Source organism: Chiloscyllium plagiosum, unplaced genomic scaffold (assembly GCF_037043375.1).
Source record: "Chiloscyllium plagiosum isolate Xiang-an unplaced genomic scaffold, Cpla_swu_hap1 HiC_scaffold_2, whole genome shotgun sequence".
In the NCBI taxonomy this organism is placed as follows: Eukaryota; Metazoa; Chordata; class Chondrichthyes; order Orectolobiformes; family Hemiscylliidae; genus Chiloscyllium; species Chiloscyllium plagiosum.
In genome coordinates, this window is record NW_028270140.1 from 152,209,283 (window position 1) to 152,353,461 (window position 144,179).

Below are 144,179 nucleotides of genomic sequence, written 5' to 3' on the forward strand. Positions count from 1 at the left end.
TCTGAACTTTTAAAAGTTTCTTGTCATAGTGAACATGCTGGTGTCTCAGCAGCTGGGATGATTGAGTGTATCCCTTGCCACACTCTGTGTGGGTGAGCAGCCTCTCCCCAGTTTGAACTCACTGTTGTACAGTCAGCTGGGATGATCGCCTGAACCCAGTCCCACAGTGAGAACATTTGAATGGTCTCCTGAATTATCCCCATCAGTGAACACATGTTAATGGGACATCAGTTCTCCAGAACTTTTCCAGCATTGCCTACATCCTGAATATTGAAAAGGTCTCTCCCCCGTGTGAACTCTCCGGTGCCTCCAGACAGACATATACAAAATATTTATTTAATAAAGTCTTCAGTGCTTCATGTGATGTAGATTTAATGAGTGATTTGTGTGAATGAGAGGGTTTTATATGGTAAAGTCTACAACAGATGCTTTGAGTTTTATTTCATCTCAGCATGGGTCTTGAAGGCCAGTTGTGATGGAGTTGAGTAAGTTGTTCAGGAAGAAGACCATACGACACAGGAACTGAAGTGGGCCATTCATCCCGTCAGGGTCTCGCAGGTACAGTGCTGCTGTGACTGAGGGGTTGGGAGGATATGAAATGAGAACCATTCACAAACAGGAAACTTCAAACAGACATGTCACTGTCACTCCTTTTACCAGGATACGAATATCGTTGTCCTTTCTCTGTGGAAGCAAATGTTTTCCTTTCTGTCTGAGAGAAAAGATGTCAGATGTTGGTGTGGCTGTGTGTGTTCGAATGTATTCACTAACCAGATTAGACCATCCTGGAGCATGTGCTCACTCTGTGTACCCCACCTGCAGAAGGTGCTGGGCTGGGTTTCACCAGCAATTCCTGTTTTTGTTTCTGATTTCCAGGATCCATCGTTCTTTGTAATTTTTCGATTCACTGCGGTGAGTGTTTGTATTTCAGACTGGAGGGACGTGTGCTGAAACAAGGCTCTTTCTGAGCTATGTCTATGACCTGGCCTCAAGTGGACAGGACAGAATTTCAGTACTTGCAGGTAATATGAAGATCCAAAGTGTAGTGTAATGGACCAGATCAAACCACCTCAAAACATATCAAGGAGATAGCTTCGATCCTAACTTCTTTCTTGTTTAAATGCAAGTTCAAGGCATTGCACTCGAGATGTGATTCCATTGGTCAAACTATTCATCTTTAACCAAAACTCAATTTATTCTGACATCACAATTTAAATACAAATGAGAAAAAGAATTGGCATTACTTTACCTTCAATAAAATACTTAACAAAATTATATATTATTTAACAACTGCCCATCAACTGCTCCAATACAGCAGCATCGCATAAGCACACACTTGGCAAAGGTAACGTCAACAAAGCAGACCTCCTGTACTTGCAGAGATGAGATTGGGGCAGGTGGGATATTGGTTGCTCGGGGAGGGTCAAAGAGAAATAAGGGTAGAGAGAGTGAAGTGAGGTAGGGCCAGGTGTTAGAGGGTGCAGGGACTGAGCAGAGAGTGAGAACAGATTAGGTAGATTTTTAACATTCATTCAAGGCATGTGGGTCTCGCTGGCAAGGCCTGTATTTGTTCCCCATCCCTAACTGTCCTTGAACTGAGAGGCTTGCTTGGCCATTTCAGAGACAAGGACAGAGTCAGACACATTGCATTCAATCTGTCCTAAAAGGTCACACTGAAGTTTGAAGTGGGATCTGAAGTCACCTGGAGGGCAGATGGGGGAAAGGAGGTGGATTTGCTTCCCTGAAGGACATTAGTGAAACAGGTTTTTTTTGAGCAACAAATGATAATTCAGATGGCCACCATCAGGAAGACAAGGCTTCAATTCCAGATTTATTAATTAAATTCCACAAGTTGCCGTGGTGAGAATTGAACCCCATTTCCCCAGAGCATAAACCTGATCTTCAGGGCCCCCTCAACAGCCCAGCTATGGGAGTCATTTGGGATGTGTGACTGGACTCTTTTCCTTGACCAATACAGACCGGCCATAAACAGCTCGAAACAGCAAGGAACGAGCCTGACGATTCAGAAAATCAGAAATGGTTATGGTTCAAGAATCCATCTAGAGCCAGAGACCGAGGAAAGGAGTTTTAATCTTCATTGCTCAGATAATAATCTAAAGAAACCAATCAGATCCCTTTCTGGAATGTTATGAAACAGGGATAGCAAGCCAAACCAAATCCACCTCACTATCACTGGATACACAACACAATGAAAAGAAATCATTCAATGATCCTCAAAATTACTGAATGATTCTGACTGAGACATGGCAAAGAACACATCTTAAAAGAATTGTGATTTTCCAGTTTGATAACCATTTTACTGATAAACGTCAGGCCTTCATGAAATCCTTGGATGATGAGTTCTCTTACAGGTACATTGGATGTACGTCTTGCTTGAATTCCAAAGTCACTGGTCAATACAGACTGCTTCTGCAGATAGAGCTATAGAATCATGGAGTCCTACAGCACAGAGACAGGCCCTTTGCCCCAAAATGGTCCATGCCCACCAAAATGTCTGTCCACACTAACCCCATTTCCCTGCACTTGGCCCATATCCTACTAATCCTTTCCTGGACACGTATTTACCCAAATGCCTTTTAAATGTTGATAATGTATCCACCTCAACTCCTTCCGCTGGCAGCTCATTTCAAGTTTGCATATGACACTAAGATTGGTGGAGTAGCAGATAGTGAAGGGGACTGTCAGAGAATTCAGCAGAGTATAGATAAATTGGAGAGCTGAGTAGAGAAATGGCAAGTAGAGTTTAATCCGGGCAAATGCGAGGTGATGCATTTTGGAAGGTTCAATTCAAGAGCAAACATTATGGTAAATGGACAAGCCCAGCTGAAAATTAATGCACAGAGAGATCTGGGTGTTAAGATCCATTGATCCCTGAAGGTTACAATGCAGTTCGATAGAGTGCTCGAGAAGGTATACAGCATGGTTTCCTTTATCAGGCGGGGTATTGAGTACAGGAGTTGGTAGACCATGTTATGGTTGTATCAGATTTTGGTTCGGCCACGTTTGGAATCTTATGTACCCATCTGATCGCCACGTAACCAAAAGTATGTGGATGCTTTGGAGAGAGTGCAAACGAGGTTCACCAGGATATTGTCTGGTATAATGGGGTGCTCGCTATGAAAAGAGGTTGAGCAGATTAGGATTATTTTCATGAGGAAGACAGAGGTTGAGGGGCACCTGACTGAGGTCGACAAAATCACGAGAGGTATAGACAGGGTGGATAGCAAGAAGCTTTTTCCCAGAGTGGGGTCTCAGTTACGAGGAGTCATGAGTTCAAAGTGACAAGGGAAAAGATTTTTTGTTGGGAATTGACGAGACTCACGGCTGGTGTGTCCCTCCCAGGTGCCAGGGTCCATGATGTCTCGGATCGTATCTTTGGGGTCCTGAAGGGAGAGGGTGACCAGCCGCAAGTCGTGGTCCATGTAGGTACCAACAACATAGTTAGAAAGAGGGATAGGGATGTAAGGCAGGATTTCAGGGAGCTCGGGTGGAACCTGAGAGCTAGAACAAACAGAGTTGTTATCACTGGTTTGTTACCCGTTCCACGTGATCGCGAGGCAAGGAATAGGGAGCGATATCAGTGGAACAGAGATGGTGTAGGAGGGAGGATTTCAGGTACTTGGATAATTGGGGCTCATTCTGGGGAAGGTGCGACTTGCACAAACAGGACGGTCTTCACTTGAACCAGAGGGGTACTAATATCCTGGGTGGAAAATTAGCTGGTGCTAATCGGGTGGGTTTAAACAAGGGGATGGGAACCTGAGATGTAGTTCCAGTAGAAACGAGAATGAGAGTAGGGAGGACAGGGACAGGATTTCACGGTCACAGGAGTGTGCTGGCAGACAGCAAGCTGGTTAGAAGTGTGTCGACTTCAATGCCGGGAGTATCCGGAATACGATAGGTGAGCTTGCAGCACGGATGGGTACCTGGGACTTCGATGTTGTGGCCATTTTGGATACATGGATAGACCAGGGTGAGGAAGGGATGTTGCAGGTTTTCAGGATTCAGATCATTCATTAAGAACAGGCAAGGCGGTAAAAGAGGGGATGGTGTAGCCTTGTTCATCAAGGAAAGTATAATGGTGTCTGAAAGAACTTTTGACAAGGACACGTCTCCTGAGGTAGTATGGGCTGAGGTTAGAAACAGGAGAGAAGAGGTCATACTGCTGGGAGTTTTTTTTATAGGCCTCTGCAGAGTTCCAGGGAGGTGGAGGAGAGGATTGGCAAAACGATTCTGGGTAGGAGTGAAAGGAACAGGGTGATCACCGTGTGGGCGGCACGGTGGCACAGTGGTTAGCACTGCTGCCTCACAGCGCCTGAGACCCGGGTTCAATTCCCGCCTCAGGCGACTGACTGTGTGGAGTTTGCACGTTCTCCCCGTGTCTGCGTGGGTTTCCTCCGGGTGCTCCGGTTTCCTCCCACAGTCCAAAAGATGTGCAGGGTCAGGTGAATTGGCCATGCTAAATTGCCCGTAGTGTTAGGTAAGGGGTAAATGTAGGGGTATGGGTGGGTTTCGCTTCGGAGGGTCGGTGTGGACTTGTTGGGCCAAAGGGCCTGTTTCTACACTGTAATGTAATCTAATCTAATCTAATTATGGGGGACTTTAATTTCCCCAACATTGACTGGAAATGCTATAACTCTAGTACGTCGGTTGGATCAGTTTTTGTCCAATGTGTACAGGAGCATTTCCTGACACAGTACGTCGAGGGGCTGACAAGAGGAGAGGCCACACTGGATCTGGTGCTTGGTAATGAACCAGGCCAGGTGTTTGATTTAGTTGTAAGTGAGCACTTTGGAGAGAGTGACCATAATTCAGTTATGTTTAGTTTAACGATGGAAAGGGATAGGTACATGCCACAAGTCAAGAGTTATCGATGGGGCAAGGGCAATAAGAACACGATTAGTCAAGAATTAGGATGCAGAGAATGGGTTATCAAAATGCAGGGGATGGGGACAATGGAAATGTGGAGTTGGTTTAAGGAACAGATATTGCGTGCCCTTGATAGGTATGTCCCTGTCAGGCAGGGAGGAAGTTGTAAGGTAAGGGAACTGTGGTTTACTATAGAAATTTCATCTCTTGTTCAGTGTAAAAAGGAGGCTTATATGTTGATGAGACAAGATGGTTCAGATGAAGCTATGGAGAGATACAGATTAGCTAGGAAGGATTTAAAGAGAGTTAAGAAGAGCAAAGAGAGGACATGAGCAGTTTTTAGCAGGTAGAATAAAGGAGAACCCTAAATCTTTCTATAGATGTGTGAGGAATAAAAGGATGACTAGGGTAGGAATAGGGCCAGTCAAAGACAGAAGTGGGAAGTTGAGTGTGGACCCTGTGGAGATCAGAGATGTGCTAAATGAACATTTCTCATCGGTTTTCACTCAGGAAAAGGAGAACATTGCAGAGGAGATGAATGAGATACAAGATCAATTCTAGAAAGAGTGAAAGTAGACAAGTCCCCCTGGGCTGGATGGGATTTATCCGAGGATTCTCTGGGAAGTTATGGAGGAGATAGCAGAAGCTTTGGCTTTGATATTCGAGTCATCATTGTCTACAGGTTTAGTACCACAGGACTAGAGGATTGCAAATGTTGTGCCTTTGTTCAAGGAGGGCAGGAGGGATGACCAAGTAATTATAGACCAGTGAGCCTTACTTCTGTTGTAGGAAAGGTTTTGGAAAAGATTATAAGAGATGAGATTTATAATCATCTAGCTGGCAACAATTTGATTTCTGATAGTCAACATGATTTCGTCAAGGTCAGGTCGTGTCTCACAAACCTCATTGAGTGTTTTGAGAAGGTGACCAAGCATGTAGGTGACGGTAGGGCAGTTGACGTGGTATACATGGACTTCAGTGAAGCCTTTGATAAGTTTCCACATGGTAGGCTGTTGGAGAACATGCAGAGGCATGGGATTGAGGGTGATTTAGCAGTTTGAATGAGAAACTGGCTTTCTGAAAGGAGGCAATGAGTGATGGTTGATGGAAAATACTTAGCCTGGAGTCCAGTTACTCGTGGTGTGCCACAACGATCTGTTTTGGGACCACTGCTGTTTGTCATTTTTATAATTTGGAGATGCCAGTGTTGGACTGGGGTGTACAAAGTTAAAAATCACACAAAACCAGTTTATAGTCCAACAAGTTTAATTGGAAGTTATTTTTATAAATGACTTGAATGTAGGCATAGGTGGATGGGTTAGTAAGTTTGCAGATAACACTGAAGTTGGTGGTGTGGTGAACAGTGTGGAAGAATGCTACAGGTTGCAGGGGGACTTGGATAACTGCAGAACTGGGCTGAGAGGTGACAAATGGGCTTCAATGCAGCAAAATGTGAGGTGATTCACATTGGGAAGAATAACAGGAAGGCAGAGTACTGGGTCAATGGAAAGATTCTTGGTAGTGTGGATGTGCAGAGGGATCTTGGAGTCCATGTACATAGATACCTGAAAGTTGCCACCCAGGTTGATCGTGCTGTTAAGAAGGCATACCGTGTGTTAGATTTCAGTGGGAGAGGGATTGAGTTCTGCAGCTGCAATGTCATGCTGCAAATATACAAAATGCTAGTGCGGCTGCACTTGGAATATTGTGTACAGTTCTGGTCGCCCCATTACAGGAAGGATGTGGAAGCATTGGAAAAGCTGCAGAAGAGATTTACCAAGATGTTGCCTGGTCTGGAGGGAAGGTCTTAATGAGGAAAGGCTGAGAGACTTCGGTCTGCTCTCATTGGAAAGAAGAAGGCTAAGAGGGGATTTGATAGTGACATACAAGATGATCAGAGGATTAGTTAGGGTAGAAAGTGAGAGACTTTTTCCTAGGATGATGACATCAGCTTGTACGAGGGGGCATAACTACAAATTGAGGGGTGATCGATTTAAGACAGATTTTAGAGGCAGGTTCTTTACTCAGTGGGAAGGGCATGGAATGCCCTACCTGCTAATGTAGTTAACTCAGCCATATTAGGGAGATTTAAACAATCCTTGGATAAGCACATGGATAATGATGTGATAGTGTAGGCGGATGGGCTTAGAATATTTTACAGGTCAACACAACATTGAAGGCCGAAGGGCCTGTTCTGTGCTGTTTTGTTCGATGCTCTATATTCTAAGATTAAGGGAGATATGTGCGGAAGGTTCTTTATGCAGATTGGTGGCGAGTGCCTGGAACGGGTTGCCAGCGGAGGTGGTAGAGGTGGGCACGATACATTTAAGATGTATCTAGACAGAGACATGAATGGGCAGAGAGCAGAGGGGTACAGATCCTTAGAAAATAGGTGACAGGTTTAGACAAAGGATCTGGAGCAGTACAGACTTGGAGGGCTGAAGGGCCTGTTCCTGTGCTGTAATTTTCTTTGTTCTTTGTTCCACATCTGGGAAACACCCAACAAATATGTGGTTGGAGATGTGGCTCCAGGATTCACACAAGGGCGCACAGAACCCATGAAAAGGGGCACAAATTTCCTCAGTAGATGATAACACTCATGAGTGAGTAATCACTGATGACAATGACAATGACCTTGAATTAACCTGCATTATTTTTCCAGACCATATTCCAACAGCAAATGTTTCCCTTTTCTTCTCTCATCATCTCCAAGTCCCTCCTCCCTACCTTTTATCTTCTCCTGCTGAACTCTTTCCACCTATCACATTTCCAACGCCCCTCCTCCAAGTCCCTCCTCCCTACCTTTTATCTTCTCCTGCTGAGTCAATCAAGACCCTCACCCACCCTCTGACGACCCCTTCTCCAACCTCCAACACACCCCGTCCACCTGGACACCCCGTGCTGGCCTCCTACCTGCCCTCGACCTCTTTATTGCAAACTGCCGCCGCGATATTAACCGCTACCTGAACTCCCACACCCCTCCCACCCACTCCAACCTCTCACCCTCGGAACGCACAGCCCTCCACTCCCTCCGTTCCAACCCCAACCTCACCATCAAACCAGCTGACAAGGGAGGCGCAGTAGTAGTTTGGCGCACCGACCTCTACACCGCTGAGGCCAAACGCCAGCTCGCAGATACCTCCTCCTACTGCCCCCTTGACCATGACCCCACCCCCCACCACCAAACCATCATCTCCCAGACCGTCCATAACCTCATCACCTCAGGGGACCTCCCATCCACCGCCTCCAACCTCATAGTCCCACAACCCCGCACCGCCCGCTTCTACCTCCTGCCCAAAATCCACAAACCTGACTGCCCCGGACGACCCATCGTCTCAGCCTGCTCCTGCCCCACCGAACTCATCTCCTCCTACCTCGACACGGTCCTGTCCCCATTAGTCCAAGAACTCCCCACCTACGTCCGTGACACCACCCACGCCCTCCACCTCCTCCAGGATTTCCGCTTCCCCGGTCCCCAACGCCTCATCTTCACCATGGACATCCAGTCCCTGTACACCTCCATCCCCCATCACGAAGGACTCAAAGCACTCCGCTTCTTCCTTTCCCGCCGTACCACCCAGTACCCTTCCACCGACACCCTCCTTCGACTGACTGAACTGGTCCTCACCCTGAACAACTTTTCTTTCCAATCCTCCCACTTTCTCCAAACAAAAGGAGTAGCCATGGACACCCGCATGGGCCCCAGCTATGCCTGCTTCTTCGTAGGGTATGTGGAACAATCCATCTTCCGCAACTACACTGGCCCCACCCCCCATCTTTTCCTCCGCTACATTGATGACTGTATCGGCGCTACCTCGTGCTCCCACGAGGAGGTTGAACAGTTCATCCACTACACTAACACCTTCCACCCCGACCTCAAATTCACCTGGACAGTCTCGGACTCCTCCCTCCCCTTCCTAGACCTTTCTGTTTCTATCTCAGACGACCGAATCAACACGGACATCTACTACAAACCGACCGACTCCCACAGCTACCTGGACTACACCTCCTCCCACCCCGCCCCCTGTAAAAACGCCATCCCATTCTCCCAATTCCTTCGTCTCCGCCGCATCTGCTCCCAGGAGGACCAGTTCAAAATACGCACAACACAGACGGCCTCCTTCTTCAAGGACCGCAATTTCCCCCCCGACGGGATCGACGATGCCCTCCAACGCATCTCCTCCACTTCCCGCTCCTCCGCCCTTGAGCCCCGCCCCTCCAACCGCCACCAGGACAGAACCCCACTGGTCCTCACCTACCACCCCACCAATCTCCATGTACAGCGCATCATCCGCCGTCACTTCCGCCACCTCCAAACGGACCCCACCACCAAGGATATATTTCCCTCCCCTCCTCTATCAGCTTTCCGTAGAGACCACTCCCTCCGCGACTCCCTTGTCAGATCCATACCCCCCACCAACCCAACCTCCACTCCCGGCACCTTCCCTTGCAACCGCAGGAGGTGCAACACTTGCGCCCACACCTCCCCCCTCACTTCTCTCCAAGGCCCCAAAGGAAACTTCCATATCCGCCACAGATTCACCTGCACCTCCACCCACATTATCTACTGCATCCGCTGCAGCCGGTGTGGCCTCCTCTATATTGGGGAGACAGGCCGCCTACTTGCGGAGCGATTCAGAGAGCACCTCTGGGCCACCCGGACGAACCAACCCAATCACCCTGTAGCACAGCATTTCAACTCCCCCTCCCACTCCACCGAGGATATGCAGGTCATTGGACTCATCCACCGCCAAACCACAACAACGCGACGGTCGGAGGAGGAGCGTCTTATCTTCCGACTGGGAACCCTCCAACCACAGGGGATGAACTTGGACTTCACCAGTTTCTTCATCCCCCCTCCCCCCACCTTGTCTCAGCCGAATCCCTCCAGCCCGGCACCGCCTTCCTGACCTGCAGTCTTCTTCTTGACCTCTCCGCCTCCACCCTACTCCGACCTATCACCCTCACCTTGACCTCTTTCCACCTATCACATTTCCAACGCCCCTCCTCCAAGTCCCTCCTCCCTACCTTTTATCTTCTCCTGCTGAACACTCTCTGCTCATTCCTGAAGAAGGGCATGTGCCCGAAACGTCGAATCTTCTGTTCCCTAGATGCTGCCTGACCTGCTGTGCTGTTCCAGCAATAAAGTTTCAGCTTCTCTCATCTTTCGTCAAACAACCTATTTTTCAAACTTTACTTCTCAACTTTAAAATCACAGTTCCAAACCAAAAGTGAGGAAACCAAAAGAAAAGTTTTGATTTTCACTGGGTCACACTGAATGGGAAGAAAGTTAGTCCAAAGTGGTCAGACTGTACAGTGAGGGTGGTACTCTATCACTGCATGTCTGTCCACTGTGTTGATGCTTCACACACTCGATGTTACAGTGTCTGAAATGGATGGTGATTGGTCAGTTCGAGTACAGCCAGTACCTGGGGCCAATGGCTGCTGGGCCTGATTAGGCTGAGGAATGCTGGATGACCTTGGATCATTCCTGAAAAACATACAAGGAACATTAATATTCAGAGGAGTTTAATGGCATAATCCCAGGTCACAGTAACAAGAATCCTATCTTTTTGCTTATCTCCTCACAGGTCATGGGTCGGTCTGGCTGCTCCTAGTTGTCCATGAGAAGGTGGTGGGGAACTGTTGCTGGATCAAAATCTTGGAAATCCCTCCTTAAGGGCTCTGTGGCTCTTACCTCCAGAACACCGACTGGAGCAGTTCATGAAGGCAGCTCACCACCACCTTCTCAAGGGCAACTGAAGACAGGTAGTCAATGCTGGCCCAATCAGAGATGCTCACGACCGGTAAATGAATAAACAAAATGTTCAGATTTGGACACAAATCACCCATGTCACCCTTGAATAATTCACCACCAGAAACAGCTCTGCCTTGGTACCAGAATGTACCAAAGCTCCCAAGGGTCAGCTTTGAGCAACTGGTTACAAGGCAGGGAGGGAGGGTGTTGGAGATGAGGGGAAAATTCCTGCAAGGGCTTCCCATCTGCTGTAACTTTGGAGGATGCTGCAGAACATGGAAATCTTGGAAAGTGGGGGATGATCAGGAAATCACATTCCTACCCAGTGGAAATTCAGCTGCTCAGAGGGCAAGGGAGAAAAAGTAGGATTCACAAAAAAGTCCCTTTTATCCTCAGCACTCACTGCAAGTGATAACATTCCAATCTTTCCCTCCATAAAACAGCCATTACAACTCAAAGTGACCACTGTGAGAAAAATGGGGAACACTTTCGTTTTACACAAGGATGAATTGTAGATTGATTTGCAGACGAGAGATCACAGATGAACCTGGAGCTGGAGATTTACAAACAGCCAGAAATTGACCAACTCTGCTCAGAAATTATTTACCTGTCATTTACCTCTCACTTTCCCAGTGACTGTTTGAGCAACTTGTAAGAAGGAAAAAACACATTCGGAGCTCATCGGCAGGAGGCTGCATTCTGTCTATGAAAAGGGGATATTCAATACAACCCTGAACTAGAGCATTTCTACTCAGCAAAAGTGAGGGCTTCCTGATGAAGGGCTTTTGCCCGAAACATCGATCCACCTGATCCTCGGATGCTCCCTGACCTGCGGTGCTTTTCCAACACCACACTCTCGACTCAGGCCATTTCCACCACTACTCTCGTGTCAGTCACTGACTATCTCACCTTTTCAAAGGTGTCGTTCTCTTGATTTGCTGTGAACACCCTAAAGAGAAAAAAAGATTTATAAATATTTTGTAAAATTATGAACAAATTTGTCACATTGTCTCCACAATTGGAAATGTTTCCCCCCATACACTTTCATCACTTTATCCTCAAGAACTCTAACTCCTTCTTAAAAACATTCCTTGCTTTGGCCTCAACTGCTTTCTGTGGCAGGGAACTCCACAGGATCACAGTAACTCCAAAGGGATTGCTCTCCATGTCATTCCTGAATGGCCTACCCCATATCCTTTGACAGTGACCATTGGTTCTTGTCTCCCCGGTCATCGGAAACATCTTTCCTACATTTACCTCATTGAGTTTTATTGAAATTTCACACATTTCCCTGAGATCCCCCTCATTCTTCCAAACTCCAGTGAATGTAATCCTAACCGATCCAATCTCTCTTCATACATCAGCCCTGAAATCCCAGGAGTCTGTCTGAGAAACCTTCATTGCACTCTGTCCAATGCCAATACATCCTTCCTCAGATACTCCAGGTGTGGTTTCTCCAAAACCTTGTACAATTACAGCAAGACATTCCTGCTCCTGTATCAAAACTTCTCTCTATGAAGCCAAAATACAACTGAGAGAGATACGGAGGGAGAGGCCATGAAGGTAAGGATCAGAATTTTAACTTCTCAAGGTCTTCAGCACTGACATAACTGAGCTCAGGATTCTGAGGCCTTCAATATGCCTAAGACATCCTGCCTGTTCAATTTGTTCAGTCAGAGCAAAGACAGGTAATGAGGGCAGTCCCAAAACAGACCAGTGCCTGAACATTGCACTCTCTGCACAGGCCAGAAGAGGAGTCCATGTTACCATTCCTCCCCAAATATAGCTCTGTTACTCAGACTATCTGAGCCACCATGTCTATGCCTTTATCCAGCAAACTCTCGAAAGCCACTTGAATAATAAAGCACACAAGACTATTGTGGTGAACTGCAACTTCCTTTCTGTTCTGTTTGAGAGTCTGTACAAAGTGGGAATGAATGCAAAAGATGTGATTTGTTATGATTCTGTCAAATGGGAGTGAATGAAAAGACATTTTAGCGCATTGAGATTCAACAGTGATCCATCAGAGTTCAATGGAATGGGTTTAAATGGATCTCCTTGTGAAACATCCTCAATGTTAAATCATAAACAAGAAAGCTCCATCCCAGGCAACATCCTGGTGAATCTCCTGTGCACCCCTCCCTCTGGTTATGTGAGAACGATACTGTTTTATTAAACCTCATTCTCCATGAACCCACCTCCTTTGTTCCTGAAGTTGATGAAGATTATGAAGCAGATGGGTAGGATGAGAAGCATTGGAATGACTGGCAGATATACAGTGGTGGGCTCAGTCCTCTTCACTGGAAAACAGCAAGAACAGCATTATTCAGGAATACCTCCATGTTGCTGCAGTGAAACCTGTAGCAGGGTTACACAGCAAGAGGTTAAATGTACAAACAGGATGTTCTGCAATGGAGCAAACCAGTTCAACACTCTCACCTGCTGTTTCCCACAGACCAGGAATTTGCTCCCCTCCAAATACTTACCCAATTATCGCCTGAAAGATCACTCTATTAAATTTATTTCCATTGGCCTTTCAGGCCGTGCATTGCAGATCAGAACAACCCCTGAAGGAGGCAACCGCTTAATTCTGTGACACAGAATGTAAGGTTAGATGGATACTTTAAAACATTCTGCAGGGTATTTCCTGGACCCATCCTTGACTCACCAACACAAGGGCACCCATTACTGAGCACTGATCTAACATTCCACCCTGTCCTGTGCCCTACATGTAGGCCAGACCAAGTAAGGAAGGCAGATTTCATACTGTAAAGGACCTGGCTGAGTCAGATGAGCTTTCCCAACTATCAGCAGTGGTCACATGTGACCATAAGGTTAGCTTTTCATTCAAATTCCAAATGTTTAAAATTTCATTCATCTTTCACCTCCTGCTGTGGTAGGATTTGAACTCATGGCCCCAGACATGAGTGTCTGGATTAGTTACCCAGTGACAGTAGCAGTATACCACCACCACCTTTTATAACCCATGTGTGAATGCAGGGTTAGGATAGGTCCCACGTGGCTGTGATGCCTCACACAGTCAGACAGAAACTGGGGGAATGTGTTTGCACTGATGGATCTATTCCCGATGAAGGTGTGAACACTTTCATTGTAACCAAGAGGGACCCATTAGTCTGCAGCACCTTCCTGCTCGAGGAGATGATCTCATTGTCAGTTTAACTGGGTTGTTTGGGGATTGGACTGAATGTTCTGAGTGTGTCAATGCCTTTCAATACTGACATCAGAATGTACCTAAAAGGATCAACACATCAAATTACATTAAATGTTTAAAAAGTCAAATTTCAAACACAAAAGCAAAATACTGCAGGTGTTGGAAATTAGAAATAAAATCAAAATGCTGTAAATACTCAGCAGGCCAGACCCCACCTGCGGAGAGAAACAGGGTTAATATTTTAGTTTCAATGACCAAATCATTAAACATTTGCACAACCTGCTACAGTCTCACTGTACACCCTCTACAGACTGAATACTTTTTAATATTCATTCAATTACAGGATGAGAAAGACATTGGGTAGGGCAGCGTTTATTACCCATCCCTATTAGTTAAGAATAAACCACATTGCTGTGTGTCTGGAGTCACAAGTAGGCCAGGCCAGGTTAGGATGACAGTTCCCTTCACAAAAGATCATTAGTGAACCAGATGGGTTTTTACAACAAACAGTGGTCACATAGTCAGCTTTTCACTCTTACTTTGGGAATTTTATTAATGTCAAATTCCACATCTGCCATGGTAGGATTTGAATCCTTCTGCCCAGAACATTACCTGGGTGTTGGATTAACCATGCATCGATAATACCATCAACTGTTGTCCCCTGTCAATGATTTCTTACCATAAACCCACACCTGAGTCTCCTTCTGGATCAGATACTGAGAATCAGGTTCTGATCTGTACTCCACCAGACACAGGTAAGTGTGATTGTCCCTCACTCTCAGCTGGTTTATCCAGGTTGAGGCATTTCCCTCCTCTGGGTTCCCGATGAGCTCGTACCGATTTCCACCGTGTACAGTTGTCCAAGTTCCCTGTGATTGGACTGGAAATGTAACAATGTGTTGGTAAGGCTCCTTCCTCATCCAGGTAACAGTGGTCAGGGTGTGGGAGTCCCAGCTCCTGAAGATACAGGATAAAGTAACTGAATCTCCCTCTGTCCCAGTCACCACTGAGACATTTCCCTGAGCAGCTGAGGAAAGGACAAACATCAGAATGGATGAGGTTAGTGCCCAGAAGTTCTGAATTCAGTTTGTTCCATTTCTTTCAACTTCACAATCAGATGAGTAATTAAACACCCCACACATATTTCTCACAGGTCTGGACCAGGCTATTATAGTTCCCTAGAGGAATCACCATGATGAAAATCACTCACTCTCAACGCCCTCATTTTGAGTTACTCATTCATGGGATACTTTCAGATTAGAAAAAGGACTGAACCCACATGAATTCATTCATTCTGGGCCCAATATCCCTCCCAACTTCACTAAAAATGATTGTTTTTCATTCCCCAGCTCTATATTCCAGTCTGTGCTCCTTCACTCTGTCCTGAAATCCCATTCCAATGATTGAACACGTGTCTGTGTGAAGGTGAACATTCCTGATATTAACCTGAACATAGTCTTTCACTAATTCCCAACCATAACCTATGTCATGAACACAGTTCGATTGAGGTCTGTTGAAGATTTCCTGCAGCACCAACCACTTCTATGAGTTTTAGGGGATGGTGGTGTTGGGATGTGTGGGGAGGCAGGGGGAGGAATTAGCTCCATGCTGTACCAGCTTTATAAATTAATCATCCTCGGAAAGGGGGAATCTCTCTCCATCTCCATCCTATTGTGAAATGAGTTTCAGATTCACCCACATCCTCTCAGCATCTACTCCCTCAAGACCCCTCAGGATCTTGCAAGTTTCAATAAAGTCACTTCTCAATCTTCAGCAATGAGCAGCCCCCAACTGGCTCTGAACCAATCAGGATGGGAAGGTAACAACACTCTGACATTCTCAGCCAATGAGAGGTAGGGAGGTGGCACTTCACATATTCTTGGCCAATGAGACCTGAAGTTCCACAATGTGCTCACTCAGTAAGGGATTGGAAGGTACTTGCCCTGTCTTGTCCTCAGTCAATGCCAATTATTGGATTGACGACAAGAAGGAGGTCATTTAACCCACTGGGTCCTGATTAGCTCCACATGCAACAAGCCAGGTGAGACCCACTCATCTGCTCGATTCACCCCCCAAGCCCTGCCAGTTCACTTCCTTCAAGGGCCTATCAGGTTTAATTCTGAAATCAATGACTGTCTCCACACGCCCCTCTGCTGATGTTGGTGACTGTCAGTTGTCAGCACTCACTGCGTAAACATTTCTCTCTCACATTCTCGATACACCTGTTCTAAAGGAAATGCACAACAGAAATGTGGAGGCTCTTTAAGGAGCACTTGTTGCGAGTGTTGGATAACTTTGTCCCACTGCGACAGGCAAGGAATGGTAAGGTGAAAGAGCCTTGGATGACAAGAGAAGAGGAGCTTCTCATCAAGAGGAAGAAGGAAGCTTACGTAAGGTTGAGGGAGCAAGGATCTGGCACAGCTTTCGAGGATTACAGGGTAGCTAGGGAAGAACTCAAAAATGGACTGAAGAGAACTAGGAGGCGGCACAAAAAAGCCTTGGTGGGAAGGATTAGAGAAAATACAAAGGCATTCTATATTTAGATGAGGAATAGGAGAATGACCAGAGAGAGGGTAGGGCCAATCAGGGATAGTGGAGGGAACTTGTGCCTGGTGTCTGAGGAGGTAGGGGAGGCCCTAAATGAGTTTTTTGCTTCAGTATTCACTCGATATAGGGACCTTGTTGATAATGAGAACACCATGGACCAGGTTAATAGGCTTGAGCAGATTGATGTTAAGAAAGTGGATGTGCTAGAAATTCTGGGAAGCATCAAGAGAGATAAGTGTCCAGGGCCAGATCAGATATATCCAAGGTTACTACGGGAAACAAGGAATGAGATTGATCTCTGAATCCTCACTCTCCATGGGAGTAGTAATGGATAATTGGAGGGAGGCGAATGTTGTTCCTCTATTCAAGAAAAGGAAGAGAAAAATCTCTGGGAATTACAAACCTGTCAGTCTGACGTCTGTGGTAAGCAACTTACTGGAAAGGATTTAGGACTATTTGGAAGAACATAGTTTGATTAAAGATTGTCAGCGTGGCTTTGTGAGGGGCAGGTGATGCCTCACAAGCCTGATTGGGTTCTTTGAGGATGTGATGAGATAAATTGATGAAGATCGAGAAGTGGATGTGGTCTTTATGGATTTCAGTAAGGCATTTGATAGTCGATTAATTCAGACAGTTAGGAGGTATGAGATACAGGGAAATGTGGCTGTCTGGATACAAAATTGGCTCGCTGAATGAAGACAGCAAGTGGTAGTGAATGGAAAGTATTCCACCGAGAAGCCAGTGACCAGTGGTGTTCCACAGGGATCTGTTCTTGGGCCTCTGCTCTTTGTAGTTTTTATAAATGACATGAACGAAGACCTATCAGGGTTGGTTAGTAGGTTTACCAATGCCGGTGGTGTTGTAGTGAGTGTAGAGTGCTGTTGGAGGCTACAACAAGCCATTGGCAGATGCAGATCTGGGCTGAGAAGTGGCAGATGGAGTTCAACCTAAATAAATGCGAAGTGGTGCATTTTGGAAGGTCGACTTTGAATGCTGAATACAAGGTTAAAGACAGGAGTCTTGACAGTGTGGAGGAACAGAGGATCTTGGGGTCCATGTCCATAGATCCCTCAATGTTGCCACCCAAGTTGATAGCATTGTGAAGAAGGCATATGGTGTTTTTTTTTAGATTAGATTAGATTACTTACAGTTTGTAAACAGGCCCTTCGGCCCATCAAGTCCACACCGACCCACCAAAGCGTAACCCACCCATACCGCTAAATTTACCCCTTTACCTAACACTACGGGCAATTTAGCATGGCCAATTCACCTGACTTGCACATCTTTGTGACTGTAGGAGGAAACCGGAGCCCTCGGAGGAAACCCACGCAGACACGGGGAGAACGTGCAAACTCCACACAGTCAGTCGCCTGAGTCGGGAATTGAACCCGGGTCTCTGGCGCTGCGAGGCCACAAATCCTGGTTAGACCACACTTGGAATATTACGTCCAGTTCTGGGTTGCCTCATTACTGGAAGGATGTAGATGCTTTAGAGAGGATGCAGAGGAGATTTGCCAGGATATTCCCTGGATTGGACGACTTGTCTTATGAAGAGAGGTTGGGTGAGTGAGGGCTTTTGCACTGGAGAGAAGCAGGAAGAGAGGTGACTTGATAGAGGTATACAAGGTAATGAGAGGCATAGATAGAAATAGCTGTCACAAGGGGTCATTATTTTAAGGTGATTGGAGGAAGGGAGAGGGGAGATGTCAGAGGTAGTTTATTTATGCAGAGACTGGTGGATACGTGGAAAGCACTGGTAGTAAAGTCAGATACATTAGGGATATTCAAGCGATTGTTGGACAAACACAAGGATGGCAGGAGATTGAGGGTGTGGAGGATATTTTGATCTAATATTAAAGTAAATGCTCAGCACAACATCGTGGGCTGAAGGGCCTGTACTGTACTGTTCTGTGTTCTATGTAACATACAAGGCTATGGAGCAAACGCTGGAAAGTTGGACGGGTGCGATGTTTTTGTTGGTGTAGACTGCATGGGCTCAAGGGCCTCTTCCATCCTGTCTAATTCTATCATTGTATGGATCAGCCTTCCATATGGTTCCTTCCATAAGGAACAAAAACGGCAATAAGATGTTGTGGGAGTAATCCATGGGACCCATAGCAGTAGCTATATGGTGGGTGTCATGGACCAGGCCACACCCCCTCAAAACATTTCAGGAACTTCGCCCAGACCCGAACTTATTGAGTTGTTTTAAGCAAATGTCGATTGGATAATCCAGGAGAGATGCAGCTGGCCCAACCACTCACTTTTAAACAAAACAGTATTTATTTATACATGAACAAAAGAAAAACACATTTAGAATCCCAGAATTATTTAAAAACCCAATCGCCTCGATTGCAACTGAATGATGCTTTTCCAAATACTTGAAACGTCCCCATAAACACTCTCTTGGCAAAAAAACTACAATCAAACACTGGTTCACACAGGAGAGATGTCAGAGAGAGAGAGAGGGAGAGAGAGGATCAACATGGAGCTGTTTCTTTGTCCAGCAACCTCATAAAACTGACTGCTTGCTAAACCAAACCAAACCAGAAAAAGCTGAGCTGGAATAACTGGCGGCTTCCCTTTCATTGCATAATTCCTTTCTGTTCTAATTTGAAAGGCTGATTCCTAGGGCAGTATCTGTTATGTATAATCAAATAGGCCCTAAAACTTCTCTGTTTACAACCCCTCTCAAAAAACCAAGGACAGAATATCCTTGTCAAAGGAGCAGTATTGTCACAGTGGGGACGGGAATAAATCAGCAGATAGTAAGGGCATGTAACAGAAGCAGTACATTAATCATGGGTGGCTTTAATCTTCATGCATATTGGGATAGTCAGATTAGCAGAGGGAGCCATGAGGAAGAATTCCGAGACATATCGAAGGCAGTCTCTGAGAACAATGTGCTGTGGATCCAACCAGGGATCAGTTTAGTTTGGGTTTTTTGATGTGTCATGATTCAGGTTTAATGATGCCAGAGTGAAAGATAACCTGGAATCTATCACCATAACATGATAGAATTGAATATTCAGTTTGTGGGAGAGGACCTTGGGTTGGCAGCAACTGTGCTTAGCTTATCGAAGGGAATGAGAGCAGAACTGGCTGGAGTGGGCTGCAGAAGCAGTTTAGCAGCAAAAACAGCTGAGGAACAACGGCAGACTTGTAACAAAATAGTTCATGGCTCCACAGCAAAGGGACAATCCAGTGAGGAGAAGCATTCTGGGAAGTGGATAAGCCAATCAGGATTAACCAGGGAAGTTCAGTATAGTATCGAGTTGAAAGAAGGAACATATAACGTGACAAATACTAATGGTAAACCAAAGAAATTTTAACAACCAACAAAAGATGACCAAATTGTAATAAAGACAGAGAAAATACACTCTGAGTGTAAACTTGCAAGTAAAATCATGAGAGAGAGAGAGAGAGCAAGAGAGCGAGAGAGCAAATATCTGAAAAGGAAGAAAAGGGCCAGAGTGACCACAGGCCCCTTCGAGAGTAAGGGCTGGGAAATAATCATCCCAGGAGCTGAATAAATCGTTTTTAGCAGTTTTCACAGTAAAAGGCATGAACAGCATCCCAAACTTAATAACTATTCAAAGGCAAAAGGATAAGAATAAATACAATAAATACAAGTATGTTGTTTTGGAAATTGTAGGGAGTGATGGACTCTCAGAGGAAGCAGCACGGACAGCCAACTTTCTGGGACTGAGACTGGCTCGACTGTAACGGGGGGTAGGTCAGGTTCCAAGTGAGTCTCTAGTCAGAGGCACAGATAGTCGTTTCAGTGGCCTGCAGTGAGATATCAGAATGGTGTCTTGCCTCCTCAGTGCCAAGGTCGAGACTGTCTCGGAGAGGGTGCAGAATATTCTTAAATGGAATGGGGGGACCAACAGGAGGTCGTTGTACACATTAGAACCAATGAGATAGGAAGAGAAAAAGATTGGATTGTGAGGAGAGAATATAGTAAGACAGGCAGGAGACTAAAAAGTAGGTCCTTGAGTACAGTAATATTTGGATTATTCCTGGTACCACGTGCAAGTGATCCTACGAATAGGAGGATAAAGCAGATAAATGATTGGCTGAGGAGCTGGTATAGGGGAGAATACAAACTTTCAGATCATTAGAATCTCTTCTGGGGTAGAAGTGTCCTTTATAAGAAAGACAAGTTGTAGCTGTACAGGAAGGGGAGATTTACTGGAGCCAGCCAGGATGGAGGTGAAAGGTGAGGGTTGTGGGGGGTTGCAGGGTGATAGTGAGAAAAGAGATCATTCTGAGATGGTGCACTTGGGAAAAGGAACAAGTCAAGTAGTCAGTGCAGGCATGAGTAAAGCAGAGAACAAGATCGAACTGATCAATTAACATGCACTTATTTCAATGTAAGCAGACTGAGATGTGAGGCAGATGAACTCAGGGCATGGTTGGGAAGATGAGACTGGGATATCACAGCTATTACAGAAACATAGCGCAGGCATGGTCAGGACTGACAGCTTCATGTTCCACGATTATATCAATGATTTGGATTTGAATACAGGAGCTATGTTTAATAAGTTTGCAGATGACACCAAAATCGGTGGTATACTGAACAGCAAAGAAGGTTATCTCAGAGTACAACAGGACTTTGATCAGATGGGACGATGGGCTGAGGAATGGCAGATACAGTTTAATTTAGAAGAATGTGAGATGTTACCTTTTAGTCGGGCAAATCAGTGCAGGCCTTATACACTCAGTGATAAGGTCCTGGGGAGTGTTGCTGAACAAAGAGGTCTTGTTCTTTGAAAGTGGAGTCACAGGTAGACAGGGGACTGAAGAGGATGTTTGGTATGCTTGCCTTTCTTAGTCAGTGCATTGAGTGTAAGAGTTGGGAGGTCATGTTGTTACTCAACAGGACACTGGCTCGGCCACTTTTGAAATACTGCATTCACTTCTATCTCCCTGCTATCAGAAAGACTTTGTGAAATTCAAAAAGGTTCAGGAAGTATATGGAAGGATGTTGCCAGGGTTGGAGTGTTTGAATACAGGGAGAGGCTGAATAGGTTTGGGCTGTTTCCCCTGGTGCATCAGAGGCTGAGGGCTGAGCTTTTAGAAGTTCATAAAATCATGTGGGGCATGGATGGGGTGAATAGTCAAGGTCTTTTCCCCAGGGTACGGGAGTCCAAAACTAGAGGGGAGAGGTTTAATGGGATAGAGGAAAGATTTAAATGGGACCTTTTACATGCAGAGGGTGATGCCTGTATGAATAGGAGGGTTTAGAAGGATAAGGGCCAAATGCTGTTAAATGAGACTGGATTAATTATGATATCTGGTTGCCGGGGATGAGTTGGGCTGAAGGGACTGTTTCCATGCTGTATATGTCTGTATGGCAGCATCCAAGGAACAGGAGAATTGACGTTTCGGGCATAAGCCCTTCTTCAGGAATGAGGAAAGTGTGTCAAGCAGGCTAAGATAAAAGGTAGGGAGGAGGGACTTGGGGTAGGGGCGTTGGAAATGCGATAGGTGGAAGGAGGTCAAGGTGAGGGTGACAGGCCGGAGTGGGGGTGGGGGCGGAGAGGTCAGGAAGAAGATTGCAGGTGAGGAAGGCGGTGCTGAGTTCGAGGGATTTGACTGAGACAAGGTGGGGGGAGGGGAAATGAGGAAACTGGAGAAATCTGAGTTCATCCCTTGTGGTTGGAGGGTTCCTAGGCGGAAGATGAGGCGCTCTTCCTCCAACCGTCGTGTTGCTATGGTCTGGCGATGAAGGAGTCCAAGGACCTGCATGTCCTTGGTGGAGTGGGAGGGGGAGTTGAAGAGTTGAGCCACGGGGTGGTTGGGTTTGTTGGTCCGGGTGTCCCAGAGGTGTTCTCTGAAACGTTCTGCAAGTAGGCAGCCTGTCTCCCCAATATAGAGGAGGCCACATCGGGTGCAACGGATGCAATAGATGATGAGTGTGGAGGTGCAGGTGAATTTGTGGCGGATATGGAAGTATCCCTTGGGGCCTTGGAGGGAAGTAAGGGGGGAGGTGTGGGTGCTAAACATTACATATTTTCTTTGAGTTAAACAGCCTATCGTATCCCAACTTGCGCCCACACCTCCCCCCTTACTTCCCTCCAAGGCCCCAAGGGATACTTCCATATCCACCACAAATTCACCTGCACCTCCACACACATCATCTATTGTAACATTTAGCTGTAAACCAGATACCTCAATTGTTTTGACCATAATTTGAATCTAACCAATCAGTTTAAATTATGCCCCAGGATTCTAAAACCCAATCGAGTTTGAATTTATTGTTTTTGCCAACTTCAAAACAATGAAACCACCTGATGTTTGGGGTCTAAAAAAAGTGATGTGGAATTCCTGTTTGATACCAAACATGGTCATCACATTTTGCATTACTCGGCTGGTGAAATGGGGTTCCCTGATCTGACTCGATACTGCAGGGTAAACCCCATCTCGTGAACATCTGTTGCGTGAGGATCTGAGCTGTTGTTCTCACTGTGTTTGCCCCAGTGGGAAATGCATCGATCCGTTTTATAAAAGTGGCTATGATGTCATGGATGTAGGTGTATCTGTTTTCACATGGAGGCAGGGGACCTATACAGTCAACTTGAAGGTTTGTCCAGGACTCTTCCACTGGACGTGTGTGCCAACACAGTTCTTCAAGTGTTCTGTCACAGCCTCTATTCCCTGGTGCCCACGCCCATCATGGAATTGGTAAATAATGTGGTTCCTGTCCTGAGTCAGGACTACATAGACTCCTGCCTTTTGGACTAACCCGTCATGTACTTGCAGGGAATCTTTCCACCGAGCTGAGGCATCTGGATAAATCCCGCCACAATCTGTTTTAACGGGTCATCACGATGCTGCTCTTGTTTAAGGTCTTCTCCATTAGTCTGATTTACAGTGACTGCATTGGCCTGCTCACCAATGGGTAACTGCCAACATTTTCCAACATGAGTCCTTTTTTTGGCGAATTCACCTGCTCTGTAGTTACCTTCTGGGGATGTCTTGTGGTGGTGTTTAACTTTAATTATACTGTATTGCCTTCCACAGGCAGACTGCAGTCCGTACTGAAATAAAGGGGGCTGTTGGTAATGATTTCCCATTGGCAGAAATTAAACCTTTGCTTCCCAGAGTGGTAAGAATTCAGTGAGGCTGTTGCACACACACACACACATGCTGTTGGAAAATATATCTGTGGGTGGAGAAACAGGTTGGAGTGGCTAACTACAAAAGCCACAGCTGCTAGTTCCACAGCCTGGGCACTGAGATGGTTGGGTAATTTTCAGGTTAATTCAACCAATAGCTGTCCCTGAGTGTTGGTCATGTATATCCTACAGCCGGTGATCCCCATGCCATCCTGTCCAGTGGAGGCTCCATCTACATAAATTCTGATGGCTGTGTCTGCTTGGTTATTCTCTTGTCTCAGGCCTAACCGTTTTCCCTGCTGTTTGGGTCATAAAAGGGCTTGTAGGGTGTTTCGTGGCTATGATTTGGCAGTCATGTGGGTCTCCTCCATAATTCAGGCCATCGGCTAGGAAGCTGGGCACCTTGGTACGTTTGACCGTGATGTCCCAACTCTGAAGTAGTGGAGCCCATCATGTGGCTTGAATCTGGCTCACTGAGCCATCTTTGATTGGGCCGTCCAGCAGGAGCTGGATTGCTGTGTGTTAGTCAGTGTGGTCAGTGGGTTTAAACCAATAATATAGTCAAAGTATTGGCCTGCTCAAAAGACTGTGTGGTGGTGCCATTCCCACATGGAAAGCCCTTGCTCCACGGGCTGTAGGACCCTGGAGGCATAAGCTCCTGACCCTTGCCTACCGTGTCACTCTTGCAGTGGAACAGCAGCTATCGTCTGGTCTGTGGCTGCAGCTTCGAGGGCGTGTGGTAAACCAGGGTTGGGAACTAGTCAGGCAGGTGCTGTTGTGAGGGCGTGTTTTAACTCAGTTACTGCCTCTGTGTGTTGAGGTGTCCAATTCCAGGCAGCGTTCTTTATCAGTAACTCTGAGACTGGGGCTGCTTTGATGGTGAACCCATCGATGTGGTTCCTGCACTATCCCACTAATCCAAGGAAGGATCAAAGTGCACGACCATCTCGGGGGAGTGGGAATCATTCTATAGTCTCGAATCGCTTTTGGTCTAGTTCCGTTTACCTGTGGGTGATTATCATTCACAAGAATGTGACCCTAGGCTGTAGAATTTGTGTCTTTTTCAGATTAATTTTGCATCCTAGCCTGTGTAACAGATCGAGTATTTCACCTCGGAGCTGAATGTGCTCCTTCTTTATTTCTGTTTACACAAGTCGGTCGTTTACATATTGTATGTGGCAAAAGTGAGGCCTGCAGATGCTGGAAACTAGAGTTTAGATCAGAGTGGTGCTGGAAAAGCGCAGCAGGTCAGGCAGCATCCGAGCAGCAAGTAAATCGACGTTTCGGGCAAAAGCCCTTCATTGGAAATAGAGCCGATGAAGGGCTTTTGCCCAAAACGTCAATTTTCCTGCTGCTCGGATGCTGGCTACTGTTGGTGCAGTGAAGGGGGAGGATGTTTGACTTTATGAAGCTGTCTGTAATCAATGGTTAAACCCATCTGGTTTGCTGATTGGCCAAATGTGAACATTATTAGTGGAGGCTACAGGTCCCAGTATTCTTTGCTGTAACAGACTGTTAATGGCTGGAGGTAACTGCCCTCTGCAGGCATTCACTGGGTCAAATCTAAAATTACATCTCATCAGATAATCGATGCCAAGTATGTGGTTCCCCCCTCCCGGGTTGATTAAAATAGCAGGACACTGGCATGTAATATCACCCAGTTTAAATTCTATCGGTTCTGTAACGTACGCCTCCTGTACATGACCAGTCAACCCATTTAAAGCAATAGTCCCTGTGGTCCGCCAGGGTATATTTTTAAATCTCGAGGTGTTCAGAGTTGTGTCGGAATCTTCGATATCCCAAAGGAATTTGACAGGGCGACCTCCTACCTCGCTGTTGACTAGTGGCCAACCTGCACCATCCTACTTCGTGTCACAGACCCATATCAGGGAGGCAGAAGCCTGACACTGTCGTGCGGATGCCTCAAAGGTTGGCATTGAGGGTACGGGGTTGGTTAGTCTCCCACACCCGGAACATTCTCCTCAGAAACCATGCCTCAGTGTGTCTTGCCTCTGCAGGATTGAAGTTCACACACACCTTCCTGCTCTCCTTAGTGCCCTGGGAAACTAAACTCCTCACCCACTTAGCTGAGTCAGCCTCGGATAACTGACCCTTGTCTAACTCTCCAGAAACCCCTGTGATGTGTACCCAAAGCGACCGGCAAAGACAGTTGGGTGTGTCCCTTACTTTTGCCTACCCTTATCCAAGCCGTCGGCAGGGTCCCCTCTGTTATAACCGATTGCTGTCAGGATTGGCTTTTTCATGTTGATAAGGGCTCTGTCTCTTACATTTGCTGGGGCTGGGATCATGGGCTGTACTGACTGGCTCAAACACATTACAATAAGTTTCACCTCCTCTCTCTCGTTCAGACCCTGTAAAATGTTCTGCTGCCTGACCTTCTTAAAGAATGTAAAAGGATCAGTGGATGGTTCAAATTCAGGAATATTTTTTGCTATCTTTAGAATTAGTTTAGATTCCCGACAGTGTGGAAACAAGCTCTTCGGGCCAACCAGTCCACACCGACCCTGCGAAGAGTAACCCAACCCGACCCATTTCCCTCTGACTAATGCACCGAACATGATAGACAATTGAGCATAGTCAGTTCACCTGGCCTGCACATCTTTGGACTGTGGGAGGAAATCAGAGTACCCAGAGGAAACCAACATAGACATGGGGAGAATGTGCAAGCTCCACACAGACAGTTACCCAAGGCTGGAATCAAACCTGGGATCCTGGTGCTGTGAGGCAGCAGTGCTAAACACTGAGCCACCATGCCACCCATAGAGTAGGATCAGGCTTGGAGGGCTGAAGGGCCTGTTCCTGGGCTGTAAATTTTCTTTGTTCTTTGTACAGTGTGGAAACAGACCCTTCAGCTGAACAAGTCCACACTGACACTCCAAAGAGTAACCCAATCAAACCCATTCCCCTTCCCAATATTTACCCCATCCCAATATACACCCAATCTACACATCCCTGACCACTATGGGCAATGTAGCATGGCTAATTCACCGAACCTGCACATCTTTGGATTGCAGGAGAAGGCCGGAGCAAACCCAGGCAGACGCGGGGAGAATGTGCCAACTCTACACAGGCAGTTGCCTGAGGCTAGAATCAAACCCAGGTCCCTGGTGCTGTGAGGCAGCAGTGCTATCCACTGAGCCACCATGCTGCCCTGATCTCTGCAGACTGTGCAGCGTTAAATGGGGTGATGTATGTGATTGGAGGTGGGTCCTTCAGCGTCCCCGACCTACCTTTCAGTTGTTATCGGGTTCAGTGTGACCGGGAGTGTTCTTAGGGGCATTGAAGGAGGAGACTCCTCTGGGAAGGGTGGGGATGGACCCCAAACCTCTGTGCTCCTGGTACACTGTTGACCGTCTTCCCTGAGCTCATCCCAGTCTATCCTCTTTTCTTTTTCTTCTCTAACCTCTCCGTATGGGCACATTATCACATTTCGAATGGAAAGCTGTGATTTTAATTAGTCAATTTCCTGCAGACACTTGGTATGATCTGCAGCTGCCTGCTTCTTCACTTGGAGTTGGGGGCCACGTGTTGTGTGTCCAAGCTCTGAGATGACACGAAGATGTATGGCAGAGCAAAGTGTGCAGAGGACTGTGAAACTTTGTAGAGATACTAAAGTGAGTGGGCAAATGTCTGGCAGGTGGAATACAAAGTTAATAAATGTGAAGTCATCCCATTTTTGGGAAGAGTTACAGTAAAAAAGAGTATTATTTGAATGATGAGAAGTTGCAGCATGCTGCTATGCAGAGGGACCGGGGTGTCCTTGTACATGAATCACAGAAGGTTAGTCTGCAGGTACAACAGGGAATTAGGAAGGCAAATGAAATTTTGTCCTTCATTGCTAAAGGGATTGAGATTAAAAGCAGGGAGGTAATGTTACAGCTGTACAAGGTGCTGGTGGGGCCATACTTGGAGTACTGTGTGCAGGTTTGGTCTCCTTACTTGAGGAAGGATGCACTGGCACTAGAGGGGGCACAGAGGAGATTCACTGAGTTGATTCTGGAGTTGAGGGGGTTGGCTTATGAGGAGAGACTGAGTAGACTGGGATTAAATTCGTTAGAATTTAGGCGAACAAGGAGGGATTTTATAGTAACATATAAAAAATTATGAAGGAAATAGATCTGATAGAAATAGAGAGGATGCTTCCACTGGTGGGTGAAACTAGGACAAGAGGGCAGAGCCTCAAGATTAGGGGGAGCAGATTTAGCACTGAATTGAGAAGGAACATCTTCACCCAGAGGGCTGTGAATCTGTGGGTACCCCCTGCCCAGTGAAGTGGTTGACATGACTTCATCAATACTTTGAAAGTGAAGAGATTTTTTTTGGAACAGTAAAGGAATTAAGGGTTACAGTGAGAGGGTGGGTAAGTGGAGCTGAGGCTATGAATAGATCAGCCATGATCTTATTGAAAGGCGGAGCAGGCCCGAGGGGCCAGATGGCCTACTCCTGCTCCTAGTTCTTATGTTCTTGTGTCTGCCTGGTGTCGTACTTTAACTGCAGCTTGTAAATCCAGACATTTGCTCTTCCATTGGTTTACTTCTTTCTCCAACACTGCGTGTTGAGTATCCTATATCCTCGCTCACACTGGGGCTGAAATTGCTCCATGTGTAGCGTCCTCTAGCTCCTTACAGACAATTTTTAACTCCTGCTCTGTCCCTAATAACTGCCCTAAACAGCACATGATCGCTGTGACCTACTAAGTCTGGAAACCTTCTTCCCTTGAGCTTTTCTAAGATCATCCCAATACTTCTGCCCGAGGGATCCTGGTTCCGTTATAACATAACAACATTCTGCCCAAATCAGCCGCTTTTTGTTATTGACATACTGTCTCAGTTTGGTTTCCCATCCAGGACAATCCTCTGCTCTGGTCCCTGTCTTTGCCATTTCAATTAAACAGAAAGAGTATCGGGGGGTGGAATGGACTGAGGGTACCGCTGTTGTTACTTTCTTGGTCCTAATACCACTGGGTCTCTCCCGACTTTTCGGTGTTTTTCCTGACCTACCCCAAACACACACAGAACCAGTTGTTTGCTGGACTAGAAGTAAAAACCTGTTGGCTTTACCTTTTCAAGAACAGTTCAGTGGTTTTGACCTTTCTATTCGGATTGATTCACTTGGGACTCCTGACCTTCGTGTGGGACAGCTGTCCTCTTAACAAGTGGCTCAGGCAAAATCGCACGGAGTGTCAGGTCGGACAGGATTCGATTTCAGAGCAACAAAGGCACGACATATCGAGGTCCCATCTGGGGTGCCAATTTGTTATTCCTGCCACACAGTGTGTTTAAAATCTGATATTCAGCAAAAGAACTGGAAGACAAAAATATTTGGTTGTTGAACACAATTAATATTAGAACAATAAAGTATACCATAAACTAACAAAAAATCCATAACAGACTATCTTGTGTTTTAGCTTAACCTGGTGTGATCGTATCCCATCCCACTGGAACGGAGCTCCACACGGTGATGTCTTCTTCTTCTTCCGATGGTCTTGGAGGTGTCTTCTCTTTCAGTGGTTATTCTCGGGTTACCGCGCTGAGTGGGGTTTTGCAATGATTCTATTCGTTCAGAGTCATCCTGCCCTTTTGGGAGGGTCTTGAGGATCTGCCAATGGATTGACCAGGTTTGATTGCCCTGATCAATCAGACCCATCCAGGTGTTGGCACATTGATTCCAGGGTGTTCCTTTGGTGTCCATTATGGTAGGTGCTGGGTGCATGTAGCCTCCTCCAAATAAGGGTACTAGGCACCTCCATGTCTGTTGAATGACTCCCTGCTCCAAATTGTCCCAAGGGTGGACATTCCATTGTCCCATTCAAGACCAACTTCAGGTGGGTATTGCAGGGTCTGTAGCTGTCAGGTTTGTTTGTAAACCGTCTGTGAGCAGCTGCAGCCTGTCTGGATCCTGCAGCGTGTGGATGAGCACAGTCACTTTAGTCAAGACTGGGTTCGATTTCCCAGCAGGCTTTAATCATTGTCCATCTTTTGTAATTCCATGGTAAGTTTGTTATTGTCCATCATAAGTTCATTATTTTGGCTGACCCATCTGACCACAGGATGTTGTGGGCACAAGGGATATCAGACTTTCAGTGGTTTTCCGGTGAGTGGCGGGTTAGTTCAGGAATAGCCCTCGGTAAAACCAGGATAGAATTGGATGTGGGGGATGCCACAAGGGCCAGGTCGGTAATTAATGATGTGGCAATGACTGCTGACAGACCGGGATCCCGTCACTGAGTCACCCTTTAGTTCCCTGTGCACAGTACACAGGCTGTGGCCAACCAGCTCGGAGCTTCTGATCTCCGAAGTCAGCCAGGGTTCTCCTGATTGGCCTGGGTTAACAATCCCAATCAAGGACCTGGTGGTCAGTGAGATCAACCTGGTTCCAATCACTACAGATGTGAGGACTGGAGGTCAGCAAGTTGATCCTGAAACATTTCTTTGGAGTTGTGGTTCTGAAACAACTAATAAAAATAAAGAACCAAACCATAACTTGGGGATTGTTACAAAATCCAGAAACTCAGCTCATGTTCTGGGGATCTGGGTTTGAACCCTGGCATGGCAGATGGTAGAATTTGAATTCAATTAAAAAAATGAAACAAAGAATCTACCGATGGCCATGAAACATTGTTGATTGTCAGAAAAACCCATCTGATACACTGATGTCCTTCAGGGAAGTAAATCTGCAATCCTTACCTGGTCTGGCTGACATGTGAATCCAGATCCACACACTATGTTTGACTCTCAATTGCCCTCTGAAATGGCCTACAAAGCCATTCAGTTGTACCAAAGACTTCAAGAGAAACCATGGATGGACAATAAGTGCTTTACAGCCAGTGACGGCCCCATCCCAGAGAAGGATGTGGAAGCTTTTGAGAGGTTGAGAGGATACTTAACAGAATGCTGTCTGGACCAAAGGGCATCTCTTTGAGGGATCGAGACCTTTTCTCATTGGAGTGAAGAAGGACGAGAGGTGACTTGATGGAGGTGTACAGGATGATGAGAGGCATAGATAGAGTGGTTACCCAGAGATTGTTTCTCAGGATGGAAATGGCTATCATGTGGAGGCATAATTTTAAGGTAATTGGAAGAAGGTTTAGTTGAGATGTCAGAGGTAGATTCCTTCCACAGAGAGTGGTGGGTGCTTGGAATGTACCAGTGGTGGTAAGAGTCAGAAACATTAGGGACATTTAAGCAAGTCTTGGATAGGCACATGGATGATAGCAAAATGAAAGGTATGCAGGTCAGTTTGATCTTAAAGTAGGATAAAAAGTTGACACATCATTGAGGGCCGAATGGCCTGTGCTGTACTGTGCTGTGCTGTGCTGTGCTGTGCTGTGCTGTGCTGTGCTGTTCCATGTAACTCTACATGCTCTTGTTAACCCTTTTGAGAAGAGAAAATCTCAGCCTTTGTCTCAATCATTTGGACTCTCATTACAATCGGTTTCGATCATGATTTTGAGAGTTCAGTAATCTGTGTCCAAAGCACTTTGGGTGTGTGGATAGTACACAGTCAATTTTTGTTGTTTAATCCCCAAATTACTGATGTTACCGTGACAACGTTTTGTCATGAAGTCTGATCCTTGATTAAATTGTGCTTCGGGATTGGTGGACCCAAACAATGAAAAGCTCTGCGAGTGTTTGTCACTACCACTGCAATTCTGATTGTTTGAAAGAGAATAGTCTCTAAAAATCCAGTTGTCACAGCCAGAATGATAAGAAAATATTCACTTCTAGCCTTTGATTTCAGTAATGGTCCTATAAAACCCACCAATACATGACCGAATGGTTCCTTATAAACTGGTGTAAGAATCGGAGTGCTCGTTTAATCACGAATTGAGTTTTACCTCCAACTTGACATAATGACACATTTTACAAAATTGTGGTGTCACTATCTGATGTACAACTAACCATCCTCCAGATACAGCCTCCACTTCCTCACTGGTACTGCATTCTGAAGATAATAACACACTGGAGCTCCTTCAGCCTCTGCCTCAGTATGAATTGGCTGCACTGTTTAATTCAGGATCTGTTTTCTGGTCTGTAACTCAGGATGTCAAACCCAGCACTCCACCTGCAATATCTTCACCTCTCTGGAATGTTTCAGCTATCCTTGTACTTGCTTTTGGGGTCTCATCAACCCGTTTGGATGGATTTTGTTTAACCATCCCTCTAGTTACTCCACTCAAAGGAAAGTTACCAAGAACTTGATCCATAATTATTTTGTCTTTTGAACTTCCTTTAGGTATTCTGTAATTCTGAGCAAAACTATTACCTTCAGTCCGGCCAAATCATTCTCCAGCAGTAAGTCTACTCCCTCAATCAGTAATATCTTTACGACTCCAATAAGTACGTCTCCTGATAAAGCACTTTCCAATTTATTTTATATAATGAAACAGGAAAATATTGTTAACTTTGGCTCCCATCAAACTCACTGGAGGAAAAGCAATCCTTTCTCCAGTAAAAGGGTTTGTGTTGTCCCTGTATCTCTTAATATAGTTAATGGTTTAGCGACCTCACCTGAAGGAAAGGAGTCACTTTCCCTTTCGACAAAAGGAACCTCTCATCTCCCTCACACATTACTGTACTCATGACAGAACTCACCTCTGGCCTTTTTGTTATAGTCAGAGCTACAGTGTGCTCCACGTTATTCTCTTTATTGTGCTCCCTTGTCATCTTTGCTGACTCCTCGAAGTCCCATAGATTTTCCTCACACCTTCCAACATTCCGAATGCACATGACCCAACTTAGTCGAAAAGAAACATTGAAGTTTCTGAACCGAACCTCCCCCCTCAGCAATTTCCTTGTTAATTTTCGGGAATTCCATCCTGTCCGTCCTGGTGACCTACCTCCCTTTTCCTTCACCACTTTATATTTTTCTCACATTTCTGGCCTGACACAAAAAGAGATCAGGGATCAGTTCGTATCCATCAGCCATTATAACGGCTTGTCTTGCCCTGAGTACAATTTGGTTTTCGACGTGAGTTCTGTTTACAGAAGATTAGGATGACTTAAATACTTTTAAAATAACAAGGTGGCCCGGTGGTTAATGCTACTGCCTCCCAGCGCCAGGGACCTGGGTTTGATTCCAGCCTCATGTAAGTGTCTGTGTGGATTGAGATTAGATTCCCTACAGTGTGGAAAAAGGCCCTTCGGTCCAACAAGTCCACACCGACTCTCCGAAGAGTAACCCACCCAGAGCCATTTCTCTCTGACTAATGCACCTAACACTATGGGCAATTTAGCATGGCCAATCCACCTGACCTGCACATCTTTCGACTGTGGGAGGAAACCCACGCAGACACAGGGAGAATGTGCAAAATCCACACAGACGGTCACCCAAGGCTGGAATTGAACCTGGGACCCTGGTGATGTGAGGCAGCAGTGCTAACCACTGAGCCACCATGCCACCCTTTGCACATTCTCCCTGAGTCTGTGTGGGTTTCCTCTGGGTGCTACGGCTTCCTCCCACAGTCTAAAGATGTGCAGGTTAGGTGAATTGGCCATACTAAATTGCCCATAATGTTCTGGGATGTGTAGGTTAGTCAGGGGAAATGTTAAGTAGTAAGGGAATGGGTCTGTGTGGGATACTCTTCGGGAGGTTCAGTGTGGACATGTTGGGTCAAAAGGCCTGTTTCCACACTGTAGGGATTCTATGAATATTTTCTCTTTGTAACATTGTAAGTATTGACAGGCTTAAATGCTCTTATCCATGAATGGACATTATCTTAAATCTCCGAAGCTCAGTCTATGTTTGTCCAGGCTGTTTCCATAAGTTCCAAAACCTCCAACTGGATGTTTCCAGGACCAACTCCTATCCACCTTGAACAGCTCATCGTAAACCCTGCACTGTTCCTGTAACAGGGATGTAGAAATCTCTTCTACTTTACCAGATAATTTATTTTGCATGGGCAAGGTCAGTTCTGCTTGTGCCCACCTTATGTCTGTTATCTTCTCAAACACCATGAAAATTGCTTCCATTTCCTTCTTTTCAAATTTTGACAAAACCTGCTGTAGTGTTTGAAATGTGGGCCCGGTGGATCTCATTGATTAGATTGGATTCCCTACAGTGCGGAAACAGGCCCTTCGGCCCAACAAGTCCACACCGACCCTCCGAAGAGCAACCCACCCAGACCCATTCCCCTACATTTACCTCTGACTAATGCACCGAACACTACAGGCAATTTAGCCTGGCCAATTCACCTAACCTGCACATCTTTGGACTGTGGGAGGAAACCGGAGCACCCGGAGGAAACCCAAGCAGACACGGGGAGAATGTGCAAAATCCACACAGATGATTGGGAATTGAACCAGTTTCCTTGGCACTGTGAGGCAGCAGTGCTAACCACTGAGCCACTGCGCTGCCCCTTTTACAAGGTCCTTGATTGGGTTGTTACCTGGGCCAGGGGGCACTGGGGGACAGATATAAACAGGATATTCAGAGAGTCTCCTCATTCTCGGAACTGGCTCTGAGTTGGCTGGTAAGAGCCCATGAAAATAAAATGTGTCTTGGCGATAGGATCCTGGCCTCTGTGCAATCATTTCACCTGCACAATCTGAAACATCTCTGACTGAACTGTGAATTATGGCTCAAACCTTCCTCTTTAAGTCTCTTCCAAACATTTGGTTTAACTTGCCCAGCATAGAGTAACATAGAATCCATAATGTGTGGAAACAGGCCATTTAGCCCATCAAATCCACGTTGACGTTCAAACAAGGATTCCATCCCGTCCCTGTAACCCTGCATTTCCTATGGCTAATCCATCTAACCTTACATCCCTGGGCACTATGGGTAATTTAACATGACCAATCCACCTCACCCGCATATCTCTGGACTGTGGGAGGAGACTAGGTGACCCGGAGCAAACCCACACAGAGGGTCCCAAGGGTGCAATCAAACCTGGGTTGCTGATGCTGTGAGGCAGCAGTGCTAACCACTGACCCACTGCTCCTAAATGGCATCATTTTCAATTTCTGTTACTTTTCTTTCTCTTGCCACTCTTGTTCCAATTTTTTAAGCTTTAATTCTCTTTGAAATTTTTTCCTTTCTCCTCCCTTTCTATCTCTTTCTCTGCTCTTTGGAATTCTAATCTCCAATTTACAATTTTTTTTTCATTTCAGCCCCATTCACACAAATACTGACAGATGAACAAACACAGTTAAGGGATAAATACAATACAATAACAAAACTGGCCAGATCATGCAAGTGGTTCTCATGATACTTTAGTTCCACAGGCAGAGATAATTGTTTCTTGGTTTGACTTTCTGGAGATCTCAATCAGGGTCAAAGTTTCAGCTCACTCCGATGAACTCAGTAATACTTGGAACTGAGTTTCTATTCTCTGAGCTTCCAATCGGTGCCAATGGAAGGTTAGTCAGGGAGCTTTCAAAACTTCATGCTTTTGCATCAAAACTCCTGCTCCCTGAAAACACAGACCAAAATCCAGTTCAAAACTGTGGCCTTTCACTCTCACCCTGACCATCTCCCCACGAGGTCCCAGTTATCATTCAACATCTACCATCAGCTTGAGCAGAAGGTCTCCCCCAGAGCGGATTGATCGAGGTAATGGCAAAAAATTAATGATCAAGATCTACTATCTGTTTAAACAGACTGCTCTCCCAGCTCACACCTGTTCTATGGAATGGTTTTGATCAAGAAGCAATCTGCAAATAACTTCCAGGCCTGGCCTCACAAGGAAACCAAAACTTGTTTGTCATCTTCAGTTCACATCTTTTTAATTCCCAGCTCCAAAGTAAAACTGATGAAATAAAAATAATGAAGTATTAGTGAGGGTTATAACATCATGAACTGCAGCAGCTCGCTAGTACCTTTGTGACAACAATGGGGGACCAGTAACACCCGCTCACAACACCTACACCCCATGAACGAATAAAAGTTCAGCACGTAAAGAATTATATGAAGTAATCTGAACAGTAAATTAAGGCTCATGCAAATGGAACTTAAAGAATTCTGTTGGTCTTCGGTGGTGATCATGTTCTGCACAAGTTCCCCCCCACCCTTCTTTTTCTCACTTTGACAGCATTTCCCTCTGTTGCTTCCTCCCTCAAGTGTCAATCAAGCTTCCCCTTCAGTACAACAATGGTCACTGTGTTAACCACTTGGTGTATGGGCGGGTTCCACATTCTAACCACTTCCTGTGTTTTCCTGAATCCCTTGGTGCTTTGGTGGTGACTAGAATATTTACAGTTCCTGGTTTCAGGTCCCTCCACATTTCCTGCTTGTCGGTACTATCTGACATCTCCTAACTTTCACCGTCCCCATCAGTTGGCCTTCTCGATTTGGGAGCAGAGTCTGAAAGTCTGTTCTGTATTTCTTCTCCTTGAATCCTCTCCGTGAATGCATCGTTTTTTGTAAAGACTTCCATTTTGCTTTTTTATAGTTTTGTCAAGACACATTATTCCTTGTCTCTGCTGCATGACCTGGCTTTGTAACTCGTAATTGTAAGCTGGGTTGTCCTCTCCACAATCCTGCTGAACATTTTCACACTCAGAGCAGTCAATCACACTGCTCATTGTCAGAAATCCCTGAATCCTGAGGACAACAGGGGTTTGGTTTCGTCACCTTCCATGGACTCTTTGTTTTGATTCATTCAAGGCATCCAGTTGCCACTGGCTGAGCCAGCATTCATTATCCCTCCCGAATTGCCCAGAAGCCACTGGGAAGTCACTCGCATTGCTGTGTGTCTGGAATGATATTTGAGCCAACCAGGGAAGAATGACAGACTTTCTATTCGATAGGTCATGGCCATCACGAGCCTGTTAATCCAGACTGACAAAAAGGAAAATCTAACATTGTGGGATTTGAATCTCATTCCACAGAACCTTACCTGGGTCTCCAGATTAATAACCTGGTAATACTAGAATGGGACCATTTTACCTCCTCATTTTGAGTGAATCATACAGAATCTTCACTTTTCAGTACAATTGTTGCCCAGTGGCCTTGTTCCTGTTTTTCTTCACTGCTTCAATAGGTGGTTTTGAAGTACCCATCTTCCCTCTTGGCATCTCCTTGTGAACTACTCAGACCTATTGTAGAGCGATAGAGTCATACGGATGTACAGCACAGAAACAGACCCTGTGTTCCAACTCGTCCATGCCGACCAGATATCCCAGCCCAATCTATTCCCACGTACCAGCATCTGGCCCATATCCCTCTGAATCCTTCCTATTCATATACCCATCTTGATGCCTCTTAAATGCTGTCATTGTACCAGCTTCTACCACTTCCACTGGTAGCTCATTCCATACATGCATCATCTTGTGTGTGAAAAAGTTGCCCCTTAGGTCCCTTTTATATCTTTTCCTTCCCAGACTAAATCTATGGCCTATAGCTCTGGATTCCCACATCCTAAGGAAAAAACCTTATCTATTTATCCTATCCATGCCCCTCATGATTTTATAAACCTCTGGAAGGTCACCCCTCAGCCTCCGATGCTCCAGGGAAAACAGCTCCAGCCTATTCAGCTTCTCCCTATAGCTCAAATCCTCCAATCCTGGCAACATCCTTGTAAATCTTTTCTGAACCCATTCAAGTTTCACAACATCCTTCTGAATTGCACACAAAATTCCAAACGTAGCCTCATCAATGTCCTGTACAGCCATAACATGACCTCCCAACTCATATACTCAATGTTCTGACCAATAATGGAAAGCATACCAAACACCTTTTTCACTATTCTATCTGCCTTTGACACCACTTTCATGGAACTATGAAGCTGTACTCCAAAGTCTTTTTGTTCAACAATACTCCTCAAGACCTTAACATTAAGTGTATAAATCCTGCTCTGATTTGCCTTTCCAAAATGCAGCACCTCACATTTATCAAAATTAAACTCCTTCTGCCATTCCTCAGCCCATTGGCCCATCTGATAAAGATCCCATTGTATTCTGACCTAACCCTCTTCGCTGTCCACTGCATCTGCAAAATTACTAACTATACCTCCTAAGTTCACATCCAAATCATCTATAAAAGTGACAAAAAGTTGTGGACCCAGCACTAATCCTTGTGGCACACCACTGGTCACAGGCCTCCAGACTGAAAAGCAGCCCTCCACCACCACCTTCTGTCTTCTACCTTCGAGACAGCTCTGTATCCAAATGGCTTGTTCTCCCTGTATTCCATGAGATCTAACCTTGCTAACCAGACTCCCATGAGGAACCTTGTTGAACACCTTACTGAAGTCCATATCAATCTTTTTTTTGCGGCTCCTCCATTGTCTTTGGGTTCAGCTGCCTCTTCCTTCAGCACTGTTACTTATTGGGCCATAAGGGAGGGAGGTTTACTGGGTTGTCATGGGGAACCAGTATTCTGGTCTTGATGAGTTAAATGACTTTGACATTGAGCTTTATTTGATTCTGTCCTGTTCAATGTGTAGGACATTGTTGTGATCCATTGGGAAGTGTCCCCGCTTCAACAAGCTCAGGGTTCAAGTCACATCAGGTTTACCCTTCAGTCTATTCAGGGCACCACAGAGGTTGTCATCATGAACGGACACTAATTCATGAGATTACCCTTTAAAGGAAAGTAAGGAGTCAATTTTATCTGTTCTTCACTTTAGGAGATGTTGTGACATCTTAAAATACTGTCAATCAATATCTACTTCATCAGGATACAATGGGTCAGTCCCATGACCTGTCAGACAGTCTGAAGCATCAGAATAGAAGCCCGATTTCCAACAAAGGTCGCCTCCCAGTAATCCAAAATACACCCTTCAAATAAAAATACGCATTATTGTTAGACCGATCCTGTGTGTGTTATTTTTGCATCGAAGAGGAAAGCAGTGCAAAGATTGAGCAGAGATCTTTCCAGTTGTACAATTTTTGACAGAGTGGATAGAATGTTTCCTCTTGTTGTGAACTGCACAGTTGGAGACATCATAATAATGAGAGGTCACTTATCATTGAGTTTAGACTGGATCTGGGCCAAAGGAAGGCTGAGGGAAGATTTGATTGAGGTGGTCAAAATCATGAGAGGTCAGGATAGCATGGATAGAGAGAGACTGTTCTCATTCATGAAGCGATAAAAAACCAGGAGGCATTGTATGATGAAGGTTTATAAAATATTATTATTCATTCAGAATTTGTAGAGGGAAAATAGATTTTACTTTTCAGTTCTGTGATAACAATGTCTTTCTTTTAAATGAAGGGGCCAGAATGACACTTGGAACAATGAAGTAAAGACAGCCTTTCTGAGAAACTATGTCAATTAATCCAGTCACGTCAGGAGTTAATTACTGAATATTTTCAAAGTTGAGTTTTAAGATCAGAATTAAGTGTCACTCGCGGTTTGAGTTCAGACCAATAGAAGTCATGGCAGGAGAAGGCGTTTCTTTCTTAATTTTATAAAAGTCTCCAGTTGAGAGTTAGAAAGAAATCTCCAGACCATCAGTGCTGAAAATAAATCTGAATCTGTTTCAACACACCCAGGAGGAGGGCTGGAAAGGGACACTGTGTTAGTTTATGTCAACGTGTTTCATGAAGGGACAGAGAGAATCCTGTCTGGTGAATGTGTAAAAACTCAGTGACATCCTTAAGTGGAGCTGACTGAAGTCCGTGTAGATTACATCAACTACATTACCCTCATCTATACACCTCGTCACCTCCGAGAAAAATTCAATCCAGTCCAATTCAATCCAATTCCTTTACAAAGCCATGCTGATGACCCTTGGTTAACCCTTGTCTCTCCAAGTAAAGATTCATTCGGTCTCTCAGAATTGTTTCTAATAGTTTCCCCAGCATTGATGTTGTACTCACTGGCCTGTAGTTTCCTAGTTTATCGCTACCACCCTTCTTGAATAATGACACCTGTCCTTCAATCCTCTGGCACCCCTCCTGTGACCAGAGAGGATTTGGAAAGTGATATCAGAGCTCTTGCATTCTCCACCTGGGATACCATGTGGGCCTGGGGAATTAGCCACTTTCAAGTCTGTTAAGATCTCCATTGCCACTTCCATCTATATGATACTTTGTTCACATTTGGCGTGGTCTGTGTCCCTGATTTCTATACCAACGCTGCACTTCTCTCTATTATGAATACCGATGTGAGAAACTCACTTGCAACTTCACCTGAGACTTGCAGCTCCACACACCGCTTGTAATTTTGGTTCCTAATAGGAATTATTCTTTCTCTAGTTATTCTCTTGCCCCTAACATATATTACAATCCCTTGGACTCTCTTTATCATTATTCAACAGTTTCTTTCCCTGACCAAACTTTGCCTCCTAGTTTCTTCATTAAGTAACCTCTGTACACCTTTGGGGGTATCCAGTGTTTTCAGAGCTCAGTAACTCCCATAAGCTTCCTTTTTTCCCTTTTCTAATCAAGTTGGTACATAATGCCCTGAATCTGCATCACAGGTAGACAGTGTGGTTAAGAAGACATTGAGCATGCTTGCTCTCATTGCTCAGATCTTCGAGTGTACGAGTTGGGACGTCTGTTGAGGTTGTCCAGGATGTTGGTGACTTCTCTTCTGGAGTACTGTGTATAGACCTGGCTGTCCGGTTGGATTGTGCTTGGCATGGAGGGTTTGAGTCATAAACATTGGGTCTTTTTTCACTGGAGCACAGGAGGTTGAAGGGTGCCCTTATAGAGGTTTATAAAACCATAAGGGGCACACATAATAGAATCGTGAGAGTTTTTTCCCTCGGGCGTGGGAGTTCAAATCTAGGGGACATTTTTTTAAGGTGAGAGAAGAAAGGTTTAAAAGTACACAGGATAAATGTTTTCACACACAGGGTGGTACTTGTGTGGAACGAACTGCCAGAGGAAATGGTGGACGTATATACAGTTACAACATTTAAAAGACATTTGGATATCTGCATAAATAGGAAAGATTTGGGCCAAGTACAAGCAAGTCAAATGAGTTTAGTTTGAGAACCCGGTCAGTGTGGACTGATTGGGCCAAATAGTCTGTTTCCATGCTGTATGTTGTTGTGTCACCATAATAACACCAGATCAGAGGGGCTGCTTTTTCATTAGAGAGAAGCAGCTGGTGGTGGTTTAACCTGAGGGCCACCAGACCTTAGGCAAGGGAAAAGATTGAGAAGGAGAGCCCTTCATGGTAACCTCAAACCAGTGATAGGAATTAAACCCATGCAGTTCACATCACACTGTTTTATAAACCAACAATGCAGCCAACTGAGCTAAACCAATTCCCTAGCTCTATGACCTTATAACTCTACATCATCCCTCTTTTGTAGCAATTGACTCATTGGTCAATGTTGTAACACCATCTCCCCTTTTACATCCCTCCCCACCTCGACACATCTCATCTGATGGTTCTATACCCTGGAATATGGTGCTGCCAATCCTGCCCCACTCTCAACCATGTCTCTGTGATCATTATATCACATCCCCACTCATTAATCTCCACCCTCAGCTCATCTGCCTTACTCACAAGTAAATGCCATCCAGCCATGCCATGCTCCCTTCTGCCCTCACTTGATGACGTTCACACTGCTTTCTGGACATACTTGGGTTGCCTTTTCAGGTCAGTTAGCCCAGTTGGCTGGCCAGTTGGTTTGCAGTGTAGAGTGTTGCTAACAATGTGGGTTTAATTCCCATACTGTCTGAGGGGATCCTGAAGGTCCCATCTTCTCAACCTTGCCCTTTGTCTGAGGCAGAGTGACCCTCAGGTTAAATCACCATCAGTCAACTCTCTAATAAGACAGCAGTTCTCTGGGATTATGACCGATTTTTTTTTTTTAACTTCAGTTCTCCTTCAAGTCTCTGTGTATCACCTCCAGCCCCTATAATACTTCCAGTGCGTACCCCATCCTTCTGCTACAACTGATGAATGAGCCAGGTTGCTGAAGGCTGGCTCGGTAATAGAGTAGAAAGTGATGGGAAATAGAAAAGGTTCTGCAGGAAGGGCCCTGAGTCCTGCTCTTCAGATAACTCTGGGTCTCCTGGAACAATGGAGAGTTCAGAAAACTCTCAGGCACCAAACCCTCTCTTCAACCAACAGCAACAAACCCCTCACAGTCTCACCTCAGGATGTTTACAAACCACCTGAAGCCCTCTGTGGTGTTCCAGTCTGTAGTTCATTCCACACTGTCTCAGATCTGTTTCTAAACCATGATTGTCCGATACTAAATACAAAGACAAAGTGAGGACTGCAGAAACTGGAGGTCAGAGTCGAAAAGTGTGGCGCTGGAAAAGCACAGCAGGTCAGGCAGTATCTCAGGTGCAGGATAATCGATGTTTCAGGCATCATCCCAGATCCATCTCTCCAACTCGGCATCGCCCTCTTAAACTGTCCTCCCTGTCCATCCTCCTTTCCACCTATTCGTTACACCCTCCCACTGAGCGATCACCATCACCCCCGACCTGCATCTACCAATCATCTTCCCAGCTGAGTGACCCCAGCCCCACTCCCCGATTTATCTCTCAGCCCACCTCTCCCTCTCCAAATTCCTGAAGAAGGGCTTATGCCCGAAACGTCGATTCTCCTGCTGCTCGGATGCTGCCTGACCGGCTGTGCTTTTCCAGCACCACACTTTTCGACTCTGATGTTAAATACAAACTGAAACAACTGTGGATGCTCTCTCTCTCTCCCTCTCCCCTCACAGCGGATTCTGCTGGAATGTTACTTGCCACTTGTCATCCCAAGCCCAGATATTCTCCAGATCTTGTTGGATTTGAACATGAACTGCTTCAGTATTTGAGGATTTGTAAATGATGCTAAACATTGTATAATCATCGGGTAAGCTCCCCACTTCTGACCTAATGATGGAGGGAAGGTCATTGATGAAACAGCTGGGGATGTTTGGGCCTGGGGGAATGCCCTGAGGAACTCCTGCAGAGATGAGAGAACTGATGTCCCATTACCATGACCATCTTCCTTTGGAGCAGGTGTAACTCTAACCTCTGGAGAGTTTGACCCATGACTCCACTTGATTCCATTTTTTTTCAGAGATCCTTCCTGCCACACTCGTTTGAATCCAGCCTTGGTGGGGTTTGTTTAAAACAAAGGGGGAGGGGTGTTATGTATCTGGTTGGATGCTGCCCCTTCAAGAAAGCTGGTTAGGTGACTTGCAGGGTGTCATTTCCCCTTCCCCCACCTCACCCCAGTTCCAAACTTCCAGCTCAACACCGTCCCCATGACCTGTCCTACCTGCCTATCTTCTTTTCCACCTATCCATTCCACCCTGCACTCTGACCTATCACCTTCATCCCACCCCCATTCACCTACTGTACTCTATGCTACTTTCTCCCCACCCCCACCCTCCTCTCATTTATCTCTCCAACCTTCAGGCACTCTGCCTGTATTCCTGATGAAGGGCTTTTGCCCGAAAGGTCAATTTTCCTGCTCATCGGATGCTGCCTGAACTGCTGTGCTTTTCCAGCACCACTCTATTCCAGAATCTGGTTTCCAGCATCTGCAGTCATTGTTTTTACTATGCGGGGTGTGGTGCCAGGGGCTCAGTAAGGAGACAGTTGTGGAGGTGTGAGCATCATCAATGAAGTGTTCCTGTCCAGAATTTTACCTGTGCCTCCCAAATGTGGAATTTCTGGTTCCCGTCCCAGTGAATTACAAACGTCACAATAACAAAATGGCATAACTTTAATATGAAAGGTAGGAGGTTCAGAGGGAGTTTCGGGCAAAATGTTTTCGCTCTGAGGGTGGTGGGATTCTGGAATGCATTGCCTGCAACTTTACTAGATGCAGGAAGCCTCACAGGCTTTATAAAGTATTTGGATGAACACATGAAATGTCATAAGATCAAAGCCTCTTTGCTTAGTACGGGAAAGTGAAACTTGTGATTAAGTATGAGGGATCTCAGGAAAACATATGAAATTTTAGCAAAGACTAGACACAGTAAATGCAAGAAAGATGTTCCTGATGACTGAGGAATCAAGAACCAAGGGGTCACTGAATAAGGATATGGGGTAGGTCATTTAGGACAGAGATGAAGGAGAAATTCATTTCCTCACAGAAAGCATAAGGAATACATTACTACAGGTGGCACAGTGGCTCAGTGGTTAGCACTGCTGCCTCACAGGGCGAGGGACCCGGGTTCAATTCCCATCTTGGGCAACTATCTGTGTGGAGTTTGCACATTCTCCCCGTATCGACGTGAGTTTCCTCCAGGTGACCCGATTTCCTCCCACAATCCAAAGATGTGCAGGTCAGGTGAATTGGTCATGCTAAATTTCCCTTAGTGTTAGGTGCATTAGTCAGGGGTAAATGTAGGGTAATGGGTTTGGATGGGATGTTCTTCGGAGGGTCAGTGTGGACTTGTTGGGTTGAAGGGCCTGTTTCCACACTGTAAGGAATCTAAAAAGAAAACAGTCGAGGCCAAAACATTGAATACTTTAAGAAGGAGTTAGATAGAGTTCTTCAGACTAAAGGTGTCAAAGAGTATAGTAAGAAAACCAGAACAAGGTCCTGAGTTGGACAATCAGTAACGATCACATTGAAAGGTGAAACATGCTTAAAGGGCCGAATGGCCTCTTCCAGCTCCTATTTTCTACGTTAACAAATGCCTTCTGGAAATATAAGCTCAATGTATCCACATGTTGTCCTTTATCTGCAGTACATTTCATTTTCACAAAGTGACCTGCTATAACTTCTTCAATATTAATTTCTAGCATTTTCACTCTGATAGATACTTTCTGCCTTCTTCCCTTTTTGAATAAATGACTTACATTCACTATTTTTGAAAGGAATGGGACATCCCCTGAACCTCGAGAACTTTGGGAATTTAAAGCAATTGGTCAACTTTCCCAGCAGCGACACCTTAAAGACCCAAGATACCCTCCATCAAGGACCCAGGAAGTTGCCAGCCCACAGCTTCAATGATTAACTCAGTGTCATTTCTCTGGGGATTGTAATTTTCTTGCAGATGCAAATATTATTTGAATTCATCTGCCATTTCCATTATTAATTCTGCAGACTGACTCATATTGTATCTGTTTCTAAAGTCTTCATAGAAATACATATTTCGACATGATTTTCTCTCGTACATTAATTTTTCCCTCTTTGTACATCTTGGAGCCTTTGTTTCCTGTGCCTTTTATATTCTGTTCAATCTTCAGACCTGTTCCTTTGCTTTGTGTAATTATTTCCTTTTGCTTTCATTTCAATACTTCATTTCTTTTTGCGTTTCCCTCCAAATGCTGGGTCCTGCCCCTTGCAATTTCTCTTTCTCATTGGAATATTTATCTCCTTAATATCTGCCACTATATCTATTGATCATTCCCTTCACCTCATTCATCAGTTCAATTCAACTAGTTCTGCTTTCATACTCTCATAATTATCCTTATTTTAGTTTAACGTAACAGTCTTGGATCCATGTTTCCTCCCTAAAACTGTCATATTAGTATCATTGCTACCTCGGTGTATCTTTGTTTTCATTTTAATAATTAATCTTATCTTATTGCAGAATAACAAGTCTTGAAGGGTCTGATATACTTTTGGCTCCAGAATGTGCTGTTTGTAAAAAATAATTCCAAACATATTCAAAGTGCTCCTCATCTAGACTACCTTTACCCATCTACATTTACCTGGGTTTCTGCATTTGGAAATTCCATGTCATTGCTTGTGGGTTCTGTGGGTCACTTTGTGGCTGATGAGCATAATCCTGCAACCGCTAGTCCTTCCACACTTTTGGAATTTATCCTTGGCCACGGGGTCACTGGTATTCCTTTTCCTGGTTCCTTTTCCATACTTCCTCTTTTCTATCGGTATTTTAAAAGAATTGTATCCCTTCACACAAGAGCTGCCTTCAAGTTGGTTGAAAATATCTTGTGCATGAATGGCTGTGGAGGACTTGTTTTGCGGTTGCATTTTGTCTTGTTCCTGTTTTTGCTACCAAAGTGGATGATCTCATACTTAACCACATTATACCTCAACTACAATATATTTGCACACTCACTGAACTGATCCAAATTGCACTAAAGTATCTGTATCCTCTTCATAGTTTACCCTCTCGCCCAACTCGGAGTATTTAATATTATTCATTCCCAGTTTGCGATTTTGTTTTTTAAGTGAGTAACATGTGGATTTTCTGTGTCTCTCAGATTGATAATTGACTTAGTCTTGCTGTAGCCATGGTGATTTCTTCAGAGGAGAGTTTTTGGGGACAAGCTTTAGAATTGATGGATTTTTGTTTCTCTTAGAATGTTCTGTGGCCCAGGAAGATAAAAAATGGGTCCTCAAGGTTTGTTAGAACTTTCTAGAACTTGTTTTTGTAAGCTTCAGGGATACAGCTATAATTTGGAGGAAGAGTCTTTATCCTTAGTTTTACTCTTGGTTTGTGCAATCTTATGAAATGCTTGGATGAATATGGCACCTGTGAAGGGAAGAACATAGTAATTTACTTTACCTTCAAGTGAAGAGTTAATGTTAATCACAGTTCAGAAATGTTGGGACAAAACCCTGAAGAGGTTACTTGAAACTCAGTGCATTTGAACTCAACTGTATCCTAGTTCCAGTAAAAACCTACATGTTAACCAATAAGTTAAAATTACAAGTGGCGGGGGATCCAAGATGGCGGCGACCCAGTAAGACTGAGTCTATAGTGCTCCTCCCAAGGCTTGGGCACAGTGGGTCACCTACCCCCTACCAAGCTCACCAAATCATTTATAAATCATTTATAATAGTTTAGTAACTGAATTAGTGGTTTAATATTACATTTAAGCTACATTTAAGCAACTTTATCCTAAGTTAAAATGACTAAAGGGAAGGGAGCCCGCAGCTCTCAGCAAGCAGCAACCCCTCCCCCACACTCTCCAGCTGCAGCAGAGGCGTCCACAGCCGCCCCGGGGGACTTACCTACAGTAGCAAGCCTTACAGAAATGCTTTCCAAGCTTGACTCGAAGATCGATGCCTTTATCGTCGAATCCAGGAATCGTTGGGAGTCGCTGTCGGCCGCGCTGAAGAAGCACGACCGTGAAATTGAAGAAATTCAACGCCGAGTCGGAGGGGCGGAGCTAAAGGCCGCGACCTCGGAGACAACCGCTCAATCGGCCGTGGATCAGGTCCGGACTCTCGAGCAGCGAGTCCGGACCTTGGAAAATCATATTGACGACCTCGATAATCAAGGTCGTCGAAAAAATATTCGTTTGCTGGGCCTTCCCGAGCAGGAAGAGGAAGGCCAGCTTACAGCATTCCTGGAGCAGTGGCTGCCACAACTTTTAAATCTGCAAGCTAGATCAGGCCAGGTAAGGGTGGAATGGGCCTACCGGGTAGCAATACGGGGGCCCGGCTCGAACCAGCGCCCACGCCCGGTCCTGTTCCGGCTGCAGAGCTACAGGGAGAGGCAGATACTCCTAGAAGCCTCTAGAAATCTCGGAAAAGACCCCCAAGCTATGATCTACAAAGGATCCAAGATCATGCTATTTCAGGACTTTTCCCCGGCTCTGGTTCGAAAGAGGAAAGCATTCGACGAGGCGAAGAAGCGTTTAAGGGACTTAAATGTACAGTACTCCTTACGCTACCCAGCGATGTTACGCTTTAACCATGAAGGTTCTGTATATAACTTTGGATCACCAGAAAAGGCTAAGGAATTCTTGGACTCTCTTAGATAAACTGTAGGACATAATGGATGTTGGTCTGCCTTCCCCCCCCGTTTTGGTTTATATCCCCTCCCTTTTTTTTTCTTACCTTATTGCTTAATATTATTATGGGGGGAGGGGAGAGGGATTTGATTTTCTCCCCCCCCCCCCTTGGAGTTGTTTTCTGTTATTATTTTATGTATATATGAGGGGTGTATGTATATGTGTGTGTATGTATGTATATATATATATATATATGTATGTGTATGTATATATATGTATATATAAGTTGGGGGATTTGGTTAATGTTGGTGGGGGGAGGTGGTTACCTTATTCGATTTTACCTCTGTCTTTAGGAGCGGGGTTGTTTTTCCCTTCGTTATTTTGTATTATCATATTTAATTATTATTTGTTGAACTGGTAATTTTATAGTTATATGTTTATATATGGTATTAACATTACCAAATATACCCAGGTGTTGGTAGGGGTGGGGGTGGGGTGCTCACTGTTAACTCTAGCTTTGTATTATATTTGAATTTTCCTCACTTTATTGAGGAGTGCCTGGGTCAAGGGTGGGGCATTGGTTGGGAGAGGATATGAGGGATTTTTGGAGAGGAAGTGATGCCCCCTGGGAACAAGGGGGAAAGTCTCCACTTAGATACGTTTTATATTTTTTTTATTTAGAAATAGTTTTTTACTGTATTGTTGTGGGTGTATTAAAGAGGGTTTATTTTTGTAAATTTTACATGTTCCATGCTCGGGATGTTCTGGATAGGGTTCCCCCTCCCGAGGGGTCTCGGATTGGCCCAGAGGATTATGGTTGATCAATCGGTTAAGTGGTGCACCTGGAATGTCAAAGGGAGTAATTCGCCACTTAAAAGGAAGAAAATATTATCAAATCTTAAGAAGGAAAGAGTTGATATAGCTCTCCTACAGGAGACGCATCTGTCAGATAAAGAACACTTGAAATTACGACAGGGCGGATTTGATCAGGCCTTTTTTTCTTCTTTTAGCTCAAAAAGCAGGGGAGTTGTTATTCTTGTTCGGAAGAATTTCCCTTTCAAAATCCTAAAGCAGATAAAAGACAAATCTGGACGATATATCTTGATTAAAGCTCTCATAAATGGAGAGGAATATGGGATTTTAAATTTGTACTGCCCCCCGGCACACCCCTTTAAATTTATAACAGAAGCCTTCTCAAAATTGATGGCTTTTGATGCCCGTCATATAATTATAGGGGGAGACTTTAATTGTATTATGGATCCGGAAATAGACAGGATTCCCAAGAGTACTGCAGGAGTATCTCCCAGATCTAGACAATTGATGGATCTGAACAAAGAATTAGGATTAGTAGATGTATGGAGATGTCTTCATCCACAGGGTAGAGATTTTTCTTTCTACTCTAATCCACATAAATGTCATACCAGAATTGATATGTTTTTTGCCCCCTCAATTTTTTTAAATTCCATATCATCCTGTAAAATAGGTAATATAGCAATTTCTGACCACGCTGCTGTATATATGGAAACTAAGGCGAGGAACAGTGGGACATCCCCTCGGCATTGGCGTATGGACCCCTTCTTAATGAAAGATAGTAAATTTGTAAAGTACTTCTCTCAAGAATTTAAAACTTTTTTAGAAATTAATTCAGGTACAGCTAGCAACCCGTCAATGATGTGGGAGACCATCAAAGCTTACACGCGAGGCTTGATCATCTCCTACTCAGCGACCCAGAAGAAATTAAAAGGAGAACAACAGCGTTTGCTTGAAGCCCGCTTAAAAGCGGCTGAAGCAGCATACACTGATAGACCCTCTATTATTAAATTGCAAAGGATTACAGCTCTTAGGACAGCTCTAAATACTACACTTACTCAAACGGCTAAGAGGGAAATATTATTTGCAAAGCAAAGATTATATGAATATGGCGACAAACCGGGTAGATACTTAGCATTTCTTGCAAAGAAAAAAAAGGCCCCTCAGACGATTATGTCTATTAAGGAAAGTACGGGTATTTTGACTCATGATCATAAAAAGATTAATGCGACCTTTAGAAAATTCTATTCTGAGTTATATAAATCACAGGATTGTGAAGATAGGGCGAAGAGGATGCAGTCATTTTTTAAAAATTTGACTTTTCCAGACCTAACTCCGGAACAAGTATCGGTCCTAAATGCTCCTCTTACACCCCAAGAAATAGTTGATGCAATTAGGCACCTTCAAAATGGTAAGACGCCGGGCCCAGATGGCTTTCAAGCTGAATTCTATAAAGAATTTACAGAAATACTGGTTGGTCCACTTATGGACATGTATAACTATGCATATAGTCAGGGCTGTCTCCCGCCTTCGCTGAAAGAGGCAAATATCTCTCTTATCCTCAAAAAAGGAAAGGACCCAGAAGATTGTACATCATACAGACCAATATCCTTGCTAAATGTAGATTTTAAAATCCTCTCTAAAACGTTAGCACTGAGATTAGAAAGGATACTGCCACATATTCGAGGAGAAAGTGAGGTCTGCAGATGCTGGAGATCAAAGTTGAAACTTTATTGCTGGAACAGCACAGCAGGTCAGGCAGCATCCAGGGAACAGGAGATTCGACGTTTCGGGCACAGGCCCTTCAAGAAGGGCCTGTGCCCGAAACGTCGAATCTCCTGTTCCCTGGATGCTGCCTGACCTGCTGTGCTGTTCCAGCAATAAAGTTTCAACTACTGCCACATATTATAAAGGAGGATCAGACGGGGTTTATTAAGGGCCGTAGATCATCCAATAATGTTAGAAGGGCTCTGAATATGATTCAAGCTTGTCATCAGGGAAAGATACCAGGAGTAGTGGTTTCATTAGACGCGGAAAAGGCATTTGATAGGGTCGAATGGTCATATTTGTTTTACACATTGGAGAGGTTTGGTGTTGGACAGGTGTTTACCAAATGGATCTCAACATTGTATAGTGATCCCAAAGCAGTTGTGGTTACCAATCGATTAGGCTCGGATAGCTTCAGTGTGGGTAGGGGCTGCCGTCAGGGATGTCCCCTCTCGCCATTGTTATTCACGCTAATAATTGAACCACTAGCAGAAGCTATACGAGCTGATCCTAACATAGTGGCCCCAAGGATTGGTACAGGTAAACATAAAATTACCCTTTATGCAGATGATGTTCTTCTATTCCTCAGTAACCCTTTGATGTCCATACCTCGCTTAATCCAAGTTATTAATACATTTAGTGCATTCTCAGGCTATAAAATTAATTTTTCAAAATCGGAAGCTATGCCAATGGGTGGCCTTGCTGTGATACCCCGCTTAGCGGACGGTTCCCTTTTTCCCTTTCGCTGGTCCCTGGAGGGTTTCTTATATTTAGGCATTTTTATTACTCCAGTATTTGGTCAGTTGTATAAGGCTAATTTTGTGTATTTATTGGAAAGGATAAGGCAGGACCTCCAGCGATGGGGAGACCTGCCAATTTCCTGGCTGGGTAGAATAGCATTAATCAAAATGAATATCCTGCCCCGTCTCCTATATCCTATGAGAATGCTTCCGGTGATGCTGCCGAGGACAGCTTTATGTAAATTATACGGCTGGCTGAGTTCCTTTATCTGGAACCATAGGCGACCCCTCATTAAGCTGAAGAAGCTACAGCTTCCACAGGCAAGGGGTGGATTGGACTTCCCAGATTTTAGGAAATATCAATTAAGTTCCCTATTAAGTTATATAGCTGATTGGGTCTTGTCTGATCCACAATCAATCTGGTTGGACATCGAGGCTTCTCAAGTAAAATACCCACTTATTAACCTTTTATTCTCAGACAAGAGGAAAATCATTACAGATCACTGTAAAAACCCTATAATACTGAATACAATCAAGGCTTGGAATATAATGCGGCAAAATGAGGGTAATTCACATAAAACATCCCCCTATGCACCGATAGTGGGAGCATGGGGATTCCAACCGGGGTTAACAGATGCCACTTTTAAACTCTGGAGAGCCAGGGGTATCTCATGTCTTGGGGATTTATTTAAAGATGGGGTCCTGATGTCTTTCGGACAGCTGCGTCAGAAATTCGGATTACCCAATGGAGACCTCTTTCGATACTTCCAAATTCGAGATTTTATACAGAAGAAGACTACGTTATTAGATAGTCTTTATAAATCCGATAGAGAATGTAGTGTCCTACGACCAGTGGGGGTATCTTCCGTCAGTAATATTTATCATTTGCTACATGATGAAGTATCGGGAGATATGGATAATCTGCTTAAAACATGGGATCAGGATCTGGGACTAGAAATCTCCACAGAAACGTGGAATGATATCTGGGAAAATGCTAGAAGAATTACTATTTGTAACAGAACCCAGGCTATCCAGCTGAAGATACTTCATAGGGCCCATATAGCACCGGTTCGATTGGCAAAATTTAAGGCAGGAGCATCTCCAATGTGTCCTAAATGCAAAATAGAGGTGGGCACTCTTGTACATTGCTTATGGACCTGTCATAAGATCCGTGGATATTGGACTAAAGTAGCAAGTACCCTGACAGAAATTTTAGGAACGGAAATAAAAGTGGACCCCGTATCTCTCCTCTTGGGCTTTTCGAACTTTCCCTCCCTGGACACGTACGGGAAGAGACTATTTTCTATTCTTTCTTTCTGTGCAAGGAAAAATATTTTGATGAACTGGGTGGCGGAGGGCCCCCCTGGACTTTCAAATTGGCACAGACTAATTATGGAATGTATTCCCCTTGACTTCCTTACAAATATGGTGCACCGAAAGACCGAATTATTTTATAAAATATGGCAGCCCTTTTTGAATTACATAAATACAGATATTTCGGCTATCCTAACAAGGGCTTTTATTTAATTGAGACTACGAACCTGGCTGGTCCGCGGCCCCTCGGGGGAGGAATCCCGCACGAATACGGGATTTATCATATCTGATGTTAACACATCCCGCGCATGTAAGAGACTTAAATATACACCCTGGTTAGTTGTAGGTTAGATTAGTAGATAGTTGAGTTTTGTCTGTTTGTTTTTTTTTGTTGTTTTTTTTTTGGGTTTTTTTTTGTTGTTTTGTTTTGTTTTGTTTTTTTTTTGTTGTCAAATTTTGGCTATTGTATATTTGAGCTAATTGTATATCAATGTTTATATCTGAGAGTTTTGTTTATTTTTGTAAACTTGTAAAAATGTTAAATTTCTAATAAAAATATCTATAAAAAAAAAAATTACAAGTGGCTTCTATCGACTGAAGTGATAGAAACAGGGATTCTGGTGAAAGTATTGCACAAGTAGTGTTTTTGGTTACTATATGACGTGTGATTTTAGTCACTGTACCAGTGAAAAGCTTTGGGTACGATGAAAAAGCTTTTCATTGAATTTAATTTGAAAAAGAGTGTTTTGGCGTAAATGGAATTATACTTGTAGCATACTTTTTAAAAATCTTTGGGTTTGTGTCAGAAGTAGACAGTTTTGTTTATTTTATTTTGAGGAGTCAAGAACCAAGGGGGTCACTGCATAAGGATATGGGGTAGGTCATTTAGGACAGAGATGAAGGAGAAATTCATTTCCTCACAGAAAGCACTATCAATTAGTGATTGATACAAGGGGAGTGGTAGAGAGGCTCTGGTTCAGAGATGAATTGAATATCTCTTACTGAATGCAGCCACCTGCTGATGAGCTGTGGTTTGTCCTTTTAGGAAGCTGCTTAAACACTCAGAGTGGAAAAGTGATCACCATAAACCATGACAGGTTAATAAATTCTCAACAGAATTTGTTAATTTCCAGCTGTATGCAAATCTCTAGCTCCAGATTCACCTGTGATCTCCCTTCCCCAAATTAACCTGCAATTCACCTCCGTGGAAAACTAAACTATTGCTCATTTTTATTACCATGCATACTTTGAATTGTAATTAATGTTTTATGAAGGGAATGATTGAAATGTTATCACTTGCAGTAAGTGCTGAGTATAAAATGGAAGTTTTTGTGAAACCTATTACTTCCTCTTTTGCTCTTCAAGCAGCTGAATTTCCATTGGGTGTGGATGTGATTTGCGCATCATTCTCCACATTCCAAGATTTCCAAGCCTTGTAACTTCCAACAAATTTGCAGCAGATGGGAGGCCCCTGCAGGATCTTTCCCCTCATCTCCAACACCCTCCCTCCCTGCCCTGTGACTAGTTGCTCAAAACTGATCCAGAGCTGCCTGGAATGATCTGTCACTGTGATTCCTGATAGTGTCTGCACAGCCCTCCCTGTGTTACAGCTGCTGACTACACCTTGGGTAGGCAAGGCAAGGCTGTTCATGGTGACCACTTTTTCAAGGCTGACATGGGTGATTTGAAAATCTTGTAAATTTAATTTCTAGATGTGAGCATCTTTTGTTGGGTCAGCATTTATTACCTGTCCTTAGTTGACCTTGAGAAGTTGATGGTCAGCTGCCTTTATGAATCACTGCAGTCCGTGTGTTATAGGTCGAGCCACAGAGTCCTTAGGGAGGAAATTAAATCCAGCAACAGTTCCCCACCCCTTCTCATGGACAAGTAGGAGCAGCCAGCCAGATCCATGACCTGTGAGAGAATAAGCAAACTTACTAACCCACCCTTGCATTTCCTCTTCCAAGTAATTTATAAAAATCACAAATGGCAAAAGTCCCAGAACAGATTCCTGCAGAACACCATTGGTGTTATTGTGGGTTTGTTCGCTGAGCTGGGAAGTTGGTTTGCAGATGTTTCATCTACTTTCTCAGTGACATCCGCAGTGCTGTGGAGCCTCCTGTGAAGTGCTGCTGTACTGTGTCGGTTGGAATGTATTTGGGTTCATTCCTGTTGCTTCTGCCTGCTGGTTCCAGCTGCTCATTGCAGTGGTATTGCTGCTGTACTCTTACAAGAAGATGACGAAAGATAGAAAGATCCATCAGGTACTTTTCCAGAAAGTTGAGTATTCATCAATAAAAATATCCCATGATTGAAAAGGAGACCTTGAGCTTAGCATTGGCATTCCAACATTTCAACATTTATATTTCCAGTAATGTGTCTGAGACCATTGTATATCCTGATCACATCTCATTAAAGTGTCTGGAGAAATTTAAGGACAGAAATTCCTGACACTTGAGATGGAGCTTATTATTGCAGCCATTCAGTTTGAAAATTATACACATGGCAGGATGAGAAAACGTAATTGCTGATGCGATAGTGAAGTAGGCGTTTGGTTTGCTTTCCTTTATTGGTCAGAGTATTGAGTACAGGAGTTGGGAGGTCATGTTGCGGCTGTCCAGGACATTGGTTAGGCCACTGTTGGAATATTGCGTGCAATTCTGGTCTCCTTCCTATCGGAAAGATGTTGTGAAACTTGAAAGAGTTCAGAAAAGATTTACAAAGTTGTTGCCAGGGTTGGAGGATCTGAGCTACAGGGAGAGGCTGAACAGGCTGGGGCTGTTTTCCCTGGAGCGTCGGAGGCTGAGGGGTGACCTTATAGAGATTTACAAAATTATGAGGGGCATGGATAGGATAAATAGACAAAGTCTTTTCCCTAGTGTAGGGGAGTCCAGAACTAGAGGGCATAGGTTTCAGGGTGATAGGGGAAAAATATAAAAGAGACCTCAGGGGCAACCTTTTCATACAGAGGGTGGTACATGTATGGAATGAGTTGCCAGAGGATGTGGTGGAGGCTGGTACAATTGCAACATTTAAGAGACATTTGGATGGGTATATGAATAGGAAGGGTTTGGAGGGATATGGGCCGGGTGCTGGTAGATTGGGTTGGGATATGGTGGCGAAGGGTTTGTTTCCATGCTGTACATCTCTATGACTCTATGAATCAGATGAAGAAAAATGGAGTTGTTCAGTGGCCGGAGGAAATGAACTGAAATAGAATGTAGTAGTGAATGTTTGCGGTCTGAGTTAATGTAATGTATATGTATTGTAGTGTACTAATAGAGAAAGACTAAAGGCTTTAAAATGAAGCCATTTTTGTATATTGATGGTTCATATTTATAAAGGGTGGAGATGTGACAATGCTGTCACTTTATAAAGGGTATTTTGCCCTGGGTTTTTATGAAGGGAGGTTGTAAAGGCAGAGATGCTGAAGTCCCTACTGGTACCAGCCTCATTAATGTAGAGGTTCTGAACTTTTTTTAAAGCATTTGTAACAATGGAAGGGGAGTGGCCAGTTCTGCCAGAGAAGGGTTTCTAGTTTTTTTTAGCTGTAGCAGTCAAAGCTGTTTGTTTCCCTGAAGTGTTGTTAGCTTCAATAAATGATTTTAACCATGACTTTCTCTGAAATCTCTCTTGATGTTGAATGACATGTAAACATCTGTGTTTGAATTTACCATTTTGGCAAGGGCGATGTTTATCGGATGTTACGATATTGGAAGAGTTAATTAGCATTGGTACTGTATCTATTGTTCAATTAAGTTTTCCACTCGTTAAGTTATTCTAAATTCCTCTTTGTTTTGTTCATATTTTAACTGTAGTGATTAAATAAATTGTGTTTTGCTTTACTTTGAGTCGCATCACATCTGGAACACCCACTTCTCATCTACTTTTAAAAAAAGAAAGAGTTCGGATCTAGGGTACCTTCTTGAAATATTTTGAGGGGTCGGGTCTGGACCATAACATTATACAGAGGTTTATAAAATCTTGAGGGGCATGCCGAGGGTGAATAACCAATGTCTTCTCCCCAGAAAAGGGGAATCCAAAACTCGAGAGCAGAGGTAGAGATGAGAGGGGAAAGAATTCAAAAGGGACCTGAGGGGGCAACGTTTTCACACAGAGTATGGTGCATGTATGAAACAAGTTGGCAGAGGAAAGGGCATTTAAAAGACATTTTGGACAGGTACATGGTTTGGAAAGGGTGAGAGAGATATGGGTCAAACACAGGAAAATGGGGCTGGTTCAGTTTAGGAAACCTTGCTGGAATGGACATGTTAGGCCAATGGGTCTGTTTCTGTGCTGTGTGACTCTGCGACACTAAGTGTCAATTAACTTGGTCCCAGAACATTGCCTTTTAATGTTCCTCTTTTCCATAATTATCCTCACAGTGAAAGGGAAGGATGTTGGGGTAAATGCTCTCCTCACATTAATTCCCCTTACACTGAAGGGAAGGATGTTGGGGTAAATACTCCCCTCACAGTAATTACCCTCACACTGAAGGGAAGTATATTGAGGTCAATGCTCCCCTCATCGTAATTACCCTCACACTGAAGGGAAGGATGTTGGGGTAAATACTCCCCTCACAGTAATTACCCTCACACTGAAGGGAAGGATGTTGGGGTAAATACTCCCCTCACAGTAATTATCCTCACACTGAAGGGAAGGATGTTGGGGTAAATACTCCTCTCACAGTAATTACCCTCACACTGAAGGGAAGGATGTTGGGGTAAATGCTCCCCTCACAGTAATTACCCTCACACTGAAGGGAAGGATGTTGGGGTAAATGTTTCCCTTTCCTGCAACTCCCCTCACACTGAACAGGCTGGAAAGGGAAGGCACAGGAGCAGAAAACGGTCAGTGACGATAATTATTCTTCAGCATATTTTATATACTATTCCATTTTGTGATGAATCTGAATGTTTAAAAGTAATCCTCCTCAATAACAGACAATTCTCCTTCAGTTCAAGCAGCAAGACTCTCTGAGTTACTTATTCAGACGCGAGTGAATCAGTCTTTCCTTTCAACTCCAATCCTAATTTCCTCTCCATTTCTCCCTGATCCTCTATCTGCTCCCAGGCTCCAGAATCCCACTCTCCCATGTACTGGACAGGACCAATTTGGGCTGTGTCATCCATTTCTTTGATCCTGGTATCTCTAATGCTGTCCAGTCAGATCATGGGGGCTTTGATCCTACGACTTTCAAGCCCCACCTCTTCCCTCCAATGCTCTACCATTGGTCTGCCAACCTGCCCAACTTCATTGGGTGTTGTTTTTATGCACCAACCAGAAAACAAACAGATTCTCCACTATCCAATTGGGTGGTACCTGACCGTCAGTCAACAGTTTGTCTCTCCCAGTGTGTTTATCCCGGTCAGGAAGAGAATGAGGGAAAAGGGGATGTGAGAGCATCATGGTAAATTGCTGGACAGTTAATGCAGCGAACCAGGTAATGTTCTGGGGCCCTGGATTTGAATTACACCACAGGGGATGGTGGAATTTAAATACAAAACATTTTGGAATTAAGAGTCTATTAGTGACTACAATCCCATCACCGCTTGTCAGGAAATATCCATCTGGGTCAGTAATGTCCTTATGGACAGAAAATACCATCATTACAGGGACCGGCCTATACCTGACCCCAGACCCACCGCGGTATGGTTGGGTTTTGATTGCTCTCTGGGCAACTAGGGATAGGCAATAAATGCTGGCCTGGCCAGTAGAAGGGCTTATGCCCGAAACATTGATTCTCTTGCTCCTTGGATGCTGCCTGACCTGCTGCGCTTTTCCAGCAACACATTTTTCAGCTCTGATCTCCAGCATCTGCAGTCCTCACTTTCTCCCAGTAATACACCCATCCTATCAATGAATAAAATAAATGTGCAATTGTTGGCGGAAATGTTCCTCTTTCATGTAATTCCCCTCAAATAAAAATTATAATTCTGAGCTGCTCTGATTTCTGTTTATTGCAGACATTTTTAATTTTTTTTATTGCAGATTTAACCGACCAGGAGCAGGAAGACCAAGGAGCAGCATTCTGCTCAGCAGCAAGGAGCAGCATCTCAGCAGGTCTTGTGTACAGGGGACCATTGAAACTGTTTTATGTGGCATCCCCCCACCCAAAGACCAATGTTTAGTTTATGAGAGAGTGTGTGTGAGCGTGTGTTTGTTTCCTGACAAAAGGTCTCCTCCACCATGTTGTGGGGCACTATCACCATGTCAAATGGGATAGAGTTTGAACAGATCCAGCAACTCCTGACTGCACATCCATGAGACACTGTGGGCCATCAACAGCAGCAAAATTGCACTCCAGCACATCTGTAACCTCAGAGTCTGACATCTCCCTCACTCAAGGATTACCATTCAGCCAGGGGATTACTCCAGGTTCAATAGAGTGTGCAGGACGGCATGCCAGGAGCAACAACAGGCACACCTATAACTGAGGTGTTAGTCTGGAGAAGCAATCAAACAGGTGTACTTGCGTGCCAAAGAGCATGAGGAGCAAATGAAAGCTAAGAGTTTCCACAACTAACCATCAGATCTAATTTCTGCAGTCCTGCCATACTCAGTCATGGAAGAGGTGACTCCAGAACTATCCCCGTCTTCAATGATGGAAGAGCCCAATATATCAATGCAAAAGATAAGGCTGAAGCATTTGCAGCAATCTTCAAAGTGCCAAATGAGTGAACCATCCTGGCCTCCTCCAGTGGTTCACAGCAATACTGATACTAGACTTCAGCCAATTTGATTTATTCCACATGAAAACTCCACAAGAAATGGCTGGAGGCACTGGACAGTGCTAAGGCCCTGAGAACTTTCTAGTAATCGTGCTAAAAGGTTGTGCCCCTCTGTTTGCCAATTCCTGAGTCAAGCCCATCCAGTTAAAACACTGGCATCTACTGGACAATATGGACAAAAGATCTGACTTCCATGAGGTGGGTGAGAATGACTGCCCTTGATATCAAGTCCACAATTTTTTTGAGCCTGAGCAAAATGAGAGTGTTTGAGTATTGGGGCCACCTTCCACTGTTTGGAGTCATCCTCGCACAAAAAAATGTTTCTGGTTTTTGGAGGTCAATCATCTGAGCTTCAGGACATTAGTGTGGTGTAGTCTCCTTGGCCTAACCATCTTCAGCTGCTTCATCAATGACCTTCCCTCCATCAGAAGATCAGGAGTGAGGATGTTTGCCAATGATTGCATAATGTTCAGCACCATTCGCAACTTCTCTGATACTTTAAATACAACAAGAATGTGTCAATATCAGGCTTGTGTTGACAAGTAATAGTTGTGCCACACAAATACCAGGCAATGAGTATCTCCAATAAGAGACTGCCACTTGACATTTAATGGTGTTACCGTCACTGAATCTCCCACTGTCAACAGCCTTGGGATTAGCATTGACCAAAGACTCAGCTGAACTTGCCACATAAACACAATGGTACAAGAGCAGATCTGAGTCTCAGAAAACTGCAATGGGTAACTCATTTCCTGACTCCCAAAAGCCTGTCCACCATCTACAAGGCAGAAGTCAGGAGTATGTTGGAATACTGCCCACTTGCCTGGATGGGTGCAGCTTTACCAGCACTCAAGATACAGGATGCCGTCCAGGACAGATCAGCCCACTTATATGTCACTACATCCACAAGCATCCACTCCAACCACCACCGACACTCAAATGTGGCAGTGTGTATTATCGACAAGATGCACTGCAGAAAGTTACCAAAGAATCTGAGACAGAACCTTCCAAACCCATGACCATCTGGAAGGATAAGGGCAGGGCATACATTGGATGACCATTACCCTCCAAGCCACTCACTGTTCTGGCTTGGAAACATACTGTCATTCCTTTCGTGTAACACGGTCAAACCCCTGCAATTCTCACCCTAACAATATTCCTGGATGTTCCCAGTGAGCCTTGCCTTTTTGTAATGGAGTCAGAATGAGTAAGGTAAAAATGCTCAAAAAAACTTGGTGCATATTGGACAAAAACAAATGAAAGTCCAGCACAATGCATCAGGGCTCAGAGAAAGAAATTGTGGGAACTGCAGAAATAACATTCAAACCATGCTCTGGCTTCAGCAGCCACAACAGAATTTGTTGTACTGTTAAATCCTGTGGTTGGTTTTAATGGCACTAAAAATAATTGTTTGTGTGAGTCTGCTATGTCAATTCAAGGAGAAAGTGAGGGCTGCAGATGCTGGAGATCAGAGTTGAAAATGTGTTGCTGGAAAAGCGCAGCAGGTCAGGCAGCATCCAAGGAACAGGAAAATCAACGTTTCGGGCATATGCTGCCTGACCTGCTGCGCTTTTCCAGCAACACATTTTCAGCGATGTCAATTCAAATCAGTCTCACTGAATCTGCATCTGTCTACACATGGATTAGTGTATAACTAGCCAGTGATCTGTGATCCTGGCTCACCCCTTATCCCCAAGATGTGTGTTCAGGACGGAAGGGCCAGGACAGCAGCTGAATCTGTGGCTCCAGTCCCTCCCACTTCAGGGATACAGGGGGATCTGGGTTACCAGAGAGAAGGAGCTAAACCCTTTATCTGATCCTGTGCTGTTACTGTCTCAGAGTGTTTGATGGGAACAGCTTTACTCTGTATCTGGCAGTGTGGTCTCCCTGACCTGGATGTCTTTGAGAGGAATGTTTAGAGAGAGCTTTACTCCATATTCAACCCCAGATTGTCACTGTACTAGGAGTGATTGATAGGGACGGTGTAGAGAGAGCTTTACTCTGTAGTTAAAGTTGAACTGTTTGTGTCCTGGCAGTATTTGATGGAGACAGCGTAGAGCAGTCTTTACTGAGTGTCCTGAATGTCCTACCTTGTGCTGTTTGTGCCCGATGAGTGTTTGGTGGAGATATTGTTGAGGGAACATTAATTTCGGTTTAAAAGAGTTGAGAAAATTTCACTCTTTCTCTAACTGTCCCTGTCCTGGGGGTTTGTTTTTTCATGGAGATGGGAGCTTTACTTTGTCTGTAACACTGTGCAGCCCAAGCTCTCAGAGTTTTTGAGGTTGACTTTGAGGATTTTGAGGAATGTATGGGAAGCTGATGCAACATCCTGTTTTCTCAACAGTTGCTGTGGTTGGTGCCTCAGTTTTACAACAGTTTTGTCATCCTCTCGGCTCTTACTGACCACATACAGACTTCCTCCTCCTGCTTCAGATCGTTTACACTGATCAACATTTCTTCATTGGTGCACAGGACATCAAGTAACTTCATACTTTTCAGGAGAAGGAGAAGAGTGAGCGAGTGAAGAATTGATGATGAAGTCCCTCTATGTTTGTCTTTCTGCAGTCCTCCTGTCAGTCTCAGTGCAGGCTCGCAGTAAGTACTTTCTAACACTGACTTTTCAAATCCATTTTGTTCATCATACAATTGCCTCTACCTGATAACCCATCTGCTGTCTGGCATTTAGTTCCCAAACCTGTTGCGGTTAAGCACAATGTGCCTTTTCCTTCACCGTGGTTTCTTCATCAGGGAGAAATCATTACCTTCAGAAAAAAATGAAGGCAGGATAGCATCGCTTACCTGAAGCTGCCAAAACATTCCCATCAGAGCTCCGTGTGGGACAGAGCCCACAGAAACTCATGGGACCTTCCAGAGAGTGAGGGGAGATACAGAATACTGCAGGTTTCAGAGAGATACTGGGACAGAACTGATCGAGAAGTGACAATGATGAGACAAAAGCGTTTGCCTTAATTTCTTACAAATAATACTACAAATACAGAACCCAGAAAGTCAAAATTTTTCATTTGCTGTCACCAATCCCATAGTTGCCCAACCATTGAGGTTTCCTGAATGATGTGCAGTGACAACCTTTCTCTGGTAGATACAAACTAAACTCAGCGTAGAAAGTTCCATCTTGTCTGTTTCAGCCTCAATGCTCTTCTGTCAATTTGATGAGTGTTAATTACTGTCGACCAGTGACAATTAACTATTCCTTGTGTGAAGATTCATTGCTTTCAGGTTTCATTATCGATTCATTTACTGCATAGAAAGAGGCCATTTGGGCCATCGCTTGTGTGTGAGTTAACAAAAATCTGACTCTACTTCCCCCAGAATACAGCTCTTGATCCGTATGCCCTTCTTACCAACTATTTTGAGGGTTTTAAACTAATTAATGGGGAATGGATAGAGGTGGGAGGTGGAAGTCAGTTGGACAGAAGTTTAAAATATCAAAAAGAAGTAAGACAGCAGAGATGCAGGCTACTGAAGAGGCAAATGGGAAGTCTACTAAATCCCAAAATACTGCTTAAATGTTACTCGCGTTTCTAACTCAAACACTCTTTCAGACAGTGAGTGCCAAACGCTTATCACCCTCTGTATGAAAACGTATCTCTCCTCAACTCTCTTCTCACCCTTTATTTCTTACCTTGAATCTGTTTTCCCATTGAGCCTGCTCCACCATTCAATAAGACCATGGGTGACCTTTCCATGGACTCCACTGTCCTTATCCACTTGCTGACCATAACCCGAAATTCCTTTTGTGAAGAAGCTGCTCCTTTAACAAGGTTAGATTGTCCTTGGTTTTTTTCTTTTGCCTCTAACCCAAGCTGCTTCATTTTCAACTGAACTTTAGCCATCTCTAAAGATTCTGATGGTGTTTCCAACAAATTTCAATGTTGAGCTACTGCTGTAATTATCTGTCCTTTCCTCATGGAAGGAGGCAGCTCCAACTCCAGCTTATCTGCTAATTCCCGCAGCTTGGCTTTTACCCTTTTGTAAAACCCCCAAGGTCACTTCCTCCACCCCCAGAAATCTCTTGCTGACTGAACGAGTCCTGACTACACCAAGCAACACCAACCAAAACCAACATCCAGAACAACAGACACTAACACTTACAACTCACTGCCTTCAAGTTCAACATCTCTAATCCCAGTTTGCAACTAAACAACAAATCCTGTAAAGAGTCCCCATTCTGTTATGGACCAGGACAGATCCCTTAAAATGTTTAAGAAGGTAGCCCAGATCTTAACTTTGCTCGTTGTTTTAAACAGGTGTAAAGTGGATATTGCAGGAGAGAATTGGCTAATCAAACCACTTAGTTTTAAACAAACAGAGTTTATTTACAAGATTTGGAGGAGCTGGTGTTGGACTGGGGTGGACAAAGTTAAAAATCACACAACACCAGGTTATAGTCCAACAGGTTTATTTGGAAGCACTAGCTTTCTGAGCGCTGCTCCTTCATCAGGTGGGTGTGAAACAGGACCATAAGACACAGAATTCCTGGCAATAGATTACAGTGATACGATGATACATTGAACAAACCTTGATTATCCAGTCTTTCATCAATTAGAATGGATTTGCTGGTTTTGATTCATTAATGTGTAAATCCCAGAACTTTATTTAAGTCACATTCTCAAGATAATTTGAGGCTTTATAACAAAAGGCTGATGCCCCCTAGTTCTAGTTTCACCCACCAGTAGAAACAACCTCCCTGCTTCTATCTTATCCATTTCCTTCATAATTTTACATATTTTTGTAATATTCTCCCATCATTCTTCTAAATTTCAATGAACGTAGTCTCAGCCTACTCAATCTTTTCTCATAAGCCAATATCCTCAATTCTGGAATCAACCAAGTGAACCTCCTCTGCACTATCTCCAGAGCCAGTGCATCCTTTATGAATTAAGGCGACAATACTGCAGGTATGGTCTCACCAGCACCATATACAGCTGCAGCATAACCTCCATCTTTTTAAACTCCATCTCTCTTACAATGAAGAACAGTATTCCATTTGCCTTTAGGGAGCAATGTATGGCAGCTTCCAAACCCCAGCAGCTTCTCAAAGTTAAACTGAAATCCTGGTTATGTTGGAGCTTAACTCCACTCGTTCAGTGTGCTTCTATTGTTTCAACTTGTAAAAAAAAAACCCAAGGCCTCACAAGCTGTTCACTTTAATGGTTTGAAACAGACTTTTCAATACCTCTGTCTCAACCTCTCTTCATGAAAATATACCTCTGAAAGCCTGAGTATTCTCACACCATGCCAATCCCTAACACCATGGGCTTTTATCTTATTTAGCAGCTTCCACTGAAGCACCTTGTCAAAGATCATCTGGAAATCCAAGTAGGTCATGTCTTCATTAATGACCAACTTTGTTCTCCTTTATCTAACTTGCCAGTTTCCTCTTCAGAGAATTCTAACAGATTTATTTCAGGCATGACCTGCCTTTGATGAAGCCATACTGACTCAGCTGTATTTTACCCTGCACTGCCAAATTCTCTGCAATCTCATTCTTAATAATGTTCACTAAAATCTTACAAACAACCGAGGCCAGACTAACAGCAGATAATTTCCCATCTTCTGCCTCCCTCTCCTTAACAGAGTCATGCTGCCTGTTTCTGATTAATCCCAACCTCCTCAAGTGTAGATTAATTCTGTCCCTTTAAATTGCTTCCAATGGTATCCCCACCACTGAGCTCAGACTCACTGGCCTGGAGCTACCTGGTTTATCTCTTGCTCAGTTTTTAAATCAAGGTGCCACATTAGCTTTCCTCCAATCCACTCACACTTCTCCAGCTGTAGATCGAAACTCCATCTCCAAGCGTCAGTGGATTATGATCAGTAAAAAAGACAGTCTCATTGTCTCCATGTTGAGTATATAATCCAAAGTGTTGAAAAGCTGCTAACTTCCTTTTCTATCGTCAAGTAGGTTTTCTGATGTTGGTTCAACCTTTTTTGAAAAATAAGCCACAAGTTTCTCCATTCCAGCCTCGTTGTCCTGCTCCAATCCCCAAATCGCAAACATTTCCTGCTAATTGAAATGGTTTATTAAAGTTCGGTACAGTTAATACGCATTTATTTGTTAAAATTACTTTCAGTTTTGCAAAGGCTGCCTGGCATCATTCTGTAGCCCATTCCATTTTCATTTATTTTTGGACCAAATTAGTTAAGGGTGTGGCTGCTTTCCTAATATTAGATCCAAATGCCAAAGGACCTTTCTCTCATTTCGTTGGCTGTCAATGGACAGTTAGGAAAGGAGCTTTCAGTTCTTCATGTTGTCACTTCAACAGCCAGACTCCTCCAAAAACCCAGTTCAAAACTGTGGCCTCTCCCTGACAGACTGACCATCCCACCGCAAGGTCCCAGTTCCCAGTGAACATCTGCCACCTCCTTGAGCATTCGGTCTCTCCCAGACTTGGTGGAACCAGTTCCCAGGGACTGTCCTTATTAATGAACAACTTCTGTCTGTTTACATGCACTGCTCTTCCCCTGTGTTGAAGAATCTATGGAATTGTTTTGATCAGAATCAACTTGCAAATAACTTCCACGTCTGGCCTCATAAATGAAACCAAATTTGTTTGTCTTTCTCAGTAACAGTCCTCAGTTCACAACTCTAAGCAAAGATTGATAAAACAAAATAAAATTCATTAAAAGTCACCAAGGATTCTAACATCATTGGATGCAACATTTCAAGGAGACAGCTCACCAGTACTTTCTCAAGGGCAGTTAGGAACAGACAAGAAACGCTGGCCTCACTCGTGACACCCTCATCCCAGGAATGACTAAAAACATCAGCAGTGACTGTGAAGTCGTCTGAACAGCAAATGGAGGCCCATGCTTTTGGGACTTACAGAACCAAGCTATCTGTGCAGTTGGTGTTTGCCAGTGATCATGTTCTGCACAAGCCCCCCCACCACCCTTCTTTTTCTCACTTTGACAGGACTTCCCTCTGTTGCTTCCTCCCTCAAGTGTCAATCAAGCTTCCCCTTCAGGACGACAATGGTCACTGTGTCAACCACTTGGTGTATGGGCGGGTTCCACATTCTAACCACTCCTGTAGAGAAGCGTTTTCTGAATCCCTTGGTGATTTGGTGCTGACTATTGTATTTATGGTTCATAGTTTCAGGGTCCTCCACATTTCCTGTTTTTTGATCCTATCATACCAGTTATGAAACCCAATGAGTTGGTTCACCTATGTGGAGATTTTAAGCAAATGGTTAACCATATAAATACTCATTGAGTATTCATTCAGGCAGCCATTTTCTATTCAAAAACGTTGATGAAGCAAGTGAATCTTTCTCACCAACCTCACCTGATCAAGCTTGGGTCCAAACCCTTTACTACAATCAGTGATAACTGAACCAACTGCTTCTCATAAGAGACTGGAACCGAAGTTGTATCCTTAATTTGGAAAGGTTTCCCGGTATAGGTTCTCAATCTCACTGAGGTCTTGTGCAAATTTAGAGGTTGGAGTCCAGAGCAAATTTTCTTAAAGACTGGTTCAATGATCACTGCAATGGCCATTCTGGTATTGAGCTCAACTAGAATAGGTCATCATTCAACCAGACTCCAATTATGTTTGGTTCTGATTTTGGTGTTGTTAAGCAATTTAATTATTCTACACCAGGTGCAGATGGACTCTCCTGGACACTGACTGATGAGTTCTCTTACTCAGTTTAGGTCGAGTGAGACTCTTTTACTGTCTCGAGTCCTCATTCCTGCAGCAATTACAATGCTGTGCCGGCCCGGATCCTGAAGAAAGTTTTCACTATTTGGTTGAAGCTTGGCTTTGTTTTGGGGTTTTGCTCTGGGCTGACCTGGAGGCCCTTTGTTCAGGATATGTCCTGAGTGAGGCTGTGAAATTGCCTTTACTCAAGTGGTGCTTCCCTAAGCTGATGCGGATGCCCACTTCCAGTGGAAAACCCTGCTACTCATATGCTTTACTTGCTGCATTTTCCAATGGTAAAACCCGTTGTACTGCTTGCTTGAAGCTAGTAGGCACTTTTGCATGGTCACATTATTAATCCCACCCCTGTTGCCACTGAAATAATTCCACAAAAGCTGGTATCTTATCACCAAGTCAACTCTTATTTACATGTGGAGAGTCCTTGGCATTGATCCAGCTCCCTCAGAGTGAACAGAATATCTAACATTCCTCTTCTTTTTTTTTTCTTCTTTTTTTTTCTTTTTTTTACACTCCTGCCTAACTGCGGTAGTGCTTAGTTTTTCCCCAGCACCCATATTGTGTGTGTGCAGGTGTGAGACACAGTGAGAGACACAAGGTGTATGAATCTTTATTCAATTTCCACCACCAGGACGAAAGGAAATTAGGTTTTCTGAACTTTGAGCGAAAATTGTTCCAGCAGGAAGTCATTCATAACGTAGTCAGCAGGATTCAAACCTATGTGGGGAAACCCCATGACTATAGGCCAACACTCGTGTTCTTTTTTTTTAATTTTAACCCCCACACTACCGCCTATCTGCGGTAGTGCTTATTTTTTTCCCCAGCACCCATGGTGTGTGTGTGCAGGTGTGAGAGACAGTGAAAGACAAAAAGTGCACGAATCTTTATTCAATTCCACCACCAGGAAGATAGGAAAACACCCGGGTGGCCAGTGACAAACACTGCCCTTCACATCAAAGGGCAGTGCTGTATGATCAAAACAGTGAAGGGGAGGGGAGGGACTAAATCAAAATAGAGTTGGAGGGAGAAATGATGCACTCCCTGTGGCGCCCACCTCTCCCTGAACAACTCCAGGGTGTTGGTCGACACCGCCACTCCTGTTTTTATTTTAAGGGAAGAATCCTGTTTATATTTTTTTCTTTTCTTTTTTTTTAACCCCCACACTACCGCCTAAGTGCGGTAGTGCTTATTATTTCCCCAGCACCCATGGTGTGTGTGTGCAGGTGTGAGACACAGTGAAAGACACAAGTGCATGAATCTTTATTCAATTTCCACCACCAGGAAGATAGGAAAACACCCGGGTGGCCAGTGACAAACACTGCCCTTCACATCAAAGGGCAGTGAAGGGGAGGGGAGGGACTAAATCAAAATAGAGTTGGAGGGAGAAATGATGCACTCCACTCCCTGCGGCGATAACTCCTGTTCTTATCTGTCAGCCAGGACTCCCTGATTGGACCAGATTAACTGCCCCAATTAGGGAACTCAAATTCTGTGAGGTCCACCTGGCTGACCTTGTTACAATCATTACGCACTCCTGATACTTTTCAAGAGATTCATTTGATCCCTGTTGGCTTTACCTAATAAAAGACTCCTTATGATTCTTGAGCATAGCCTCAATATCTTTGTTCATCCATTGTCCCAGACTCCGACCAGCCTTACTCTTCACTGTAACAGGAACATCATGTCTCTGAACTCTCATTATCTCAGATTTGCAAACTCCAATTGCCAGTCGTCCCTTTACCTGTGAACAGTCTACTCCAATCAAGTTTGAAAGTTCCTGTCCCATGCCATCAAAATTTGCCTGACTCTAATTATATACTACTTTACAATGCCTATACTTTTTCATAACTAATCTAAAACTAACAAAATTATGATCACTGCTCCCAAACGTTTCAGTCGCTTGCCTTACTTTCCAAGAGAATGTCACATTTTGCTCCTTCTCTGATAGGGACAGCTACAGATTGAGACAGAAAATGTCCTTGAACACATTTAACAATTTCCTCACTGTCCAAGCACTGAACACTATGGCAGTCCCAGTCTCTATCTGGAAAGTTAAAATTGCCTTTTATTACAACCCTATTATCCTTACATATAGCTGAGATCTCTCTACATTTTTGCTCCTCAATTTCCATCTGTCTATTGAGGGCAGATAGAGCAATCCCATCAAGGTGATCATCCCCGAGGTTAAGAACGTTGTGAGGGGAATACAGACAGTTAATAACAAAGGTCTTTGTCTCGGGGTGGGGGAAGTTCAAAGCAAGGGGCATATTTTTAAGGTGAGTGGAGAAAGAATGAAGAGGGGACATGATGGGCAAGTATTCACACAGAGGGTGGTTTGTATGTGAAATGAACTGCCAGCAAAAATGTTAGATGCAGGTACAGTTAAACATTTATAGGAACTTTGTATAGGGACATGAATCAGAAAGGTTTAGAGCGACACTTTGGCTCAGTGTTTAGCACTGCTGCCTCACAGCACCATGGGCCTGCATTCACTTCCAGCCTTGGGCGACTGTCTGTGCGGAGTTTGCACATTCTCCCTGTGTCTGCGTTGGTTTTCTCTGAGTGCTCAGGTTTCCTCCCACAATCCAAAAGATGTGCAGGTTAGGTGAATTAGTCAGGGATAAATGTAGAGTCCATGCACCCTGAGTGTCCTACTTAAACGACAGAGTCGATAAGACTGAGTAACACCCATTGGAAGAGGGCAGGCAGAGGTGGCCCTAATTCCCACATCAGTACCACAGCTTGGGTCATTCCAGGGACTGGTGATCTATTACAGGAAGTTCGTACATAACCTGACGTCCATCCTGGCACCTTCGTATCAACCTGCTTGTGGTGCCTGCTTGTACACACATCAGAGTAGTGTGAGCTGATAGGTGGCCCAGTAGAGAGACATAACCAATTAGAGATGTATTTGGGACGTTGGCTTCTGCAGAACGTAAATATGCCCAGAGAGGGAAGGTCGATTGGGTGGTCATATATTTAGAGTCAGCACATTCTGTTAATACCTATATGGTATTAACAGAATGTGCTGACTTTTTTGAGTGGGAGCAGCGGCCGAGTAAAGGCGAACCCGGGAGACTACAGCTAAGGTAAGACAGTTTGTTTCAAAATTACTTCCCTGTGGCGGGCAGCGGTGTTTTTTTTTCTCTCTTCACAAAAAGAGCGGGAGCTGCAGAGGAAGTGACGGCAAACAGAGGGGCAGCCGGGAAGGAGAACTGTGAGTATAAATACTCACCCTTTAATCACCAACGGTCATTTGAGTGGGAGCAGCGGAAGTGAGGTTGGAGCGCATAGTTGGGCGGGAAGGTAAGTGGGTGTGTTCTAGACCCCAGGTCCTACTTCCGTAGGGCCTCCCTCCCACCCGCCTCCTCTAACCTAACTTTAAAGTCCACAGGTAAGTGACTCAGTGTTATTGTTTTTGGAGAAAGTGTACAGTCATGGCAGTGCAGGCGGTGGAATGTTCCTCCTGCAGGATGTTTGAGGTAGGGGTGACCACCGATACTCCTGCCGACTTCGTCTGCAGGAAGTGCAGCCAGCTCCTGCTCCTCACAGACCGCGTTAGGGAACTGGAGCTGGAGTTGGATGAACTGAGGATTATTCGAGAGGCTGAGAGGGTGATTGATAGAAGCTACAGGGACATAGTTACGCTGGAAAACAGAGGTAGCTGGGTAACAGTTCGAGGTGGGAAGGGGAAGAAGCAGGCAGTGCAGGGTTCCCCTGTGGTCGTTCCCCTAAAAAATAAGTATACAGCTTTGGAAACTGTTGGGGGGGGCAGCGTTGCAGGTGTAAGCTGCAGTGAAGGGGTCTGTGGCTCTGAGACTCAAGGGAAAGGGGGAGAGGAGGAGAGCGCTAGTTATAGGGGACTCTCTAGTTAGAGGGACGGACAGGCGGTTCTGTGGACATGGGCGAGACTCTCGGATGGTTTGTTGCCTCCCGGGTGCTAGGGTCCGAGACGTCTCAGACCGTGTCTTTAGAATCCTTAAGGGGGAGGGTGTGCAGCCAGAAGTCGTGGTACACATTGGCACCAACGACATAGGTAGGAAGAGGGGTGGGGAGGTCATTCAAGAGCTCAAGGAGTTAGGCTGGAAGCTAAAAGCTAGGACAGACAGAGTCGTCATCTCTGGGTTGTTGCCGGTGCCACGTGACAGTGAGGCAAAGAATAGGGAGAGAGTGCAGTTGAACACGTGGCTGCAAGGCTGGTGTAGGAGGGAGGGCTTCAGATATTTGGACAATTGGACTGCATTCTGGGGAAGGTGGGACCTGTACAAACAGGACGGGTTGCACCTGAACCAGAAGGGCACCAATATCCTGGGGGGTAGGTTTGCTAGCACTCTTCGGGGGGGTTTAAACTAATTTGGCAGGGGGATGGGATCCGGACTTGTAGTCCAGCAAGTAAGCTAGCTGTGTGTCAGGATGCCCAAGACTGTAGGGAAGCTGTGCAGAAGGTAGCACTGACAGGGACTACTTGCGGACACAGAGATGGGTTCAAGTGCGTATACTTTAACGCAAGGAGTATCAGAAATAAGGTGGGTGAACTTAAGGCGTGGATCGGTACCTGGGACTACGATGTTGTGGCCATCACGGAAACGTGGATAGATGAGGGACAGGAATGGTTGTTGGAGGTTCCTGGTTACAGGTGTTTCAGTAAGATTAGGGAGGGTGGGAAAAAAGGAGGGGGGGTGGCATTGCTAATTAGAAATGGTATAACGGCTGCAGAAAGGAAGTTTGAGGGGGATCTGCCTCTGGAGGTAGTATGGGCTGAAGTCAGAAATAGGAAAGGTGCAGTCACCTTGTTGGGTGTTTACTATAGGCCCCCCAATAGCAGCAGAGATGTGGAGAAACAGATTGGGAAACAGATTTTGGAAAGGTGCAGAAGCCACAGGGTCGTAGTCATGGGCGACTTCAACTTCCCAAATATTGATTGGAAGCTCTTTAGATCAAGTAGATTGGATGGGGCGGTGTTTGTGCAGTGTGTCCAGGAAGCTTTTCTAACGCAGTATGTAGATTGTCCAACCAGAGGGGAGGCCATATTGGATTTGGTACTTGGTAATGAACTGGGACAAGTGATGGGCTTGTTAGTGGGTGAACATTTTGGTGATGGTGACCACAATTCTGTGACTTTCACCTTGGTTATGGAGAGAGATAGGTGCGCACAACAAGGTAGATTTTATAATTGGGGGAAGGGAAATTACGATGCTGTAAGGCAGGATTTGAGGAGCATACGTTGGGAGCATAGGCTGTCAGGGAAGGATGTGGTGGAAAGGTGGAACTTTTTCAAAGAGCAGATACGACGTGTCCATGATATGTATGTACCTATCAGGCAGGAAAGAAATGGTCGTGTGAGGGAGCCTTGGTTGACGAGAGAGGTTGAATGTCTGGTAAAGAGGAAGAAGGAGGCTTACATAAGGTTGAGGAAACAGGATTCAGACAGAGCAGTGGAGGGATACAGGATAGCCAGAAGGGACCTGAAGAAAGGGATTAGGAGAGCTAAGAGAGGGCATGAAAAATCGTTGGCGGATAGGATCAAGGATAACCCCAAGGCATTTTATGCGTATGTGAGAAACCTGAGAATGCCGAGAACGAGGGTAGGTCCGATCAAGGACAGTAGTGGGAGACTGTGTATTGAGTCGGAAGAGATAGGAGAGGTCTTGAACAAGTACTTCTCTTCAGTATTTACGAACGAGAGGGACCGTATTGTAGAAGAGGAGAGTGTGAAATGGACTGGTAAGCTAGAAGAGATACCTGTTAGGAAGGAAGATGTGTTGGACATTTTGAACAACTTGAGGATAGACAAGTCCCCCGGGCCTGACGGGATATATCCTAGGATTATGTGGGAAGCAAGAGAGGAAATTGCAGTATCGTTGGCAATGATCTTCTCGTCTTCACTGGCAATGGGGGTGGTACCAGGGGACTGGAGAGTAGCGAATGTTGTGCCCCTGTTCAAAAAAGGGAATAGGGATAACCCCGGGAATTACAGGCCTGTTAGTCTTACTTCTGTGGTAGGCAAAGTAATGGAAAGGGTACTGAGGGATAGGATTTATGAGTATCTGGAAAGACACTGCTTGATTAGGGACAGCCAGCATGGATTTGTGAAGGGTAGGTCTTGCCTTACAAGTCTTATTGAATTCTTTGAGGAGGTGACCAAGCATGTGGATGAGGGTAGAGCAGTGGATGTAGTGTACATGGATTTTAGTAAGGCATTTGATAAGGTTCCCCATGGTAGGCTTATGTGGAAAGTCAGGAGGCATGGGATAGAGGGAAAGTTAGCCAATTGGATAGAAAACTGGCTAACCGGTCGAAGGCAGAGAATGGTGGTAGATGGTAAATATTCAGCCTGGAGCCCAGTTACAAGTGGAGTTCCGCAGGGATCAGTTCTGGGTCCTCTGCTGTTTGTAATTTTTATTAATGACTTAGATGAGGGAGTCGAAGGGTGGGTCAGTAAATTTGCAGATGATACGAAGATAGGTGGAGTTGTGGACAGTGAGGAGGGCTGTTGTCGGCTGCAGAGGGACTTAGATATGATGCAGAGCTGGGCTGAGGAGTGGCAGATGGAGTTCAACCCTGCCAAGTGTGAGGTTGTCCATTTTGGAAGAATAAATAAGAATGCGGAATACAGGGTTAATGGTAGGGTTCTTAGTCAGGTGGAGGAACAGAGGGATCTTGGGGTCTATGTACATAGATCTTTGAAGGTTGCCACTCAGGTGGATAGAGTTTGTAAGAAGGCTTATGTGTATTATCGTTCATTAGCAGAGGGATTGAATTCAAGATTCGTGAAGTGATGTTGCAGCTGTACAGGACTTTGGTTAGGCCACAGTTGGAGTACTGTGTGCAGTTCTGGTCGCCTCACTTTAGGAAAGATGTGGAAGCTTTGGAGAGGGTGCAGAGAAGATTTACCAGGATGTTGCCTGGAATGGAGAGGAAGTCGTACGAGGATAGGTTGAGAGTTCTCGGCCTTTTCTCGTTGCAACGGCGAAGGATGAGGGGTGACTTGATAGAGGTTTATAAGATGATCAGAGGAATAGATAGAGTAGACAGTCAGAAACTTTTTCCCCGGGTACATCAGAGTGTTACAAGGGGACATAAATTTAAGGTGAAGGGTGAAAGGTATAGGGGAGATGTCAGGGGTGGGTTCTTTCCCCAGAGAGTGGTGGGGGCATGGAATGCGCTGCCCGTGGGAGTGGTAGAGTCGGAATCATTGGCAACCTTTAAGCGGCATTTGGATAGGTACATGGATGGGTACTTAATCTAGGTTAGAAGTTCGGCACAACATCGTGGGCCGAAGGGCTTGTTCTGTGCTGTATTGTTCTATGTTCTATGTTCTATGTTCTATGTTCTATGAATGCAAATTCCTAATAATCACAGATAACAAACCCCTGTTACGTCTTCTTAAAGAGGATAAGGCAGTGCTGCCCATACCTTCAGGCCGGATTCAGCAATGGGCTTGAATATGAAGTGGTTTAATTACAATTTGAACACTGTCCGGGAGCCCAAGTAGCAAATGTGGATACATTGAGCCACCTCCCACTGGCAGATACACCACCGATGGTACCACCACTGGAAAAGTCCATAATGGTTTTAAATTTTCTGGACACACTTCCAGTCACAGCTGACAATATCAGACTTTGGATGGAGACAGATCCGATCCTGGCCAACCTGAAATAGCTGGTGTGATGGGGGAAACCAAAGGGTCATCACAATCAGAAGTGAAACCTTTCTCAACTGCAGTAGAGGATGGCAGATTATTATGTGGAGCAAGAGTGTCTGCCCCGAGTCATGGTCATCCAGGGGTTTCCAAAATGAAGATGTCAGCCAGGTGGACCTCATAGGATATGAGTTCCCAGATTGGGGTTGTTAGTTTAAGAACAGGAATGTCAGAGATTCTGTTCACTCTGAGAGCTTGCTGCGAGGGAGCTGGATCAGGGTCAGGACTCTCCCTGTGTAAATAAGGGGTGACTTGGTGATGGGATACTGGTCTCTGTGGAGTTATTACAGAGTGTAGGGCAATTCTAAAGAGGGATATCAGGAAGGAGGAAAGCGCATATGAGATAGCATGGCAGAAACTGTTAAATACAGATAATCCAAAGAGCAATTGGGGAGAGAACAGGGCCCCTTAAAGTCAATGAGGTCATCACTGTGTGGAACCACAGGAGATGGGAAGGATGCTAAATGAACACTTTGCAATTGTGTTTATTGTGGAGAAAGAAATGAAGGCGAGGGAACTTGGGAAAATAAATATTGATGACTTAAAACAGTCTGCATTTCAGAAGAGGAAATGCTGGAGTTCCTGAAAACATAAAGGTGAATAAATCATCAGGACATGGTCATGTGTATCCCAGGGCATTATGGGACGTTAGGGAAGAAATTATGGGGTCTCTAGCAAAGATATTTGTATCATCTGCATCCAAAGGTAAGGTGCTGGAGGACTGGACATTGTCTAACATTATGCCTTTATTGTAGAAAGGCTGCAGGGAGATGCCTGGGAACTATAAACCTGTGAGTCTGACATCACTGGTGGGTAGGGTCTTGGAGGAGGTTCTGAGAAATAGGATTTACAGGCATGTGAAGAAGTAAGGACTGTTAAGGAATATAATGTGGAGGTGCCGGTGTTGGACTGGGGTGGACAAAGTTTAAAAAACTCTCCCAACACCAGGGATAAGGGATACTCAGCACTGCTGTGTGCAGGGGAAATCATGTCTCACAAACTTGATTAAATTTTTTGATGATGTAACCAGAAAGATTGATGAGGGCAAGATGGGAGATGTTATTGACTTGGTCATTTTGCAAAGCCTTTGACAAGGTTCCGCATGGTAGACCAGTTAGTAAAGTCAGATCACATGGGATTCAGGGGAAGAATGTGAAGTGGATACAAAATTGATGTGATGGCAGGAGACAGAGGGTGGTGATGGGATTTTGTTTTTACATTGTACCATGTGGCCACATTTGAGGAATATTCTAAGATATCATCCATCTTATTACAGCAATTGACTCCTTGATCAATGTTGCAACACCCCCTCCTCTTTTACATTCCCCTTCCCCCACATGTCTCATCTGACGGTTCTATACCCAGAACATTGTGCTGTCAATGTTGCCCCACCCTCAAAGGAGCCTTCCACATCCATCACAGTTTTACCTGCACATCCACCAATATCATTTATTGGATCCGTTGCTCCCGATGCAGTCTCCTCTACATTGAGGAGACTGGACACCTCCTAGCAAAGCGCTTTAAGAAACATCTCCCGGATACCCGCACCAATCAACCCTGCCCTGTGGCCCAAAATTTCAACTCCCCCTCCCACTCTGCCAACGACATGCATGTCCTGGGCCTCCTCCACCACCGCACATTCACTACCCGGCGCCTGGAGGAAGGATGCCTCATCTTCTGCCTCAGAACACTTCAACCCCATGGCATCAAAGTGGACTTCACCAATTTCCTCATTTCCCCTTCCCCCACCTCATCCCAGCTCCAACCTTCCAGCTCAGCACCACCCTCATAAATTGTCCTACCTGCCTATCTTCCTTTCCACCAATCCACTCCACCCTCCTCTCTGACCTATCACCTCCATCCCCACTCCCATTCACCTATTGTACTCTTTGCTACCTTCTCCCCACCCCCACCCCCTCTCATTTATCTCTCCACGCTGCAGGCACCCTGCCTCTATTCCTGATGAAGGGCTTTTGCCCGAAACGTCAATTTTCCTGCTCCTCAGATGCTGCCTAACCTGCTGCGCTTTTCCAGCACCACTCTAATCTCGACTCTGGTTTCCAGCATCTGCAGTCCTTGTTTTTACCTGTTTTTACCCACCCTCAACTACGTCTCTGCAATAACAAATAAATCACATACCAATGTGTTAATCTACACCCTCAGCTTGTCTGCCTTACTCACAAGTAAATGCCATCCAGCCATTCCACACTCCCTTATGCCCTCACTTGACGATATTCACACTGCCTCTGGATTTCTTTGGATTGTGTTCTTGTGTCAGTTAGCTCAGTTGGCTGGGCAGTTTGTTTGCGATGTGGAGTAATGCCAACAATGCGCGTTTAATTCCAATACTGTCTGAGGGGCCCATGAAGGTCTCAGGTTCTCAACCGTGCCCCTTGTCTGAGGCAGAGTGGCCCTCAGGTTAAATCACCATCAGTCAACTCTCTAATGAGACAGCAGTTCTCTGGGATTATGACTTATTTATTTTTTTACTTCAGTTCTCCTTCTTCATGTCTCTGTGTATCGCCTTCACCCTCTGCAATACTCCCACTATGTACCCCATCCCTCTGCTGTGACTGATGAATGAGCCAGGTTGCTGAAGGCTGGCTCGGTAATAGAGTAGAAAGTGATGGGAAATAGAAAAGATTCTGCAGGGAGGGCCCTGAGTCCTGCTCTTCAGATCACTCTGGGTCTCCTGGAAACTCTCAGGCACCAAAAACTCTCATCAACCAACAGCAATAAACACCCACAGTCGAACCACAAACCACCTGAAGCCTTCTGTTGTGCTCCAGCCTGTAGCTCATTCCACACTGTCCCAGGTTAGTTTATAAGCCATGACTGAAGAATGTGATATATTTTCTCATCATACAACAGATTCAGTGTTTTACCTCACTGTTTGGTGTCTGTGCTGTGTTCATATCCTCTCTCTCTCTCTCCCCTCACAGCAGATTCTGGTAATGGTTGGTCAATGACAATCGCGGATGGAGTGAGGGCTGAGGAAGGAGGTTCCGCTGTCTTACCCTGCAGCTTCACCCACCCTGACACTCACCTCACACTCACCGGCTCCATCTTATGGTACAAGAGGGAATCACAGTCTTTAATCTTTAAGTGTACATATCCTGGTCCAGACCATTCCCAGGGTGAGCTGTGTGAGAATGTGAGACAGCGGGACGGTGGGAATCGATTCAGATTCGTGGGGAACCTCAGCAACAAAGATGCCTCAATAATGATGGAGGGACTGAGCCTGAGGGATGCTGGTTTCTATCGGTGTCGTGTGGAGCTCAATATCGGCAAGTTTCATACATGGTATCGAACACGTCTGAAAGTGGAAGGTGAGGAACAATGTTCTGATGTGTCACTGCCCTGACAGCTCAATGGGGACAGGCTCCACCAGGTCCGGGAGCTCTCGGGTTGGATCCTTCTCCTGGGTTCATCCAGTTGGTCTCAGGCAGGAGGGAGTGAGAAGGAGAGTGTGTGTGAGAGAGAGAGAGAGACCTGGCTGGGATTTACAGACCAATCCATTTCCGACTCTAAAACCTCCCACAGTCACTCATTTGCTGTGTTCAGACTGGCTTCAGTTTTTTGGGGCAGGGAACAGACACAAATCGTCAAGGATTCAAGCTCCAAGACCCCCCCCCCCCCCCCGCACCAATGACAATCCTGCTCTATCGACATTGGGTGAGAAAAAGAGATCCATAAATTCCAAGCCCTCATTGGATGAGCACGTCGCAGAGTGAGGGAACTCTCAGCTTGCATTGGCTGAAAACCTCACTGTTTCTATCTTCGCTTTCTATTGGCTGAACAGAAAATAGATGGATGGGGGGACTAATACTCTGCAGAAGCTAATGTCCTGGGGAATACTTTCCAATCCATGGCAGATTTGTGAAATTTGAATTTGAAAGCAATCTAGACTGAAAAGCCAGTATAATAACAACCATGTAGGCACCTCTGACAAAAAAAACCTGGTTCACTCATGTTCCTTTAGGGAGGGAAATTTGCTATCCTTAATGGTCTGACCTACATGTGAATCCATACCTACTGTAATGAGGTTGACTCGTAACTGCCCCCTGAATGACTTATTCTGTTGTGGACAAGGAGTGAACCCAGGAGTGCAAATGGAGTTGTGGCTTCAAGAGTAGGTTATTGGCTGGAGGTCCTGTAAATTAACACACCTGACTCCAAAGCATATTGACCAGTTGGAAGCGTGATGGAATACTCCCCACTTGTCTGGAAGAGTGCAGGAAAATATATTGCTGCCCTGTCTTTGTTACTGGGTCAAAATCCTGGAACTCCCACCCAACAGTATTGTAACAATAACAATAAAATACACTGCAGCAAGGCAGCAACACTTCCTCCACCAGCACCTTCCAAAGTAATGACCTCTATGACCTCAGTGTAAAAAATGGCATCAGATACAGACCATCCTGACTGGGAAGTACAGTTATCTTTTCATTGTTCAAGGGGACATGGGTGTCACATGCTCGGTCAGCCTATATTGGCCATCCCTAATTGCCATGGACAAGGGAATGGTGAGCTGCCTCCTTGATCTGGTGCGTTCCCTCAGCTGCAGGGACATTAGCGATAAGGTTGGTTAAGGATTCAAAGGGCTTTGTCCCAGTCATACTGAAGGAATTATTAAATATTCCCAAATCAAGATGATGAGTGCATTGGAGGGAAGCTTGTAGGTGGTGATGTTCTCATGTATATAGTGGAGGGAAAGTCATTGATGATACAGCAGGAGATGGTTAGGCTGAGGACACTATCCTGAGAAACTCCTGCAGGGATGTTCTGGAGCTGAGATGACTGACCAACAACCACAACAATCTGGGTTTGATTCTCGTCTGAGGTAACAGTCTGTGTGGAGTTTACACATTCTCCCTGTGTCTGTGTGGATTTCTTCTGGGTGCTCTGGTTTTCTCTCACAATCCAAAGATGTACAGGTCAGGTGAATTAGCCATGCTAAATTGCTCATAGTGTTCATGGATATGTAGGTTAGGTGTATTAGTTCAGGGTAAATGTCGAGTAATAGGTTCGGGTGGGGGAATGGGCCTGGGTGGGTCACTCTTCAGAGGGTTGGTGTGGACTTGTAGGAGAAAGTGAGGTCTACAGATGCTGGATATCAGAGCTGAAAATGTGTTGCCGGAAAAGCGCAGCAGGTCAGGCAGCATCCAGGGAACAGGAGAATCGACGTTTCGGGCATAAGCCCTTCTTCAGGACTTGTAGGGCCAAATGGCCTGCTTCCACAATGAAAGGATTCTATGAACCATCTTCCTCTTTGCCAGGTCTGACTGAAACCCATGGAGGTTTCTCCCCTCGGCTTCCCACTGGCTCAGGTTCCTTGATGCTACACTCGCTCAAATACAGCCTTGATGTTAAAGGCAGTCACTGACACCTTCCTTCAGTTTAATTGGCCTGGTCAGACCCACCTTGGTTTTTGTGGACAGGGTATACCTGGACTTGTTGGGTAGATGCCAGTGCCGTAATTAGAACAAGAACAAATAACAATACAGCACAGGAACATGCCCTTCCATCCCCCAAACCAGTGCTGACACATTTTGCCTTTCCATACTAAAACTGTCTTCACTTACAGGATCAGCATCCTTTCCTATTCATGTATTCATCCAGATGCTTCTGGAATGCTGCGATAGTGTCTGCTTCCACCACCTCCACTGGCAGTGCGTTCCAGCCACTCACCCACCCTTTGTGTGAGAAACCTGCCTTGTACATCTCTTAATATCACCAGCACCACCCTCCCCCTCACCCCCTCCAAACCCAGCCCCATTCCTTAAACCCATGTCCTCTAGTAATTGACCCATCTACTCGGGGGAAAAAGCCTCATATATTCCACTTTATCCCTGCCATTCACAATCTTATAAACTTCTATTAGGTCGCCCCTCAACCTCCTGTGTTCCAGTGAAAACAAACCCAGTCTATCCACCCGTTCTTCACAGCTAAAATCCCCCATTCAAGACAATATCCTGGTAAACCATTTCTGTACTCTCTCCAAAGCATCCATATTCTTCTGGTAGTGTGGTGACTAAAAGTGCACCTAATATTCCAAGTGTGGCCGAACTAAAGTTCTTTAAAGCTGCAGCATAACTTTGTCTGTCGTTATACTCAATGCTCCTTCCAATGAAGGCAATGATGCTGTGGGCCTTTTTCACTCCCTTATCTGTCTGCGTTGTCACCTCCAGTGAGCTGTAGACCTGCACATTCAGATCCCTCTGCATATTAATCCTCCTCAGGGTTCTGCCATTCAGTGTTTAATTTCCACCTGCACTTGCCATTCCAAAATACATCGTTCACATTTGTCTGGATTAAACGCCATCCGCTATCGAACTGATCTGTATCCTGCTGAATCTTCTGACAATCCTTCTCACTATCCTTAACTCCACCAATCTTTGCATCGCCTGCAAAATTACAAATTAGACCAGACACGTTTTCCTCCAAATCATTGGATAGACCATGAGCAGCAGACATCCCAGCACTGATCCCTGTGGAACATCACTTGTTACAACCCTCCATTCCATTGTTACCCTCTGTCTCCTATGACTAAGTGAGTTCGGTGCCCACCTTGCCAGCTCACCCATGATACCATGTGACTTCGCATTTTTACCAGTCTGCAGTGAGGGAACTTGTCAAAGGCTTGACTGAAGTCCATGTAGACAACATCAACCGCTTTCTGTACTGGAACATCTGGTGCAGCAATTGTCCCCCACCATTCAGGACTGTCTGTAGCAGGACTGCAGAGCCATCTGATCCATTGGTTACGGGGTGGCTCTGTTGTGTGCTGTTTCTACTGTTTGATGAGCAAGTAGTCCTGGGGATGTTGTAGGTTCAGTGTGTTGGCCTCACACATTTCAGTTTGCCTGGTGTTGCACACAGTCAAGTTTGGAGTGGTGCTGGAAAAGCACAGCAGGTCAGGCAGGATCTGAGGAGCCGGAAAATCAACGTTTCGGGCAGGAGCCCTTCATCAGGAATGTGGCTGATGAAGGGCTCCTGCCCGAAAAGATGATTTTCCTGCTCCTCGGATGCTGCCTGACCTCCTATGCTTTTCCAGCACCACTCTAATCTTGACTCTGATCTCCAGCATCTGCAATCCTCACTTTTGCCTGGTTGCATGCAGCAAAATCACATGTCTCTTCATTGATCTCCCAGCCTGATGGGAATATTGGTGCGGGGGGTGTTAATGTGGATTGTGAGGTTACAGATTGAAGTTCAATGGGCTTACAATGTAGTCTTTAACTTGGTGACTTCATACTGGGGAGTCCCTGGGCAACTCCCTCCTGACTGTACACCACTGTGCCTCCACCTCTGCTGGCTCTGTCCTGGTGGTGGGTCAGGCTGTGTCCAGGGACAATTATCGTGGTGTCTGTGATATTGTAAGTTATGGTTCTGTGAGTTCGACCATGTGAGGTTGTTAGTCGACCCGTCTGTGCACTAGCTCCTAGATGTTACTGAGGAGGACTTTGCAGGGTTGACAGGGCTGGAACTGCACTCACTGTTATTGGGGCCTTGGTCAATGCAGAGTAGTCTGAGTCGAATTGTACTCTTTTGGCATTCCTTCACTGTTGCTGGGTCAAAGTCCTGAAACTCAATCCCTTAAATTACTCTGGATAACCCTGACACCTCAGGGCTGCAGCAGTTGAAGAAGGCAGCTTCTCCTGGGCAATCAGGATGGACAATAAATGCACATGATCTGAGCCAGTGACACCCATGACCAAATAAAACAAAAGTAGAAATTAATGAAACAGCGAACATCCTGAGGAAAAAACAAACAAAAAACTGCAGATGCTGCAAATCAGAAACAAAAATGGAAACTGTTGGAAAAGCTGAGCATGTCTGTCAGCACCTGTGGAGAGAAATCAGAGTTAATGTTTCAGGGAGAGTGACCCTTCATCAAGATCCTGAGGAGCTTGACAATGCAGATTCTGAGAGGATATTTGCTCTTGTCAACAGAAGTCAAACAGGGGAACAATTGCAAAATAACAGATTACCGATTTAAATAAGAATGAGGGAACATTTAATCTCATAGCTCCTCTTTTAAGTTCATGCAGCAAAGAGGCACATGGCTGGTTATCCCCCTCCTCCTGCACCCAAATAATTTACTCAGTGTAGGAAAATGTAATCTGGATTCTGAGTTTAAATTAACCTGTGCTCATTTCAAAGGTCACAGTTTGGAGCTGGTGAATGGTTACATTACGAATGACACCAGGGGGTTCTCCTTCACACAGAGTGTGGTCAATAATTTGAATATGTTTGAGCAGAAAATGTGTTGCTGGAAAAGCGCAGCAGGTCAGGCAGCATCCAGGGAACAGGAGAATCAACGTTTCGGGCATAAGCCCTTCTTCAGGAATGAAGAAGGGCTTATGCCCGAAACGTCGATTCTCCTGTTCCCTGGATGCTGCCTGACCTGCTGTGCTTTTCCAGCAACACATTTTCAGCTCTGATCTCCAGCATCTGCAGACCTCACTTTCTCCTCAATGTGTTTGAGCAACAGAGTGAGGGGGGAGGCTGTAAAATCCTTGACCTTGTTTAAAGAATATTAATATTGAGCAACGGGTGGAGGGTTCTGCATGAATGAATTCAGGAGGGTTCAATGGATCCGATCTGTAAGTATCTTCAGTGGTCACACAGCACCATGTTATAGTCCAACTGGTTTATTTGAAATAACAAGGTTCAGAGCACTGCTCCTGAATCAGGTGAAGTCCTGGTGTAGTGTGACTTCTGACTTTGTCCACCTCAGTGCAACACTGGCAACTCCACATCATGGAAATATCTTGTAATCAAGGTTTTCAAATTGAGTGGTGAGGAAACATTTTGATCAGGGTGACTCTTGTTGGGGAATGTCGAGGGCAGACCTGTTAGAGATGTGAGTGGAGTCTTTAATTGTTCATTTTATTGTGAAGTTGAAAGGAATATAACAGATTGAAATAAGAACTTCTGCACACTGACCTCATCCATTCTGATGTTTGTCCTTTCCTCAGCTGCTCAGGGAAATGCCTCAGTGGTGAGTGGGACAGAGGGAGATTCAGTTACTTTACCCTGTATCTTCAGGCGCCGGGACTCCCACACCCTGACCACTGTTACCTGGATGAGGAAGGAGCCCTACCAACACATCGTTACATTTACAGCCCAATCACAGGGAACTTGGACAACTGTACACGGTGGAAATCGGTACGAGCTCATCGGGCACCCAGAGGAGGGAAACGCCTCGACCAGGATAATCCAGCTGAGTGTGAGGGACAATCACACTTACCTGTGTCTGGTGGAGTACAGGTCAGAACCTGATTCTCAGTATCTGATCCAGAAAGAGACACGGCTGCAGGTACATGGTAAGAAACCGTTCACACATTCTTCAGCCTGTAGAAGGTGCACAATGAGTGTGGAACAGATTCTGTGAATGTTTTGTGATTTAATTTTCTGGTGAAAGGACATGGAACTAAAACATTAACCCTGTTTCTCTCCATCGGTATTGTCTGCCCTGCTGAGTATTTGCAGCATTTTGATGTTTATTTAAAATTTCCACCTTCTGTAGAGTTTTAGCTTTGAGTTTCAAATTTAATTTTAGTCCATACTTAATGTACGATGATGTGCTGATATTTTTAGGTGCATTCTGATGTCAATATTGAAAGACATTGACAGACTCAGAACATTCAGTTCTATCTCTAAATGCCCCAAAGTTATACTGACATTGAGATCATCTCCTCGAACAGGAAGGTGCAACAGTCTGATGTGTCCCTCTTGGTTACAATCTTCATCAGGAATAATTCCATTAGTGCAACTACATTCCCACAGTGTCCATCTGACTGTGTGAGGCATCACAGCCATGTGGGACTTATCCTCGCCCTGCATTCACACATGGGTTATAAAGGAAGGTGGTGGTATACTGTTACTGTCACTGGGTGACCAATCCAAACACGCAAGTCTGTGGCTATGGGTTCAAATCCCATCACAGCAGAAGGTGAAATGTGAATAAATGTTTTTAAAATCTGGAATTTGAAAGAAAAGCTAACCTAATGGCTGAGATTTGGAAATTCTGATCTGATTCAGTTGAACACTTCAGGGAATCTGGAGTTTGGTTGGTTTGCAAAGCAGTGTGATGCCAACAGTGTGGGTTCAATCCCCACATTGGCTCAGGTGACCATGAAGAACCCTCCTTCTCAACTCTCTCCTCACTGAGGTGTGGTGGCCCTCATGTTAAACCACCACCAGTTCTCTCTCTCTCTCTCTCTCAAGAGAAAGCAGCCCATGGTCTGGTAGGAATATGGTGACTTGATTTAGAGAATGAAATCTGCCATTCACACTCAGTGTCATGTGTTGCCATATGCACAATCTTGAGCCCTCTCTCTCCATCAGCACCACCTCACATAGGCTCAGGGCTGCTCATAATTCACCAACTCTGCACAGTCCACTTCTGTATTGGGAAAACAAAACACAGACTGGGTGATTACTTTGCAGAACAGAAATGTTCGTCCACAAAAATGATGCTGAGCATCCAGTTGCCTGCCAGATCGACACACCAGCTTTTGGGGACCCAGTGACCTTCTGGACTCAATATTTGGGTCAATAATTTTAGGGCCTCAGCACCTTCTCCGATCTCCTTCCCACAACCCCCACACACCAGGCTTTGTCATCACATGGGCTACTACCAAAACAATCCATTGTCAGTCCCCATCAATGGTCCCCATCAGCAGCTGTTCATTCTCCCAGGCTGACCTTTCCCCTTTCGTTTGTCTGTCCAATTGTTTTTCTCTCTGTCTGGGGTCCATTTCCACTGAGTGTTTACTCCTGCCCCCTCACCCCCCTCCCCATCTTCAGCATCTATACCAACCTTTCCCCAGCTATAATCAGTTATAGAGTCATACAGCACAGGAGCAGACCCTTCAGTTCAATGAGTCCACACTGATCACAATCCCACTTGCCTGCGCTTGGCCCATATCCCTCCAAACATTTCTTATTCATGACATTATCTAAATGTCTTTTAAGCATTGTAACTGTACCCACATCCACCATTTCCTCTGGAAGCTCATTCCACATGAACTACTCTCTGTGTAAAATAAAAACTGCCCCTTATGTCTTTTTAAAATCTTTCTCCTCTCACCTTGAAGATATGCCCCCAGTCTTGAAATCTCCCACAAGAGCAAAAAGACACCTGCCATTCACTTTATCTTTCTTCCTCATGCTTTTATCGATCTTGATAAGGTCACCTCTCAACTTTGTGCACTCCAGTGAGAAATGTCCTAGTCGCTCCAGCCTCTTCCAGTAACTCAAGGCCTACTTTCTCGGCAACATCCTGGTAAATGTCTTCTGAACACTCTCCAGCTAAATGATATCCTTGCAATAACAGGGTGACCAGAACTGGACACAATAGAGGCCTCACCAGCATCCTGTCCAACCTGAACATAATATCCCAACTCCGATTATCAAAGGTCTGAGCAATGAAGGCAAGTGTGCTGAACCACCGTATATATAGACGATGCAAATTTGGAAGAATTCTGTACCTGAATCCCTAGGTCTCTGTTCTACAGCATTACCCAAGGCCCTACTTTTAATTGTGTAAGTCTTCCCTTTGATTGTTTTCCCAAAGTGCAATACCTCACACTTAAACTCCATCTGTCACTCTTCAGCCCATTGACCCATTTGATTATGATCTCTTTGTATTCTAAGATAACCTTCTTTCATTATTCAATGTACCATCAATGTTGGTATCAACCGCAAACTTGTAAAACATTCTTTCTGTGTTCTTATCTAAATTTTGAAAATAAATGATGACAAAAGTGGGCCCAGCCCTGATCCCCATGGGATCCTGCTGGTCACAGGCCTCCAGAACAAAACCCTCCCTCCACCGTCACTCTCTGTCTTCTGCCTTTCAGCCAATTGTGCATCCACTTGCCAAGCTCACCCTGAATCCCATGGGATCTAACTTCACTAATTAGTCTACCATGCGGAACCTTGTCAAAGGATTTATCAAAGTCTAAGTAAACAATGTTAACCCCTCTGCCCTCATCAATTTTCTTGTTTACTTCTTCAAAAAACTCAATCAAGTTTGTGAGATACAATATCCCTCGCACAAAACCATGCTGACTATCACTAGAGTCATAGAGCCATAGAGATGTACAGCATGGAAACAGATCCTTCGGTCCAACCTATCCCAACCCAATCTAGTCCCACCTGCCAGCACCCGGCCCATATCCCTCCAAACCCTTCCTATTCATATACCCATCCAAATGCCTCTTAAATGTTGCAATTGTACCAGCCTCCACCACTTCCTCTGGCAGCTCATTCCATACACGTACCACCCTCTGCGTGAAAACGTTGCCCCTTAGGTCTTTTTTATATCTTTCCCCCTAACCCTAAACCTATGCCCTCTCGTTCTGGACTCCCCGACCCCAAGGAAAAGACTTTGCATATTTACCCAATCCATATCCCTCATAATTTTGTAAACTTCTATAAGGTCACCCCTCAGCCTCTGATGCTCCAGGGACAACAGCCCCAGCCTGTTCAGCCTCTCCTTATAGCTCAAATCCTCCAACCCTGGCAACATTCTTGTAAGTCTTTTCTGAACCCTTTCAAGTTTCACAACATCTTTCCGATAGGAAGGAGACCAGAATTGCATGCAATATTCCAACATTGGCCTGACCAATGTCCTGTACAGCTGCAACATGACCCCCCCCCCCCCCCCCACCCCGGCTCCTGTACTCAATACTCTGACCAATAAAGGAAAGCATACCAAACGCCTACCTCACTATCCTATCTAACTGCGACTCCACTTTCAAGGAGCTATGAACCTGCACTCCAAGGTCTCTTTGTTCAGCAACACTCCCTAGGACCTTACCAATAAGTGTATAAGTCCTGTTAAGATTTGCTTTCCCAAATGCAGCACCTCGCATTTATCTGAATTAAACTCCATCTGCCACTTCTCAGCCCATTGCCCCATCTGATCCAGATCCTGTTGTAATCTGAGGTAACCTTCTTCGCTGTCCACTACACCTTTGACTTTGGTGACATCTGCAAATTTACTAACTGTACCTCTTATGCTCGCATCCAAATCATTTATGTAAATGACAAAACGTAGAGGACCCAGCACCAATCCTTGTGGCACTCCACTGGTCACAGGCCTCCAGTCTGAAAAACAACCCTCCATCACCACCCACTGTCTTCTACCTTTGAGCCATTTCTGTATCCAAATGGCTAGTTCTCCCTGTATTCCATGAGATCTAATCTTGCTGATCAGTCTCCCATGTTGACTATCCCTAATCATTCCTTGCCTCTCCAAATGCATATAAATCCCAAATTTCAGAATTATTTTCAACAACTTACCCACCACCGAAGTCAGACTCACAGGTCTGAAGTTCCCAGGCTTCTCCTGACATCCATTCTTGAACATTAGCCACTTTCCAGTCATTCAGCACCTCACTCGTATTTATAGATGATTCAAATGCCAGCGATTTCCTCTTAACTTCTGACAAAGTCCTGGGATTCACGAGATCAGGTCCCAGAGATTTATATTTTCAAAGACCTCTCGCCCTTCCTCTTCTGTAATGCAAACGCTTTTCAAAACATCAATATTTATTTCTCAGCGTTCTCTCGCCTCCACTTCTCTCTCCACAGTAAAAACTGACACAAAATACTGACTTAAGATCTTTCCCATCTCCTGAGGTCGAACACAAAGGCAATCTCTTTGCCCTATACTCTATTTCTTGTTGCTGTCTTGGTCTTAATGTACTTATAGAATCCCTTTGGATTACCTTTAACCTTATTTGCCGAGGCTATCCCATATCCTTTCTTTGACTTCCTGATCTCCCTCTTATGAATGGCCTGACACTCATTATACAGTGCAAGAGATCCATTTGGATCCAGTTGTTTATATTTAGTATATGATTCTCTCCTATCCCTGACTGGAACCTCCATCTCTTTATTCACCCATTGTTCCTGAAAGCAGTACAGTTAAAACCATCCTTTGTGAACGGTCTTTTCTGTCTCAGAAGAGATCGCAGTGATCCAAGAATCTGAATCCCTGAACATTACACCACCTCTTCAGCCATTGATTTGCCTCCTTTATCCTTTTGTTCACTCTTTTGAGCTTGGCTTTGGGATTAAACCAGAGATTACTACTTTTGAGGGTCTGTTTTTTAATCTTCGACCTAACGTTTGATATTATTTTGTAAAGCCTTAATCCTTTCCCCAACTATGTCATTCCCATCACTGTGTACAAAATCTTCTGGTTTCTCATTGTTCCCTTTAACAGTATGCTTCAAACATTTTGCAATGTCCTTAATCCTAGCACCAAGAAAACAGTATAATATCCTAGATTCATGCTCACTGCTGTAGAACCTCCTGTCTGTGCCCTTGACAGGAGAATCAACTGCAACAATTATTCTTTTAAATTTTGTCAAACCCCTCCAAACATAAGGTTCATTTTTAGTGCCCAAGATCTGACTTCCCTTCTAATTTCCTCTGAGAGATCATCCTTTCAACCGTATGAGAGATTTCTGAACTACCTTCTTACCTTTCCTGACAGTCATCCATCTATCTGACTGATCCTGCTGTGATATCACCTCTCGAAATCTACTGGCCATCTAACTCTGTGTCTCTTGTATGCCCTCAATGTCATTAAGTCGAAAAAGAAGCAACTTACACTAACACCTTAACTCTAAAGTAAACTACATTTCTTTATCCAAAGAGTTAATATTAAGCACAAGTGGTCCAGCAGACAGCTTTCAATGTTCTGATTAAAAATAAAGTCCCACTCCAGAGCCAACCAGGTGTCAGTCTGTCCAAGAGCTCTGTAAACACAACTTGGTTTGAAACAAAACATCCCTCAGCAATTATTTTCCGTCAGCAAAACTTCCCACAGTCCACGTGTGTGCCGATCCAAAAAGGCCATTCATAGGACTCTGTTTGATAAAAAAAATTGGGCCTGTCTGTTTTGGGAATTTTTTTGTATTTTTGAATATAAAATAACTAAAAGTGAATCAAACAAAAAGGTTTTCTGACTGAAATTTAATAAATGTAAGAAAGCAAGAAGGAAATCTGGAAATAAATCTGAATCTCAGGAGCAGCTGCGAGATCCAGGCTCCTCTCAGCCCACTGTTTTTGATCATTTTATTTCTGAAGAAGTGTCACTGGACCCAAACCATTAACTCTACTTTCTCTCCACAGATGCCACCATACCAGCTGAGTTTTTCCCGCAATTTCTGTTTTTGTCTCTGCCATCCTTACTTGGTCAGGTCTACAGGACAGGGGTTGACAGTACATCAGGATTGAAGAAGGGTGTTCACTGTGTCAGGTCAGTGGAAGTGAGTGTGGGTCCTGGAGGTTGGGTCAGGGACTGTGTGAGGAACAGCACTAGGTCCCATGATTTCTGTCCCTAGCCCTACCTACACGTCAATGCTGACCCACTGAATTATATTTGCCGGCTGGGTAAGGAATCACCTATGATGCTGGGGACGTCTTATGGGTCAAGTTATTTGGGAATGCTTCAGCCCTATTATTTGCACTGATGAGCAGGGCTCCCCCTCATTGAGGATGGGGATATTTGTGGAGACTCATATTCCTGTTAGTTGCTTAATTGTCCTCAACCATTCATAACTGCATGTGACAGGTCTGTTGAGCTTATATCTGATGCACTGACACTTACCCCAGAGCATCAATTGTGGTTTATGCCGTTTGACACAGAAGTGGTTTTATAGCTGACATCTCATTTTCAGGTTTGCTGGTGCTGTTCCTGGCATCACCTCCTGCATTGTTCATTGAACCAGGATTGATGTCCTGACTTGATGTTAATGGCTGAGTGGGGGAAAATTACAGGCCATGGGTTTAGAGATTGTGTTGCAGCCCAATTCTGCTGTACTGATGGCCCACAGTGTCTCAGGGATCCCAGAATTGATTTGCTTGATCTGTTCAAAGTCTGTCCTATTTAACACAGGGCTAGTGGGATACATGATGGGGATATACCTCAATGTGATGATGGGACTTTGTCTCCATGGGATTGTGTGGTAGTTACTCCTCCCAATCCTATAATAGACAGATAGACGGCTGAGGACAAGGTCAAGCTTTTCTCTCTTGTTGGTTCCCTCACCACCTGCCATAGACCCAGTCCAAGAGCTATGTCATTTCAGATTCCACCAGCTCAGGCAGTAGTAAAGCTGCTGAGTCTGTCTTGGTGTTGGACAGTGACGTCTCCCACCCAGAGTACATTCTGTGCCAGTGTTGACCTCAGTGCTTCCTCCAAGTGGTGATAAACATGATCAGCAGCCTGGGAGTGGGGGGATTGTGGCAGTGGAGAGAGTCCGGAGATTTCCTTGCTCATGTTTGACCTGATGCCATCGGACTTCATGATAATGTTTCGAGTTAAGAAAGTTCTGCTTAGCAACTGCTGTCTGATTGGTTGAACTGTGCTGTTACAAAGCTGGACGTTCCTGGAGTGTCTGAAAGTGTAAAGTATCTAGAGTCTACAGAGAGAAAGCAGTCAGCTCTGCCTCTCCCCCATCACTGTAGAGAAAAGCAGAGAAAACACAAGTAATCTGGAAAGATAGAAGTCACATGCGAAAAGTTCTGAGTTCACCTGATTGGCCGTTGGATTTGAAGTATGCCCATCACTGTCCAGAACACAGCATCTCATTGCTGCGAAACAACACACGGACTGTGAGAGAGAGCGATCCTTCCATCTTGTGGTCAGGACTTTTATTTTCAGTGTTCTGTTTAGCCTGTTACCCTATCTACATTCTTTTTTCACTCATGGTAGAAAAATGAATCATTTATCTTTTCTCTGTCTTAATTGTGGTTGTGTGTGTGTGTATGTGTCTGTGCGTTTGTGTGCATGTATGTGTATGTGTCTGTGCATGTGTGTGCATATGTGGCTTTGAAGGGATGCTGTTTCAGAGCATTAATTATGTATCCATTTCTTTCACTGCTCTTATTAGTGAAATTATTAATGAATGGAATTATTTAACTGTTACTGAAGAATCCTGGTGTTGCTCACTTCTGAGGAGAAAGTGAGGTCTGCAGATGCTGGAGATCAGAGCTGAAAATGTGTTGCTGGAAAAGCGCAGCAGGTCAGGCAGAATCCAGGGAACAGGAGAATCGACGTTTTGGGCATAAGCCCTTCTTCAGGAAGGGCTCACTTCTGTCCTGCGTAGCAGTCTGTCAGGCACTTTGGGTGTCGGGGTCATCCTATTGGGATTCTTGTACATTTGAATAGCTCCTGACAATGTGTGGATCAGTAGGACATGTTCAGACAGAGCATGACTCATTGAGTTTTAGGAAGGAGTGATGAAGATGGTTGATGAATGGAGAGTGGTGGACATGGCCTAAATGCACTTCAGCAAGGTATTTGACAGGGTTAGAACATAGAACATAGAACATAGAAGAATACAGCGCAGTACAGGCCTTTTGGCCCTCGATGTTGCGCCGATCCAAGCCCACCTAACCTATACTAACCCACTATCCTCCATATACATATCCAATGCCCGCTTAAATGCCCATAAAGAGGGAGAGTCCACCACTGCTGCTGGCAGGGCATTCCATGAACTTACGACTCGCTGAGTGAAGAACCTACCCCTAACTTCAGTCCTATATCTACCCCCCCTTAATTTAAAGCTATGCCCCCTTGTAATACCCGACTCCATACGCGGGAAAAGGTTCACACTGTCAACCCTATCTAACCCCCTAATCATCTTGTACACCTCAATCAAGTCACCCCTAAACCTTCTTTTCTCTAATGAAAACAGCCCCAAGTGCCTCAGTCTATCCTCATACGATCTTCCTTCCATACCAGGCAACATCCTGGTAAACCTCCTCTGCACCCGTTCCAGTGCCTCCACATCCTTCCTATAGTATGGCGACCAAAACTGCACACAATATTCCAGATGCGGCCGCACCAGAGTTTTATACAACTGCATCATGACCTCAGGACTCCGGAACTCAATTCCTCTACCAATAAAAGCCAGTACGCCATATGCCTTCCTCACCGCACTATTTACCTGGGTGGCAACTTTCAGAGATCTGTGTACATGGACACCAAGATCCCTCTGCTCATCCACACTACCAAGTATCCGACCATTAGCCCAGTACCCCATCTTTTTGTTATTCTTCCCAAAGTGAATCACCTCACATTTAGCTACATTGAATTCCATTTGCCACCTTTCTGCCCAGCTCTGCAGCTTCTCTATATCCTGCTGTAACCTGCCACATCCTTCCTCACTGTCAACAACTCCTCCGACTTTCGTATCATCCGCAAACTTGCTCACCCAACCTTCTAACCCCTCTTCCAGGTCATTTATAAAAATGACAAACAGCAATGGTCCCAAAACAGATCCTTGCGGAACACCGCTAGTGACGGCACTCCATGAAGAAACTTTGCCATCAACTACTACCCTCTGTCTTCTTCCATCCAGCCAATTCCTAATCCAAACCTCCAACTCACCCTCAATGCCATATCTCCGTATTTTCTGCAGTAGCCTACCATGGGGAACCTTATCAAACGCCTTACTAAAATCCATATATACCACATCTACCGCTTTCCCCTCATCAACCTCCTTCGTCACCTTTTCAAAGAATTCAATAAGGTTTGTGAGGCACGACCTGCCCTTCACAAAACCATGCTGACTATCCTTGATCACATTATTCCTATCCAGATGTGCATAAATCCTATCCCTTACAATTCTCTCTAAGACTTTGCCCACAACAGAAGTGAGTCTCACCGGCCTATAGTTACTAGGGTTATCCCTACTCCCCTTTTTGAACAAGGGAACCACATTTGCTATCCTCCAGTCTTCTGGCACTACTCCTGTAGACAAAGAGGACATAAAAATCAAGGCCAATGGCTCTGCAATCTCCTCCCTTGCTTCCCAGAGAATCCTAGGATAAATGCCATCAGGCCCAGGGGACTTATCTATTTTCACCTTTTCCAGGATTTCCAACACCTCTTCTCTACATACCTCAAAGCCATCCATTCTACTTATTTGTGACTCAGTATTCACATCGACGACAATGCCCTGTTCCTGAGTAAATACTGAAGAAAAGTATTCATTCAGTGTCTCCCCAATCTCTTCCGCCTCCACACGCAACTTCCCACTGCTATCCTTGACTGGACCTATTCCTACCCTAGTCATTCTTTTATTCCTAACATACCTATAGAAAGCCTTAGGGTTTTCCCTAATCCTACCGACTAAGGACCTTTCATGTCCCCTCCTTGCTGCTCTTAGCTCTCTCTTCAGGTCCTTCCTGGCTACCCTATAACTCTCAATCGCCCCAATTGAACCTTCACGTCTCATCTTGAGATAGGCCGCCCTCTTCCATTTAACAAGGGATTCCAATTCCTTATTAAACCACGGCTCCCTCGCACGACCCTTTCCTCCCTGCCTGACAGGTACATAATTATCAAGGACATTCAATAGTTGCTCCTTGAACAAGCTCCACATATCATTTACACTCTTGCCTTGGAGTCTACTTTTCCAAGCCACACATCCTAAGTCATGCCTCACCGCATCATAATTTCCCTGACCCCAGCTATAACTCTTGCCCTGTAGTACACACTTATCCCTCTCCATCACGAGAGTAAAAATCACCGAATTATGGTCACTATCCCCAAAGTGCTCACCTACCTCTAATTCTAACACCTGGCCTGGTTCGTTACCCAGAACCAAATCCAGTATGGCCTCACCTCTTGTTGGCCTGTCTACATATTGTGTCAGGAAACTCTCCTGCACACATTGAACAAACACTGACCCATCTAACGAACTTGAGCTATAGCTTTCCCAATCAATATCAGGAAAGTTAAAGTCCCCCATAACCACCACCCTATTACTGTCACTCATCTCCTGAATCACCTTCCCTATCCTTTCTTCTACGTTTCTAGGACTATTGGGAGGCCTGTAAAAGACTCCTAACAGGGTGACCTCACCTTTCCTATTCCGAACCTCAGCCCAAACTACCTCAGATGGCAAGTCCTCATCCATCGTCCTTTCCACCACTGTAATACTACATGATAGACTCGTTAACAAGGTTAGATCACATGGAATACAGGGGGAACTAGCCATTTAGATACATAACTGGCTTGAAGATAGGACACAGAGTGTGGTGGTGCAAGATTGCTTTTTAGACTGGAGGCCTGTACCCAGCAGTGTGCTGCAAGGATCGGTGCTGGATCCACTGCTTATTGTCATTTATATAAATGGCTTGGATGTGAATATCAGAGAAATGGTCAGTAAGTTTCCAGATGACACCAAAATTGGAGGTGTAGTTGACAGCAAAGAGGGTTATCTCAGTGAAGAATGGGACTTTGATCAGATGGGCCAATGGGCTGAGGAGTGGCAGATGGAGTTTAACTTAGATAACTTTGAGGTGTTGCATTTTGGTAAAACAAATCAGGGCAGGACTTATACACTGACTGGTAAGGTACTGGGGAGTGTTGCCAAACAAAGAGAACTTGGTGTGCAGGAATTAGGAGGTCTTGTCATGGCTGTACAGGATGCTGGTTAGACCACTTTTGGAATACTGCATTCATTTCTGGCCTCCCTGCTATAGGAAAGATGCTGAAAAACTCAAAAGGGTTCAGAAAAGATTGAGGAGAGTGATTCCAGGGCTGGAGGGCTTGAGTTGTGGGCGAAACTGAATAAGCTGGAGCAAGATTCCGTGGAGTGTTGGTGGCTGAGGGGTGACCTTATAGATGTTTATAAAATCATGGATTCAGACAGGATAAATAGTCAAGGTCTTTTCTCCAGGGTACGGGCGTCCAAATCTAGAGAGCACAGGTTTAAGGTGGAAGGGGAAAGATTTAAAAGGGACCGAAGGGACAACGTTTTCATGCAGACTGTGGTGTGTGAATGGAATGAACTGCCAGGGGATGTGGTAGAGGCTGGTATAATTATAATATTTAAAAGGCATCTGGATGGTATATTAATAGGAAGGGATCTGAGGGGCATTGGCAAATATGGCAAATGGGACAAGATTTTATTCAGGATATCTGATGGGCATGGGCAAGTTGGACTGAAGGGTCTGTTTCTATGCTGCACATCTCTGTAACTTTCTTTTCACATTTTGCACTGGGTTTTGTCCAACTCAGTGTCTCCCTTTGCCATTGATGTGGGAGTTTCAGAGTTGAATCTGTTGCAGTGGGACTGGAGTCACATGCAGGTCAGACTGGGTAAGGATGGTATTTCTCTTTTCTAAAGAACATCAGTGAACCAGATGGATTTTTTCCAACAATTGATCATGGTTTCATGGTTCCCATTAGACTGATGTATAATTCCTGATGTAATAACTGAATTGAATTTCCAGCAGCTGCCATGGTGGGAACTGAAACTCTATCCCCAGTGTATTGGATTGCTCATGAATTTACATTACTATTTGTTCACTACCTCTCATTATAGCTGAAATCAATAACTAAATAACTAAATATTTAGTCACACTCTCACTATCACATTCTCACTAAATAACACACTCCAAATAGAGTCTCCAAGTTTCAGTTCCACACACTGATATCTGTCCCCGGGCTGCGTTCATACTCTATCTCCCTCGCTCTCTCCCCCCTCACAGTGGTTTCTGTTAATGGTTGGTCAATGACAGTCGCGGATGGAGTGAGGGCTGAGGAAGTGGGCTCCACTGTCTTATCCTGCAGCTTCACCCACCCTGACACTCACCCCACACTCACCGGCTCCGTGATATGGATTAAATCTCGCACAGGTGCTATCTTTAAGTGTACATATTCTGATCCAGAGCATTCCCAGGGTGAGCTGTGTGAGAATGTGATACAGCGGTACGGTGGAAATCGATTCAGATTCGTGGGAGACCTCACCGACAACAATGTCTCAATAATGATGGAGGGACTGAGCCAGGAGGATGCTGGTTCCTATCTGTGTTGTGTGGATCTCAATATTGATAGTTTTCAAACAACGTTTCCAACAAAGCTGGAAGTTGAAGGTAAGGAACAATGTTTGGATGGTGTCAATGCCCCGATAGCTCAATGGGAACAGGGTCCACCTGGACCGGGAGCTCTCGGGTTGGCTCCTTCTCTTGGGCTCTTTCAGTTGGTCTCAGGCAGGAGACAGTGAGAAGAAGAAAGAGAGAGAGATGAGGCTGGGATTTATGGACCATTCCATCACTGTGTCTGAAACTTCCCACAGTCTCCCATCAACTCCCTAATTTGTTGTGCTCAAACTGGCTTCAGTGTTCTGAGGTAGGGAGCAGAGAAAACATCATCAAGGATGCAAGCTCCAAGATCCACCTGGTTCCATGTTCCCTATGGGCAATATGGAGTCAATGACAGGGATCTCAAGGATGGATCTGGATAAAGGAAGTCGGTGGTCAGAGTGCATCGGGTTTTAAAGATGTCAGGACATATTAAGAATGTGGTTGGAAAAGCAAATGGGATTTACAGATTTCAGAAATGGAGGTGTTCAGAACTGAGGCAGGTAGCCCATAAGACATAGGAACAGAAGAAGGCCATTCAGCCCATTGAGTCTGTTCCACATTCAGTGAGATCATGACTGAGATGATAAACGTCAATTCCCCATTCTTGCTTTATCTTCACAAACCTCGATTCCGTGACTGATTAAACATTTGTCTATCTCAGCCTTGGCTATACTTAATGACCCAACATTAACTGCTGTCTGTGGTAAAGTAGACCAGAGATTCACTACCCTCTTAGAGAAAACTTTCCTCTCATCTGAAATGTGTAACCCCTCATTCTGAGCTGATGCCCTCTGTTCCTCACAAGGGGGACAACCACGCTGCACCCACCTTATCAAGCACCCGAAGCATCTTTAATGTCTCAATGTGGTCACTTGTCATTCTTCTGTAATCCATCAAGCACAGGCTCAATCTTGTCAAACACTGCCCATAAGACAGCCCCTCCCTACCTGGCATCAACTAATTGAATCTTCTCTGGACTGCCTCCAATGCCAGTTCCACTTTCCTTTGATAAGGGACCAAAACTATCCACAATATTCCAGCTGTGAACTAACTAGTGTCTGGTAAAACCTCCCCACTTTAAAATTCTATTCCATTTGAAATAAAGGTCAGCATTCCATTGACCTTCCCTACTGTCTGCTGAATGTTTTTGTGAAACTTCCATATTCTCTGTTGTGTAACTTTCTGCAGGCTTTCTCTGTTTCACTAATATTCAGCCTCTCTATTCTTTGTGCCAAATGTATAACCTTACATTTTCCATATTATATTCCAACTGCCATGTTTTTCCCACTTATTTAACCTGTCGACATCTCTCTGCAGCTTCTTTATTTCATCCTCATCACTTGCCTTCTCACCTACATTTTTGTCATCAGCAAACTTGGCTCCAGTACATTCACTGACCTCATCCAAATCATTAATGTATATTTTAATAAATGTGGCCTCATCTCAGATTCTGTGATACACCACTAATTACAGTTTGCTGGCTGGTTACTACTCCCGTCTTATCCCAACTCTCTGTTTTCTAACAGTTAGTCAATTCTCTATCCACGTTCGTATACTACCACCAGCACCATAGAATCTAATCGCATTAAGGAGTTTAATGTGTTGCACCTTCTGAAATATATTTTAAAAACATATGAAACATCCACCGATTCCCCTTTATCTATCCAACTTGTCACCACCTCAAAGAATTCAAGATAATTTCTCCTTTATGAAGTCATGTTGACTCTGCTTGCTCATATTATACATTTCTAAATGTTCTGCCAAGACATCCTTAGTTTTGATCTCACATTTTCCCAATAACAGTCATTAGCTAGTTGCTTTACAGAGTCATAGAGATGTACAGCACGAAAACAGACCCTTCGGTCCAACTCATCCATGCTGACCAGATTTCCTAAATTAATCTCGTCCCTTTTGCCAGTGCTTGGGCCATGTCTCTCTAAACCCTTCCTATTCATATACCTATCCAGATGCCTTTTAAATTTTGTAATTGTACCAGCCTCCACCACTTCCTCTGACATCTCATTCCATACACGCACCACCTTCAGCGTGAAAAAGTTTCCCCTTATGTCCATTTTAAATGTTTCCCCTCTCAGCCTAAACTTATGCCCTCTAGTTCTAAACTTTCCCACACCAGGAAAAATGCCTTGTCTATTTCCCTGATGAGATTGCCAAGACTATGCCGTGGAAATGCTTAATTTGCTTCAAACACAGCACTTGGAGCAACATATCTGATGGAAAGTTATTGGCCTGAAATGTTAACTCTGTTTCTGACTCCACATAGGATGCCAGACCTGCTGAGCTTCTCCAGCACCTTCTTTTTATTTCTAATTTTCTGCATCCCCATTTTTTCACTTTCATTTTTGCTGATGTCTTAATCTCAAATCTTTTGCTGATCTCAAATTACGCCCCCAATTCTCACTCTCCTTCTCCCAATTTGCAGGGCATTCCATCATGTATTGTAGGAGAAAGTGAGGACTGCAGATGCTGAAGATCAGAGCTGAAAATGTGTTGCTGGAAAAGTGCAGCAGGTCAGGCAGCATCCAAGGAGCAGGAGAATCGACATTTCGGGCATGAGCCCTTCTTCAAGAAGAAGATTCCTGAAGAAGGGCTCATGCTCGAAACGTCGATTCTCCTGCTCCTTGGATGCTGCCTGACCTGCTGCGCTTTTCCAGCAACGCATCATGTATTGTACTCAGCTATCCACACAGTGACCTTCAGAGTCTAACCAGATGTTTGTTACTGTAGTTGATGGAAACCTTGTAGCAATGTGCCAGTAAACTATATCCAGCCTGCTGCCTGATGCAGTCCCTTCTTTTTTCCTGCCATCTTGAAAGGAAACATCCGCCATCCCCAGTGAGACCACATTGCTTCAGAACTCCAAATGATGGACACATTGGGTAACTTTGTTTTCTGTCTCCTTTCCTTGAAACACAAGAGTGTTACTTTAGGAGATTTCCAATTCTCTGGGACCTTTCCAAAGATTCTTGGAAGGTGAACACCTGTGCGTTTATTGTCTCTTCAATAATTCCTTTAATACTCTAGATTCATCCAGTCAGGTCCAGGGGACCAGTTGGTCTTTAACTCCATCAGTTTCCTTCGCGGTTTTTCTGTCATGATAGTTATTAGACATACAGACATGTACAGCATGGAAACAGACCCTTCAGCCCAACTCATCCCCGGCAACCAGATATCCTAATTAATCCAGTCTCATTTAACAGCACTTGGCCCTTATCCTTCTAAACCCTCCTATTCATACAGGCATCACCCGCTGCATGTAAAAGGTCCCATTTAAATCTTTCCCCTATCCCATTAAACCTCTGCCCTCTAGTTTTGGGCTCCCGTACCCTGGGGAAAAGACCTTGACCATTCACCCCATCCATGCCCCACATGATTTTATGAACTTCACCCTGCAATCCCCCACAACCCTCACCTTTCACCTCCATCCTGGTTGGCTCCAGTAAATCTCTCCTTCCTGTACAGCTTCAACTCGTCTTTCTTATAAAGGACACTTCTACCCCAGAAGAGATTCTAATGATCTGAAAGTTTGTATTCTCCCCTATACCAGCTTCTCAGCCAATCATTTATCTGCTTTATCCTCCTATACGTATGATCACTTGCACATGGTACCAGGAATAATCCAAATATTACTGTACTCAAGGACCTACTTTTTAGTCTCCTGCCTATCTTACTATATTCTCTCCTCACAATCCAATCTTTTTCTCTTCCTATCTCATTGGTTCTAATGTGTACAACGACCTCCTGTTGGTCCCCCCCTTCCCTTTAAGAATATTCTGCACCCTCTCCGAGACAGTCTTGACCTTGGCACTGAGGAGGCAAGACACCATTCTGATATCTCACTGCAGGCCACTGAAACGACCATCTGTGCCTCTGACTAGAGACTCACTTGGAACCTGACCTACCCCCCGTTACAGTCGAGCCAGTCTCAGTCCCAGAAAGTTGGCTGTCCGTGCTGCTTCCTCTGAGAGCCCATCACTCCCTACAATTTCCAAAACAGCATACTTGTATTTATTGTATTTATTCTTGTCCTTTTGCCCTTGAATAGTTATTAAGTTTGGGATGCATTTCATGCCTTTTACTGTGGAAACTGCTAAAAACGATTTATTCAGCTCCTCTCCCATTTCTTGGTTCCTGATGATTATTTCCCAGCCCTTACTCTCGAAGGGGTCTGTGGTCACTCTGGCCCTTTTCTTCCTTTTTAAGTATTTGCTCTCTCACTCTCTCTCTCTCTCATGATTTTACTTGCAAGTTTACACTCAGAGTGTATTTTCTCTGACTTTATTACAATTTGGTCATCTTTTGTTGGTTGTTAAAATCTCTTTGGTTTACCATTAGTATTTGTCACGTTAAATGTTCCTTCTTTCAACTCGATACTATACTGAACTTCCCTGGTTAACCCTGATTGGCTTATCCACTTCCCAGAATGCTTCTTCTCACTGGATTGTCCCTTTGCTGTGGAGCCATGAACTATTTTGTTCCAAGTCTGCCGTTGTTCCTCAGCTGTTTTTGCTGCTATCCTGCTCCTACAGCTCACTCCAGCCAGTTCTGCCCTCATTCCCTTCAATAAGCTAAGCACAGTTACTGCCAACTAAAGCTCCTCCTCCTCAAACTGAGTATTAAATTCTATCGTGTTATGGTGACAGATTCCAGGGTATTTCTCACTCTGGCATTGTTTATTAAACCTGAATCATGACACATCACCAAACCCAAACTAGCCTGATCCCTGGTTGGATCCACAGCACATTGTTCTCGGAGACTGCCTTCAATATGTCTCTGAATTCTTCCTCATGGCTCCCTCTGATAATCTGACTATCCCAATATGCATGAAGATTAAAGCCACCCATGATTAATGTACTGCTTCTGTTACATGCCCTTACTATCTGCTGATTTATTCCCGTCCCCACTGTGACAATACTGCTCCTTTGACAAGGATATTCTGTCCTTGGTTTTTTGAGAGGGGTTGTAAACAGAGAAGTTTTAGGGCCTATTTGATTATACATAACAGATACTGCCTCAGGAATCAGCCTTTCAAATTAGAACAGAAAAGAATTATGCAATGAAAGGGAAGTCGCCAGTTATTCCAGCTCAGCTTTTTCTGGTTTGGTTTGGTTTTAGCAAGCAGTCAGTTTTATGAGGTTGCTGGACAAAGAAACAGTTCCATGTTGATCCTCTCTCTCGCTCTCTCTCTCTCTGACATCTCTCCTGTGTGAACCAGTGTTTGATTGTAGTTTTTTTGCCAAGAGAGTGTTTATGGGGACGTTTCAAGTATTTGGAACAGCATCATTCAGTTGCAATCGAGGCGATTGGGTTTTTAAATAATTCTGGGATTCTAAATGTGTTTTTCTTTTGTTCATGTATAAATAAATACTGTTTTGTTTAAAAGTGAGTGGTTGGGCCAGCTGCATCTCTCCTGGATTATCCAATTGACATTTGCTTAAAACAACTCAATAAGTTAGGGTCTGGGCGAAGTTCCTGAAATGTTTTGAGGGGGTGTGGCCTGGTCCATGGCACCCACCATATAGCTACTGCTATGGGTCCTATGGATTACTCCCACAACATCTTATTGCCGTTTTTGTTCCTTATGGAAGGAACCATATGGAAGGCTGATCCATACAATGATAGAATTAGACAGGATGGAAGAGGCCCTTGAGCCCATGCAGTCTACACCAACAAAACCCCGTGTCTGCGTGGGTTTCCTCCGGGTGCTCTGGTTTCCTCCCACAGTCCAAAAATGTGCAGGTCAGGTGAATTGGCCATGCTAAATTGCCCGTAGTGTTAGGTAAGGGGTAAATGTAGGGGCATGGGTGGGTTGCGCTTCGGCGGGTCGGTGTGGACTTGTTGGGCCGAAGGGCCTGTTTCCACGCTGTAATGTAATCTAAAAAAAAACAAAAAAAAACATCGCTCTAAGTCTGCACCCGTCCAACTTTCCAGCGTTTGCTCCATAGCCTTGTATGTTACATAGAACACAGAACAGTACAGTACAGGCCCTTCAGCCGTCACTCACCCAACCTCTCTTCATAAGACAAGTCGTCCAATCCAGGGAATATCCTGGCAAATCTCCTCTGCATCCTCTCTAAAGCATCTACATCCTTCCAGTAATGAGGCAACCCAGAACTGGACACAATATTCCAAGTGTGGTCTAACCAGGATTTTATAGAGCTGCAGCAAAACCTCGCGACTCTTAAACTCAATTACCCCCGTTAAAGAAAACCAAAACACCATATGCCTTCTTCACAATGCTATCAACTTGGGTGGCAACATTGAGAGATCTATGGACATGGACCCCAAGATCCTCTGTTCCTCCACACTGTCAAGACTCCTGTCTTTAACTTTGTATTCAGCATTCAAAGTCGACCTTCCAAAATGCACCACTTCGCATTTATTCAGGTTAAACTCCATCTGCCACTTCTCAGCCCAGATCTGCATCTGCCAATGGCTTGTTGTAGCCTCCAACAGCACTCTACACTCACTACAACACCACCGGCATTGGTAAACCTACAAACCAACCCTGATACGTCTTCGTTCATGTCATTTATAAAAACTACAAAGAGCAGAGGCCCAAGAACAGATCCCTGTGGAACACCACTGGTCACTGGCTTCTCGGTGGAATACTTTCCATTCACTACCACTTGCTGTCTTCATTCAGCGAGCCAATTTTGTATCCAGACAGCCACATTTCCCTGTATCTCATATCTCCTAACTGTCTGAATTAATCGACTATCAAATGCCTTACTGAAATCCATAAAGACCACATCCACTGCTCGACCTTCATCAATTTATCTCATCACATCCTCAAAGAACCCAATCAGGCTTGTGAGGCATCACCTGCCCCTCACAAAGCCACGCTGACAATCTTTAATCAAACTATGTTCTTCCAAATAGTCCTAAATCCTTTCCAGTAAGTTGCTTACCACAGACGTCAGACTGACAGGTTTGTAATTCCCAGAGATTTTTCTATTCCTTTTCTTGAGTAGAGGAACAACATTCGCCTCCCTCCAATCATCCATTACTACTCCCATGGAGAGTGAGGATTCAGAGATCAATCTCATTCCTTGTTTCCCGTAGTAACCTTGGATATATCTGATCTGGCCCTGGACACTTATCTCTCTTGATGCTTCCCAGAATTTCTAGCACATCCACTTTCTTAACATCAATCTGCTCAAGCCTATTAACCTGGTCCATGGTGTTCTCATTATCAACAAGGTCCCTATATCGAGTGAATACTGAAGCAAAAAACTCATTTAGGGCCTCCCCTACCTCCTCAGACTCCGGGCACAAGTTCCTTCCACTATCCCTGATTGGCCCTACCCTCTCTCTGGTCATTCTCCTATTCCTCATCTAAATATAGAATGCCTTTGTGTTTTCTCTAATCCTTCCCACCAAGGCTTTTTTGTGCCGCCTCCTAGTTCTCTTCAGTCCATTTTTGAGTTCTTCCCTAGCTACCCTGTAATCCTCGAAAGCTGTGCCAGATCCTTGCTCCCTCAACCTTACGTAAGCTTCCTTCTTCCTCTTGATGAGAAGCTCCTCTTCTCTTGTCATCCAAGGCTCTTTCACCTTACCATTCCTTGCCTGTCGCAGTGGGACAAAGTTATCCAACACTCGCAACAAGTGCTCCTTAAAGAGCCTCCACATTTCTGTTGTGCATTTCCTTTAGAACAGGTGTATCGAGAATGTGAGAGAGAAATGTTTACGCAGTGAGTGCTGACAACTGACAGTCACCAGCATCAGCAGAGGGGCGTGTGGAGACAGTCATTGATTTCAGAATTAAACCTGATAGGCCCTTGAAGGAAGTGAACTGGCAGGGCTTGGAGGGTGAATCCAGCAGATGAGTGGGTCTCACCTGGATTGTTCCATGTGGAGCTAATCAGGACCCAATGGGTTAAATGACCTCCTTCTTGTTGTCAATCCAATAATTGGCATTGACTGAAGACAAGACAGGGCAAGTACCTTCCAATCCCTTACTGAGTGAGCACATTGTGGAACTTCAGGTCTCATTGGCCAAGAATATGTGAAGTGCCACCTCCCTACCTCTCATTGGCTGAGAATGTCAGAGTGTTGTTACCTTCCCATCCTGATTGGTTCAGAGCCAGTTGGGGGCTGCTCATTGCTGAAGATTGAGAAGTGACTTTATTGAAACTTGCAGGATCCTGAGGGGTCTTGAGGGAGTAGATGCTGAGAGGATGTGGGTGAATCTGAAACTCATTTCACATTAGGATGGAGATGGAGAGAGATTCTTCCTTTCCGAGGATGATTAATTTATAAAGCTGGTACAGCATGGAGCTAATTCCTCCCCCTGCCTCCCCACGCATCCCAACACCACCATCCCCCAAAACTCATAGAAGTGGTCGGTGCTGCAGGAAATCTTCAACAGACCTCAATCGAACTGTGTTCATGACATAGGTTATGGTTGGGAATTAGTGAAAGACTATGTTCAGGTTAATATCAGGAATGTTCACCTTCACACAGACACCTGTTCAATCATTGGAATGGGATTTCAGGACAGAGTGAAGGAGCACAGACTGGAATATAGAGCTGGGGAATGAAAAACAATCATTTTTAGTGAAGTTGGGAGGGATGTTGGGCCCAGAATGAATGAATTCATGTGGGTTCAGTCCTTTTTCTAATCTGAAAGTATCCCATGAATGAGTAAATCAAAATGAGGGGGTTGAGAGTGAGTGATTTTCATCATGGTGATTCCTCGAGAGAACTATAATAGCCTGGTCCAGACCTGTGAGAAATATGTGTGGGCTGTTTAATTACTCATCTTATTGTGAAGTTGAAAGAAATGTAACAAACTGAATTCAGAACTTCTGGGCATTGGCCTCATCCATTCTGATGTTTGTCCTTTCCTCAGCTGCTCAGGGAAATGTCTCAGTGTTACATTTACAGCCCAACCACAGGGAACTTGGACAACTGTACATGATGGAAATCGGTATGAGCTCATCGGGAACCCAGAGGAGGGAAATGCCTCGACCAGGATAAACCAGCTGAGAGTGAGGGACAATCACACTTACCTGTGTCTGGTGGAATACAGGTCAGAACCTGATTCTCAGTATCTGATCCAGAAGGAGACTCAGGTGTGGGTTTATGGTAAGAAATCATTGTGGGGGGACAACAGTTGATGGTATTATCGATGGATGGTTAATCCAACACCCAGGTAATGTTCTGGGCAGAAGGATTCAAATCCTACCATGGCAGATGTGGAATTTGAAATCAATAAAATTCTCAAAGTAAGAGTGAAAAGCTGACTATGTGACCACTGTTTATTGTTGTAAAAACCCATCTGGTTCACTAATGATCTTTTGTGAAGGGAACTGTCATCCTAACCTGGCCTGGCCTACTTGTGACTCCAGACACACAGCAATGTGGTTTATTCTTAACTAAGAGGGATGGGTAATAAACGCTGCCCTACCCAATGTCCTTCTCATCCTGTAATTGAATGGATATTAAAAAGTATTCAGTCTGTAGAGGGTGTACAGTGAGACTGTAGCAGGTTATGCAAATGTTTAATGATTTGGTCATTGAAACTAAAATGTAAACCCTGTTTCTCTCCGCAGGTGAGGTCTGGCCTGCTGAGTATTTACAGCATTTTGATTTTTATTTCTAATTTCCAACATCTGCAGTATTTTGCATTTGTGTTTGAAATTTGACTTTTTAAACAGTTAATGTAATTTGATGTGTTGATCCTTTTAGGTACATTCTGATGTCAGTATTGAAAGGCATTGACACACTCAGAACATTCAGTCCAATCCCCAAACAATCCAAAGTTAAACTGACAATGAGATCCTCTCCTCGAGCAGGAAGGTGCTGCAGACTAATGTGTCCCTCTTGGTTACAATGAAAGTGTTCACACCTTCATCAGGAATAGTTCCATCAGTGCAAGCACATTTCCCCAGTTTCTGTCTGACTGTGTGAGGCATCACAGCCACGTGGGACCGATCCTAACCCTGCATTCACACATAGGTTATAAAAGGAGGTGGTGGTATACTGCTACTGTCACTGGGTAACTAATCCAGACACTCATGTCTGGGGCCATGAGTTCAAATCCTACCACAGCAGAAGGTGAAAGATGAATGAAATCTTAAACATTTGGAATTTGAATGAAAAGCTAACCTTATGGTCACATGTGACCACTGTTGATAGTTGGGAAAGCTCATCTGACTCAGCCAGGTCCTTTACAGTATGAAATCTGCCTTCCTTACTTGGTCTGGCCTACATGTAGGGCACAGGACAGGGTGGAATGTTAGATCAGTGCTCAGTAATGGGTGCCCTTGTGTTGGTGAGTCAAGGATGGGTCCAGGAAATACCCTGCAGAATGTTTTAAAGTATCCATCTAACCTTATATTCTGAGTCACAGAATTAAGCGGTTGCCTCCTTCAGGGGTTGTTCTGATCTGCAATGCACGGCCTGAAAGGCCAATGGAAATAAATTTAATAGAGTGATCTTTCAGGCGATAATTGGGTAAGTATTTGGAGGGGAGCAAATTCCTGGTCTGTGGGAAACAGCAGGTGAGAGTGTTGAACTGGTTTGCTCCATTGCAGAACATTGTGTTTGTACATTTAACCTCTTGCTGTGTAACCCTGCTATAAGTTTCACTACAGCAACATGGAGGTATTCCTGAATAATGCTGTTCTTGCTGTTTTCCAGTGAAGAGGACTGAGCCCACCACTGTATATCTGCCAGTCATTCCAATGCTTCTCATCCTGCCCATCTGCTTCATAATTTTCATCAACTTTAGGAACAAAGGAGGTGGGTTCATGGAGAATGGGGTTTAATAAAACAGTATGGTTCTGACATAACCAGAGGGAGGGGTGCACAGGAGATTCACCAGGATGTTGCCTGGGATGGAGCTTTCTTGTGAGTGATTTAACATTGGGATGTTTCACAAGGAGATCCATTTAAACCCATTCTATTGAACTCTGATGGATCAATTCCCATTTTCCTCCCATCACTGTTGAATCTCAATGCACTAAAATGTCTTTTCATTCACTCCCATTTGACAGAATCATAACAAATCACATCATTTGCATTCATTCCCACTTTGTACAGACTCTCAAACAGAACAGAAAGGAAGTTGCAGTTCACCACAATAGTCTTGTGTGCTTTATTATTCAAGTGGCTTTCGAGAGTTTGCTGGATAAAGGCATAGACATGGTGGCTCAGATAGTCTGAGTAACAGAGCTATATTTGGGGAGGAATGGTAACATGGACTCCTCTTCTGGCCTGTGCAGAGAGTGCAATGTTCAGGCACTGGTCTGTTTTGGGACTGCCCTCATTACCTGTCTTTGCTCTGACTGAACAAATTGAACAGGCAGGATGGCTTAGGCATATTGAAGGCCTCAGAATCCTGAGCTCAGTTACGTTAGTGCTAAAGACCCTGAGAAGTTTAAATTCTGATCCTTATCTTCATGGCCTCTCCCTCTGTATCTCTTGTCAGTTGTATTTTGGCTTCATAGAGAGAAGTTTTGATACAGGAGCAGGAATGTCTTGCTGTAATTGTACAAGGTCTTGGAGAAACCACACCTGGAGTATTGGGTGCGGTTCTGGTCCCCTTATCTGAGGAAGTATGTTCTGGCATTGGACAGAGTGCAATGAAGGTTTCTCAGACAGACTCCTGGGATTTCAGGGCTGATGTATGAAGAGAGATTGGATCGGTTTGGATGGTATTCACTGGAGTTTGGAAGAATGAGGGGGTCTCAGGGAAATGTGTGAAATTTCAATAAAAGCTGACGAGGTAAATGTAGGAGAGATGTTTCCGATGACCGGGGAGACAAGAACCAATGGTCACTGTCAAAGGATATGGGGTAGGCCATTCAGGATTGACATGGAGAGTAATCCCTTTGGAGTTACTGTGATCCTGTGGAGTTCCCTGCCACTGAAAGCAGTTGAGGCCAAAGCAAGGAATGTTTTTAAGAAGGAGTTAGAGTTCTTGAGGATAAAGGGATGAAAGTGTATGGGGGGAAACATTTCCAATTGTGGAGACAATGTGACAAATTTGTTCATAATTTTACAAAATATTTATGAATCTTTTTTTCTTTTTAGGGTGTTCACAGCAAATCAAGAGTACGACACCTTTGAAAAGGTGAGATAGTCAGTGACTGACGCGAGAGTAGTGGTGGAAATGGCCTGAGTCGAGAGTGTGGTGTTGGAAAAGCACCGCAGGTCAGGCAGCATCCGAGGAGCAGGAGGATCTCACTTTCGCTGAGTAGAAATGCTCTAGTTCAGGGTTGTATTGAATATTTCCTTTTCATAGACAAAATGCAGCCTCCTGCCGATGAGCTCCAAATGTGTTATTTTCCTTCTTACAAGTTGCTCAAACAGTCACTGGGAAAGTGAGAGGTAAATGACAGGTAAATAATTTCTGAGCAGAATTGGTCAATTTCTGGCTGTTTGTAAATCTCCAGCTCCAGGTTCATCTGTGATCTCTCGTCTGCAAATCAATCTACAATTCATCCTTGTGTAAAACGAAAGTGTTCCCCATTTTTCTCACAGTGGTCACTTTGAGTTGTAATGGCTGTTTTATGGAGGGAAAGATTGGAATGTTATCACTTGCAGTGAGTGCTGAGGATAAAAGGGACTTTTTTGTGAATCCAATTTTTCCCCCTTGCTCTCCGAGCAGCTGAATTTCCACTGGGTGGGAATGTGATTTCCTGATCATCCCCCACTTTTCAAGATTTCCATGCTCTGTAGCATCCTCCAAAGTTACAGCAGATGGGAAGCCCTTGCAGGAATTTTCCCCTCATCTCCAACACCCTCCTTCCCTGCCTTGTAACCAGTTGCTCAAAGCTGACCCTTGGGTGCTTTGGTACATTCTGGTACCAAGGCAGAGCTGTTTCTGGTGGTGAATTATTCAAGGGTGACATGGGTGATTTGTGTCTAAATCTGAACATTTTGTTTATTCATTTACCGGTCGTGAGCATCTCTGATTGGGCCAGCATTGACTACCTGTCTTCAGTTGCCCTTGAGAAGGTGGTGGTGAGCTGCCTTCATGAACTGCTCCAGTCGGTGTTCTGGAGGTAAGAGCCACAGAGCCCTTAGGGAGGGATTTCCAGGATTTTGATCCAGTAACAGTTCCCCACCACCTTCTCATGGACAACTAGGAGCAGCCAGCCCGACCCATGACCTGTGAGGGGATAAGCAAAAAGATAGGATTCTTGTTACTGTGACCTGGGATTATGCCATTAACTTCCTCTGAATATTAATGTTCCTTGTATGTTTTTCAGGAATGATCCAAGGTCATCCAGCATTCCAGAGTCTAATCAGGCCCAGCAGCCGTTGGCCCCAGGTACTGGCTGTACTCGAACTGACCAATCACCATCCATTTCAGACACTGTAACATCGAGTGTGTGAAGCATCAACACAGTGGACAGACATGCAGTGATAGAGTACCACCCTCACTGTACAGCCTGACCACTTTGGACTAACTATCTTCCCATTCAGTGTGACCCAGTGAAAAGCAGCATGTTTCCCATTGAGAGCATCACTACTTCTCTTTTGGTATCCTCACTTTTGGTTTGGAACTGTGATTTTAAAGTTGAGGATTAAAGTTTGAAAAACAGGTTGTTTGACGAAAGATGAGAGAAGAAAAGGGAAACATTTGCTGTTGGAATATGGTCTGGAAAAATAATGCAGGTTAATTCAAGGTCATCGTTATTGTCATCGGTGATTACTCACTCATGAGTGTTATCATCTACTGAGGAAATTTGTGCCCGTTTTCATGGGTTCTGTGGGTCCTTGTGTGAATCCTGGAGCCACATCTCCAACCATATATTTGTTGGGTGTTTCCCAGATGTGGACCAAAGAACAAAGAAAATTACAGCACAGGAACAGGCCCTTCAGCCCTCCAAGTCTGTACTGATCCAGATCTTTGTCTAAACCTGTCACCTATTTTCTAAGGATCTGTACCCCTCTGCTCTCTGCCCATTCATGTCTCTGTCTAGATACATCTTAAATGTATCGTGCCCACCTCTACCACCTCCGCTGGCAATCCGTTCCAGGCACTCGCCATCAATCTGCATAAAGAACCTTCCGCACATATCTCCCTTAATCTTAGAACATAGAGCATCGAATAAAACAGCACAGAACAGGCCCTTCGGCCTTCAATGTTGTGTTGACCTGTAAAATATTCTAAGCCCATCTGCCTACACTATCACATCATTATCCATGTGCTTATCCAAGGATTGTTTAAATCTCCCTAATATGGCTGAGTTAACTACATTAGCAGGTAGGGCATTCCACACCCTTCCCACTCTCTGAGTAAAGACCCTGCCTCTAAAATCTGTCTTAAATCGATCACCCCTCAATTTGTAGTTATGCCCCCTCGTACAAGCTGATGTCATCATCCTAGGAAAAAGACTCTCACTTTCTACCCTAACTAATCCTCTGATCATCTTGTATGTCTCTATCAAATCCCCTCTTAGCCTTCTTCTTTCCAATGAGAACAGACCAAAGTCTCTCAGCCTTTCCTCATTAAGACCTTCCCTCCAGACCAGGCAACATCTTGGTAAATCTCTTCTGCAGCTTTTCCAATGCTTCCACATCCTTCCTGTAATGGGGCGACCAGAACTGTACACAATATTCCAAGTTCAGCCGCACTAGCATTTTGTATATTTGCAGCATGACATTGCAGCTGCAGAACTCAATCCCTCTCCCACTGAAATCTAACACACGGTATGCCTTCTTAACAGCACGATCAACCTGGGTGGCAACTTTCAGGGATCTATGTACATGGACTCCAAGATCCCTCTGCACATCCACACTACCAAGAATCTTTCCATTGACCCAGTACTCTGCCTTCCTGTTATTCTTCCCAATGTGAATCACCTCACATTTTGCTGCATTGAAGCCCATTTGTCACCTCTCAGCCCAGTTCTGCAGTTATCCAAGTCCCCCTGCAACCTGTAGCATTCTTCCACACTGTTCACCACACCACCAACTTTAGTGTCATCTGCAAACTTACTAACCCATCCACCTATGCCTACGCCCAAGTCATTTATAAAAATGACTTCCAATTAAACCTGTTGGACTATAAACTGGTTTTGTGTGATTTTTAACTTTGTACACCCCAGTCCAACACTGGCATCTCCAAATTATAAAAATGACAAACAGCAGTGGTCCCAAAACAGATCGTTGTGGCACACCACTAGTAACTGGACTCCAGGCTAAGTATTTTCCATCAACCATCACTCATTGCCTCCTTTCAGAAAGCCAGTTTCTAATTCAAACTGTGAAATCACCCACAATCCCATGCCTCTGCATGTTCTCCAACAGCCTACCATGTGGAACCTTATCAAAGGCTTTACTGAAGTCCATGTATACCACGTCAACTGCCCTACCCTCACCTACATGCTTGGTCACCTTCTCAAAACACTCAATGAGGTTTGTGAGACACGACCTGACCTTGACGAAATCATGTTGACTATCAGAAATCAAATTGTTGCCAGCTCGATGATTATAAATCTTATCTCTTATAATCTTTTCCAAAACCTTTCCTACAACAGAAGTAAGGCTCACTGGTCTATAATTACCTGGTCATCCCTCCTGCCCTCCTTGAACAAGGGCACAACATTTGCAATCCTCCAGTCCTGTGGTACTAAACCTGTAGACAATGATGACTCGAATATCAAAGCCAAAGCTTCTGCTATCTCCTCCATAACTTCCCAGAGAATCCTCGGATAAATCCCATCCAGCCCAGGGGGACTTGTCTACTTTCACTCTTTCTAGAATTGATCTTGTATCTTATTCATCTCCTCTGCAATGTTCTCCTTTTCCTGAGTGAAAACCGATGAGAAATGTTCATTTCGCACATCTCTGATCTCCACAGGGTCCACACTCAACTTCCCACTTCTGTCTTTGACTGGCTCTATTCCTACCCTAGTCATCCTTTTATTCCTCACACATCTATAGAAAGATTTCGGGTTCTCCTTTATTCTACCTGCTAAAAACTGCTCATGTCCTCTCTTTGCTCTTCTTAACTCTCTTTAAATCCTTCCTAGCTAATCTGTATCTCTCCATCGCTTCACCTGAACCATCTTGTCTCATCAACATATTAGCCTCCTTTTTACACTTAACAAGAGATGAAATTTCTGTAGTAAACCACGGTTCCCTTACCTTACAACTTCCTCCCTGCCTGACAGGGACATACCTATCAAGGGCACGCAATATCTGTTCCTTAAACCAACTCCACATTTCCATTGTCCCCATCCCCTGATTTTGATAACCCATTCTCTGCATCCTAATTCTTGACTAATCGTGTTCTTATTGCCCTTGCCCCATTGATAACTCTTGACTTGTGGCATGTACCTATCCCTTTCCATTGTTAAACTAAACATAACTGAATTATGGTCACTCTCTCCAAAGTGCTCACTTACAAGTAAATCAAACACCTGGCCTGGTTCATTACCAAGCACCAGATCCAGTCTGGCCTCCCCTCTTGTCAGCCCCTCGACGTACTGTGTCAGGAAATCCTCCTCTACACATTGGACAAAAACTGATCCAACCGACATACTAGAGTTATAGCATTTCCAGTCAATGTTGGGGAAATTAAAGTCCCCCATAATGATCACCCTGTTCCTTTCACTCCTACCCAGAATCGCTTTGCCAATCCTCTCCTCCACCTCCCTGGAACTCTGCAGAGGCCTATTAAAAAAACTCCCAGCAGTATGACCTCTTCTCTCCTGTTTCTAACCTCAGCCCATACTACCTCAGGAGACGTGTCCTTGTCAAAAGTTCTTTCAGCCGCCATTATACTTTCCTTGATGAACAAGGCTACACCTCCCCCTCTTTTACCGCCTTGCCTGTTCTTAATGAATGATCTGAATCCTGAAAACCTGCAACATCCCTTCCTCACCCTGGTCTATCCATGTATCCAAAATGGCCACAACATCGAAGTCCCAGGTACCCATCGGTGCTGCAACCTCACCTACCGTATTCCGGATACTCCCGGCATTGAAGTCGACACACTTCTAACCAGCTTGCTGTCTGCCAGCACACTCCTGTGACCGTGAAATCCTGTCCCTGTCCTCCCTACTCTCATTCTCGTGTCGACTGGAACTACACCTCAGGTTCCCATCCCCCTGTTTAAACCCACCCGATTAGCACCAGCTAATTTTCCACCCAGGATATTAGTACCCCTCTGGTTCAAGTGAAGATCGTCCTGTTTGTGCAAGTCGAACCTTCCCCAGAATGAGCCCCAATTATCCAAGTACCTGAAACCCTCCCTCCTACAGCATCTCTGTTCCACTGATATCGCTCCCTATGCCTTGCCTCGCTATCACGTGGAACAGGTAACAAACCAGTGATAACAACTTTGTTTGTTCTAGCTCTCAGGTTCCACCCGAGCTCCCTGAAATCCTGCCTTACATCCCTATCCCTCTTTCTAACTATGTTGTTGGTACCTACATGGACTACGACTTGCGGCTGGTCACCCTCTCCCTTCAGGATCCCAAAGATACGATCCGAGACATCATGGACCCTGGCACCTGGGAGGAACACACCAGCCGTGAGTCTCGTCAATTCCCAACAAAAAATCTTTTCCCTTGTCACTTTGAACTCATGACTCCTCGTAACTGAGACCCCACTCTGGGAAAAAGCTTCTTGCTATCCACCCTGTCTATACCTCTCGTGATTTTGTAGACCTCAGTCAGGTGCCCCTCAACCTCTGTCTTCCTCATGAAAATAATCCTAATCTGCTCAACCTCTTTTCATAGCGAGCACCCCATTATACCAGACAATATCCTGGTGAACCTCGTTTGCACTCTCTCCAAAGCATCCACATACTTTTGGTTACGTGGCGATCAGATGGGTACATAAGATTCCAAACGTGGCCGAACCAAAATCTTATACAACCATAACATGGTCTACCAACTCCTGTACTCAATACCCCGCCTGATAAAGGAAACCATGCTGTATACCTTCTCGAGCACTCTATCGAACTGCATTGTAACCTTCAGGGATCAATGGATCTGAACACCCAGATCTCTCTCTGCATTAATTTTCAGCAGGGCTTGTCCATTTACCATAATGTTTGCTCTTGAATTGAACCTTCCAAAATGCATCACCTCGCAATTGCCCAGATTAAACTCCACTTGCCATTTCTCTGCTCAGCTCTCCAATTTATCTATACTCTGCTGAATTCTCGGACAGTCCCCTTCACTATCTGCTACTCCACCAATCTTAGTGTCATCTGCAAACTTGGAATGAGCTGCCAGCGGAAGTAGTTGAAGTGGATACATTATCAACATTTAAAAGGCATTTGGGTAAATACGTGTCCAGGAAAGGATTAGTAGGATATGGGCCAAGTGCAGGGAAATGGGGTTAGTGTGGACAGACATTTTGGTGGGCATGGACCATTTTGGGGGAAAGGGCCTGTCTCTGTGCTGTAGGACTCCATGATTCTATAGCTCTATCTGCAGAAGCGGTCTGTATTGACCAGTGACTTTGGAATTCAAGCAAGACGTACATCCAATGTACCTGTAAGAGAACTCATCATCCAAGGATTTCATGAAGGCCTGACGTTTATCAGTAAAATGGTTATCAAACTGGAAAATCACAACTCTTTTATTTTTCTCTTTTATCTTAACTCCGCATGTGTGTGTATGTGCGCACACAGATTTGTGAGAGATGTCTGATTGGATGTTTACAATCAATGAAGATTGGGCTTAGGTGGTAGATATTAATTAGATTGCCTTATAGTTTTGGATATTGGTTTGCTCAGATAACAAATCTACATCCAGAACCTCAACCTGAACTACAAATTGACTCAAAACATGCTATTGCCTTATAGTTTATCTGTGCTCAGTTTTGTTCTTCAGAATGAATTGTTAATTTTCGTTAAAATTGTAGACTTGGTGTCCAAGATGTGTTCTTTGCCATGTCTCAGTCAGAATCATTCAGTAATTTTGAGGATCATTGAATGATTTCTTTTCATTGTGTTGTGTATCCAGTGATAGTGAGGTGGATTTGGTTTGGCTTGCTATCCCTGTTTCATAACATTCCAGAAAGGGATCTAATTGGTTTCTTTAGATTATTATCTGAGCAATGAAGATTAAAACTCCTTTCCTCGGTCACTGGCTCTAGATGGATTCTTGAACCATAACCATTTCTGATTTTTTGAATCGTCAGGCCCGTTCCTTGCTGTTTCGAGCTGGTTATGGCCGGTCTGTATTGGTCAAGGAAAAGAGTCCAGTCACATATCCCAAATGACTCCCATAGCTGGGCTGTTGAGGGGGCCCTGAAGATCAGGTTTATGCTCTGGGGAAATGGGGTTCAATTCTCACCACGGCAACTTGTGGAATTTAATTAATAAATCTGGAATTGAAGCCTTATCTTCCTGATGGTGGCCATCTGAATTATCATCATTTGTTGCTCAAAAAAAAACTTGTTTCACTAATGTCCTTCAGGGAAGCAAACCCACCCCCTTTCCCCCATCTGCCCTCCAGTGACTTCAGATCCCACTTCAAACTTCAGTGTGACCTTTTAGGACAGATTGATTGCAATGTGTCTGACTCTGTCCTTGTCTCTGAAATGGCCAAGCAAGCCTCTCAGTTCAAGGACAGTTAGGGATGGGGAACAAATACAGACCTTGCCAGCGAGACCCACATGCCTTGAATGAATGTTAAAAATCTACCTAATCTGTTCTCACTCTCTGCTCAGTCCCTACACCCTCTAACACCTGGCCCTGCCTCACTTCACTCTCTCTACCCTTATTTCTCTTTGACCCTCCCCTAGCAACCAATATCCCAACTGCTCCAATCTCATCTCTGCAAGTACAGGAGGTCTGCTTTGTTGACGTTACCTTTGCCAAGTGTGTGCTTATGCGATGCTGCTGTATTGGAGCAGTTGATGGGCAGTTGTTAAATAATATATAATTTTGTTCAGTATTTTATTGAAGGTAAAGTAATGCCAATTCTTTTTCTCATTTGTATTTAAATTGTGATGTCAGAATAAATTGAGTTTTGGTTAAAGGTGAATAGTTTGACCAATGGAATCACATCTCGAGTGCAATGCCTTGAACTTGCATTTAAACAAGAAAGAAGTTAGGATCGAAGCTATCTCCTTGATATGTTTTGAGTTGGTTTGATCTGCTCCATTACACTACACTTTGGATCTTCATATTACCTGCAAGTACTGAAATTCTGTCCTGTCCACTTGAGGCCAGGTCATACACATAGCTCAGAAAGAGCCTTGTTTCAGCACACGTCCCTCCAGTCTGAAATACAAACACTCACCGCAGTGAATCAAAAAATTACAAACAACGGTGGATCCTGGAAATCAGAAACAAAAACAGAAATTGCTGGTGAAACCCAGCCCAGCACCTTCTGCAGGTGGGGAACACAGAGTGAGCACATGCTCCAGGATGGTCTAATCTGGTTAGTGAAGACTTTGGAACACATACAGTCACACCAACATCTGACATCTTTTCCCTCAGACAGAAAGGAAAGCATTTGCTTCCACAGAGAAAGGACAACGATATTCGTATCCTGGTAAAAGGAATGACAGTGACATGTCTGTTTGAAGTTTCCTGTTTGTGAATGGTTCTCATTTCATATCCTCCCAACCCCTCAGTCACAGCAGCACTGTACCTGCGAGACCCTGATGGGATGAATAGCCCACTTCAGTTCCTGTGTCGTATGGTCTTCTTCCTGAACAACTTACTCAACTCCATCACAACTGGCCTTCAAGACCCATGCTGAGATGAAATAAAACTCAAAGCATCTGTTGTAGACTTTACCATATAAAATCCTCTCATTCACACAAATCACTCATTAAATCTACATCACATTAAGCACTGAAGACTTTATTAAATAAATATTTTGTATATGTCTGTCTGGAGGCACTGGAGAGTTCACACGGGGGAGAGACCTTTTCAATATTCAGGATGTAGGCAATGCTGGAAACGTTCTGGAGAACTGATGTCCCATTAACATGTGTTCACTGATGGGGATGATTCGGGAGACCATTCAAATGTTCTCACTGTGGGACTGGGTTCAGGCGATCATCCCAGCTGACTGTACAACAGTGAGTTCACCCTGGGGAGAGGCCGTTCACCCACACAGAGTGTGGCAAGGGATACACTCAATCATCCCAGCTGCTGAGACACCAGCATGTTCACTATGACAAGAAACTTTTAAAAGTTCAGACTGTGGGAAAAGCAAGAAATGCATTCAGCATCTGATGATCCATCACCACATTCGCACTGTGGAGAGACCGCTCTGGTGGTCTCACTGTGGGACTGGGTTCAGGCAATCATCTCACCTCACTGCACACCAACACTGCACATGTTCACAATGGGGAGAGACCATTCACTTGCTCGGAGTGTTGGAGTGGATTCATTCACTACTGATGCACCAGTGGGTTCAGTCTGATGAAAGACCCACCTCACATCCACCTAATTAAAAGACATTTTGGACCGGTACATGGTTCGGAAAGAGTGAGAGAGATATGGGTCAAACACAGGAAAATGGGACTGGTTCAGTTTCGGAAAACTTGCTGGAATGGACATGTTAGGCTCAAGCTGAAAAATGTGTTACTGGAAAAGTGCAGCAGCACAGTTTTTAGTTCTGATGTCCAGCATCTGCAGTCCTCACTTTCTCCATGTAAGGCTAAAGGGCCTGGTTCTGTGCTGTATGACTCTGTGACACTAAGTACCAATTAATTTTGGCCCAGATCATTGCCATTTAATGTTCCTCTTTTCTATAATTACCCTCACAGTGAAAGGGGTTGATGACGGGGTAAATGCTCCCCTCAGAGTAATTACCCTCACACTGAAGGGAAGGATGTTGGGGTAAATGCTCCCCTCACAGTAATTACCCTCACACTGAAAGGAAGGATGTTGGGGTAAATGCTCCCCTCACAGTAATTACCCTCACACTGAAGGGAAGAATGTTGGGGTAAATGCTTTCCTCACAGTAATTACCCTCACACTGAAGGGAAGGATGTTGGGGTAAATGCTCCCCTCACAGTAATTACCCTCACACTGAAGGGAAGAATGTTGGGGTAAATGCTCCCCTCATAGTAATTATCCTCACACTGAAGGGAAGGATGTTGGGGTAAATGCTCCCCTCACAGTAATTACCCTCACACTGAAGGGAAGGATGTTGGGGTAAATGCTCCCCTCACAGTAATTACCCTCACACTGAAGGGAAGGATGTTGGGGTAAATGCTCCCCTCACAGTAATTACCCTCACACTGAAGGGAAGGATGTTGGGGTAAATGCTCCCCTCACAGTAATTACCCTCACACTGAAGTGAAGGATGTTGGGGTAAATGCTCCCCTCACAGTAATTACCCTCACACTGAAGGGAAGGATGTTGGGGTAAATGTTTCCCTCACAGTAATTACCCTCACACTGAAGGGAAGAATGTTGGGGTAAATGCTTTCCTCACAGTAATTACCCTCACACTGAAGGGAAGGAGGTTGGGGTAAATGCTCCCCTCACAGTAATTACCCTCACACTGAAGGGAAGAATGTTGGGGTAAATGTTTCCCTCACAGTAATTACCCTCACGCTGAAGGGAAGGATGTTGGGGTAAATGTTTACCTCACAGTAATTACCCTCACACTGAAGGGAAGGATGTTGGGGTAAATGTTTCCCTTTCCTGCATTTCCCCTCACACTGAAGGAAAGGATGTTGGGGTAAATGTTTCCCTCACTGTAATTACCCTCACACTGAAGGGAAGGATGTTGGGGTAAATGTTTCCCTTTCCTGCATTTCCCCTCACACTGAACAGGCTGGAAAGGGAAGGCACAGGAGCAGAAAACGGTCGGTGACGATAATTATTCTTCAGCATATTTTATATACTATTCCATTTTGTGATGATTCTGAGTGTTTAAAAGTAATCCTCCTCAATAACAGACAATTCTCCTTCAGTTCAAGCAGCAAGACTCTCTGGGTTGCTTGTTCAGACGCAAGTGAATCAGTCTTTCCTTTCAACTCCAATCCTAATTTCCTCTCCCTTTCTCCCTGACCCTCTATTTGCTCCCAGGCTCCAGAATCCCACTCTCCATGTACTGGACAGAACAGTTGGGGCTGTGTGAGCTAGTTCCTTGCTCCTGGTATCTCCAACGCTGTTCAGTCAGATCATTGGGGGTTGATCCCACGACTTCCAAGCCCCAACTCCTCATCCCAGTGCTCTAGCATTGGTCTGCCAACCTGCCCATCTTCATTGGGGTGTTCGTTTTCTGCACCAATCAGAAAGGAAACAGATTCTGCATCATCCTATTAGATGGTATTTGACCATCGGTCAACAGTTTGTCTCTCCCTGTATGTTTATCCCGGTCAGGAAGAGAATGAGGGAAAAGAGGATGTGAGGGCATCATGGTAAATTGGCTGGACGGTTATACAGAGAACCAGGAAATGTTCTGGGGAACTGGATTTGAATCACACCACAGGGGATGGTGGAATTTATATACAAAACTATCTGGAATTAAGAGTCTAATAGTGACTACAAACTCATTACCACTTGTCAGGAAATACCCATCTGGGTCAGTAATGTCCTTATGGACAGTAAATGCCATCCTTACAGGGAGCGGCCTCCATGTGACTCCTGATGAGTTCCTGATGAAAGGCTTTTGCCTGCTTTTCAGATGCTGCCTGATCTGCTGTGCTTTTCCAGCACCACTGTAATCAAGACTCTAATCACCAGCATCTGCAGTACCCACTTCTGCTGACATGTAACTCCAGACCCACCGCGGTATGGTTGGGTTTTGGTTGCTCTCTGGGCAACTATGGATGGGCAATAAATACTGGCCTGGCCAGTGATACACCCATTCTATCAACGAATAAAATAAATGTACAATTGTTGAGGTAAATGTTCCCCTTTCAGGTAATTCCCCTCAAACTGAAATTATAATTCTGAGCTGCTCTGATTTCTGTTTATTACAGACTTTTAAAAAAAAATGATTCCAGATATCACCGACCTGGAGAAGGAAGAGCAAGGATCAGCATTCTGATCAGCACAAGTATCATCTCAGCAGGTCTTGTGAACAGAGAACCATTGAAACAGTTTTATGTGGCTTCCCCCTCCCCAAAGACCAGTGCTTAGTTTGTGTGTGTGTGTGTGTCTGCGTGCGGGTGTGTGTGTCTGTGAGTCTGCGTATGGGTGTCTGTGTGTGCATGTGTGTGTGTGTATGTTGGTGTGTGTTTGTCTGTGTGTGTGTGGGTGTGTCTGTGTGTGTGTCTGTGTCTCTGTGTGTGTGTGTGGGTGTGTCTGTGTGTGTGGGTGTGTCTGTATGTGTGTGTCTGTGTGTGTGGGTGGGTGTGTGTCTCTGTGTGTGTGTGTGTGTGTGTCTTGTGTAAGTGTGTGTATGTGTGTGTCTGTGTGTGTGTGGGTGTGTGGGTACGTATCTGTGTGTGTGTTTTCTGACAAAAGGTCCCCTCCTACATGTTGTGTGACTCTATCACCATGCTAAATGTGACAGGTTTTAAACAGATCTAGCAACTCCTGACTGCACATCCATGAGACACTGTGGGCCATCAACAGCAGCAACATTGTACTCCAGCCCATCTGTAACCTCATAGTCCGGCATCTCCCTCACACAGCCATTACCATTAAGCCATTACCATTAAGGGAATGACTCCAGGTTCACTGGAGAGTGTAGGAGGGAATGTCACAAGCAGGAACAGACACACCTAAAACTGAGATGCTAGTCTGGAGAAGTGACCATACAGGTGTTCTTATGTACCAAACAGTGCAAGCGGCAAATGGTAGACGGAGCTTAGCGATCCCACAACCAATGGGTTTCCACAAAGGGAGCTGACCAGGCTCTTTAAATTATTATCTGAGCAATGGAGAAGGAAATCCACCTTTAAATTATTATCTGAGCAATGGAGATGGAAAACTTCTCCTCAGTCACTGACCCTGGATGGATTCTTGGACAATAACCATTTCCGATTCCCTGAATCATCTGGCTGAGTAACTGGCTCGGCCCGGTCCTTGCTGCCTCGAGCTGTTCATGGCCAGTGTGTCTGCTGCTTCGGTATGGGTCAAGGAAGAGTCCACTTGGGTGTCACACATCTCAAATGACTCCCAGTAGCTGGGCTGCTGTGGGGAACCTGAGGATCGGGTTCATGCTCTGGGGAGAGGGGTTCAATTTTCACCATGGCAACTTGTAGAATTTACATTTACTCATTAAATCTGGAATTGTAAACTCAACTCTGTGATGGTGACCATCTGAATTAACATCAATTGTTGTTTAAAGATAGAAACTGTTTCACTAATGTCCTTCGGGGAAGCAAATCTACCATCTTTACCCAATCTGCCCAACAGGTGACTTCAGATTCCCATTTCAAACATCAGTTGTCCTTTTAGGACCGATAGCATGCAATGTGTCTGACTCTGACCTGCCCTCTGAAATGGCCTAGCAAGCCTCTCACTTCAAGGGTGTTCAGGGATGGGCAACAAACGCTGACCTTGCCCGTGAGACCCATGTGCCTTGCAAGAATAACAAACCTTCCTAATCTGTTCTCATGGTCTTCTCACTCCCTGCACCCTCGAATATTTGCTCCGGACTCACATCAACTCTCTCCTATCATCCAATATCCTCCCTGCTCCAATCACATCTCTCATGAATTTTTTGGACAGTCTGTGTGCTCCTACCCAGAATGAAACACATGACCAGAACAAATTGAGGTAGAGGTAGACCATTCAGCCCCTCAAGCCTGCTCCAACATTCAGGAAGATCTTGGCTGATTTGTTTGTGCTTCATATTCCACATTTTCACCTCGATTCCCGGGATTCACAAGAATCTGTCCATCACTACCTTTAAAAATATTCCATGACCCTACCTCCACGGCTTCCTGAGGAAAAGAATTCCAACGTCACACAACTTTCTGAGAAAACTGGACACCAACATTGGTGGTGGAGTGGACAGTGAAGAACGTTATCTCAGAGTATAATGGGAACTTGATCAGTGGAATGATGGGCCCAGGAATGGCAGATGGAGTTTAATCGAGACAAACTTGAGAAGTTACATTTTGGAAAGGCAAATCAGGGTATGACATACACACTTAATGGTTAGGTTCTGGGGAGTGTTGCCAAGCAAAGAGACTTTAGAGTGCAGACTCACAGTTCCCGAATGATGGAGTTGCAAGTAGAGCTGGTTAGTGATGAAGGTATTTGGTATGCTTTCCATTATTGGGCAGTGTATTAAGTATAGGAGTTGGGATGTCATACTGTGGCTATATAGTGCACTGATTTGGCCAATTTTATCATGCTGCATTCAGTTCTGGTCTCCCTGCTATAGGAAGGATGTAGGGAAACTTGAAAGGGTTCAGAAAAGATTTACAAGGTTGTTGTCAGGGTTGGAGGGTTTAAGGTTTAGGAAGAGACTGAGGAGGCCAGGGCTGTTTTCCCTGGACTGTTCAAAGCTGAGGGGTGACCTGAGAGAACTTAAAATCATGAAGGGATAGTGGAGCATAGTGGAGTTCAAAACTAAAGGGCATAATTTTAAAGTGAGAGAGGAAAGATTTAAAAGGGGTAAACTTTTCCCGCAAAGGGGAGTGCATGTATGTGATGAGCTGCCAGAGGAAGTGATGGAGGCTGGTACAATTGCAACATTTAAAAGGCATCGAGATGGGTATATGAACAGGAAGGGTTTAGCAGGATATGGATCAAATGCTGGCAGATGGGACCAGATTAATATAGGATATCTGGCTGGTATGGAAGTGTTGGACTGAAGGCTCTATGGCCATGTTGTACATCTCTATGACTCTAAAATAATTTACGATATTATACATTTCAATCAAGTGATCCCTGTTGTGTGTAAATTACCACAAGCTTCATTTAATTTGGATACATATTAAGAAATCTTCGAGACAATGAAATATTGAACCACCTTCTCAAAGTTTATTGCATATAGCAATAAGACTCCTTAAAAACAAGTTAAGCCTCATGATTCAACTTAGGTAGTCCCTGATTTTTGGTGGAATGTAGTCTATGATTCTAACCAATAGCGTCTGTCTCTGGATATCCAAGGTCCAATCCTTTTGCTGAATTGTTCTCTGGAGTTCTGCTACTGAAAAATTCTGAAGATGAATTCTTACAGGATTTTACTTCATGTGGACTTTCTGATGTGACATTATTGAGTATCCGTTAGATCCTTTCATCCACAAAATCCATGAGTGATCAAGTCTGTAACTTGCCTTCTTATCAGGAGTAGCTTCCTTGTCCCTTGATACATTTGGTGTTAGCTATCTCCTGTCTCCAGGAACAACATGTTGATGTTGCTTTGACTCTTTCTTCCTGGGGATGGATAATTATCATGTTGTTTTTAACTCCTTGATAACAGTTCCTCTTTATCTTTTTCATCTTAGGGCCAGTTTATTCCAGAGAGAATCATTGTTTATTCTTTCAACCCCTGAACAGTTATTAAAGTTTGAAGTTTACAGTCTCACAGCCCCTCATTATTCTAAACGCCAGTGGAAACAAACCCAGCCTGTCCTCCCTCTCCTCATGAGACAACCTGCTTCTCAATCTCAGAAACCTCCTTTGAGCCAGCACCAATATCCTTCATTGTGTACAGCATTTGAGATATGATCTCAGAAATACTCTGTATAACGGAAACAAAACATTGGTACACTTCTATCCAATTCCTCCTTTATTCTAGGATAGAATGCTGTTAACCTCCCTGATGACATGGTGCAAGTAAGGACTGCAGGACTTGATTCTCCTGCTCCTCGGATGCTGCCCTGACCTGCTGTGCTTTTCCAGCACCAGGCTCTTGACTCTGATTACAATGGTGCATCTGTTGACTAACCTTTTGTGACCTACCTCCCACCACACCTCAGAATTCTGCAGTCCTTCTCATTTGAATAATTCTTTACTTTTCCCCGTGTTTAGTGTGTCTGCCCTGCCAATGTCTGTACTCTGTGATCAATACAGGCGAATCCAACTCTCCTGTTCAGTCCTTTAACCAGATTATGGCAACATTATCACATTGTCTGTGACATCTTGCAGTAATGAATTAGTTGACTTCCAATATAAAAATAGAGTGCTTCATCTGCTGTAAGGGGTTAGTGAGTTTGGAAGATTTGTAGCTCAGGCTGAGGACAGAGGACTCCTGTCCAAAGAAATGGGCACAGAGGCAAAGGCAATGAAAGAAGAGATCAACACCATGTCGTGTCTGAACTTTGGTGAGGTGGGAGTGCAAAGTGATTAAAACTGAGACCTTTGCTGAGTACAGAACATTCAGCATTGGAGAAGGGATCGTGAATGTCCAACAAGAGGTGGAGGGAGGAGAATGGGGAGAGACAAGTGGGACAGTGGGTGGAGGAAGGTTCCAGAGGCGTGGGGGTAACTCTGAGTTGTTGCAGCTTGTGTTAATGCCTGAAAGGAAGAGAAAAAGTTTCATGTTATCTGTTGAACGAGCCAGAGAATGAAGTCGAACCTGGGGCTGGGGATAGTTTTGAGACAGTGTGAAGGGGTGCTGATGGAGAGAGAGGTTAAGAGTGTGTATATGATGGCACATAGCACTGAGTGTGGGTCTCAGGATGTGGTGAGAGCAGTTGTCTGAGGAGTGATGGACATCATGGAGACAGCTGTGATCCTGGGTGGATTCAAAACACAAAGGATGAAACTCATTCACTGTTTGTGTCAATAAATGACTCCGTCCCCTCCCATCAATCCCTCTCATCCCCATAGCCTCGGTGCTAACACATGCTGCCTGACTACCAGCCTTTGGCCTTATCGAGAGTAGTGGGGACAAGGTAGGCGAGCAGAACTGAGCCAGAACCAGATCAGTTATGGTCTGAATGAATTGCAGAGAAAACTCAATGGGCCATAGGGCTTGCCCCTGCTGTGAAGTACGATGTACATATCTTCTTTAAATTGAAGCAGATGAGGTTCAAAGTTACTGGCTGTGTGGTTTGAAAATTGTCTTTGGGCCAGGAAGCAGAGCGCTGTGGTCTGTGGTTTTATTTCAGACTGGAGGGAAGTGTGCAGCGCTGGTGATATAATTCTCTTCTTGATCTTTGTGAATGATCTGCACTCAGGGATACAGGACAAACTCCAATGTTTGCAGATGACACAAAATTCAAAAACACAGTGAAGAGTGAGGAAAGTGCTCACAGGCTCTGGGGCATATAGGCTGGTGAAATGGCCAGCCAAATGAAAGTTAATACTGGGAAGAGTGAAGTGACACATCATGTTAGGAAGAACAAAGAGAGGTGCGATAAATGGTGCAATTTTACAATAATTACAGGAACAGAAAGATAGCAGAAATGCACTTTGAGAAGTCTTTGAAGCTTGGAAGTTTAATGAAATGGATTAAAATAGGCAAAAGAAATGTTTGTTTTCATTGAATAGCATATAGAGTAGAAAAACAAGGATGGACATTTCCAAAACATCTGTTCGAGCCCAGCTGGAGACACGTGACCAATTCTGTGCACTATCCTTTAAGGACAATGTTTTTGTACAAAGCAGATGAATCGAATGGTTCCAGAGAAGAGAGACTTCAGTTGTTTGGAGGAACTGGTGTTGTCTTTACAACAGAGAAGATTCAGGGGAGATTTGATTGGGCTGTGCCAATTCAAGAACAGTCTTTCGAAAGTAAGTCATGAGAAACTGTTTCCAATGGCAATCTTTCAGTTGCATCACATTTGCTATAAAATCAGTGTCTTTCGATCTGATACTCCACAACCACTTGACGAAGGAACAGTGCTCCGAAAGCTAGTGCTTCCAAATAAACCTGCTGGACTCTAACCTGGTGTTATGTGATTTTTACTTCTTGAACCACTGCAGTCCATGTGCTGGTGGCAGACCCACAATGCCTTTAGGGAGTGAGTTCCAGGGTTTTGACCTAACAAGAGTAAAGGAGTGATGCTATATTTCCGAGCCACTATGGTGAGTGCCTTGGAGGTGAATTTGCAGGTAGTGGTGTTCCCATTTATCATCTGCCACTGAACGTTTAGCTGGAGGTAGTAGTGGGTTGGGAAGGTGCTGTCTGAGGATTTTTGGTGAATGTTAGAAGTTTATCAGGGATGCGAAGGAAACCTTTTCACTCGGAGGTTGGTGGGAATCTGGAAGTCATGGCTTGTAAGGGTGACACAGACAGAAACTCTGTGTTTAAGAAGTGTTTAGATGTGCACTTGTGATGTCAATGTATTAGGAAATGGGGCAAGTGCTGGATAATCGAATTGGAATAGGTGATAGTTGGTTTTGACCAGCATGGACTCAATGGGCCAAAGGGCCTTTTACTGTGCTCTAGATCTCTATGACTCTATGATTAAGACCATTAGGGGTTCTTGTGGTACAGTGGTAATGTCCCTCCTTCAAAGCCAGGAGGCCTCCGTGAAGTCCCACCTGATCCAGAGGTGTGTAATAATATCTCTAATCATTGTGTTTGGAAAATATCTACAGGAAAGTATTACTCACTTGAAATACCTGGCAATGGGCATCAAAGTGCCACATCTTAGCATGGTGAGGGGATGGTAAGTGGGTTATGGAAGGGAGAGCATAAAAGATATGCCTTAGCAAGGGGCACACTTTGAATTTAACTCCTAATAAGTTCCCTCATGTAAACTGTGATCCACAATATCTCTGAGACACTGTGAACTGTGATTCTTTGAAATCATGGACCGACTGGATGTACATTGTGGAGGAGCAGGATGTGTTTCCCTCTGCAATGGAGGGGTGGGTGCAGGGTTTTATAACCTGAACCATGGGACTTTGGGAAAATTGGAAATCCTGGGATAGGGTTGGGAATCATGGAATCAGGAAACCCCCATGGGAAGGCATCTGAGACTTCCCGACTTGGAGAATGTGGAAAGATCGCTTATGCTCTTCTTTTCTAGAGAATTTCAAATATATCATCCCCAAATATTACAGTGTAACAGGATACAAACATAACTTGTGATCCCACACCTTGTAATTTAACTCTGTGAGACCTGAAGCCATCATTCTGCACCACACTCTTTCTCAGGTCAGAATATCCTTCCCAAGGTGTGGTGCCCAGAACGGCTCATGATTTGAAAAAGGCATAAAATTAAAGATTATCCTTCTCATGTTCAAATTCGTCCACAGCATTGGGTCTGTCATCCTCATATACTCACAATAATTCCAAATCTGGTTACTCCATATCCCTTCCTGTAAATGTAAACTCACCACAGTCCCAGAGGGCATTGGCCTGTTCTCTCATTAGAGAGAGATGTGTGGTGGTGGTTTCACCGGACTGTAATAGTAACATCACTAGGGTCTAATTTTCAATCTCCAAGACTGTGAGAATCCCTGTACAAACCTCTCCAACTCTCTTTCCCCATCTTAAGTCGCTCCTTAAGACATGCGTGTTGGAACACCACCTGTCCAAATAATTCCGAATAGGGTTTGATGTCTGATTCTCATGCAGTTCATCGAACATTTTCCAATGGTAAAGCTGTGATGTGAATCCAGGATTCTGTACAATTCTTTGATTCTAGAGTCAGAAAGCTAATGCAGTAAGGCAGTTTCAGAGTGGATACTGTTTGTATTACAGCTCAGCCTGATTCCTGTACCTATGCCAGCATCGTGCTTGACAGCAACAGAAAAGGTAACCAGCTCCATACTTTTTTCCACATAGTGGTGTTTCTAAATATTTAAAATACGTCCTCCTCACTAACAGACTGTTCTCTTTCATTTCAAGGTGATGAGACTCTCCGCGTTGCTAATTCAGAAGAGAGTGAGTCAGTTTTGTCATGTCAAAATCCTAATCCTAATCCTTTCTCATTTCCCAATCCCAAAAGCCCGTTCTCCCATGTGTGGGACAGTGCTAGTTTGGCCTCGGTGATCCATTTCCTTGTTATTCGAGATCCCAACTCTGGGTGGCTGGTTTATGGAGATTTAATCACATGACCTTAAAGCCTCATTCCCTCCCCACGATCCTGTTGTCATTGGCCGATCAACCTGTCCATCTTTCTTGTGGTGTGATTTTACTGCACCAATCACAAAGCAAACAGACTCTCTGTTACCCTATTACATAATACTTAACTGTCTCTCAAAAAGTTTGTCTCTCCCAATGTGTTTATGAGGGTCAGAAAAAGAATGAGGGGAAAAATGTTCAACTGATGAAGTAAATATTTCCTTTTTTCCTTAATAACTCTGATACTGACGGGACTGATGTAATTACTGTAATTACTCTCAAACTCAAATAATAATTATAATCAGTTTGATTTCTGTATTTTTCCAGTGGATGTAACCTATGCAGCTGTGGTGAACACACATTAGGAGCGAATAAGTACTGACCCTGTGTAACTGAGATTGCATTGTTTCCCAGATCAAATTCAAGGAACTTCATGGGATTCACCAGCTTGTAAACATGACATTATTATGCTTCAAAAGTACTTTTTTTTAGTTCAGTGCCTTTTTATCTTGGTGTATTTTTAATTGTGGACTGAAATACATCAGAATTGTTTGAAAGCCAAGGATTGTTTAAGGGTTACTGCATGTTTTTGAAGGCAAGTAACCTGACACTCATTGTGAGTACTATTTACACAGCTGCTGGGTCAGACAGTAGCAGAAGAAGGTGCAGATGAGCTGGAGACAAAGGATGCGTACAAATGGAGATTCAGCTGGCAACAAGTATCTGATTGGTCTGTGGACGAATGACCAGTAATCACTGACAAAGATCTTCTTGCTGCCAAATACTTTGTGATTGGTTCCAGGTAACTAAACAGTTTGTGGCTATGAACAAGACAGCGAGAAGCCATCAGACCTCCACCATCTGAGGAACTGCTCATCATTTGGGTGGCATGGTGGCTTAGTGGTTAGCACTGTTGCCTCACAGTGCCAGCATCCCCAGTTCAATTCCAGCATTGGGTAACTGTCTGTGTGGAGTTTGTACATTCTCTCTGTGTCTGTATAAAAGCAAACTACTGAAGATGCTGGAATCTGAAGCCAAAAGAGAAAATGCTGGAAAATCTCAGCAGGTCTGGCAGCATCTGTAAGGAGAGAAAAGAGCTGATGTTTGTGGGCGGCACGGTGGCACAGTGGTTAGCACTGCTGCCTCTCAGCGCCAGAGACCCGGGTTCAATTCCCGCCTCAGGCGACTGACTGTGTGGAGTTTGCACGTACTCCCCGTGTCTGCGTGGGTTTACTCCGGGTGCTCCGGTTTCCTCCCACAGTCCAAATATGTGCAGGTAAGGTGAATTGGCCATGCTAAATTGCCCGTAGTGTTAGGTAAGGGGTAAATGTAGGGGTATGGGTGGGTTGTGCTTCGGCGGGGCGGTGTGGACTTGTTGGGCCGAAGGGCCTGTTTCCACTCTGTAAGTAATCTAATCTAATCTGATCAGCTCCATTTCCTGCAGTAAAAGCTACTTTAAATTGAAGGAAAACAACTGATCTTCCTTTATTCCATAGTTGCAGTAAGCTCTGACCTTTAGTGGGTAATATGACCTTTTATAAGCCACTCTGTATACATTGTAAACCAATGGGAGCATCCAGAGAAGGAAGACAAAGAATGAACTTTTTGATCTACATGAGAATCATTTCGACAGATCCTGGGTACAGGACCACTGAAACTGTCTTGTGCACATGCACATTTAAAGTGGGGTTTATGAGGATCTTAGAGTTGTGATAAGTAGTTGTTAATAGTTTGTTATTATTTCTCTGGAATTAGAGTGAATTTATTTGTAATAAATAGTAATCCTTGTAAGTACAGAAACCTGGTCTGTGTTTTCTGTCAACTTGGATCGAAAACTCCAAGTAAATTGGAGAATGTTGTGAACTTCTAAAAAAAGCTTCACCATTTTGCATGACCCCAGAAAGAGTGAGGTTTGATTTCCAATCTGCTACCTCAGTGAGGTGTAACGATCTCCATCTATATGTAATATGGGATTGACGTATGTGTATGCTGTATCGATACGTTCTATATACATTTTCTGTATCTCTATCAATGTCTTTCCCTTGATGTGGGTCAGCTTTTATTGCTTATTCCTTGAGAAGATTGTGCTGGATATTCAGCTGTGTCGAGGGTGTTTTTCATAATGGTTTTCTGGATACTCAGGGAACATGAAGAAATGGAAACATTCACATTTATATCATGTTAATGATTGATCCTCAATCCTTCTGACCTAGAAAGGCAGTAATTAAAATCACTGAGTCTTATTTTGCAGATTTTAAATTGTTCCAGACAATTTGTAAACTTCCAATTGAAGTTTAAAAAAACATTTATTCCTTTCAGTCTCTTTCTTCTCTTTTCATTTCTCAACAAACAGCAGTATGCAAACAACCAGTGACAAGTGACAACCAGTTTTAGTGACAAAAGGGTAACTAGGGAGAGAACAGGGCCCCTCAAAGATCAGCAAGGTGGCCTTTGTGTGGATCCGCAGAAAAAAAGGGGAGATACTAATTGAGTATTTTGCAGCAGTATTTACTGTGAAAAAGGACATGGAAGATACAGAATGTAGGGAAATAGATGGTGACACCTTGCAAAATGTCCAGATTACAGAGGAGGAAGTGCTGGATGTCTTGAAAATGCATAAAGGTGGATAAATCCCTAGGACCTTATCAGGTGTACTCTAGAACTCTGTGGGAAGCTAGAGAAGTGACTGCTGGGCCTCTTGCTGAGAATTTGCATCATTGATAGTCACAGGTGAGGTGCCGGAAGACTGGAGATTGGCAAACGTGGTGCAACTGTTTAAGAAGGGTGGTAAAGACAAGCCAGGGAACTATAGACCAGTGAGCTTGACCTCAGTGGTGGGCAAATTCTTGAAGGGAATCCTGAGGGACAGAATGTACGTGTATTTGAAAAGGCAAAGACTGATTCGGGATAGTCAACATGGCTTTGTGCGTGGGAAATCATGTCTCACAAACTTGATTGAGCTTTTAGAATAAGTAACAAAGAGGATTGATGAGGGCAGAGCAGTAGATGTGATCCATATGGACTTCAGTAAGGCGTTCGACAAGGTTCCCCATGGGAGACTGGTGAGCAAGGTTAGATCTCATGGAATACAGGGAGAGATAGTCAATTGGATACAGAACTGGCTCAAAGGTAGAAGACAGAGGGTGGTGGTGTAGGGTTGTTTTTCAGACTGGAGGCCTGTGACCAGTGGAGTGCCACAAGGATCAGTGTTGGGTCCTCTACTTTTTGTCATTTACATAAATGATTTGGATGTGAGCATAAGAAGTACAGTTAGTAAGTTTGCAGATGACACCAAAATTGAAGGTGTCGTGGACAGCAAAGAAGGTGACCTCAGATTACAACAGGATCTGGACCAAGTGGGCCAATGGGCTGAGAAGTGGCAGATGGAGTTTAATTCAAATAAATGCGAGGTGCTGCATTTTGGGAAAGCAAATCTGAGCAGGAGTTATACAATTAATGGGAAGGTTCTGGGGAGTGTTGCTGAACAAAAAGACCTTAGAGTCCAGGTTCACAGCTCCTTGAAAGTGGAGTCAGAGGTAGATAGGATAGTGAAGAAGGCATTTGGTATGCTTTCATTTATTGGTCAGAGCATTGAGTATTGGAGTTGGGAGGTCATGTTACAGCTGTACAGGACATTGGTGAGGCCACTGTTGGAATATTGTGTTCAATTCTGGTCTCCTTCCTATCAGAAAGATGTTGTGAAACCTGAAAGGGTTCAGAAAAGATTTACAATGATGTTGCCATGATTGGAAGATTTGAGCTACAGGGACAGACTGAACAGGCTGGGGCTGTTTTCCCTGGAATGTCGGAGGCTGAGGGATGACCTTACAGAGGTTTACAAAATTATAAGGGGTATGGATAGGATAAATAGACAAAGTCTTTTCCCTGGGGTCGGGGAGTCCAGAACGAGAGGACATAGTTTCAGGGTGAGAGGGGACGGATATAACAGAGATCTAAGGGGCAACTTTTTCACACAGAGGGTGGTACGTGTATGGATTGAGCTGCCAGAGGATGTGGTGGAGGCTGGTACAATTGCAACATTTAAGAGGCATTTGGATGGGTATATGAATAGGAAGGGTTTGGAGGGGTATGGGCCGGGTGCTGGCATGTGGGACTAGATTGGGTTGAGATATCTGGTCAGCATTGACGGGTTGGACCAAAGGGTCTGTTTCCATGCTGTACATCTCTATGACTCTATGACTCTATGACAATGATTCATGGATAAACATTGAGCAGGTCACCAGGGAGAACTTTGAATAGTCACCACTGGTTCATGTGGGCCTACCCCTGTTGTCACAGCTAATGCTGCTGAGATTATGGGTGGAATCTTACAGGGGCCTGAGTGATGAGCCAAGATCAAATTTGTGGTGGAATCAGATGAAAAGTGTGTGCTGAGCTCTATCCTGGTATCGGGAGCATCTCGCTGCATCTTTTATGGATTTGCTGAGCAGTGAGGCAGGTCTCTCACTGGGCAGCGGCAAATTGGGAATTAAGGGGCATTATAACTTTTTAAATGTCTTATTACTGCCCGAACCTGACTGACTAACATTCAGCTTCCTGTCTTACCAAACATGCCGAACAAGCGAGAAGGGCTTATGGCCGAAACGTCGATTCTCCTGCTCCTTTGATGCTGCCTGACCTGCTGCGCTTTTCCAACAACACAGTTTTCAGCTCTGGTCTCCAGCATCTGCAGTCCTCACTTTCTCCATGGTGAATCCTCAGGTAAAAACGGGCTCTCTGCCTGTATTCCTGATGAAGGGCTTTGGCCTGAAACGTCGATTTTCCTGATCCTCGGATGCTGCCTGAACTGCTGTGCTTTTCCAGCACCACTCTAATCTAGGCCCTGAATCCTCAACATGGAGGACTGAGCAGGTACCTGGAGACTTCAGCTCACCACTGGCTGTGAGGAGCCTCCATGCTGCTCAGCAACAAAAAGCGTCTCAGAGAACGATCCACAGGCATCATCCACACACACACACACACACATCATCCACAGACATTGGCATCCCAACATTTACCAACCCCTCTCCATCTTCATGGCAGCTCTCCGATACATTGACGGGTCACTTTGGAAGCACAGACCCTCATTGAGGGCAATTAACATTGAAAGGTTACTGCAGGCAGAGGGAGAGGCACGTAGCTCCTTGACTGGGCCAGGCTCCATCTTGGGGTTTAATCACCAAGCCTTGTTTGCAGATAGACTACGATCACAAATAATCCATGGTCAGCCACTAGTGGTCCCCATTAGCAGCTGTTTATTCTTCCAGGCTGACCTTTATCATTCCCTTGGTCTGTCCAGCTTTCTCTCTCTCTCTGGGTTCTATCTTCAGCTATCATTTACTCCTTCTCCTTCCCTCCACCCCTTCTTTGATAGACATACCAACCTTTTCCCAGCTGTAATCAGTTCTGAACAATGATCGCTGGTCCTGAAACATTAACTTTGCTTTCTCTAACACCTGCAGCATGTGCCAGCTGCCCACACAAGCAAACACACTGCATGTCTATTCAACTAGATAGCCTTGTCAGAAACTGGGTGGGGCTGGACCTCAGGCCAGTTAAATGAAGGAGTCACCTGCTCAGGCCAGGCACCATCAGCAAATCTGTCTGCCTGCAGTCCAGGGAGAGGGCGACAGTCAGTGCTGTAGGGCCAGCAGCTTCAGTCAGGAGAACCTCGTGTTGTTAGTCTGGGAGTGGTCAGGGATCTGATCAGTCATGGTCCAGGGGCTGTCAGTCAAAGTCACTCAGAGGTTTTGGGGTGAATACGGTCCTGGGGACTGGTCCATTGATTGTTCAGGAGGCACAGAGATGGAATCATTGCTGAAAGGGGTGGGGGAGTTGAGGCCTGGTGGGGAAAGGCAGAGGGACTTGTGGAGGTTGGGACAAGAATGATGATCGGCGAGGGTATCTCAAGGTGTATGGGGGGAGGGGGATGAATATGGATCAGCACCAGAGGGTATGTCAGGCCATGGGGTGGGGGAGTGGCTCGTGTTGCCAGTGGCCACCATCATGGCCTCCACAGAGGGAATGTAAAGGGGCAGAGTAGACATCACTAAGGTGTAATGTCAGGGCTCAGGGCAGGCAGGACAGTCATTGGTGAAGTTCATTGTGGTGGGGCTTCACATCAGAAAATGTGTCTGTCAGGTAGTGTGAGGTATAAAGGGGACATGGAGGTGTGAGACCGTGTACCTAGTGATCTGGCAGAGCCCAATGCTGACAGTGTCCACCGTGAACTGCATTCCCTGCCAGCACTTACCACTCTCCAAATATGAAATGGAACTGGGAAATGGCTGGGCCAGTGACCCAGGATAGATGGGGACAATGTCACTCTGACAGTAAAAGCCTGGGATCCACCTCTACTGGATGCCAGGACATTGAAGGATCAATTACATGAAGCAGGTGTTTGCAAACTCCAGTTACATTTAATTTGCAATCATTTCATCATCCGTTTGCAAACCACGCAGAGCACACATGGAGAGGGGTCATCTGCTGGGTCAGAGTAATTGGCACCTTGCCTTTGGTGTTGCCAATTGAACACTGGCTCCTCAATGATGCAGATGCTAATTGTCACTTACTTAGAAAGAGGTGAATGTTGGCCAAAGATGAACCATTATTTGTGCAACACCCAATGGTGCTGACATCATCTCTCATGTCAGTGTAACAATAGTCTGAGGAAGGGTCACCGTACCCGGAACATTAATCCTGATTTCTCTTCACAGATGCTGTCAGACCTGCTGAGCTTTTCCAACAACTTCCCTTTTTGTTTCTGATTTACAGCATCCACAGTTCTTTCAGGTTTTATTTAACAATCGTCTGCACTGAATGTGGTGAGGGCACATGGGATCCTGGTCTTTCAGTGGTTTCCTGGTGAGTGGTGAGTTGTTTCAGGAATAGCCCTTGGTAAAATTGGGATAGAATTGGATGTGCGGGATGTTACAGGAACGGGGTAGGTAATGATGTGCATTTGGTAAGATGAAGTGAGAAGTCTCACTTGTCCTCACAGCAGGAGTCTCTCCAAAAATCCTGAGGCAACTTGTACACCAACAAAGCAATGCAAGATTCAGCTCAAACAATTAACCACATTGTGTCGAACCAAATCCAGACACAGGCCTGACCTGGGAAAGACAGCAGATGCCGTTCCTTGAAGGACATTCATGAACCTATTGGTAATAAATGCTGGCCCAACCCACGTCCCATATCCCATCAACACATAATAAACATTTACTGAACACGTTTTGGAAATCCTGGTATTCTACAGCGATCCCTTCCTCCATGTTGATTGTCACTTCCTTAAAGAACTCTAATAAATTCATAAAACATTATTTCCCTTTCAACAAACCACGTTGACTCTGCCTGATTGCATTGTGATTATCTAAATCCTGATACCACCTCCTTAATAATGGATCTCAGCATTTTCCCATGGACAGCATAAAGTCTGAACACCCAGACACTTTCAGCAAATTAATCTTTGTGCTCTTTCTTTTTGATAATCCATGAAATCAAATTGATTTAAGTAACAACCCAAGAATGGTGTAAAAATAAAAACCAAATCTCCAAAGGAAGTGTGCTGATTGTTATTAAAATGTCATCCCCTGAATGATGCACTGCAGCTCCTGCAATGCCGATTGTTCAAAGCTGGCTGGACATATCGCTGTGGGTATTGCAATGTCTCTTTATACTCATTGTTTTAAAATAATCAATATAATGTCATTGTGGTGGAGATAGTGCCCTCCCACCTGTCACAGTTAACATTTAACACAGGAACAGGAAGCTTGTTACAGCTGTCTGTCATCCTCAGTTGAGTCAGGGAGACAGCCTTTCTCAGGGGCTCCTGGTACACCCAGCCGAGTGCAGCCTCCGATCTGTCCTGGCCCTGCTCGGGGCAGTCAGAGTCAGGATGATCTCCATATAAGGGATGAGGAACCGAATGATCAGCAGCACACTCTCCGTCTTGACTCTTTCTGCCCCTTGGCAGGCTGTTTTTCTCCTGGAATGAGAGAGAGGCAGGTAACAATGCTCAAAAAATCTTAGTGCTGCTTGGACTTACCAAAATGACACAAGATACAGCCCAAAGCGTCAGGGGTCTGAGAAGGAAAGTATGAAAACTAAAGAAATAACATGCAAACCACACACAGGCTTCAGCATCCACAACTGATTTCTTTGTTCTATTAAGACCTGTGCTTGGTTTTAAAGTCAAACCAGACTCACTGAATTTGTATCTTTCTCCACATGGATTAGTGATTAACTCAGCAGAGATCTGTGACCCTGGCTCACCCCTTATCCCCACAATGTGTGCTCAGGATGGACAGTCCAGGATAGCAGCCTCCATCTGTGTCCCCAGTCACTGTTCCTTCAGCAATACGGGGGGATCTGGATTACCAGAGAGAAGGAGCGAAACTCTTTATCTGATCCTGTGCTCTTCCTGTCCTGAGATTGTTAGATGGGGCCATTTATAAGGGATCTTTATTTTCCGTTTCCTTTCAGTTTTGAAAGAGTAGGGATTGCCTCATTCTGTATCAGACCTTGTGATGTTCCTGGTCTGGGAGTTTTTGATGGAGATAATGTCAAGGGTGCTTTCCTACAGGTTATTTTCAGTTTTAAAAAGTAGAAGGAACATGACTCTGTATCCAACCCTGTGCTGGGTGTGTTTAAACAGAATTATAAAACTTTATAATAAAAACACTGAGAGAAAACATTGAAGAAATGCTTGGCATATCTTATCTCATTAGCTAAAGAGTGTTAACAGTAGGAGTAAGTACAAAATTTGAATATTGCAAATTTTATACCAGAATCAACCATATTTTATCGAAAAAAAATAAAATTTGATAGAGATAGCAAATACAATGAACAATAGAATTCATGGAGTTCTCAGAGATAAACAAACCTGGGGCATGACTAAAAGAGAGCAGCTATTAACTTTGGAATACAACATTGAAAAATCCCAAACCTAGAGAAAACAATGATTGTTAAAAGACAAAGGAAACCCAGGATTATCTATAGGAATGCCCATCATTGATCAGGTGTTTTACAGGAGTGGTCCGATGGAGGGGAATGGGAGGGCACAGCAACTATTTTGGGTATGATCATTGTAACACATTGTATAAAAAGACTGTTTTTGACTGCAAAAATCAGAGTGTGTCATTGATCTCTCTTCCGGCCTGAGCTGCAGGTTAAGGGATGGATTGTGTTCTCACGTTGAAGCCAGATTCGGCGATGATCCTTTGGCCCTCTCCGTGCATTCACCAGTTTCTGATTGAATAAAAGTCAGCCACGTCCCTGAATCCTGTCTGCCTCCTGACTCTGTCTCCAGTCTGGGTTCTCGCTCCTACAGATTGACGAGACAAAGAGGAGTCTCAGCTTGAAGCCGTGATGTGGGTGAGCAAAATTTGATGTACCACCCCTCTTAGATTATGAGGCACTTGGTGCATGAAAAGCCAGGGCAAAAAAAAATGTTTAATTGGAGTGAGCAGGCGGAGACAGAATTACAGGTCAGGGTGGACAGGGGGTGCCCGGCATGCTACAGCGTGAGACAAAGCGACACCCAAGAGAATGCAAGATAAAGAGAGACCAAGAGTCTTGAGCAAGGGACAGTGTGAAAACAAAGAGAGCAAGGGAAACCCTAAGGCATGAAGAAGTAACAAAGAGGATTGATGAGGGCAGAGCGGTAGATGTGATCTATATGGACTTCAGTAAGGCATTCAACAAGGTTCCCCATGGGAGACTGGTTAGCAAGGTTAGATCTCATGGAATACAGGGAGAACTAGCCATTTGGATTCAGAAAGGGGAGGGCGCACAACCAGAAATCATGTTACATGTTGGCACCAATGATATAGCCAGGAATAGCATTGAGGATATAAAAAGTGATTTCAGGGAGTTAGACCATAAGACCATAAGACCATAAGACATAGGAGTGGAAGTAAGGCCATTCGGCCCATCAAGTCCACTCCGCCATTCAATCATGGCTGATGTGCATTTCAGCTCCACTTACCAGCGTTCTCCCCGTAGCCCTTAATTCCTCGAGACAACAAGAATCTATCAATCTCGGCCTTGAAGACATTTAGCGTCCCGGCTTCCACTGCACTCCGTGGCAATGAATTCCACAGGCCCACCACTCTCTGGCTGAAGAAATGCCTCTGTATTTCTGTTCTGAAATGACCCCCTCTAATTCTAAGGCTGTGTCCACGGGTCCTAGTCTCCTCGTTTAACTGAAACAATTTCCTAGCATCCACCTTTTCCAAGCCATGTATTATTTTGTACGTCTCTATTAAGTCTCCCCTTAATCTTCTAAACTCCAACGAATACAATCCCAGTATCCTCAGCCGTTCCTCATATGTTAGACCTGTCATTCCAGGGATCATCCGTGTGAATCTCCGCTGGACACGTTCCAGTGCCAGTATGTCCTTCCTGAGGTGTGGGGACCAAAACTGGACACAGTACTCCAAATGGGGCCTAACCAGAGCTTTATAAAGTCTTAGTAGTACATCTCTGCTTTTATATTCCAACCCTCTTGAGATAAGAGACAACATTGCATTCGCTTTCTTAATCACGGACTCAACCTGCATGTTTACCTTTAGAGAATCCTGGACTAGCACTCCCAGATCCCTTTGTGCTTTGGCTTTATTAATTTTCTCACCATTTAGAAAGTAGTCTATGCATTTATTCTTTTTGCCAAAGTGCAAGACCTCGCACTTGCTCACGTTAAATTCCATCAGCCATTTCCTGGACCACTCTCCCAACCTGTCAAGATCCTTCTGCAGCCTCCCCACTTCCTCAGTACTACCTGCCTGTCCACCTAACTTCGTATCATCGGCAAACTTCGCTAGAATGCCCCCGGTTCCCTCATCCAAATCGTTAATATATAATGCGAACAGCTGTGGCCCCAGCACCGAACCCTGCGGGACACCGCTCGTCACCGGCTGCCATTCTGAAAAAGAACCTTTTATCCCAACTCTCTGCCTTCTGTTAGACAGCCAATCCTCAATCCATCCCAGCAGCTCACCTCGAACACCATGGGCCCTCACCTTGCTCAGCAGCCTCCCGTGTGGCACCTTATCAAAGGCCTTTTGAAAGTCTAGATAGACCACATCCACTGGGTTTCCCTGGTCTAACCTACTTGTTACCTCTTCAAAAAATTCCAACAGGTTTGTCAGACATGACCTCCCTTTACTAAATCCATGTTGACTTGTTCTAATCAGACTCTGCTCTTCCAAGAATTTAGAAACCTCATCCTTAATGATGGATTCTAGAATTTTACCAACAACCGAGGTTAAGCTGATTGGCCTATAATTTTCCATCTTTTGCCTTGATCCTTTCTTGAACAAGGGGGTTACAACAGCCATCTTCCAATCATCCGGAACCTTTCCTGACTCCAGTGACTCTTGAAAGATCTCAACCAATGCCTCTGCTATTTCCTCAGCCACCTCTCTCAGAACTCTAGGGTGTATCCCATCGGGGCCAGGAGATTTATCAATTTTAAGACTTTTTAACTTTTCTAGCACTATCTCTTTCGTAATGGCAACCATACTCAACTCAGCCCCGTGACACCCTTTAATTTTTGGGATATTACTCATGTCTTCCACTGTGAAGACTGACGCAAAGTACTTGTTAAGTTCTCCTGCTATTTCCTTATCTCCCATCACTAGGCTTCCTGCATCAGTTTGAAGTGGCCCAATGTCTACTTTTGCCTGTCGTTTGTTTCTTATGTACTGAAAGAAACTTTTACTATTATTTCTAATATTACTGGCTAGCCTACCTTCATATTTGATCCTCTCCTTTCTTATTACACTCTTTGTTATCCTCTGTTTGCTTTTGTATCCCTCCCAATCTTCTGATTTCCCAGGGTGGACGCTGCAGAGCAGGACGAATAGAGTAGTGTTCTCAGGTTTATGACTGGTACCATGAGATAGCAAGGCGAGGAACAGGGAGCGGGCGCAGCTTAACCCATGGCTGCGCAGCTGGTGTAGGAGGGAGGGCTTTAGATATGTAGATAATTGGGATGTCTTCTGGGGAAGGTGAGACCTGTACATGAAGGACGGTTTGCACCTGAACTGGAAGGGGACCAATGTCCTGGGTGGAAGGTTTGCTCGAGTGGTTCAGGAGGGTTTAAACTAGTATGGCAGGTGGGGTGGGAACCTGAGCTATACACTGGTGGTGAGAGCTGATGGAGATGAGGCAAGAGCAAGAGGTAGCACAGCCAGTGGGAAGGAATTTCCTGGGAAAGAACCAAGGGATTGGTTAAAGTATGTTTGCTTTAATGCAAGGAGTATCAGGAATAAAAGTGATGAGCTTAGAGCATGGATCAGTACCTGGTGCTATGGTGTTGTGGCCAGAACAGAGATGTGGGTTTCTCAGGGGCAGGAATGGTTGCTGGATGTTCCAGGGTTTAGAACATTTAAAAAGAATAGGGAGAGGGGAGAAAGAGGAGGGGGTGTAGCACTGCTAATCAGAGAGGGTATCACAGCTACAGAAGTTACCATTGTCGAGGAGGGTCTGCCTATTGAGTCAGTACGGGTGGAAATTAGGAACAGTAAGGGAGCAGTCACCTCATGAGGGGTTTACTACAGGTCCACCAATAGCAGCAGGGAGATTGAAGAAAGCATAGGTCGGCAGATTTTGGAAAAGAGTGAATGTTGTCGGGTTGTTGTAATGGGTGACTTTAACTTTCCCAATGTTGATTGGAACGTCCTTCGAGCAGAAGATTTGAATGAAGCTGTTTTTGTAAGGGGTGTTCAGGAGGGTTTCCTAACTCAGTACGTTGACAAGCCGACAAGGGGAGAGGCCATTTTGGATTTGGTGCACGGCAATGAGCAGGGGCAGGTGACAGATCTTGTGGTGGGAGAGCATTTTGGTGATAGTGACCACAACTGCCCCACATTCTACATAGCTATGGAGAAGGAGAGAAGCAGGCACAATGGGAGGATATTTAATTGGGGAAAAGGAAACTATGATACTACCAGGCGTGAGTTGGGAAGCATGGACTGGGAGCAATTGTTCCATGGAAAGGGCACGATAGACATGTGGAGACTGTTTAAGGAACAGTTGTTGTGAATGATGCGTAAATGTGTTCCTCTGAGACAGGCAAGAAGTGGTAAGATAAAGGAACCTTGGATGACGAGAGCGGAGGCGCTTTTCATCAGAAGAAAGAAGGCAGCTTACGTAAGGTGGAGGAAGCAAGGGTCTTGCTCAGCTCTCGAGGATTACAGGCAGGTGAGGAAGGAGCTCAAAAATGATCTGAGGAGAGCTAGGAGGAGGTACGAGAAAGGCTTGGCAGGAAGGATTAGGGAGAATCCAAAGGCATTTTACACGGATGTGAGCAATAAGAGAATGATCAAAGAAAGAGTAGGGCTGATCAGGGATAGCATAGGGAACTTGTGTATAGAGTCTGAGGAGGTAGGGGAGGCCCTAAATGAGTTTATGCTTCTGTCTTTACTAAAGAAAAGGACCTTGTAGTGAATGAAATCATTGAGGAGCAGGTACACATGCTGGAATGGATAGAGATTGAGGAAGCTGATGTGCTGAAAATTTTGACAAACATTAAGATTGACAAGTCACCAGGGCCAGACCAGATTTGTCCTCGGCTGCTTTGAGAAGTGAGAAATGTGATTGCTTCGCAGCTTGCGAAGATCGTTGCATCCTCGCTCTCCAACAGAGTCATACCTGAGGACTGGAGGGAGGCAAATGTAATTCCTCTCTTCAAGAAAGGAAATAAGGAAATCCCCGGCAATTACAGATCAGTCAGTCTCACGTCTGTCGTCGGCAAGGTTTTAGAAAGGATTCTGAGGGATAGGATTTATGACCATCTGGAAGAGCATGGTTTGATTAAATGCAGTCAGCATGGCTTTGTGAGGGGCAGGTAATGCCTCACAAAACTTATTGAGTTCTTTGAGGATGATACTAGAAAGGTTGATGAGGGTCGAGCAGTAAATGTGGTATATATGGACTTCAGTAAGGCATTTGATAGGGTTCCCCATGGTAGGCTCGTTCAGAAGGTCAGGAGGAATGGGATATAGGGAAATTTAGCTGTCTGGATACAGAATTGGCTGGTCGACAGAAGACAGCGAGTGGTAGTGGAAGGAAGGTATTCTGCCTGGAGGTGAGCGGTGTTCCATAGGGCTCTATTCTTGGGCCTCTACTCTTTGTAATTTTTAACAATGACTTGGATGAGGAGATTGAAGGATGGGTTAGCAAGTTTGCAGATGTTTGGAGGTGTTGTTGACAGTATAGAGAACTCTTGTAGGCTGCAGCGTGACATTGACAGGATGCAGAGATAGGCTGAGAGGTGGAAGATGGATTTCAACCTGGATAAATGTGAAGTGATGCATTTTGGAAGGTTGAACTTGAAAGTTGAGTGCAGGATTGTAGACAGGATTGAGTTTAAAAGCCGTGAGATCTTGTTGCAGCTTTATAAAACTTTGGTTACACTGCACTTGGAATACTGTGTCCAGTTCTGGTCGCCCCATTTATAGGAAAGATTTTGGATTAGTGGTGCTGGAAGAACACAGCAATTCAGGCAGCATCCGAGGAGCAGCAAAATTGACATTTCGGCAAAAGCCCTTCATCAGGAATAAAGGCAGAGAGCCTGAAGCGTGGAGAGATAAGCTAGAGGAGGGTGGGGGTGGGGAGAAAGTAGCATGGAGTACAATAGGTGAGTGGGGGAGGGGATGAAGGTGATAGGTCAGAGAGGAGGGTGGAGTGGATAGGTGGAAAAGAAGATAGGCAGGTAGGACAAGCTGCCTGAACTGCTGTGCTCTTCCAGCACCACTAATCCAAAATCTGGTTTCCAGCATCTGCAGTCATTGTTTTTACCTATTATAGGAAAGATGTGGATGCGTTGGAGAGGGTTCAGAGGAGGTTTACCAGGGTGCTGCCTGGAATGGAGGGCTTTTCTTACAAAGAGAGGTTGACTGAGCTTGGACTTTTTTCATTGGAAAAAAGAAGGAAGAGAGGGGACCTAATTGTGGTGTACAAGATAATGAGAGGCATAGATAGAGTTGATAGCCAGAGACTTTTTCCCAGGGCAGAAATTGTTAACACGAGGCATCATAGTTTTAATGTCAAGGTGCTTTCCTTCTGGTTAATTTCAATTTTAAAAAGTAGAAGGAGTTTTATTCTGGATCCAACCCCGAGCTGTGGCTGTCCTGGGAGTGTTTGATGGAGACGGTGTTGAAAGAGCTTTAGTCTGTCTCTAACACTGTCCTGCCCCAGCTCTCAGAGTGTTTGATGCTGAAGCTGTTGATTTTGAGATTTGTGTTGGAAGCTGATGGAACATCTCCTTTTCTCAACGGTAGCTGTGGTTGGTGCCTCTGTTTTATAATAGCTTTGTCATTCTCTCAGCTCCTACTGACCGTACACAGACTTCCCGTTTGTTGTTCGTATCGTGTATGATTGCCTCACATTTATTTGGCAGGAAGTCAAGTAACTTCTGTATTTTTCTGTAAAAGGACAAGAGTAAGCGAGTGAGAAGGATGAAATGGTGAAGTATTAACGATGAGGTCTCTCTATGTTTGTCTTTCTGCAGTCCTGCTGTCAGTCTCAGTACGGGGTCACAGTAAGTACTTTCTAATACTGACCTTTCAAATCCACTTTGTTCATCATGGAATTGCCTCCTCCTTGATGGTCTGTTGCTGTCTGGTATTTAGTTCCCAAACTGTTCCTCCTCAGCACGATGTGCCTTTTCCTTCATTGCGGTTTCTACATCAGGGAGAAATCATTTGTTTTATCAAAAATGAAAGCAGTGACAATTGACTATTCCGAGCGTGATGATTTATTCCTTCATGTTTTCCTTGTAGATTCATGAACCTTAGACATTTACAGCGTAGAAGGAGGCCATTTTGAGTCATCATGTCTGTATCAGTCAACAATGATCTCACTCTACTTCTCCCATTTTGCTGCTCTCCATCTAAAAGCCTTCTTAACCAACTTATTGAGGGCTTTAATGTAATTAGTGGAGTGGAGATCGCAGTGGGAGGTGGGACTCAGTTGGAGGGAATTTTGAAAATCAAAAAGGGATGCTGTTCAGACGGTCAATGTGGATTTGTTGGGTCAAATCTCCTGTTTTCACACTGCAGGGATTCGGAAAAATAGAAATGACAGAACAGAAGTGCAGGCTACTGAAGAGGCAAATAGTAATACAAATGAACATTGAAGTACAAATGTTAGCAGCGTTTATAACTCAACCGCCCTTTCAGGCAGTGTGTTCCAGACTCTTATTAACCTCTACATGAGGAAGAATATGTTAAGTCTCCTCCCACTTCTATCTCCGACCTTAAATCTATCTTTCCTGTTTACTGACCACAGTATGAATGAAGAAAGGACCTTCTTGCCTATCCTATTTGAACACTCATAATTATCCATATTTTATTAGTTTTCCTGTCAACCAATCAAAAAAAATGAGAGAGCAGAGAATGCAGGGTAGTGAAGAGGTGAATGATAATCAAAGTGTGATGGGAAGGGGTCGGAGATGTACGGACAAAGATACAAGAGGTGAGGCCACATTGAATTTGGTACAAAAGAGTCATGTATTAGATGTAGACAACTGGGATCAAGTGAATCTCTTGAAGAGTATAAGGGCTGTAGGGGCATTCTTATGAGGGATATCAGGAGGGCAAAAAGTGGACATCAGATAACCTCAGCTGAGAAGGCTGAGGATAAG

The 144,179-nt window shown here is 44.6% G+C and overlaps 3 protein-coding genes across 3 annotated transcripts in view; 2 read left to right on the plus strand and 1 right to left on the minus strand.

The window, feature by feature from the left end:
* Positions 1 to 9,958: 9,958 nt before the first annotated feature.
* LOC148152020 (uncharacterized) lies at positions 9,959 to 32,241 on the minus strand. Its single transcript, XM_087994115.1, has 6 exons — positions 32,107 to 32,241; positions 23,119 to 23,278; positions 14,500 to 14,847; positions 12,847 to 12,948; positions 11,558 to 11,597; positions 9,959 to 10,381 (listed from the first exon to the last, which is right to left on the minus strand). The coding sequence occupies exons 1-6, from the start codon at positions 32,239 to 32,241 to the stop codon at positions 10,255 to 10,257; spliced, it is 912 nt and encodes a 303-aa protein (XP_087850241.1). The 3' UTR covers positions 9,959 to 10,254.
* A 28,507-nt stretch (positions 32,242 to 60,748) lies between these two features.
* LOC148152021 (uncharacterized) lies at positions 60,749 to 109,242 on the plus strand. The gene is made up of 7 exons (XM_087974892.1): positions 60,749 to 60,982; positions 76,713 to 77,099; positions 82,755 to 83,102; positions 95,311 to 95,694; positions 106,351 to 106,452; positions 107,746 to 107,785; positions 108,927 to 109,242. The coding sequence occupies exons 1-7, from the start codon at positions 60,919 to 60,921 to the stop codon at positions 109,051 to 109,053; spliced, it is 1,452 nt and encodes a 483-aa protein (XP_087831018.1). The 5' UTR covers positions 60,749 to 60,918; the 3' UTR covers positions 109,054 to 109,242.
* A 33,730-nt stretch (positions 109,243 to 142,972) lies between these two features.
* LOC122546755 (sialic acid-binding Ig-like lectin 10) overlaps positions 142,973 to 144,179 on the plus strand; it is an 11,694-nt gene continuing 10,487 nt past the window's right edge. The window contains exon 1 of the mRNA XM_087994122.1: positions 142,973 to 143,075. Within this exon, the coding sequence (XP_087850248.1) occupies positions 143,015 to 143,075 (61 nt within the window). The 5' untranslated portion in view covers positions 142,973 to 143,014. The remainder of the gene's footprint in view (positions 143,076 to 144,179) is intronic.

Bases quoted from the DNA above. Each gene is read 5' to 3' on its own strand.
- LOC148152020 (XM_087994115.1), bottom strand. From the start codon at position 32,241: ATGTGCATTCGGAATGTTGGAAGGTGTGAGGAAAATCTATGGGACTTC. The intron at 23,279-32,106 runs GTGAGTTCTGTC...AAATGTTGGCAG, and splicing joins CTATAACAAAAAGGCCAGAG to TTACCCATTGGTGAGCAGGC. The intron at 12,949-14,499 runs GTAAGAAATCAT...GCTGTTTTCCAG, and splicing joins GACTCAGGTGTGGGTTTATG to TGAAGAGGACTGAGCCCACC.
- LOC148152021 (XM_087974892.1), top strand. From the start codon at position 60,919: ATGATGAAGTCCCTCTATGTTTGTCTTTCTGCAGTCCTCCTGTCAGTC. The intron at 77,100-82,754 runs GTGAGGAACAAT...TCCTTTCCTCAG, and splicing joins AACACGTCTGAAAGTGGAAG to CTGCTCAGGGAAATGCCTCA. The intron at 83,103-95,310 runs GTAAGAAACCGT...CCCCCCTCACAG, and splicing joins GACACGGCTGCAGGTACATG to TGGTTTCTGTTAATGGTTGG.